At 37.8% G+C, this 144,179-nt stretch overlaps 1 long non-coding RNA gene across 2 annotated transcripts; it reads right to left on the reverse strand.

Moving 5' to 3' along the window:
• Positions 1-892: 892 nt before the first annotated feature.
• LOC122229970 lies at positions 893-79,715 on the reverse strand. 2 transcript variants are annotated; one of them, XR_006207223.1, is made up of 4 exons: positions 79,423-79,715; positions 59,521-59,570; positions 48,603-48,640; positions 30,103-30,368 (listed from the first exon to the last, which is right to left on the reverse strand). It is a non-coding gene; the product is annotated as an uncharacterized LOC122229970 (long non-coding RNA). The 2 variants fall into 2 exon arrangements; XR_006207222.1 differs by lacking the exons at positions 30,103-30,368; positions 48,603-48,640 and adding an exon at positions 893-970.
• Positions 79,716-144,179: the final 64,464 nt, after the last annotated feature.

A 144,179-nucleotide genomic window follows, 5' to 3' on the forward strand; every position in this document is an offset into this window, starting at 1 on the left:
CACAATTATGTGCACATTAAAAAAATTAGATTCTGGTTTTTAAAGAAGTATTAATTCACTGACTATTATAACAAAAGGAAAGCTTTAAGAATTTTTTATTCTAACAAGATTTTGGAAGTCAAATTGTTACTAGTCTATGTTTTCATGGTAGTAGAGATAAAGAAATAGACTACAAAGCCTAAAACACCAAGCAAGCTGTACCCTGATTGCGTGCACTGAATATTGTTCTTGGCAAAAAAAAAAAAAAAAAAAAAAAAAAGGATAAAAACTTTAAGCTTCCCTTTCCCATATTTGTTAGGGTTCTTCATTTTCTCTCTTTCCTTCATTCATTCTTTCTTTTCTTTTTTTGGAGCATATGAAACATTAATGTGGTTCCAAAAGAAGGAACTGTACAAAAAGGTATTCTCAGAGTAGCAACACTTTCACCCCACCCATTTCTTCCATTTGTTTTCCCCATTCTCTCTCCCTTGTGCTTAACCAATTGCACAGTCTTTGGCTTATCCTCCCTGTATTTCTTTTGAACTAAAGAGGAGACACATGTATGTTTTCTTATCTCCTCTTAATTTTTATAAAATGGTATCATATTATATGTACTCTTTAACAGTATGTCCTAGGAATTCCACCACATCAGTTTATAGAGATTTTCCTCCTTCTTCTCAGTATTCCAGTGTGTGGATGTATTATGGTTTATTCCATTATGCTTTTATGTGTGAATGGTTAGGTTGCTTTTGATCAGTTATTTAGTTTTACCTTTGGATTTTGAATTTTGCAGTCGATTTAAATATAATAGAAAAATAGGTCCTGCCCTTCAAACAAATGTCACAAGCAATTTCATTTTTGTTCTAGTCTTACTTTGCTAAAAGTTCCATCATAGAGGAATTGTTATATTTACCTTGTTTTTTTTTTTTTTAAATGAGCTTCTATGACTTCTCTGTTGATATCTGGCTGTTAATTTGCTACTATCTGCAGACTGAAGATGAAGGAGACAGAGAAGGAGAAGGAGGAGAAGAAGGAGAAGGAGGTCTTACTGATTGTCATGAGAATCTATACAGCCTAAATTTATTCGATACTATGGTTATAAAACAGCACCTAATTGGTTACCTGGAGTTTGAATGGAATGTTTTCATTTAAGGTATTTTTCACATATGGGAAATGTAACTTTCCTTTAGTCTGAAAAAATGTTAGGCTTTCTTATGGGACTATTTCTAGCATATTATTTGAGAACCTTTAGGGATGAGCCAGAATGGAGTGGAGATTTCACTGTAACTCACTTTATGAAATAGTTAACTTACTAGCAGGGCCATCGTTAAGTGCACATTCCAATTGCAAATCTACTAAGTAGCAGAAACTGATATGGCCCTACTCATTAATCGGCTCTTCAGACAAAATGGTGGTGCTATATTAATTAAAATTTTCACGAAGATATCTAAAATAGAAAAATATGCATTAATATTTGAATATGATTAAGTCATGCCACAGAGGGAAACCAATATACAACATAGGCAATGAAAAAGAAATTGTAAATTTGAGGACTCTAATGCATTAGAAAGTATGTTCAACAAGAAGAGTGCTGTCAAGGTGAATGCAAATGGCAGGGAAAAAATCCTTATGAAGTATAGAAAATGCAGGTCTTCAGTGTCGACCTAGAAGACTGACTATATGTGGGCCATGAAGGTCTGTTTTCTACAGATGAACACTCTCCAGGGAGAAGAAACAATTCATGAAGATTACAGTACCTATGACCTACTATGAAAAGTTTTGCTGTAATATGCATTCTACTTTTACCAGTTAGCCTCCATGAATCCTGAAATCCAGTAAAAAGGGGGTCCTTGGTTGCATTTTTGAGTATCTAGTCCCTGGAAAGGTATAAACATTGCTATTTTTTTGGTGAGCTGATTAAGCAGAGTTCTTGAAGTTGGAAACTGAGGGCCAGTTCCTGATGACAACATAATTATAGCTACCTTCTTCCCCGCCCAAAAGCCAAGCTAGTATGCATATTTTTGTTACCAATACATAATACATTGAAGTTAGAATTTGAAGCCCTCCAATGAGTTTAAGTCACTAACTTATTTTCTTAAAACTTCACTGTTTTTGGTCTCACCAAACAAGGTGCTTTTCGTTTATTTTTATTATTTTTAATTTTTATTATAAAAAGTTTCAACCACATATAAAAGTAGACAGGATTGTATGAAGAAATGAATCTGAATGGCTCATTCATTATTCAATTTCAATAATTATCCAATATTTTTGCCAATCTTTTTTCACCTATTTCCCCATCCCCGTGCCCCACACCTTTATGTTTGGTTGTGATATTTTAAAACAAATTCCAGATATTGTATCATATAATGTGTAAATACTTCAGTGTCACTAATAGGTAAGAATCCCTCCATAAACTTAACAACAGTACATTGCTAAATCTAACAAAATAGCCATCGTCTACTACCAACTCCATATTTAAATTTTACCAGTTGTCTCAAATAGTTCCTGTTATTGTTGCTTTGTTTGAATCGAGATCCAAAGAACTGCTCACACATTGCATTTGGTTGATAGGTCTTTTAAGTCTCTGTTCTATACTCTAGATGCCCCACCTTAAATGTGATTCATTTGCTGAAGTAACTGGATTTTTCAGTTGTTTTGAAAAAATACTTCATAGGTGATGCTGTGTGTTTTCTTTTGCATCATATCAGGAGGCCCCACTTTAGATAATAAGATTGATTAGTGGATTCAGGTATTGTCAGCCTAATATACCCATTGTAAAATTTCTCATCAACTATACACCAAATAATGAGTGATGAACACTGCTTCGTGCCACCATTTCATCATGAATTATAAAATATTTCATTTAAAAATTCTATTATTTCTTTTGTTTTTACTATTTAGAATTCTTTTGTAATAAAGGGCATAAATAATATATCCTTATTAGCTGTTTGGTTACCCTAAACAGAGCATGTTGAGGAAAGATGGACTATATGTCTAATTATTTCCCTTTACCAACTTTCAGAATAATAAGTTGGTGCCTATGCATTTTCCAAAAGGGATCAGTGAGGTTTCTTTCTTTATCAGGTATAATTATGAAATCATGGATTTTATACATTGATGTGTTCTAATCTACTGTAGTTCTTGTTCTTTTAGGTTCTCGAATTTTCCCATCCTTGGCCAATGTTATTCCCTTCAAATTGATTCCTGTGTCCTTTTGATATGATTCCAAGATTCTGTGATAACTTCCTTGCTTCCTGGGTCAAAATGTTCCAGGATCATTTGCATATTTTCTCTCCCAGACCTGGAATCAGCCATCTTTCCAAGGAGCCTATGTTCCTTTTAGATGAAAATGGTATTTAGAGTCCACAAGCTGGAGACTAGGGATGCTTATCACTTCTAGGTTGTCATTGCTTCCGGGCCCTCTCAGTACACAAGAATATGTATTCTTTTTAGAAGGAGAAAAATTTGAAGATGACTGTATTTATGCCGATTTATTTTAATTTTATGTTGTTATTATTTTAGTTTTTATTTCTTTATGTGACTTCTATTTAATCTGCTTTCTTATTTTAAAACTTTTTTTTTTTTTGGCTATTCTTTTATTCTTAGGATATTTCCCTCTAGGGAGATACAGTAAAAACAGTGATTTTTGTTTTCAAATTACTTGAAGTAATTATTCTCTGTGAGCTTTTGATACCAGCTTGATTAAAAGTTAGCTTTAATTCCAGCAATTCCACTTCTGGATATATACCTAAAAAAATTGAAAACAGAGACTTAAATAGATATTTGTATACTCATATTCATAGAGTATTATTCCTAACAACCTAAAGGGGGAAACAAACCAAGAGTCCATTGATGGATGAATAGAGAAAAACCAAATGTGGCATACACATATACTGGAATATTATTTAATCTTGAAAGGAAGGGAATTCTGACATAGGCCACAACATGGATGAACCTTGAGGACATTATGCTAAGTGAAATAAATTAGCTACAAATGGAAAATAGTATATGATTCCACTTTTGTGAGGTACCTAGAATAGTCAAATTCACAGAGACAGAATAATGGTTACCAGTGGCTAGGGGGAGGTGGAATGGGGAGTTATTGTTGAATGAGTAGGAGTTTCACTTTGGATGAGGAAAAAAAGTTCTAGAGATAGATAATGGTGATAGTTGCAAAACAATGTGGGATGTATTAATGCCACTGAACTGTACACTTAAAAATGATAAAAATGATTTTTTATGTCATATACATATTTTTAATTTAATTTTTTATTAAATTTATATCCAAATTAGTTAGCATATAGTGCAACAATGATTTCAGGAGTAGATTCCTTAGTGACCCTTACCCATTTAGCCCATCTTCCCTCCCACAACCTCTCCAGTAACCCTCAGTTTGTTCTCCATATTTATGAGTCTCTCATGTTTTGTCCCCCTCCTTGGTTTTATATTATTGTTGCTTCCATTCCCTTATGTTCATCTGTTTTGTCTCTTACAGTCCTCATATGAGTGAAGTCATGTGATATTTGTCTTTCTCTGACTGACTAATTTCACTTAGCATAATACCCTCCAGTTCCATCCACATAGTTGCAAATGGCAAAATTTCAACCTTTTTGATTGCTGAGTAATACTCCATTGTATATATACACCACATCTTCTTTATCCATTCATCTATCGATGGACATTTGGGCTCTTTCCATACTTTGGCTGTTGTTGATAGAGCTTCTATAAATATTGGGGTGCATGTGTCCCTTTAAAACAGCATACCTGTATCCCTTGGATAAATACCTAGTAGTGCAATTGCTGGGTCGTAGGGTAGTTCTATTTTTACTTTTTTGAGGAACATCCATACCGTTTTCCAGAGTGGCTGCACCAGTTTGCATTCCCACTAGCAGTGCAAGAGTTCCTCTTTCTCCGCTTCTTTGCCAACATCTGTTGTTGCCTGAGTTGTTAATGTTAGCCATTCTGACAGGTGTGAGGTGGTATCTCATGGTGGTTTTGATTTGTATTTCCCTGATGATAAGTGATGTGGAGCATTCTTTCATGTGTCGGTTGGCCATCTGGATGTCTTCTTTGGAGAAGTGTCTATCCATGTCTTTTGCCCATTTCTTCACTGGATTGTTTGTTTTTTGGGTGTTGAGTTTGATAAATTCTTTATAGATTTTGGATACTAACCCTTTATCTGATATGTCGTTTGCAAATATCTTCTCCCATTCTGTCAGTTGGTTTTTAGCTTTGCTGATTGTTTCTTTTGCCGTGCAGAAGCTTTTTATTTTGATGAGGTCCCAGTAGTTCATTTTTGCTTTTGTTTCCCTTGCCTCCAGAGACGTGTTGAGTAAGAAGTTGCTGCGGCCAAGATGAAAGAGGTTTTTGCCTGCTTTTTCCTTGAGGATTTTGACGGCTTCCTGACTTACATTGAGGTCTTTCATCCATTTTGAGTTTATTTTTGTGTATGGTGTAAGAAAGTGGTCCATTTCCATTTTTCTGCATGTGCTGTCCAGTTTTCCCAGCACCACTTGCTGAAGAGACTGTCTTTATTCCATTCAATATTCTTTGTTGGCCATATGTTTGTGGGTCCATTTCTGGGTTCTCTATTCTGTTCCATTGATCTGAGTGTCTGTTCTTGTGCCAGTACCATATTATCTTGATGATTACAGCTTTGTAGTATAGCTTGAAGTCTGGGATTGTGATGCCTCCTCTTTGGTTTTCTTTTTCAAGATTGCTTTGGCTATTTGGGCTATTTTTCTGGTTCCATACAAATTTTAGGATTATTTGTTCTAGCTCTATGAAGAATGATGGTGTTATTTTGATAGGGATTGCATTGTAGATTGCTTTGGGTAGTATCGACATTTTAACAATATTTGTTCTTCCTATCCAGGAGCATGGAATCTTTTTCCATTTTTCTGTGTCTTCTTCAATTTCTTTCATAAGCTTTCTATAGTTTTCAGTGGATAGATTTTCCACCTCTTTGGTTAGATTTATTCCTAGGTATTTTATGGTTTTTGGTGCAACTGTAAGTGGGAACGATTCCTTGATTTCTCTTTCTGTCACTTAATTATTGGTGTATAGGAATGCAACTGATTTCTGTGCATTGATTTTATATCCTGCAACTTTGTGAATTCAGGAATCAATTCTAGCAGTTTTTTGGTGGAATCTTTTGCGTTTTCCATATAGAGTATCATGTCATCTGCGAAGAGTGAAAGTTTGACCTCCTTCTGGCCAATTTGGATGCCTTTTATTTCTTTGTGCTGTCTGATTGCTGAGGCTAAGACTTCCAATACTATGTTGAATAACAGTGGTGAGAGTGGACATCCCTGTTTTGTTCCTGACCTTAGGGGGAAAGCTCTCAGTTTTTCCCCATTGAGGATGATATTAGCATTGGGTCATTCATGTATGGCTTTTATGATCTTGAGGTATGCTCCTTCTATCCCTACTTTATTGACGGTTTTCATCAAGAAAGGATGGTGTATTTTGTTAAATGCTTTCTCTGCCTCTATTGAGAGGATCATATGGTTCTTGTCCTTTCTTTTATTGATGTGATGAATCACATTAATTGTTTTGCAGATATGAACTAGCCCTGCATCCCAGGTATAAATCTTACTTGGTCGTGGTGAATAATTTTTTTAATGTATTGTTGGATCCAGTTGGCTAATATCTTGTTGAGGATTTTTACATCCATGTTCATCAGGGAAACTTGTCTATAGTTCTCCTTTTTAGTGTGGTCTCTGTCTGGTTTTGGAATCAAGGTAATGCTGGCTTCATAGACAGAGTTTGGAAGTTTTCCTTCCATTTCTATTTTTTGGAACAGCTTCAAGAGAATAGGTGTTAACTCTTCCTTAAATGTTTGGTAGAATTCCCCTGGAAAGCCATCTGGCCCTGGCCTCTTGTTTTTTGGGAGATTTTTGATTACTAATTTGATTTCTTTACTGGTTATACCCATTTTATTGGTGTATAATTGCTCACAATATTCTCTTATTATTGTTTGTATTTCTGCAGTGTTGGTTGTGATCTCTCTTCTTTCATTCTTGATTTTATTTGTTTCGGTCCTTTCATTTTTCGTTTGATCAAACTGGCTAGGGGTTTATCAATTTTGTTAATTCTTTCAAAGAACCAGCTTCTACTTTCATTGATCTGTTCTACTGTTTTTTGGTTTCAATAGCAATGGTTTCTGCTCTAATCTTTATTATTACCTGTCTTCTGCTTGTTTTGGGTTTTATTTGCTGTTCTTTTTCCAGCTCCCTAAGGCGTCAGGTTAGGTTGTGTATTTGAGATCTTTCCTCCTTCTTTAGGAAGCCTTTGCTTGTGCTATCATTTTCATTGACTTCCATATACTTTTTAATTTCTTCTTTAACTGCTTGGTTAGCCCATTCATTCTTTAGTAGGATGTTCTTCAGTCTCCAAGTATTTGTTACCTTTCCAAATTTTTTCTTGTGGTTGATTTCAAGTTTCATAGCATTGTAGTCTGAAAATATGCATGATATGATCTCGATCTTTTTGTACTTGCTGAGGGCTGATTTGTGTCTCAGTATATGGTCTATGCTGGAGAATGTTCCGTGTACACTGGAGAATAATGTATATTCTGCTGCTTTAGGATGAAATGTTCTGAATATATCTGTTAAGTCCATCTGGTCCAGTGTGTCATTCCAAGCCATTGTTTCTTTGTTGCTTTTTTGATTAGATGATCTGTCCATTGTTGTGAGTGGGGTGTTGAAGTCTCCTACTATTATTACTATCGATGAGTTTCTTTATGTTTGTGATTAATTGATTTATATATTTGGGTGCTGCTACATTTGGTGCATAAATGTTTACAATTGTTAGGTCTTCTTGGTGGATAGACCCCTTGATTATGATGTAATGCCCTTCTGCATCTCTTGATACAGTCTTTATTTTAAAGTCTAGATTATCTGATATAATCAGTAATCTGGCTTTCTTTTGTTCACCATTAGCATGATAGATGGTTCTCCATCCCCTTATTTTCAATCTGAAGGTGTCTTTAGGTCTAAAGTGGATCTCTTGTAAACAGCATATAGATGGATCTTGTTTTCTTATCCATTCTGTTACCCTATGTCTTTTGATTGGAGCATTTAGTCCATTGACGTTTAGAGTGAGTAGTGAAAGACATGAATTTATTGCCATTATGATGCTTGTAGAGTTGGAGTTTCTGGTGGTGTTCTCTGGTCCTTTCTAATCTTTGTTTCTTCTGATATATATATATATATATATATATATATATATATATATATATATATATATATATATATATCTTTTTTCCCCCTCAGAGAGTCCCCCTTAAAATTTCTTGCAGGGCTGGTTTGGTGGTCACGAACTCCTTTAATTTTTGTTTGTCTGGGAAACTTTTAACCTCTCCTTCTATTTTGAATGACAGCCTTGCTGGATAAAGAAATCTTGACTGCATATGTTTCTGATTCAGCACATTGAATATATCCTGCCAGTCCTTTCTGGCCTGCCAAGTTTCTGTGGATAGGTCTGCTGGAAACCTGACCTGTCTTCCCTTATAGGTTGGGACTTTTTTTTCCTTGCTGCTTTAATGATTCTCTCCTTGCCTGAGTATTTTGTGAATTTGAGTATGATATGCCTTGTTGATGGTTGGTTTTTGTTGAATCTAATGGGAGTCCTCTGTGCTTCCTGGATTTTGATGTCTGTGTCTTTTCCCAGGTCAGGGAAGTTTTCTGCTATGATTTGCTCACATAACCCTTCTACCCCTTTTTCTCTCTTTTCCTCTTCTGGGACCCCTATGATTCTGATGTTGTTCCTTTTTAATGAGCCACTGATTTATCTAATTCTTTTTTTATTTTTATTTTTATTTTTTTTAATTTTTATTTTATTTAATGTTTATTTATTTTTGACAGAGACAGAGACAGAATGCGAGTGGGTTAGGGACAGAGAGAGAGGGAGACACAGAAGCAGAAGCAGGCTCCAGGCTCTGAGCTGTCAGCACAGAGCCTGACGCAGGGCTCGAACTCACGAGCTGTGAGATCATGACCTGAGCCGAAGTTGGACGCTCAACCGACTGAGCCACCCAGGCGCCCCTGATTTCTCTAATTCTTAAATCGTGCTTTTTTGCCTTAATCTCCCTCTTTTTTTCTGCTTCATTATTCTCCATAAGTTTGTCTTCTATATCGCTGAGTTTCTGTTCTGCCTCATCCATCCTTGCTGCTGCGGCATCAGTTATAGCATTTTTTTCTTTCATCCTGACTAGTTTTTACTTCCTTTATCTCCACAGAAAGGGATTCTAATCTATTTTGACTCCAGCTAGTATTCTTATCGTGATTCTAAATTCTGGTTCAGACATCTTGATTGTATCTGTGTTGGTTAAATCCCTGGCTGTCGTTTCTTCGTGCTCTTTCTTTTGGGGTGAATTCCTTCATTTCGTCATTTTGAAGGGAGGAAAGGAATTAATGAGGTAGAAAAATTAAAATAAAAAAATTAAAAGTAAATAATATTAAAATTAAAATATTAAACACACACACACACACACACAAAATCAAATAAATGATATTAGATCCTAGGTGTGCTTTGGTCTGGGTGTTGAAAGTGGTTTGATAGATTAGAGAAAAAAATGGGGGACAAAAAGGAAATTGTTTGAGAATTTGAAAAAATGAATACACTGAAGTAGACTAAAATGAAATGATGGGAGTAAAATAGAATTTGAAAAAATTTACACAAAAGTAAAGAAAGAATATAGTAGAAAAAAATTAAAGAAAAATATTTTTAATAAAAAGTAAAAATAAAAATGAATTTTTTCTCTTTCTGTATTCAAGAAAAAGAAAAGAAATGAAAAAGAGAAAAAAGAACAAAAGGAAATCATTTGAAAATTTGAAAAAGTGAATACACTGTAGTAGACTAAAACAAAATGATGGAAGTAAAATGGAATTTGAAAAAATTTACTTAAAAGTGAAAAATATAGTAAAAAAATTAAAGAAAATATTTTTAATAAAAATTGAAAATAAAAATGAATTTTTTCTCTTTATATATTCAAGAAAAAGAAGTGAAAAAGAGAAAAAAAAAGAAAATTTAATAGACGGACCTACTAACAGATTGAAACGTGACTGAAATTACTTTGTTTTCCCCTAGAAGCCAGACTATGGAGCGCTTTATAGTCCATAAACTAAGCAGGTGGTGAGACTTGTGTTCTTGAAGAGCGAGGTTGGCCCAGTTGGGCGGGGCTTAGTTTAAAGGCTCTGTTCTCCACTAGATGGTGCTGCTAGCCTACTGGGGTGGAGTTTTGTGGCGCTCGTAGGTGCGTGTGCGCATGTGTGGGAGCGGTGAAATGGTGTCACCCAGGTACTCTGTGTCTAGTATTGGAACTCTGTACTCTCTGATCAGCAATCATGCACCCGTCCTCTGTCGTCAGGTTTCGTCCACTCCCTCCTTTTTCACTGTCCGTAACCAAGCCTCAGGTCGTACCTCTCTCCCGAGTTTTGTCTCTGATGCAGCTGTTTTCCCCGGCCCTTTACTTCTGAAGGACTTCGGCTTTGACCCCTTCCGCCCCTCTGTGGGAGAGTCTCACTCGGCAATGGCCGAATGTCGGCCGCACCCAGGAACGCTTGCTGGACCCTGCTGCTGCCAGTGCTCCAAGACTGTGGCCAGGTGCCAGACCGTCCCAGAAAAAGTTCGAGAGACAGTGTAGCAGCAGCGTTTCAGGGATTATGGAAAATCACAACACACCTGGCACCAGGCTTCGACCTTAACCTTGTTCCAGCACCAGCAAATGTGGCCAGTTTCTGGGGTCTGCTGGGACCAGGTGGCTTCAACAGTCTCTACCAAATGTCCTTCCAGAAGTGGAACCGCTTTTCCCCATGTGGCCTAAGAACCTCCTGGACCCCACTCTGTTCCTGGGGATTCGCCCTTCCCACCAGAGCACCGCCAGGTATGGAGCTGTGGAGTTGCAGACTCTGCACTCCCCTTGTTTACAGTCTTACTGGAATTTAAACCCTCTCCTTTCTCCTTTCTCCCTTTTTAGTTTAGTCCCTGCGGCTGTTTCCAATTTTCCACTTTCTCTCCAGCTGCTTTTTGGGGGGGTGCTTTTCCCGTATTCTCCCCCCAGTCTCCGTTCTCTCTCTGTCTGCAAAAGTGGCTCTGTGCCCACTGCGGCTTCTTGCTCCCCAAGTTCACCTCTCCGCGCTGCGTACCTGCTGAATTCTGTGGTTCAGGTTGTGCCTATTGTTTTGTTAATCCTCAGATCAGTTTTCTAGGTGTGCAGGATGGTTTAGTGTTGGTCTGGCTGTATTTCATGAATGAGAGACACACAAAAAACTTCCATGCTGTTCTGCCATCTTGGCTCCTCCTCTGTCATATATTTATCACAATAAAAAATTAGCTTATTTTTCAGTTTGTTTCCAGATTTAGAGATTTTGTTTTCACCTTTTTGATTTTGTTATTGTAAAACAATTTAATATTCCAAAATGAAAGTTATCAAGCAAGTTTCTTTCATAGACATACTTTTTACTTTCATGCCTATCTCCACCCTGTTCCCTTGGTTCCTATAGAAATTATATTTCTATTATATATATATATATATAATAACTATTATATTAATTATACTAGTTTTGTGATTTTTTCTACTATTGTTTCATAGACATACTTTTTACTTTCATGCCTATCTCCACCCTGTTCCCTTGGTTCCTATAGAAATTATATTTCTATTATATATATATATATATATATATATATATATATATATATATATAATAACTATTATATTAATTATACTAGTTTTGTGATTTATTCTACTATTGTTTCTTTCTGAAAATATATAGAAATAGCTATCTATATAGACATTTACGACTTTTTTATTATAAAAATAGCAATACTCTGCGAACACTGCTCTGTAGTTTGTGTTTTTCACTTAACCATGTATGTTTGAGATCCTATCCATGGCAATTTATATAGATCTTAATCAGTCTTTTTTTTTGTTGTTTCATAGTATCCCATTGTATGCAGACAGAAAACTAGGGGAAAGGAAGGGAAGCTATGTATTGAGTGCTAACTATAAGTAAACTGTTGTTCTGTATGTTCATTTTCTGTAATCCTTATAATATCCCTTTGATGTAGTATGATTCCTATTTCATAGATGAAGAAATAAGCTTGGAGAGATTAGGAAACTTGCTGAAGTTCCCATAGTAAGAAAATGGAGTGGGGACTTGGGTCTGAATTAACTCCATAATGTATGCTCTACCCTCTCTACGACTAGAGCTAGGCAAATCCATGATTAGAATGGAAGCAAGTTGAAGTCCAACAACTCAGTTGGCATCCATGGAGACCTGCACAGGGAAAGAATACAGCAACCAGGAAATCACAGCAATAGGAAGCTACACTCCAGGATCTTGGAGGGTTTTGTCAACAGAGAAATTTGTCGACAGGCAGCAGGGACTATTGTTCTGTGGTTAGACTTGTGGCATTGTTTATGGTGCTGGGAAGGAGACTGGCAAGAACTAGAGGACCCAGACTGAGGCTCAGTCTGCGTACTTTTGTTAGAACCAAGATCATCTCGGAATGTAGTGAGACATGAAGGCAGAAAGCTGAATCCTACCCACCGGACTGGATTGGAGCTGCTCACATCACTTCTATGTTGGGTCAGTGCCAGTCTGGGAGACTGGTGGACAGAGGAGAAATGGATAGGCTGATACCTGGCACCCCCCGCCCCCCGCCCTTAGTAAAGTTCCTGCTGACTCTGACAGGTACCCAGCACCAGTTTTCTCCAGGTCTTCAAATCTGGAGTCTGAATCTACTCTCCTGGGCTTAAAGTATAACTATATTTTTCTCTTGGGGTACAAAGGACTACTGTGATTATACTAGGGTTCTTCAGAAAAACAGAACTAATAGAATGTGTGGATGGATAGGTAGGTAGGTAGATAGATAGATATTTATTATAAGGAGTTGGCTCACACAATTATGGAGGTTGTTAAGTCCAGAATTTGCAGGATGTGCTGGTAGGCTGGAGACCCAGGAGATCTGATGTTTCAGTTTGAATCTGAAGGCAGTCTACTGTAGAACCAGGAAGAGCTGATTTTGCAGATGAAGTCCAAAGGCAGTCTGCTGGAGAATTCTTTCTCGTTGGGGTTGGCTGGTCTTTTTGTTTTATTCAGCCTTGGGCTGAATGTGGCCCACCAACATTATGGAGGACAGTTTGCTTTACTCAAAGTCCAGCGACTTAAATGTTAATTTCATCCAAAACATGATCAACAGAAACACCCAGAATAGTGTTTGACCAGATATCTGGGCATCTGTGGTCTAGTCCGGTTGACACACAAAATTAACCAACACAGGGGCACCTGGGTGTCTCAGTCAGTTAAGTGTCCAATTCTGATATCAACTTAGGTTGTGATCTCTTGGTGGTGAGATCCAGTCCCGTGTCAGGCTCCGTACCGAATGTGGAGACTGTTTGAGATTCTCTCTCTCCCTCTTTATCTCTCTGCCTCTCTCCCACTCAGGCTCTCTCACAAAATAAATAAACATAAAAAAAAATTAACCATCACAGTGATCTTGGTAGTTAAGTGCATTCCATCAGGCAGAATAAAATGAAAAAAAGCTTTAAAATCAGTGAGAAGATGTTGATCCCCAAATCATAATTCCAGAACGTTAGTACTGAGGGGACATTGGAGATGATTTATTTTAGCTGTTTATTTTGCAAATGAGAACACCAAGGCAAATGAGAAAATGATTAGATGAATTATCCAAGATCCCACATCCATTCATTAATTTAAATAAAGAAAAGAAATATTGATTGAATGTTTTCTATACGTCAGGTGCTGTGCTAGGCACTGGCATTAAAGTGGTGACCAAGAAAGACATTGTCCTGCCTTTACAAAGCTTTTTTGAGGAAGGGGCCCTTAGGCTGAGAGATCAGGATAAGTAGGAGTTAATCAGGAGTTGTGGGTCAGGGACAAGCTGAGGGAATCATTTTTCATGCATAAGGATCTAAGCGTGGGCAGGCGCTGAGGTGGGAAGAAGTTGAATAACTTTGAAGAGCTGAGAGAAGTTCAGAATAAATTGAAAGAGGCAGTTAAAAGACTTGAAGATGCTGTTTACATTGCACCTTCCCCTAAAGATGAAAATTTTTTTCCCACAGCTATTTCCTTTTCAAAGTGCTTAGCAATCTTTGAGCAATCAGTCTCACAGCCCAAGGAGAGCAGGTATCATTATCACTATCTAGTGACTAGAGGAATTAAGGCATTGAACAGCCAACGCCTTGCCCAAGGCCACTGAAAAATTAAGATTAGAGAAACTAGAATTAAAAGTCACAAGGGAAGGCTTGGCTTCTCTGACACAATCGTGGGAAAGGAACTTATTTCTTCTGGAAACTTAAATAGTCATCTTAGAGGCTTCAGTGAAATCAGAGTGCAAAAATAGGCCTTCTCCCTGTCCCTCAGCACAACAATAATTTAGCAGTAATTATGATAATTATCGCTAAATGATTTGTGTGCTGATCAGGTTAAGAGTTCCCAGGGCTGGGTTCCCAGGTTACCCTCCTCAGCTCCCCCTCTGTGATTTGCCCAGGGCCAGACCGTAACTGCACTTCTGTAGCTCTCCAACCAGGAGCTCTGACTCCCCTGGGCCAACCAGCCCTACACCATGTCACGATGTCCCGAAGTTGTGATGTTGATGGCGGTGTGAACAAACCGGAAGCGACCTGATGGAACTACCTCATTGGGGAGTCCCTGAAAATGGTGTCTTTGGTGATTTATTGTTGGATGGAAGTTTCCATTAAACAACTGTCCCTTTCTTTGCCTATCTCTCTGATTTACATTTACCTGTGGTTTCTCTGAATGTATGGAAAACATTTAACTTTTATCATTCTTTAATTTTTAATTGTCTTATGATTGTCACTTAATTAAGCTTTAATAGAGTCTATTGAAAAAAGAGAAACCAATGCTTACTGGTAAGCTGTTCTGCTTTCATTATGTCTGACAAGTCAGAGAAATAAAGAAACGGGAAAATGTTTATGTCTTCTGGAAGATGTATGACATGTAATGGGCTTGGACTTTGTTCGTCCTGGGAAAAGGGATAATTTTTCAAAACCACAAGATGTTCAGATGTCATTCAAATGCGCCTGTTGCAGCTAATGTACGTCAGTGGTTACTCTGAGTCACTTTCCAGTTTTCACCCATTCATTTTCAGATGGGGTGGGAACCTTTGCCCACCCAGGTTGATATAAATGGAAAGAGAGTGGGCCTTGGCGAAGGACAGACCTGGATTCAAGTCCTGGTGTGAGAGTCTCCTGGTCATAGGATTGTTCACATGTCACTTAACCTCTGATCTCAGTTTCTTTATAAGTTAAATGGGGTTAATATTTTCCTCCCTGGGGTTTTCTTGTGGATTAAATGTAATGCAAAAGCCCCTGACACTACCGTAGCTCTCCTTGCCAATTCTTCTAACACTTTCCCTGGAAGTTTGCCACTCAAGTCTCAAGCCTGAGAGTAGCTAAAATTTATAAAAATGTGGTGATTTGTTCACTCATTATAATTATATTTAAACATCATATTTTATTTTTTTAGGACCTAGAAAAGTACACAAGAATTATTAAAGCAAGCCATCTATATAATCTTTTCAGTGTTTTGACATGATTTCATTTTTCGTATGAAAGGCAATTTGGAGAGCAGCAAATGTGCTACAATTAAGGAAAACTGAAATGGATCATAACTTATTTAATATTTCTTTTTAGGCTAAGAGTCAAGTACAAGTGAGTTCTCATGTATTTTTATCCAAACCACATACAGAACTTGATTCATATCTCTGTTGACTTCTATTATCTGTACTTGATATTCACATCCATAAACCTTTCTCTTGCTCTTTTTCCAAGTGAAACTAATTCAGAGTCTTAAAGGTTGTCCTTGTTGAAACTGCATAGAAATTATTTTCAATGTGAAGTGAATAGTTCAGATGGCTTACTGACATATGTAAGAGAAGAACTGAAATGCAATGGTAATGATGAGAGAATGATTCCTTATATGTTTCAGAACTTTGTGTTACTCAAGATGTACTCATATATTATTTAATTGCTCCTTACAATGACTCTGTGAAGTTCTTCCACAGTATAAAAAGCATTTAAAGGGTGAAAGCCACCAAGCTTGTTTTCTGAGGCTTGTATAATTGTGATGCCAAAACGAAGCAAGATAACACAAGAAAATCATAGCCCCTTTTACCTATGAACACAGATGCAAAGATCCTAAATAATGACTTTATCTTATTTTTTACTTTCTTATTGAAGCATAACTTACAAGGAAGTACATAATCTTAGGTGCACAGCTCGATGAATTTTTATATACATGTACACCAACGTAGCCCCAGATCAGGATATGAAACAGTTTTAGAACCCAGCAGGTTCCCTTGTAACATCTCCCAGTTAGTATAAATGGAACCAGGGGCACCTGGGTGGCTCAGTTGGTTAAGAGTCTGATTTCGGCTCAGGTCATGATCTCGAGGGTCCGCGGTTTCGAGCCCCACACTGGGCTCTGTGCTGACAGTTTAATGCCTGGAGCTTACTTTAGATTCTGTGTCTCCCTCTCTCTCTCCCCTTCCCCCACTCGCATTCTGTCCCTCTCTCTCAAAAATAAATAAACATTATAAAAAAGTTAAATGGAACCACTTGATTTTTTTGTGTGTTTCTGGTTTCTTTTGCTTAACATTGTCTATGAGATTCATTTATGTTGTTATACATGCAGTAGTTTTTCTTCATTGCTGTGTATTATCCCATTGTATGGTGATATCACTATTCATTCTACTTTGATGCATATTTGGGTTATTTTAAGTTTTGGGCTCTTATGCACAAAGTGTCTATGAACATTCTTGTAAATATGTTTTATAAGTACTCGTTTCTTTGGGGTGTGAACCCAGAAATGGAACTGCTGAGTCATAGTGTGTACAATTCCCTAAAGTAGTTCAACCAATTTACGCTCCCACTATTGCATGAGAGTGTATATAGTTGCTCTGCATCCTCCCCTCACAATATCCTGGAAGTTTCAGTCCTTTTAGTTTTTGTAATTATGGTGGAGTAATGGTGTCTCTTTGCAACTTTAATCTGCATTTCCCTAATGATTAATGATAGTTAATAAAGTTGAACTTCTCTAATATGCTCATTAGCTGTTTGGATATTCTCTTTTATGAGGTGCTTGTTCAAATCTTTGCACATTTAAAAAATTGAGTTGTCTTTTTCTTATTGATTTGTAGGAGTATTTTTAAAAAACATATTGTGGGTACTTATCCTTTGTCAGATATGTAGAGTGGGAATATATTTTCCCAGTCTATGATTTGCTCTTTTACTCTCTTAATGGTGTCTTTTGATGAACAGAAGTTCTTAATTATAATGAAGTCCAATTTAACAATTTTTTCTTTTCTGATTAGTGCTTGTGGGTATTGCTGAAGAAATCTTTTCCTACTCAAAAGTAATGAAGATATCTCTTATGTTATCTTTTAGAAGTTTTATGATTTTATCTCTCACATTGAGGCTCTGTGATCCATCTTAATTTTTTTTGCATGTGTGAGGTAGAAGTTAGGGTTTACTTTTCCCAACTGGATATCCAACAGTCCCCGCACCATTTACTGAAAGGACTGTTCTTTTCCCACTGAAATTCAATGGTGCTTTTTTTTTTTTTTTTTGAGAGAGAGATGGCATAAGTGAGCGAGGGGCAGAATGAGAGAGATAATCCCATGGTGGAGGGTGGAAGAGGGAGAGAAGCAGGGCTCACCCAAAGTGGGCTCATATTTTTATGCAAAGTGGAAGTAACTCATGTTCACCCAATGAGGGGCTTGAGCTCCCCGGATGTGGGACTCAAACTCACAACTGTGAGATCATGACTTGAGCTGAAGTCAGAGGCTTAATGACTGAGCCACCCAGGTGCCTTGCCTCTTTTTGTAAGAGGTAATTGTATATGTGTAGGTTTGTTCTGGATCCTGTTCTGTTTTGGCCAATATGTTCATCCTTGCACCAGTTTTTCACTTTCTTAATTTTTGTAGCTTTACAATAAGTCATGATACACAATAGTATAAGCCCTCTAGCTTCTTAAAGATTACTTGGTTATTTTAGGTCCTTTGTATTTTCATATAACATTTAGAGGCAGCTTGTCAATTTCTTTAAAAAAGCCTTCCTGGTATCTTGATTGAGAGTGCATTACATCTATATAACAATTTAATGAGAATTGACATCTCACGATTTTCTTTTTTTTCTTTAGTTTATTTATATTGTTTTTTAGTAATCTCTGCACCCAGTGTGGTGCTCGATCTCATAACCCTGAGATCAAGAGTCAAATGCTCTTCTTACCAGACCAGCCAGGTGCCCCTCATGATTTTCTTTAAGTAGAAAAAGGTTTTGATAAAATCTAATCCCTATTTATGATAACATTTTATTAAATAAAGAAGAGAAATGTATATGGAAGCATAAATGTCTATGCCCACTAACCTTAAAAAAAGTATGGAGGAGATTTTTCCAACCAGATGTTAAAACATACTACAAAGTCATAATAATACATAAAGCAAGGTATTGGTATGAGAATAGGCATATAAACTAATGGAACAGAAGAGACAGCTCAAACACCAAGTCCAATAGAAAAATAGGCAAAAGATATGAGTCAAAGTTTTATAGAAAAGGAAACCCAAAAGGCTTACAAGCATTATAGCTGATACTCAAATTCATTGGAGATCAGGGAAATGAAAAGAAAGAAACAGTGAGAGTGCTGATAGCATTTAGTCAGTTTAAGTATATGCATAGCCTGTGGTCCAGTAATTTGGTTCTGCATATCAGGTACAAAGAATTTCTCACAGAATAAATAGTAAGGGAATACTGCATAATTTTTTTGTGTGTGTGTGGCAGGGAGTTGGAAGTAGCCTGGTGTTCTGCAAAGTAGAGAAGCTAAATGGGGTTGAATGCACACCATAAAGTATTATACATCATTTAAAAACAACAGTTTAAATGTGCACATAGAAAAGTGGATACAGCTCAAAAGGACAGTGGTTAGTAATAAAAGTTAGGTTCAGAATGAAAGAAAACAATATTGGTAACAATATCAGTTATAGGCATTAAACATTCTGCACACAGAATAGGAATCTATTTTACAAGAGCATACAGAGAAGAAGATGCACTTCAGTTGCATTAAAGTGTTTGCTTATGAAGGGGGGAAATGGGAGTAGGATATGGGGCTTAAAGGGAAAAATTAAACAAGCTGGGATGTTTCATGCACCTTGATACGGTGTGCACTAAACTGAAGCATTGGATTAACTCAATCAAGTGGATAAGCATTGTTATGTACCTGATAGTGAGGAAGGCTCTGTGGACACAAAAGTGAATCAGACATTATCAGCTATTGGAGAAAAAATAAACAAATACGTTCAATATAATGTGCAAGTACCCTGGATATTAGGAAAGCCTTGCTGAGGGATGCCTCATTTATCCCGGAAATGCTTCTTCTACAAGGTGGGCCCTGAACAGAATCTTGAAGGATAAGTGGGAGGGAGTCAGGCAAAGACAAAAGGAAAGAGTATCTTAAGAAAGAATTATTATACACCCCCTTTTTTAATTTTGAAAAATCTTGAGAAAAAAATCCCTAAAAACTAAAAAAGATAACCAAACCAATAAAACTCTCAAAGTACCAAGAATAATATGATAAATATGCTCAGACCCATGACTTAAAATTGGTAATTGTAGCATATTTGCTTCATCATTAAAATTGTTTTATTATAAAAAATATCAAACATGCACAAAGGTAGATGAACCCCTTTATAATCATTCCTTAGATTTTGCCATATTTGCTTCATCTACTCCCTTTACTTTATTGGTTTTGAATAAAGGAGACAATACCACAGAAAGTAGCATTTCTTTTGATTCTAATTCCCATGCCTATCCCAATTCCTCATTCCCTGTTTAGTATGGATCCTTTCCATCTATTTCAAAATAGCTTTAAATACACTTACACTTTTTTAAAAACACTCTGGCAATACTGTTTACTAGAAATAGATGCATTCTGCACATATAACTTAAAATTTTCTAATAGTCACATTTAACAAGCAAAATGTATACATGCACTACAATACAGTATGTTACATGGCAAGAGATAGAGTGATACGTAATACCATCAAATGTAAAGGTTGTGTTTAATGGAGAAAACATTTTGCAACGTTTTGGTTTTAAAATTTAAATTAACTAAAAGTAAATAAAATAAAACAATTTAGTTTCTTAGTCATGCTGGCCACATTTCAAATGCTCAGGAGCTACATGTCCATATTGGGCAGCACAACAGCTCTATAGGTATTGCTTTGTATACTTTCTAAATTTACATGAATGGAATATAATATTTATCTTTCTGTAATTTGCTTTTTGCATTTAACATTATGTTTTGAGTTGTATTCATGTAGATATTATGTAGAACTCATCCATTCTTCTAAACAGTTGTATAGTATTCTATCATAGATTGACTTAATCAAATACTACATTTTACTATACTATATGATCCTCAAATACTATATTTTATTTATCCAATCCCATTTTATGGATTGGCTAGTTATAGTTTTTGCTATTATAAATAATGCTGCAATAAACTTCTTGTACACATCTTCTTGACTGTAATACGTTGAATTCCTGGGCCATGAACTATATGAATTTTCAATTTTACCATCCGTTTTATGCTAGTATGGGAATTCTAATTCCTTCACATTCTTAGGAAACATATATTGTCACCATTAATAGCAACTGAGATGACTGTTTTAGTTTTAATCTTCATGGCTGGTTAATTTAATAAACTACCTCAGAAAGACAACAGGTCTCAATAATTTTGGTAAAAAAACTCGACCAAATTTGAAAATATATGAATGTATCAATCAAATTAGAAAAATATGCTATTAAATTTTTTAATAATAAAAATATTTTTATTAATATTTAATAGCATTTAATTTTAATTAATATTTATAATTAATTATATTTTTTAATAATAAAAATAAATGTTTATTTATTTTTGAGAGAGAGAGACATTGTGGAGTGCAAGTAGGGGAGGGGTAGAGAGAGAGGGGGACACAGAATCTGAAACAGGCTCCAGGTTCTGAGCTGTTAGCACAGAGCCTGATGCAGGGCTCTAACTCATGAGCCATGGGACTATGACCTGAGCCGAAGTCGGATGCTTAACTGATGGGGCCACCCAGACGCCCTGAAAAATATGCTATTTAAATGATTCCAAGAGGAACATGGAGATGGATGACAACTAATCACAGAAATTCTTATTTTTTTTTTAAGTTTATTTATTTATTTTGAAAGAGAAAGAGTGCCAGTGGGGGAGGGGCAGAGAGAGCGAGAGAAAGAGAGAGAGAGAGAATCCCAAGCAGGCCCCTGACCCATCAGTGTGGAGCCCAATGTGGGACTTGATCTCATGATCATGACCTGAGCCAAAATCAAGAGTTGGACATCTGACAACTGAGTCACCCAGGCACCGCAGAAATTCTTATGTTTAAAAGCACAGAGTGCTTAATAAAGGTGCCTTATTCACTTATATGATTATTTGGTAGCATGTCATCAGAAAGGAAAGGCAATGGTTTTACCTTCTAATTATAGACCCAGCAACTAATTTATGGCGAATAAATAAATGTAGAAGAGAAGAAAAAAGATACATATGTCTTGAAAAAAATTATAATCTAATCACAATGAATTCATACCTATTAGCATTTTGGTGTTTAGCTTCCAGTCCTTTTTGTTCTGCAATGCAATATGTACTGACCATCAAAATAATAAAGTCACTCTCTCGGCTCCTCCTTCCTTAGTTTTATGCTTGCCCTTGTATTTAGTGTTTTTCTCACCTTGCCATAAGGTTATCTGTGAGCCAAAGGGAAATCATAGGCTTGCCATCTTACACTGCTCTCCTCTCTACGAAATTTCTGTGGAATTTCGCTTTGGTAATGTGTCTTGGGCATGTGTCTCTTGTCCTCATTTAGACTTTAAGGCAGAGGCTGCCCTTCAGTTTTTCCCTCCTGCCTCAGTAGCTCCAACATGTACAGTGACTTTCACTTAACACACACTTTTCTTAAAGGCATATACTCTTTAAATATCTGTTATGAATAAATGAATATCACCAATGAGGAGAGGAACAACTTCCATTGTACTTAATATCTTTGTGTTGGCTTTGTTATATACTGTAATTATTACAGAAAATTTTGGTATCTCTTCTATAGATTGTTAAAGTTATCAGGGCAGGGACTATATTCATCTTTGTATGCATTTATCAAATATGAATTGAACAAATATTTATGTGTAAGGTATTGTGATGGTGTGTGTGGGGGGTGCTGAGAACATACAAAGAGAATCTATGTAAACAAATTATGGTTTTGGCTCCAGTTTACAGATTAGCAGGATTGGGGGAAAGTAAGCATATTTTTCGTACTATCTAAGGGAATGGGAGGGACTAACAGAGAGCATCTACTCAGTTAGTAGACACTTTGCTAGGGTACATAGTATTATGCCCATTTTGTAGCTGAGGAAACTGAGGCTGCAGGAAACTTATCAAAAACCAACACTTAGGTCTGTCTGACTCTAAAGCCCAACCTTTCGCATTTGGAAACAGGGATTCCAGAAACATATGTAAAATGAGTAAATATTGGAAGCGCATAAGCACTGTTTTACTCACTATGTACAGTGTAGTACATTGAGAAAAGAATAGGGATTAAACTAGAGACATTTCTTTTCAGTCTGACTCTCAGACTAAGATTTGGCTATTCTCGGTTACTGAATATTTCCTTCAGGCAACATCAGTCTCCTGCCTGATCTGTGTTCTCTTTCTTAACTTCGTCTTTGGAGAAAGCTTCCTAGAAGAAGTGACATTTGAACTAGGTTGCGTAGAGGTCATTCAGGTAGATAAGGGCCTAGAAGGAGTTCCAGGTAAAGGAACAGGATGTGCCAAGACCTGAATGGTGTGGCTGGATCTTGGGTTCAAGGTTGTAATGGGAAGATAGTAAATGAGGTTTGCAAGGTTGTTAGAGCATGAAGCCTTTTAACGAAACCTACCTAGTCACCTGGTCCCCAGGACTTAGCATGTGATCATGCAGGTTGTGCACTGCACGAGAGCACTTGGCCATTGGAGGCTAAATTTGTACTGGCCAGCTGAGGGTCTGAGCCCAGGGTGACTTTAGCCCAGAGGAATATAGAATTCTCTACCTGATCTACCTGGAGTGGGGAATTTTTCTAATTTGTCTTTTTAAAAAATGTTTATTGATTTTGGAGACAGAGAGAGAGAGAGAGCGACAGAGCACAGCAGGGTAGGGGCAGAGAGGGAGACATAGCATCCAAAGCAGGCTCCAGGCTCTGAGCTGTCAGCACAGAACCCGACACGGGGCTTGAACCCACTAACCATAAGATCATGACCTGAACCAAAGTCAGACGCTTAACCGACTGAGCTACCCAGGTGCCCTTCTAGTTTGTTTTTTAAGAAAAGTTCTCTTTTTGTGATTTATTCCCCAGCAGGGGACACTTTTTCCTACTTTTCACAGAGTCTCAGTTTGACAGATTTCTGCTCTGCCTGGTATTGTTTAGAAATTCCTGTTCTCTTGGAAAGGGAAGATGTTCCCACTGATCTCAGTTTGAGTCCTTGGATAGAAAATAAGTATTGAACCCAAGTAGATAACATGTACGGTGAACACATTTTCTTTTTCCTCTAGAAAGGAAGTATTTGCCACTTTACCCACTTGGCTGTCCCCTTTCTTCCTTCCCCTTCCTATTAAACTATTTGCTGAAAAGAATAAAAAAAATAGAAAATGCAAGCATGGTCTGGCTACTATTTCATTTCCTCATCTGTGTAATGGGGATAAGGATAAGGCTAGTACTTACTTCATGGGGCTCATGAGGTTTAGACGCAGTAATTCGTATCAAGATACTTGGAATGATAACTGGAAAATTGGACATGCTCTAAAAGCATTAACTGCCTCCTTCTCTTCCTCCTCCTCCTCCTCCTCCTCCTCCTCCTCTAAATGACCAAACGCCTGTTTGGATCCATATGCTCTCATCCCGTCTTGCCTGTTGATTGTCCCCTGTTACAATCACTATGAAATGAGTTGGATGGTATTTATTACATTTACATAGTAATAAACATCTTTTAAAGTATGAGTATTTTGAGAATTAATACCATTCTCTTTTCTGATATGGGTTTAATGCAATCACAAAGTCCCATTGATTATTCTATCCTTCAACATTATTGAAGGTTGGTCTTTATCCTTAAGTTCTCGTTTCATAACAAAGTATGCAAAAACCTCTAGGCACATGAAACTGGCATGGAGTCTTTAACTTTACTCATTAAATGACTATTAAGAGGGTCTGATAGTAAAAATTTTTTTTTTTTTACAATTTTAAGTGAGTAAGTCAGATTCTACAAATTAAATCTGAGATAAACATAATTCCTATGAAGGTATTGCAATCCATTTTATTATACCCAATTTTGAAAAAAAGAAACACATCTCCGAATACCAATTCCCAATTTTCTACTTAGTGAGGAGAGCTGAAAATTAAATAAGTCAAAATAATGTGTATTTTGTAAAATTTTTGCAGGATGCCCCGGAAGGTAGCCTGGCTGGCTCAGTCAGTAGAGCATATGATTCTTGATCTCAGGGTCATGAGCTCAAGCCTCATGTTCGGCATGGAGCCTACTTAAAAAAATAAATAAAATGCATTAAAAAAAGAATGTATTACATACTTGTTTGTCCTGCCAGTGACTTCTTTCTTTCTTTCCTTTTTTAAAATTTATTTTTTTAATTTACCTCCAAGTTAGTTAGCATATAGTGCAACAATGATTTCAGGAGTAGATTCCTTAATGCCCCTTACTGTTTAGCCCATCTCCCTTCCCACAAACTCTCCAGTAACCCTCTGTTTGTTCTCCATGTTTAAGAGTCTCTCATGTTTTGTCCCCTTCCCTGTTTTTATATTATTTTTGCTTCCATTCCCTTATGTTCATCTGTTTTGTCTCTTAAAGTCCTCATAAGAGTGAAGTCATATGATATTTGCCTTCTCTGACTAATTTCACTTAGCATAATACCCTCCAGTTCCATCCATGTAGTTGCAAATGGCAAGATTTCATTCTTTTTGACTGCTGAGTAATACTCCATTGTATATATATACCCCATCTTCTTTATCCATTCACCCATCGATGGACAGTTGGGCTCTTTCCATACTTTGGCTGTTGTTGATAGTGCTGCTATAAACATTGGGGTGCATGTGTCCCTTCGAAACAACATACCAGTATCCCTTGGATAAATACCTAGTAGTGCAATTGCTGGATCGTAGGGTAGTCCTATTTTTACTGTTTTGAGGAACATCCATACCGTTTTCCAGAGTGGCTGCACCAGTTTGCATTCCCACTAGCAGTGCAAGAGTTCCTCTTTCTCCACGTCTTTGCCAACATCTGTCGTTGCCTGAGTTGTTAATTTTAGCCATTCTGACAGGTGTGAGGTGGTATCTCATCGTGGTTTTGATTTGTATTTCCCTGATGATAAGTGATGTGGAGCATTTTTTCATGTGTCGGTTGGCCATCTGGATGTCTTCTTTGGAGAAGTGTCTATCCATGTCTTTTGCCCATTTCTTCACTGGATTGTTTGTTTTTTGGGTGTTGAGTTTGATAAGTTCTTTATAGATTTTGGATACTAACCCTTTATCTGATATGTTGTTTGCAAATATCTTCTCCCATTCTGTCAGTTGGTTTTTAGTTTTGCTGATTGTTTCCTTTGCTGTGCAAAAGGTTTTTATTTTGATGAGGTCCCACTAGTTCATTTTTGGTTTTGTTTCCCTTGCCTCCAAAGACGTGTTGAGTAAGAAGCTGCTTGCTTTCTCCTCGAGGATTTTGATAGCTTCCTGTCCTACATTTAGGTGTTTCATCTATTTTGAGTTTATTTTTGTGTATGGTGTAAGAAAGTGGTCCAGGTCCATTTTTCTGCATGTTGCTGTCCAGTTTTCCCAGCACCACTTGCTGAAGAGACTGTCTTTATTCCATTGGATATTCTTTCCTGCTTTGTAAAAGATTAGTTGGCCATATGTTTGTGGGTCCATTTCTTGGTTCTCTATTCTGTTCCATTGATCTGAGTGTCTGTTTTTGTGCCAGACTTATTTCTTTATATCCTTTAACAAAAAGCTGTGTAAAATTTTTATTTTTATTTTTATTTTTGAGTGGACTAGTTGCATGCAAGGTGAGGGGATTACAAATTAACCAATTTAAATACCCCAACCTAGCTCTACTAGTTGGCAGTTGAAAATTGAATGTAGGTATCATTATGTAACCAGTAAGAATGGGTAGAATTAAAGTTCACATCTATCAAATATCCATTTTTTACAAAGCGTTTTAAGATTTACCGTAGTGGGAGTAGGCTTTTTGAGGAGATATTATAAAATAAATTCTTGATTATTTCATCCCTTTTACAAATTTTCTCCTTTTACAATTTTGAGGAAGAAATATGATTTTGTTTTCTTTGATTAGTTTTATTCCTTAAGGGTACTCAACGTGTAAAGGCTTACTAACACCAAAGGTTGCAAGAAATGGAGTATTTGACTATTTATATAATAAATTCTGGCAATATTTACTCAGGTATATCACCAAGAAGGTTATTTACTCTTATTTTTGTCTGGGGAGGAAAGAGAGTTCCTCCCAGGACTTTTGCAAGCAAATACTGATTTTTACATATTTTGGTTTAGAAGTATTTATTTTTCTCCTTTTTTTTCCCTGAAGACATTTTACCCTATAGAAGTGCTACATTTCTTATTTTTTATTCCTTGAGAATAAGGGAAAAGAGCAAATGATATTTCTATGCTATCTGCAAAGAATTTGATTTTACATACTTGCTAACATTTCTGCCTGATAAGGGCTTCTGGAGTACAACTCATAGCAATTTTAGGTATAAGTCTATTACTCTTAAGTGATAACTGATAATTCTTAAATAAGTTGAACTAGAGGATAGCTGGTACTGACAGAGTGGCCACAGCAGTCACCATATTATATCTATGAGAATAATAAATATCATTACATCATTCCACTTTGATTGCCTTCTGTGGCCCTATTTTTAAGTCAAATATCCACAAGAGAGAGAATGACAGAGACCGACAGAGAAACAGAGAGAGACAAGGAATAGAAATAAATAGGGTAGAAGGAATCACCCAATTACCTTCAGTAGTTCATGGCATAGATGAATTAACAGATTAGACAAACATAAATGACTCTATGTTATTGAATAACATACTTGTCCTGGAATTTTATAGTATTGTGCTTAAGGCACAGGTGATGGTTTTGAACTTAGTTTCAAAACCTTGTTCTACCATGTTCTAGCTATGTGGATTTGGACAAATACTTAACATAAGCATTAGTTTTCTGATCTGTTAAGTGGGGTAATAATACATATGTTAAACATTTTTTTAGTGAGGATTAAATGAGCTAATCCTCATGCAAAGTTTGGAGCACACAGTCAGTGTTCAACTAAAAATAACTATTTTGTTTAAACAAATATTCAGGGATGACCGAGTCCTTCACTGATAAAGGGACTGATGGCTGAGCAGTGGTCCCAGTTGGGTGGCATCAAACAGGGACATGCTATGGCATAGGAAATTTGGCCTCATTTGGCCTCATTTTTTTCTTTAAAATTTTTTAATGTTTATTTATTCTTGAGGGAGAGAGAGACAGAGCATGAGCAAGGCAGGGGGCAGAGAGAGAGGGAGACACAGAATCCAAAGGAGGCTCCAGGCTCTGAGCTGTCAGCACAGAGCCTGACGCGGGGCTTGAACTCCTGAGCCGTGAGATCATGACCTGAGCTGAAGTCGGACGCTTAACCGACTGTGCCACCCAGGTGTCCCTCATTTGACCTCATTCTGAAGCGCCAGTGAATATGTGTGGATGAGGAAGGAGAAGGACTGTTTTAGAACTTAAATTGACATGCAAATAAAAGGAAGCATGCTTTTGGGGCTAAGTAAATCCTCCTGCCTGGAATTTGAAAATAATTTGCTTGGCCACATGTGGATTTGTATACAGAAGTGAAAAAGGATGGGGTTGATCTGATAAATGGTCAGATGAATAAAATATATTTGGAAATAGGGAACTTTTGTGTTCTTAAACTAAACAATGAAGATTATAACACATATATTTGTGAAGATGATTCCAGCAGTAATTTCTGGGTTGGATGGGGAGACAATGGAGTCTGTGGAGAGTGTTGATAGTCTAGTTACTGCACAGTTGGTTCTGGAAAGTACTATGGAATTGGAAAGCAAGAGAGCAATTCCAAGAGGCAGTTTGGATATGGTACAAGTTGGTAACACACTCAGGGCAGGAACTAAAATAGTGTAGCTGATAACATCTTAGTTTATTATTTTATCTGCTTCCCTATCATGTGAAAAGAACCTCCCATCCCAGCCCATAACATCCATATTGGAAATGGAGGACGAGTTGATCTTTGACTAAGAACTTAACCAGGGCTTCTACAATAGTAATATCAGAATTTTGGACTTACTCCAAGGGAATCTAGGTATTGAGGAATGGAGGAAGGTAAATTATTCTGCACAGGAAAGTAGGGGGAATGTGTGTATGTCCACTTGATTGGGCTCTTGATTGGGCTGGTGTAGGAGGGAAGATGTGAGAAGGGTAGAGAAGACATAAAGAATAGCTAAAAACTGTTATGACTGTGATTTCTATTATCAAATATGAATTTTTGTGTGATGCATTCTTTTTCAGTATTCACAGACATTCAGGCACAGGTGCAGTGCTGCCATGAGTGTTTTGTTGTGTGTGTTTGTGTGTGTATGTGTGTGTGCAAATGATGGAAAGGGACCGAGATCTATGCCTAGGTTGATGTAGTATGAAAAAGAATTTGGCCAGGGAAGGCAAAACGATCCTTAACTGAACTAGCTGAGTAGAGGTGGGAGCTGAGTGCCAGAGGTGTTCATGACAATAGAATTCTGAGAATTTGCAGAATCCCAGGGAAGACATAGACTTCCCACAAGTCACTGGAAATGGGTTTGGGTTTTCCTTATTGTGACCTTAAGGGATTGGGTGACTGGCTGAATTTTTATGGGGATAAAGTTGACTTTACATACTTACGTTAGCAGGGATAAGAGGTGACTGTGTCTGTTTCTTTTAGTTGTGTGCCCTGAAAGCCCCTACCCTCTATGCCTAAGCTGCCTTGATGGCTCCTTGATGCTGCTGCCTCGGTAGGAGTCTCAGAGGAGTTAATTTGCCTGCCAGGCTGGTTTGGCTTCTCTCAGCCTTTTCACAGATACTGAGATGTCATATTGTGGGTGCTGTGTCTTTCTGACTTACCTCCAGGACTGAAAACCCCCCTCCCCCTACTTGTCAATAAAAATGACAGCTAGAGATGATCTTTCTAAGGCAGAGTAACATTTTAAATTTTTAAGTGCTTAATGTATACTCCCAGAAATGCTGGGAAGAGAATCTGAGGCACTAGATTTTTTTAGCTGAATGCTTTTAGGAATCTGTTTGGAGTCACCTCTTGGTCGTTGTCTCATTTCTGTCTAATTTTGTGGTTATGATGCTATTTTAAATTAAATGTCACAAAGCACAAACCAAATAAATATGTCATCTGAGTTTTTAGCTTTTAATTCTTCTTAGTATTGTATTTAAATAATGTTCCTGCCTTTTAGTAGGCTGTTTTGCTCCTTAAATAAAAGGGTGATGTGGGTGGGGAGTTAATTGTAAAGAAAATGGAATTATGTGGGTATGTGGCTGGTGAGAAGGTTAAGGGCAGATTTCTTGAGCTTGAATCCTAGCTCTTCTAATTCCTAGCCCAGTAACATTGAAGATGTGAAAATCACCTGTAAAATGGGTTAATAATAATACCTACCTCAAAGGGCCGTTAAGATAATTTGTGTGAGGCCCCAGAACATTATTTAGGATCTAGCGAGTGCTCAATTAGTTATTATTATTATAACATTATTATTATTTATAAGAAAAATGAGTCTACTGGAAAAATCAATCTTACCATTTTATTGCTTTCACCAGTTTTTTATTCCAAACAATGGCTGGGGAGGGACAGAGAGAAAGGGAGATAGAGGATCTGAAGTGGGGTCTGTGCTGACAGCAGGGAGCCCGATGTGGGGCTTGAACCCACAAACCGTGAGATCATGACCATGAGCCTAAATAAATCAAGAGTCTGACGCTTAACCGACTGAGCTGCCCAGGCACCCCATCCACGTTTTAATCCCCAGAACCCCAGAATATGTAATGTTACATTGCAAGGAAGAATTAAGGTTGCTAATCTGCAGATTTGGCATGAGGAGATTATTCTGGGTTTTCTAGGTTGCCCAAGGGTTCTTATAGGTGAAAGACAGGAACAGGAATCAGTATTAGAGTGATTCAACGTGAGAAAGACTCATCCATCCACCACTTGCCCTGAAGATGGAAGGGGGCCAGAAGTCAAAACTGCAGAACCTAGAAAATGTAAGGAAACATTTAGAACCTAGAAAATGTAAGGAAACAGATTCTCCTCTATCTAGAGCCTCCAGAAGGAATGTTGCCCTACCACCACCTTGATTTTAGCCCAGTGAGACCCATATCAGACTTCTGACCTCCAGAACACTATGATAATAAGCTTGTGTTGCTTTAAACCCCATGCTTCTGGTAATTTGTTATTGCAGCCATAGGAAACTAATACAGTACTGTACTTTGTCATGTTTTATGCCATGGGTTAAGGTTAAAATTGTAGTTTTGGTTTATGTGTTTAATATTTTAGGATACGTAGAGGCAGGATAAAGATCACTTTCAGAAAGGAAAGCAGTACACCAAAAAATTACCACCAAAGGTATAGATGGTAGTAAAGAAATGTTCACTGCTATTTAAGAGGAAATGTTATCTCCCATTCTGTTTCACTCGCAGAGATTACTCACAGTTTGAAGCACATGTTGGAGCTTGGAATGAGAACGGAGATAAATAAGGATCTTGTGCTATGGACAGAGCAAATCACTGAAGAGAATCTTACCTTGGGCAGAATGGCTGTGTTTGTGGAAATTTTGAAAAGATTAAACTGATGAGGCTCCTATTTATAGAATTATTCTGATTGTTTTTGTTTTCCCCAGGCTACTAGAGGTAAATACATGTGCTATTCATTGATGAATCTGTTTTTTTTTTTTCTTCTGGGGATATGTAAGTGATAGAGTATCTGCAACTTTTAGGTGTATTAAAGCTACAAAAATGAAAAAAAGGATTTTAAAAGCAATAGTGTGTAGGCTGGCATGAGGTAAAGGTGATTATTTTGTAGTATAATTTTGTGGAAGGGGCATACAATTTATGGGACATGAAACAGTAAAGTTTAAAGGGAAAAAGGAACATTTACTGGAAATGGATCACAGGGAGGGATTCAAAAAAGAGAATCTCAGTAGAATTAGTACAGCCAAAGAAGGCATGGAAAATAAAGAGGCCAAGTGAGCTAATGCTAACTAAAGGAGTTAAAAAGAATAATAAGCAGAGTCATTTGCAACTTTATCAGGGAAGAAGAAATACAGGAGAGAGACAATGACCCATCAATAAATGAGGAGGGAAAAGAAATCAATGTTAGTTGTAAAATGTCTGAGCTATTGAACTGCTGTTTTCAAGTCCATATTTATAAAGAAATAGAAGACTGGATAATTAGGAAGTAATTAAGGTCCCGCTGACTGTGAGGCACTATTGATAGTAAATAAGTAAATAATTACCAATTGCATTGATAAATGTGTGCCTATATAGAAGAAATGCATTTTATGATAAATTTACCTGATCCAATGGTAATTATTACACCACTTGTGAAACTAGCAATAGACTTGGGGAGTAGGGGGGACCTACCTCCAAACACACAAAATTAATTAGATGCAATGATTTGACCAGAGTAGAAAGACAAAGAGATGAACTCTTCAGGCTGAAATCTAGAGGATATGATATCAGTTTATTTAAAAAAAACACTACCCAACACACACATAACACTGTAGTAAAACAATTTAAATCTGGAGCACCAGGTGTGGGACTAGGAACTGTACAAAGTACACTTCTTAGTTGCTCATTGCCTAGATAATTGGGACCCCTCAGGTGACCGATTACATAATTTTTACAAATGCTAGATAATTATAGGTTTAATAATCTCCAGAACTGTAATGTTATAAAAAATTCCAAACTCTCTGGTTTGTGCTACATAATATGGACCTAGGTATGAGCTCAGTAGAATATGGATTGTATGAACAAATCTCAAACACTTAAAAATTTTTTTTTATTTAATTAATTTTTTAAAAAATTTATATCCAAGTTAGTTAGCATATAGTGCAATAATGATTTCAGGAGTAGATTCCTTAATGCCCCTTACTGTTTAGCCCATCTCCCCTCCTACAAACTCTTCAGTAACCCTCTGTTTGTTCTCCATAATTAAGAGTCTCTCATGTTTTGTCCCCCTCCCTGGTTTTATATTATTCTTGCTTCCATTCCCTTATGTTCATCTGTTTTGTCTCTTAAAGTCCTCATATGAGTGAAGTCATATGATATTTGCCTTCTCTGACTAATTTCACTTAGCATAATACCCTCCAGTTCCATCCATGTAGTTGCAAATGGCAAGATTTCATTCTTTTTGACTGCTGAGTAATACTCCATTGTATATATATACCACATCTTCTTTATCCATTCACCCATCGATGGACAGTTGGGCTCTTTCCATACTTTGGCTATTGTTGATAGAGCTGCTATAAACATTGGGGTGCATGTGTCCCTTCAAAACAACATACCAGTATCCCTTGGATAAATACCTAGTAGTGCAATTGCTGGATCGTAGGGTAGTCCTATTTTTACTTTTTTGAGGAATCTCCATACCGTTTTCCAGAGTGGCTGCACCAGTTTGCAGTCCCACCAGCAGTGTGAAAGAGATCCTCTTTCTCTGGATCCTCGCCAACATCTGTCATTGCCTGAGTTGTTAATTTTAGCCATTCTGTCAGGTGTGAGGTGGTATCTCATCGTGGTTTTGATTTGTATTTCCCTGATGATAAGTGATGTGGAGCATTTTTTCATGTGACGGTTGGCCATCTGGATGTCTTCTTTGGAGAAGTGTCTATCCATGTCTTTTGCCCATTTCTTCACTGGATTGTTTGTTTTTTGGGTGTTGAGTTTGATAAGTTCTTTATAGATTTTGGATACTAACCCTTTATCTGATATGTTGTTTGCAAATATCTTCTCCCATTCTGTCAGTTGGTTTTTAGTTTTGCTGATTGCTTCCTTTGCTGTGCAAAAGGTTTTTATTTTGATGAGGTCCCACTAGTTCATTTTTGGTTTTGTTTCCCTTGCCTCCAGGGATGTGTTGAGTAAGAAGTTGCTGCAACCAAGGTCAGCAGAGGTTTTGCCTGCTTTCTCCTTGAGGATTTTGATGGCTTCCTGTCTTACATTTAAGTTTTTCATCTATTTTGAGTTTATTTTTGTGTATGGTGTAAGAAAGTGGTCCAGGTCCATTTTTCTGCATGTTGCTGTCCAGTTTTCCCAGCACCACTTGCTGAAGAGACTGTCTTTATTCCATTCGATATTCTTTCCTGCTTTATAAAAGATTTGTTGGCCACATGTTTCTGGGTCTATTTCTGGGTTTTCCATTTCGTTCCATTGGTCTGCGTGTCTGCTCTTGGTGCTAGTACCATACTGTCTTGATGATTATGCTTTGTAATACAGCTTAAGTCCAGGATTGTGATGCTTCCTGTTTTAGTTTTCTTTCTCAAGATTTCTTTGGCTATTTGGGATCTTTTCTGGATCCATACAAATTTTAGGATTGTTTGTTCTAACTTTGTGAAGAATGCTGGTGTTATTTTGATAGGGTTTGCATTGAATATGTAGATTGCTTTGGGTAGTATTGACATTTTAACAATATTTGTTCTTCCTATCCAGGAACATGGAATATTTTTCCATTTTTTGTGTTTTCTTCAATTTCTTTCATAAACTTTCTATAGTTTTCAGTGTATAGATTTTTCACCTCTTTGGTTATGTGTATTCCTGGGTATTTTATGGGTTTTGGTGCAATTGTAAATGGGATCAATTCCTTGATTTCTCTTTCTGTTGCTTCATTGTTGGTGTATAGGGATGCAAACGATTTCTGTGCATTGATTTTATGTCCTGTCACTTTGTAGAATTCATGGATCAGTTCTAGCAGTTTTTTTGTGGAATCTTTTGGGTTTTCCACATACAGTATCATGTCATCTGTGAAGAGTGAAAGTATGACCTCTTCTTGGCCAATTTGAATGCCTTTTATTTCTTTGTGTTGTTTGATTGCTGAGGCTAAGACTTCTAATACTATATTGAATAACAGTGGCAAGAGTGGACATCCCTGTCTTGTTCCTGACCTTAGGAGGAAAGCTGTCAGGTTTTCCCCATTGAGGGTGATATTAGCGTTGGGTCTTTCATATATGGCTTTTATAATTTCAAGGTATGATCCTCCTATACCTACTTTCCTGAGGGTTTTCATCAAGAAAGGATGTTGTATTTTGTCAAATGCTTTCTCTTCATCTATTGAGAGGATCATGTGGTTCTTGCCCTTTGTTTTATTGATGTGTTGTATCACACTGATTGTTTTGTGGATATTGAACCAGCTCTTCATCCCAGGTATAAATCCCACTTGGTCGTGGTGAATACTTTTTTAATATATTGTTCGATCTGGTTGGCTAGTATCTTGTTGAGGATTTTTGCATTCATGCTCATCATGAATCTATAGTTCTCCTTTTTCGTGGGGTCTCTGGTTTTGGAATCAAGGTAATGTTGGCTTCATAGACAGAGCTTGGAAGTTTTCCTTCCATTTCAATTTTTTGGAACACCTTCAAGAGAATAGGTGTTAACTCTTCCTTAAATGTTTGGTAGAATTCCCCTGGAAAGCCATCTGGCCCTGGACTCTTGTTTTTTGGGAGATTTTTGATTACTAATTTGATTTCTTTACTGGTTATGGGTCTGTTCAAATTTTTTACTTCTTCCTGTTTCAGCTTTGGTAGTTTATATGTTTCTAGGAATTTGTCCATTTCTTCCAGATTGCCCATTTTATTGGCGTATTATTGCTCATGCCATTGTCTTTTATTGTTTGTATTTTTGCTGTGTTGGTTGTGATCTCTCCTCTTTCATTCTTGATTTTATTTATTTGGGTCCTTTAATTTTTCTTTTTGATCAAACTGGCTAGGGGTTTATCAATTTTGTTAGTTCTTTCAAAGAACCAGCTTCTACTTTCATTGATCTGTTCTGTTTTTGGTTTCAATAGCAATGGTTTCTGCTCTAATCTTTATTATTTCCTGTCTTCTGCTTGTTTTGGGTTTTATTTGCTGTTCTTTCTCCAGCTCCTTAAGGTGTAAGGTTAGGTTGTATATCTGAGATCTTTCTTTCTTCTTTAGGAAGGCCTGGATTGCTATATACTTTCCTCTTATGACCACCTTTGGTGTGTCCCAGAGGTTTTGGGATGTGGTGTTATCATTTTAATTGGCTTCCATGTACTTTTTAATTTCTTCTTTTACTTCTTGGTTAGCCCATTCATTCTTTACTAGGATGGTGTTTAGTCTCCAAGTATTTGTTATCTTTCCAAATTTTTTCTTGTGGTTGATTTTGACTTTCATAGTGTTGTGATCTCAAAATATGCATGGTATGATCTCGATCTTTTTGTACGTGTTGAGGGCTGATTTGTGTCCCAGTATGTGATCTATGCTGGAGAACATTCCATGTACACTGGAGAAGAGTGTATATTCTGCTGCTTTAGGGTGAATATTCTGAACATATGTTAAGTCCATCTGGTCCAGTGAGTCATTCAAAGCCATTGTTTCCTTGTTGATTTTTTGATTAGATGATCTGTCCATTGCTGTGAGTGGGGTGTTGAAGTCTCCTACTATTATGATATTACTTCGATGAGTTTCTTTATGTTTGTGATTAATTGATTTATATATTTGGGTGCTGCTACATTTGGTGCATAAATGTTTACAATTGTTAGGTCTTCTTGGTGGATAAACCCTTTGATTATGATATAATGTCCTTCTGCATCTTGATACAGTCTTTATTTTAAAGTCTAGTTTGTCTGATATAAGTATGGGTACTCTGGCTTTCTTTTGTCGACCATTAGCATGATAGATGGTTCTCCATCCCCTTATTTTCAATCTGAAGGTGTCTTTAGGTCTAAAGTGGATCTCATGTAAACAGCATATAGATGGATCTTGTTTTCTTATCCATTCTGTTACCCTATGTCTTTTGATTGGAGCATTTAGTCCATTGACATATTAGAATGAGTACTAAAAGATATGAATTTACTGCCATTATGTTTCTGGTAGAGTTGGAGTTTCTAGTGGTGTTCTCTGGTCCTTTCCAGTCTTTGTTGCTTTTGGTCTTTTTTTTTTTTTCTCCATCTTTTCTTCCCTCAGAGAGTCCCCCCCTTAAAATGTCTTTCAGGGCTGGTTTAGTGTTCACGAACTCTTTTAATTTTTTTTTGTTTGGCAAACTTTTAACCTCTCCTTCTATTTTGAATGACAGGCTTGCTGGATAAAGAAATCTTCGCTGCATATTTTTCAGATTTCGCACATTGAATATATCTTGCCACTTCTTTCTGGCCTGCCAAGTTTCTGTGGATAGGTCACCTGCAAACCTGATCTGTCTTCCCTTGTAAGTTAAGGACTTTTTTTTCCCTTGTTGCTTTCATGATTCTCTCCTTGTCTGAGTATTTTGTGAATTTGAGTATGATATGCCTTGTTGATGGTTGGTTTTTCTTGAATCTAATGGGAGTGCTCTGTGCTTCCTGAATTTTGATGTCTGTGTCTTTTCCCAGGTTAGGAAAGTTTTCCACTATGATTTGCTCACATAACCCTTCTACCCCTTTTTCTCTCTTCATCTTCTGGGACCCCTGTGATTCTAATGTTGTTTCTTTTTAATGAGTCACTGATTTCTCTAATTCTTAAATCGTACTCTTTTGCCTTAGTCTCCCTGATTTTCTCTGCTTCATTATTCTCCATAAGTTTGTCCTCAATATCGCTGATTCTTTGTTCTGCCTCATCCATCCTTGCCACCGAGGCCTCCATTCAAGATTGCAGCTCAGTTAAAGCATTTTTTATTTCATTCTGACTAGTCTTTACTTCTTTTATCTCTGCAGGGTGGGATTCTAATCTATTTTCATCCCCAGCTAGTATTCTTATTATCATGATTCTAAATTCTGATTCAGACATCTTGCTTGTATCTGTGTGGATTAAGTCCCTGGCTGTTGTTTCTTCCTGCTCTTTCTTTTGGGGTGAATTCCTTCCTTTCATCATTTAAAGGAAGAAAAGGAATTGAGTAGGTAAAAAAATAATTAAATTAAAATATTAAAAACAACACACATACACACACAAAATCAAATAAATGATGCTAGATTCTAGGTGTGTTTTGGTCTGGTTATTGGTTATTGAAAGGAGCTTGATAGATTAGAGAAAAAAAGGGAAAAAAAGAAAAAGGAAAACATTTGGAAAGTTGAGAAAATGAATACAATGAAATAGAATAAAATGAAATGATTGAAGTAAAATAGAATTTGAAGAATATACAAAACAGTAAAAAATTCGTCTAAAAAAAGAAAAATATTTTTAATAAAATTGTAAATAAAAATAAATTTTTTCTCTTTCTGTATTCAAGAAAAAGAAGTGAAATGAAAAAAAAAGAAAATTGAATAGATGGACCAGTGAACAGACTGAAATATGATTGAAATTACATCGGTTTCCCCTAGAAGTCAAACTATGAAGCGTTTTATAGTGCGTAAACTAAGCAGGCAGAGAGATTTGTGGTGTTCCTGAGCGAGGTTGGCTCAGTTGGGTGGGGCTTAGTGTAATGGCTCCGTTTTCCACTAGATGGCACTGCTTAGCTTGCTGGGGTGGATTGTTGTGGCACTTGTAGGTGTGTATACGCATGCATGGGAGGGGTGAAAATGGTGTCACCCAGCTACCTCTTTAGTATCGGAACTGTGTGCTCTCCCCCACTAGCAATTGCACACCTATCCTTTGTCTCCAGCTTCTGAACACTCCCCTCTTTTATACTGTCTGTGACCCAGCCGTTAGGTTGCCAGGTGGCACCTCCCGCGTGAGTTTTATCTCAGATGCAGCTGTGTTTCCCTATCCCTTACTTCTGAGGTACTGTGACTTTGACCCGCTCAGACCTTCTTGGGGAGGGTTTCACTGAGCAATGGCCAGGTGCTGACCATACCCAGGAAGAGTCACGGGTATTCGTGCTGTTGCCGATGTCCAGACACTGTGACTGGGCGCCAGCCCACACCAGAAAAAGTTCACAGGATTGTTTATAGCACTGTTTCAGGGATTATGGAAAATCACAACACAAGTCTGGCACCAGGCTTCACCCTTAATGACCTTCTTCCAGCACCAGTGGATGTGGTTGTTCTCTGGGGTCTGCTGGGACCGGGTAGCCACACAGCCTCTACTAGTAGGGGAACTGCCTCTTCCTGTGTGGCCCAAAGACCCCTGAACCTCACTCTGCTCCTGGGGATTTGCCCTTCTTACCAGAGCACTGCCAGGTATTGAGCTGAGGAGTTTCAGACTCGGTGCTCCCCCTGTTTATAGAGTCTTAATGGAATTTAAATCCTCTCCTTTTTCCTTTGTCCCTTTTTAGTTCAGACCCTGTGGCTGTTTCCACTTTTCCACTTTCTCTCCAGCTGCTTTTGGGGGGGGGGTGTGCTTTCCCAAACTCTCCCCCTCCCCCTGTTTCTGTCCTCTCTCCACAAGCAAAAATAGCTCCTTGCCCTCTGTGCTTCTCTCTCCCCCAGTTCACCTCTTCACACCATGTACCTGCTGAGTTCTGTGGTTCAGGTTGTGCAGATTGTTGTGTTAATCCTCAAATCAGTTTTCTAGGTGTGCAGGATGGTTTTGTGTTGATCTGGCTGTATTTCATGGATGTGAGACACAACATCTTCCACGTTGTTCTGCTATCTTTGGTCCTCCTCCCAAATCTCATACATTTTTTATTAATTAATGAATCAATGTAAGATTGTACTTTTTTTGGATTTTTTTTTTTTTTGGTAATTTAGAGGTGGTGCAGAGTGGTGAAGAACAAAAGATTTGAAGCCAGACGACCTAGCTTAGAATCCTGCCTCAATTTCATGCAATGAGCATATGAACAAGTTCTTTAAGCTTTTCAAGGAATGGTAATCATATTTACTACATATTGTTTTATGAAGATAAAATGAAATAGTTGATATACAACTCTTGGCACAAAATATGTGCTCAACAAATAAAATGTATTATCATAATAATATAGTAGATTTGAGTAAAACATATGATACAAATGCTTGCTTGAAAGCAAGAGAACCCAGAATCTACTTTAATCTTGAGTAACATAGGATTTGGCATATTGGTACTTGATAAATGGTAGCTATTAATGTGCATTTATTGTTTAGCCTGTTACCTTGGAAAAATTATAGTCTCAGTTGACCTCAATTTCCACATAAATTAGGATTAACCTGTATTTTTTTTGAGCATTTACCATGTTCTGAGCATTAGAGCACATGGTTTCTGAAAGAGTGGTTAAAACCAATATACAGGAAACAGTTGGAGGTAAAAGCAGGGCTAAATGCTCATAAGTGCATCAGCATTTTAGAGAACAGAGGGGATAGGCTATTGTAGCGAGAAGGAGAAAAAATGATATTTTGGGCCTTTAAGGTTACTTAGGAATTGGATGGACAAGGAGGTGGTGGAGAGGCTGGGATGCTTTTCGGGTTAGATGGTACAGCCTGAGGCAGGGTATGAAGGTAGGAATGAATGCATCTGGGAATTGCATTTCTGAAACAGGGCATATGATCGTGTATGAGATCTGAGAATTCTGCCAGAAGATTTGAAATTAGAGGACATTCTCTTCAGGTGAGGAGAGGTGAGTAGATGTTGACTGAAAAGGAATATTAAGGTTGGAGAAATAATTGGAGGACAGACCACAAGGATGCTGTCATTTGTAATACCTGTCTTCCTAAGTGGGGTATGGCTATAGATGAAATGATATATTTTTAAAAACACTTTTTAATGGTTACTTAGTTTTGAGAGAGAGAGAGACAGAGCATGAGCAAGGGAGGGGCAGAGAGAGAGGGAGACAAAGAATCTGAAGCAGGCTCCAGGCTCTGAGCTGTCGGCACAGAGCTGGAGGCGGGGCTTAAACCCACAAACTGGGAGATCATGACCTTAGCTGAAGTTGGATGCTTAACTGACTGAGCCACCCATGTGCCCCAGAATGAGACATTTGAATCCCTAAAACTCTTTCCTTCTTGTGAAACTCTACAACCGTCCTCAGAAATTTCACTTTTCTTGTCTTTTTCCACAAGTAGGCTAGAAGTCCCTTAAGGTGGGAACCAAATTCTGTTCATTTCCATATGTGACCACTTGACACAGCGCCTGGCACATAATCATGAATGCAAAATACTTGTGAGATGGATGAAAGCTGCAGTAGGTTATAAACATAAAATGATATTTAATATTTGCTCATAATTATTTTAGTTACACATTTTGTCTACATCTAATATGTCTTACAGTATGGCTTGCACGTTGAGACAGAATACCTGCTAAAAAACAGAGATCATATTTCCGAAGGAGAATGTTCCCTTTCTTTTAGGCACCAAGGCCAAGCAGATTATGATGTTAGGCAAGAAATTTGGATTTGGTTTCTGGCAGTTGTAACATAAAGAGAATCACACTGTGCTTTCATTTTCTGATAAGCAGCCCACGACATTCAACTGCAGAGAAAGAGTTTTCCCTGGAAACAAACTTGAGGAAGTGATCACATGGGAGCTTGTAATACTTCAATTAAATTGTTCCCATATAGGGAGGGATATTCAATTGGATATGAGTGAACATAAAATAGACTCTAGAGAGAATTGGCACTGAGACCAACCCCATTTCTTCCGGCTCTCCAGATGGTTCAGGGATGAAATTTACCCAGTATTTTTTGGTTGTTGTGTTTTTTTTTTTTTTGTTTTTTGTTTTTTGTTTTTTTTGGTTTTGGAAGTGCTGTCCATCTGGAAAAAATAACCACAAATTTAATTGTTTAGAAAGTAAAGATATTTAGGTATAGTTAGAGAATGGAGTTCATATTAAATGTTTTTGCTTTGAAACTTGGTAAATAACTTGGAAAATAGCATAAAACACTTTGCTGGGCCATGGCTCATAAATCTATAACATTGCTTTTATTAATTTGGAATCTTCATGAGCTGAGATGAAGAAGAGAGTCCTTGAATTGATTTCCACATTATGCTTATTTTGTGATCATCTGTGTACTGAAAAGACCACCCAATTCATCTCTGTTGTAACTAACACCAGATTTTGTCCTGGATTTGAAATCTCTAGCTATGACACGCAACATATTTAAAAAATCTGTTTGATTGATAGTTTAATCATTGTTCACTATTACATCAGCAGCCAGGCCTAGTACTCCAATTTTGAAAGATTGTTTTGCCTCTGTCCCTGTGTCACACAAAGTACTTGTGGCTTGCCAATAGTAGATCTGATTGCAGCTTTATAGATTTCAGACATAGTTGAAAGTTTAAATTTTCCGTTATGTTCTTGTGGTTATCTTTTAGACGGCATGTGATTTCTAGTCCTCCTGTTATAAAATAAAGTCAACTTTCTAATCATTTTCATTGTGTGCTCTTGTCTCTTCCTTTCTTTCTTCCATATTTATATGAGTGTCAACAATTTTATACTTTTGAAAAGCCCGTGGGAAAGCCAGTCACCACTTGCTTTTTTTTGAACTGAAGCAGGCAAACATGTAATCACGTTTTCATCTGGGTGTAGTTGCAACTCTTTCCTTTTGGTTAGTGTCCTCTTTCTAAATTTTCTATGTGATTTAACAATCATGCAAATGACCATGGCTTTAAAAGCTGAAATAATTCAACGAGGTCTAAAAAAAAATCATTGTTGCTAAGTACAACATTTAATTGAACTTGACGTTGGATTTATCCATTGATGGTATACTCTGGTGCTCAGGCAAAATTGTTAAGTAGGTAAAGTCTGCGTAGAGATCCTGCATCCTAGGCATTTTCTCTGATGTCCTCATTCCCTTTATGACATTTTTGGGTTTCTTCAAAACTCCCTTCATCACACCTATGGCACCTCACCTGATTTGTCTTTTTTGGCTATAATCCATGTTTTGGCTTTAAATAAGAACCTTAGTTAACGTATAATTGATATACAACAAACTCCTCTTATTTATAGAGTATGATTTGATAATCTTTGACATATGTGTACCTCGGTGGTTACTACCATCAAGACAATGAACATATCTACCACCAACCAACGTTTCCTCATGCTTCTTTATGAGCCCTCTTCCCACCTATCCTTGAGCCCCACTTCATCTCTAGACAACATAGATTTATTTTTATTTTCTAATATTTTATATAAATTGAATCATAAAGTATGTGTCCTTTTTGGTGTGTAGTTTAGTTTGGCTTTTTTCACTCAGCATTGTTATTTTGAGATTCGTCCATGTTGCTTTGCATATTAGTAGTTCATTCTTTTTATTGCTGGTAGTATTCCTCAGACAGACATACCACAATTTATTTATTTACCTGCTAATGAGTATTTGGGTTGTTTCCAATTATTGGTTAATACAAATGAAGCTGCTATGAACATTACGCACAAGGGTTTGTTTGGACATGTTTTCATATTTCTTGAGCATTTACCTAGTATGTACAAATGGCTGGGGCACATGCTAGATATATGTTTAACTTTTTAAGAAACTGCCAAACTCTTTTCCAAAGTAATTGTACCACTTTACATTCCAGTTGTTCCAAATCTTTGTCAACTCTTGGTATTGTCAGTTTTAATTTTATGTATTCTAATAGACATTTAGTGCTATCTATTTGTGGTTTTAATGCTTATTTCTCTAACAATGTTAACAGTCTTTAATGTGCTACTTGCCATTTATGAATCTTCTTTGTTGAAGTGCCTATTCAAATCTTTTTCCTATTAAAAAAATTGAGTTGTTTTCAGATGCCTGAGTGGCTCAGTCAGTTAAGTGTCTGATTTCGGCTCAGGTCATGATCTCATGGTTTGTGAGTTCCAGTACCACGTTGGGCTCTGTGCTGACAGCCCAGAGCTGGGAGCCTGCTTCAGATTTGTGTGTGTGTCTTTTTCTCTGACCCTATCCTGCTTGTCCTCTGTCTCTGTCTCTCTCTCAAAAATAAATAAACATACACAAAATTAAAAAAAAAATGAGTTGCTTTCTTATTATTGAACTTTGAGAATTCTTTATATTTTCTTGATGTAAATTCTTTGTCAGATTTATGACTTGCAAATGCTTTCTTCTGGCTTCTGGCTTGTCTTTTCATTCTCAGTGTCTTTCTCAGAGCAAAAATTCTTAATTTTAATAAAGTTTAACTTACTAATTTATCCTTTTCTGGATCACATATTTACTATTGTACCTAAGAAATCTGTATAATCCAAGGTCACAAAGATTCTCTCCTATAGATTTTTCTAGAACTTTTATAGTTTCAGATTTTACATTTAGGTTTATAAGCCACTTTGAGTTAGTTTTTGTATATGGTGTGAGGTGTGAATCCAAGTATATTTTTTTGCATATGAGAATCCAATTGTTTATTACCCTTTGTTGAAAAGAATATCTATCCTCTACTGCATTTCTTTTATATCTTTGTCAAAAATTAATTGGTTATACAAAAAACAGAATCAGACCTATAAATACAGAAAACAAACTGATGGTTGCAAGGAGTGGGGAGATGGCAAAAATAGGTGAAGTGGTCTGGGAAATACAGAGTTTCAATTACAGAATGAAGTCATGGGAATAAAAGGCACAGTACAGGGAATATAGCCAGTGATATTGTAATAGCATTGTATGGTGACAAATGGTAGTGGCACTTATGATGAGCATAGCATTATGTAATTATGTAATTCAGCATCAGAGGTGCTGAAACTAATGTAATATTGTGTGTCAACCATACTCAAATAACAAAATTAAAAAATTAATTGGTTATATATGTAGCTCTAATTCTGGACTCTGGAAGTCAGGTTGTGTAAATTCTTCAACTTTGTGCTTCCTTTTCACAATTTTTTTTTTTTTTTTGCTTATTCTAGGCTCTTTCCACTTTTATATAAATTTTAGAATAAGCTTGTCAATTTCTACACAAAAGCCTGTCACGATTTTGAGTGGGATTACATTGAATCTATAGATCAGTTTGAGGTAAAAATGACAGCTTAAGGATATTGAGTCTGCTGATACATAAACATGGAATATCTGTCCATATATTTAAGCCTTCTTTAATTTCTCTAACCAGTGTTTTGTGATTTTCAGTGTATACGTCTCAAACATCTTTTTTCAGATTTATTCTCAAGCATTTCATAGTTTTGTGCTATTGTACATGATGCTGTTTTAAAAAATTTTACTTTCCAATTGCTTGTTGTAATAGAAATATAACAGATTAAAAAAATTTTTTTAATCTTTATTTTTGAGAGAGAGAGAGAGAGAGAGCACATGCACCAGTGGGGGAGCAACAGAGAGAGAGGGAGACACAGAATCTGAAGCAGGCTCCAGGCTCTGAGCTGTCAGCATAGAGCCTGAGGCGGGGCTCAAACTCACAAACTGCAAGATCATGACCTGAGCCAAAGTCAGATGCTTAACTGACTGAGCCACCCAGGCACCCCTTTCCAGACTTGATTTATCGCCCAGATTATAGTCTGTCTTGGTAAATGTTTGGTTGCACTTGAAGATAATCCTGTTGGTATTGGATGCAGTGGTCTGTAATTTTCAATTATGTCAAATTGGTTGATAGACTGTTTCAAGTCTTCCATATCCATACTGATTTTCTACTTCTATCAGTTATTGACAGAGAATGTTGAGATTTCTGCCTACAATTGTTGATTTGTTTAGTTCTTTCAGTTTTATCAGTTTTGCTTCATACATTTTGAAGCTTGTCATTAGGTACATAAGCATTTAGGCTTGTTATATCCTGTTTTTGAATTGATACTTTTATCAGTATGAAATGACCCTTTATTTTTCAAAGTAAGTGAAGCCTTTAATGATGTTAGAAAGGTAGTTGCGTTGGGATAAAGGGATAGCTGTCTCCTGCACTTCCCTTCCTGGGATGACCAGCTGCAGAGAAAGGTCTCTTCCTGATGCCCACCATAGTATGTCCATGCCACCCCACAGCACCTCAGGTGTAGGAGATGAGCTTGGGCATCTGCCCATCCTGGACCTAGGTCCCATTGGTGCTGTCTGAGGAGCACTGGAACTGGAAGGTCACCTTTCCACACTGTGTTTTGTCATGTCTTCCTGCCCAAAGTACCTGAGCTTACTGGCATGCAGAGCAGCACTAGCTTTGTAGAAGGTGTCCTGCTCTACCTGCACAAGGTGTTCAAACCAGACCAAGAAGAAGTTGCTGGAGCCATCTGAGACAAATTTGGGGAAATAACCTTTTTTACAATTGGTAATATTTTTTACTGTAAACAGAAAGAATATTTACTATGTCTGTTTTTTTTTTTAATTTTAATGTTTAATTTTGAGAGAGACAGAGAGATAGAGACAGAATGTGAGAGGGGGAAGGGCAGAGAGAGACACACACAGAATCCAAAGCAGGCTCAAGGCTCTGAGCTGTCAGCACAGAGCCCAATGTGGGGCTCTGACCCACAAACCGTGAGATCATGACCTGAGCCAAAGTTGGACACTTAACCAACTGAACCACCCAGACACTCCACTATGTCTGTTATTAATATAGCCACTCTAACTTTTTAAAATCCAAAATTAGCCTAGCATATTTTCCCTCATCCTTTAACTTTTAACCTAATTGTGCCTTTATATTTAACACTTGCACTTTTTTTATCCAGTCTAATAGTTGCTGCTTTTTAATGGGGATATTTAGGCCATTTATGTTTAATGTGATTATTACTACAATTAGGTTTAAATTTACCATCTTGTTTTTGTTTTCTATTTTTTCATCTCTTCTTTATTTTCCTTTATTGTCTTTATTTGCCTCCATTTGGTTGAATATTTTTAATGAATCTCTTTTAACTTTCTTGTGGGCTTATTAACTTAGTAACTCTGAATTATTTTGGTGATTGCTTTAGGGTTTATAGTGATAAGCTAGAGACACCACACTTCCCATATTGGATGCCAGATTTTATTTAGAGCATAAGGGCCTCACACAGCATAGTTACATTTCTTCCATCCTGAACTTTGTGCTGTTTATATCTTACATTTTATTTCTACATATGTAATAACCTGACAGTACATTGCTACCATTTTTGCTTTCAATAGTCAATTATCTTAAATATCTTAAATAGGTTTAAAAATGAGAAAAAAGATCTTTTATATTAACTCTTGTAAAACTGGTGCTCTTCTTTCCTTTGTGTAGATCCATACTTCCATCTGTTATCATTATCCTTCTGCCTGAAGGACTACTGGTGATTAAACATGTCAGCTTTTGTATGTCTGAAAAAGTTTTCTATTTTATTTTATGTATTTATTTTTTAAGTAGGTTCCATGCCCAGAACTCACAACTCTGAGATCAAGACCTAAGCTGAGATCAGGAGTCAGACGTTTAACCAACTGAGCCACCCAGGCACCCCTGCTCTCTATTTTTAAAGATATGTTGCTATGGGGGCGCTGGGTGGCTCAGTCAGTTAAGTGTCCGACTTCAGCTTAGGCCATGATCTCGTGGTTTGTGGGTTCAAACCCTGCATCTGGCTCTGTGCTGACAGCTTGAAGCCTGGAGCCTGCTTCAGATTCTGTGTCTCTCTCTCTCTCTCTGCCTGTCCCCAGCTTGCTCTCTCTCTCAAAAAATAAATAAAACATTAAAAAAAAGATATGTTTGCTGTGCATAGAATTCTAGGTTTACTTAAAAATACAAAGAAGATACTGCACCATTGTATTTTGGTTTGCATTACTTCCGACAAGAAATCTGCTACCTCCCCTATCTTTATTTCCCATGTACATATCTTCTTTTTTTGTGTGTGTGAATTCTTATTTTTTTTTTATTTTTTAGTGATTTTAAGCAATTTAAATATGATATGCCTTGGTATAGTTTTCTTCAATTTTCTAGTGCTAGGGTTTGTTGAGCTGCTTTTGAACTACTTGGATCTGAAGGTTTATACATTTTATCAAATTTGAAAGAATTTGGTCATTATTTCTTCAGATACTTTTTCTTTAAAAAATTTTTTTTAATGTTTATTTTTGAGAGAGAGAGAGAGAGAGAGAGCGCACACGACTGGGGGAGGGGCAGAGAGAGAGGGAGACACAGTATCCAAAGCAAGCTCCAGACTCTGAGCTATCAGCACAGAGCCTGATGAAGGGCTCAAACCCATAAACCGCAAGATCATGACCTGAGCTGAAGTCGGAGGCTTAACTGACTGAGCCACCCAGGCACCCCTTCAGATACCTTTTCAGTCTCCCATTCTCTTTTCTTGTTTTTGGGGACTTCAATTACATGTATATTAGGTCACTTAAAATTGTTCCACAGCCTACTAAGTCTGTGTTCATTTTTTTTTTTTTTTTGTGGCAGTCTATTTTTTTTTCTGAGTTTCATGTTGGATAGTTTCTATTGCTATGTCTTCAAGCTCACTAAACCCACCCCCCCCCCCCCCAATGTCTAATGTACTCTTAATCCTGTCCTACTATTATTCTTTCTAGACATTATAGTTTTGATACCTAGAAGTTTGACTTGAGCCTTTTTATATCCTCCACATTTCTGTTTAACATGCTTAATCTTTCTTCTAGATCCTGGAACACACAGAACATAGTTATAATAACTTTTAATGTTTTTGTCTACTAATCCTATCATTTGTGTCCTTTCTGGTCAGTTTAAATTACTTGATTTGTTTTCTGATCATAGCTGGGCTCTGAGCAGTACTGCAGCTCTACTGACAAAATTGGACAACTCTGGCGTGCACTTCACTTTACCCTTGCCTGTGGGACTCAGCGATTTGGAACTGATCATCCACTTGGAGGCCAGTCCTCCAGCTGGGTGGTCTTCCCAACCAGACCCCATACGCTCCTGGCTTACTTCCCTCTCCTCTGCTCGGCCACTCCTCTTCTAGATGTAGGATGCCTGGTGACCAAGGCTGCACGGGTTATGTCAGTCAGTGAAAAGTACTTTTTTTCTTTTGCAAGTTGACCCCATTTATTTAGTTTTCACAGATAAGATATATTATTTTTCAAGCTCATAAATATAACACATACTCATGTGGACAGCTTAGAAATTTTGGAAAAGTGTGTATCACAAAGTTAAAATCAACCAGTAGTAACATTTTGTATACTTCTGTCTGTTTTACATAGTGGAATCTTATACTGTATGCACACTTTAAATTCTGTTTCTTTTCAGTTATCTTTCCCAATATCACTAAAATTATTTTCATGATTAATGCTATTTTACCATAGAAGCATGCCATCATTTATGTAACTATTTCCCTATAATAAGACATTTTTAGTTTGCTTCCATTTTTTTTTGTTATGTCTTTCTACAGAATTTCTTCCTGAATTTGGGATTATTTCTTTAGGATATCTTCCCAGAAATATAATAACAGGGATGAACATTTTCAGGCACTTAAGACATAATGCCAGATTGCTTTTCAAAGTGGTTGTAACGATGTACACTTAAACTCAATCAGCATTTGGCACAGCTTTCAGTTTTACCCAATAAATGTTTTTAAACTTTATAAGTTTGTTTATTAAAGTGAGATAATATTTAATAAATTTGGTATTTACCTTGAATTAAATGGTCAGTTGAGATTTTTCTTGGGTAGCTAAAAAAATAGGAGAAAGTGTTTGTTCTACTTTCAGATCAGTTTTTAAAAATTCACTTGCATCCATCTTATAACCCAAACCAAGTAGTGTACATCCTTTTCCTTTCATTTGGAGTCCTACATTTGCATGAATTTGACAAATCAACCATAGAATGAACGTGTTATTCCTTAATTTGGGTGAGAGTTTCCTTTCATGACTAATGTAAAGAATTTTGCGGGGATCTGCTCAAGCCTGGTAGAAGCCCTTAATTCACTATGCTATTTGTTTTATTTATTCAGGATTTATATCTTGCCTCCTACTAAGCTGGATTCGAGGTGACTTCTACATAACAAGAAGAGTAAGATAAAGAATACCAAGAATAGAGAAAAAATGTTAATGGGAAACTAAGTTAATTTTTGCATCTGGATATTGGTTTTCAAATCAGCACTTTGTGGCATTTTTTTTGCACATTATTGTTATTATTATTATTATCATTATTATCTTGCCCTTGAGCTCTGCAGGCATCTTGTAAGAACTGACTGGGATGAGAGAGCAAGCCAGAGGCGGGGGAGGTTGCTGGTACCTCGGCATTAACCTCAGAGGTCCTCTGGGGATGCTGGGGTCTCACTTTCTCACCGGAACACTATCATCTATCATATTCATAGTGTCCCAGGAAACCCCTGAGAGGGTACCCTTGCCTTAGAGGACAGCTCTCCAGGAGCTCTTGCAGCATTTGGCGGGCAGCATTTCACAGACTACCGGCTTCTGTGGTGGGATGACAATTTGTCTTCGACTTCATCGAGGGTCCTTTGCACAGTGGTGCAGCAGGAAGTGGAAGACCGCGGCCCTGCTGTTGTGCTAAGAAGTCATTATCGCCAGACAGAGCAGAAGTAGGGACTGCAGATAATGGGCCTCTCTGGCTGTCCAGAAATCATTACATGACTGAGGAAGAAGCAGCAACTGTTTTAAATCCCATTAGTGGGGCTGATGGGCTGTCTGGGACAGGATGCCTATCCCTGAACCAGCAGCTTAGAATAACTTCTTATTAACCCTCAAATGCTGGGAGCTGTCATTTGTCAGGCTGCAGTACGATCACTTTTCCAAAAAGGACAGGAAATTGTGTCAGGTGCCTCATACATTATCTCATTTAATTCTAACAATCAACTTCTGAAATTGATACTAACTCCTCTTTGCAAGTGAAAAGCCTGAACTCCACTTAAGGTCACATAGCTAGTAAGTTACGGAGCCAAGATTTTAACCCAGATCATCTGAGTCTAAAGCCTATGTTCCTTTCATATACGAACTGACTCTAAAATGCTGTGTGTATGTGGCTGAGGAGGTGCCAGAGTATTGTGGTTCATGAATGATCTTCACAGTGGATGACATTAATGACTCAAGACCTGACACTAAGCCTTGAAACACACATTTTAGCTAACTTGAAATACCTACATTTCTCTCTATCGACTCCATTTTCAGAATTTACCAATACCAATACCATTTAAAAATCTTCTTTCCCTTTCCAGAAAAAGCTTTCCTTCCTATATTTTGTTCTATAGAAACTCAGAACTAAGATATAGTTAATTTCATAGGCTGATTGCCAAATATGATCCAATGGGGAGGAGCAGCATATATTTCTTTTAGCTAAAATCTAAGTTTCTCCAAGTATCCTCAGTAATCCTGATTTTTTTCTTAAGCCTAAGAGTTTTAGTGTTACAAAATTAGTAGTTTTAATTGTGGCTTTTGGGGAATAATTTTTATTTGTTTAAATGACTATAGGTTATTATTAAACAGGTTTTTAATAATTTTCAGAATAGATATAATGATTTTAAGGTGAATATTATAATGATGTCTTCTAATAACTTGCTTTACAGAGTTACATGATAGCTAAAGAATCATGGTCATGGGATATGCTGAATGTAGGTGTCTTCAAAAAATATTCACCTTTTTTTCATTATGCTATTTTGTGTATTGAATAATTCATTGCCAAAACAAAAAAAATTCTCAATAACAAAAGCATGTTTTTAGTTAAGGGCCACCTCATTTTTTTTTTTTTTATCAGACTATCTGCAGGCTTGCAAAGCTAGATTGTATAAACAAGTTTTTACAGAAGAATTGCCACAGTGCCAATTCCAATGTTTTTGCCACTTGGATTCCACTTTCTTAACAGAATAGTTATGAGGCAAATTGGTGTCCAAAACAGAAATAGTGTACAGAAATAATCTGACTCTTAAGGAGTCTTTTTGCGTGTTGTAATCAATGCCTAATTATATTTATTCCAGCTGTCTAAGGCACTGTGCCAGGCACTTGGGATTTTTCCTCAACTTATAAATAACTTTTTTTAAGTAGGCTCTACAGCCAATGTGGGGCTTGAACTCATGACTCTGGGATCAAGAGTCGCATGCTCTACTGACTGAGCCAGCCAGGTGCCCCTGTCTTCAACGTTTAAGATGTAATGTTAGCAAAAACTTCACTTCTGTGTTATTTGGAAATCTTGTGGAGTGTTTGAAGCTCATATCTATTCTTCAAGCTCAGCTATATATTAGGATGAAAGAATGTTTTGGGCATGAGGGCAATAAACTAGGCAGATGCTGGAATCCACATGATTCTTAACAATCTACAGGTGAATTATCCACTGTGTGGCTGTCCTACAGCAGATTTCTCATCCTAGGATGTTATTCCTTGCTAAAATAGTATTTCTGAGGGGACCTCCTCTTATACTAGTCAACACACTAATCATCAGTCTACTGACCTTGAGTAAATGTCTCATGTATGAGGCACTTATGGCAGTAGTAATAGGTTTATACTGAGAATTCAAGGATGAGGAAAACAGCTCTGACCTTCAGTTTGTGGGCATTTGTGAAAGGTTTTAAATCATGGATAGTACTTTAATAATTAGAATGAGGAAAGTAAACTCCAGGTTGGAGAGGATGGTGTATATTTGATTGGTCGCAGGATGGGTGTGGTAGGAGCAGGAAGGAGGAACTAAGCATTAGAGACTTTGAGGAGAGAGAATGCATGGAAGTTGGCAACAGCTCAGACGCGGAGGTGGGGCAAAGGAGGAGAAAAAATGGATAAAGCACACTGAATTTGGTGATTAGGAAGTCATTTTTGATGCCTAAATGTGCCATGTCAATAAAATAGCTGAAGACAGAAGCCACATTATAGGGAGTTGGGGGTACGTGAAAGGACAAGAAAGTGAATTCAGTCTATTCCTTAAGAAATTTGTTAGCGCAAGAAGGGAGAGAGGGGAGGGACTGACTGACTGAGAATTGAGCAGGTTTGAAGGCAAAAGAGAAGGGGCCGGGGCAAGGTGGAGATTAAAAGAATGAGCACAATTCACAGAAAGAGGAAATGGAAGAGAATAAGTGAATTTACAAGTGGAAGGGTTAGCTCTGAACAGGAAGAGAGATGTCTATTCTTTTGAGAGAGAAAAGAAGAAAAAGCCAAGACTAAGCAAACGTAAGAGAAATTTTGAAGTGGCCTGTGGGTAAGGCATTGGGTCTCAAATTTGTTGATCCTGATTGTATAAAAATCTATTGGGAGGTGAGGATGATGTAAGAGGTCTGACTAATTTTTGTGGGGTAGAGGCTAGGAACCCATGGTGATGAGGAAGATAACTAATCATAAATGAGTCCTAGCTGATGTTAGAGGGACAGACTGTGATGTCAAGGGCAGGGCTAGGGCTGAGCAGGTTAGGGATGGGAGACTAGGCTGCCACCAGGGCCATCTGCTCTGTAAATGTTGATTTTCTTATTAGCATGGAGAAAAGTGCACTAAGGTTAATATGATGTGAAAAATCATGTAAGTTTGAAGTCCACATGAAATGGTATTTAGGTTCTGTGTGCCTCTGTTCTGTGAGTGCGGGTGACTGAGGATGGGCTGCACTATAGGTCTGACATGATCTAGCTAGGACAGGTCTAAATGCAGTAGCCTCAGTTAAGCGGCCCTCCCATGACTCTCCATCTCAGGGCTTATAGGATCTATAGGATTGGCTCAGAGTAGAGTATGGAATAGTGGTGTGGGCAGCCTCTCTCGGGCTTGTTTTAAGTAACTTGAGATGTCAATGGGAGGAATCATAAAGGGAAAAACTTGCTCTGTGTAGGATTTTACAGAAATCAATAAGCACACAGAAGAGAAATGAAATATATAGTCTTTCCTCTTTAATCCTTTTGTGGAGTAGAATCTATGTAAAAATCTGTGTTTATATGGAGGCTTAGAGCAGTTGTAAGAAAAAGTTTAAGTCATAAAATTTAAATGGGAAGAAGTTACAAAGACATGGATGGCTAGAAGTGGTTGACAGTATAGGGATAATGTAAGTTTTATGGGTCAAGTTTTGCATGGCTGTTAATAGTTGAGTATTACAAGGCTAATTTGAGTAGATGAGGTATCTTGTGGGGATATATGTTTAACTGAAAGAATTTTGTAATGACAAAATCACATGAGCTGAAAGGAGAAACTGAATTGTGATTCTGGGTTTTCTAGAAATGAAGATGGAAACTTAATTTCCCCAGGCCTTATTTTCCTCACCTATAAAATGATGGGGCTGGACTCAGAGGTGCCTTCAAGCTATAACATTCTATGATTTCAGACTTAGAATTATCAGGTTGGTCATAATGTTCCTGAGGGGATCATACAGGCAGCTTGTCTAGTTAGACTGTTACATCACTGTGCATCAGAGATGTGGTTAAAAAGAGCACAGAACAAGGAGTCAGAAGGACTATATATTTAAAAAAATTTTTTTTAAATGTTGTATTTATTTATGAGAGAGATAGAGACACAGAGAGTGAGCGGGGGAGGGGCAGAGAGGGAGACAGAATCGGAAGCAGGCTCCAGGCTCTGAGCTGTCAGCACAGAGCCCGATGTAGGGCTCAAACCCGCGAACTGGGAGATCATGACCTGAGCCGAAGTCAGATGCTTAACCGACTGAGCCACTTGTGTGCCCCGAGAAGCACTATATTTTAGTTCCAGTTCTGCTATTTGCTAGCTTTGTGATAGAAGTTTCTGTGAGCTCTAGCGGTAGGTGGGATAATGTTCCTCCCCTTGCTCCCACCCAGATGTCCAGGTCTTAATCCCTAGAACAGGTGATATGTTAAATTACATAGAAAAGAAAATTTGCATATGGAATTAAGGTTACCAACCTTAAAGCATGGAGAGTATCCTCTGGATTATAGGGTTATTAAAGTGGAAGAGGAGGGCAGATGGTAGGTTAGTGACATCTGACTATGGAAGAGGCAAGCAGGAGAGATTTGAAGTATGAGAGGGACTTGACCCACCATTGCTGACTTCAAAGGTGAAAGAAGCTGGCCACAAACTAAAAAGAGGTGGTGGCCTATAGAAGCTGGGAACAGCCTTCAGCTGACAGCCAGCAAGGAAATATAACTTCAAGAATTGGATTCTGCCAACAACTTGAATGAGCAAGGAAATGAATTCTTTCTTAGAGACTCTGGAAAGAAAGGCCTTGATATTAGCCTGGTGAGATTCATGTCAGACTTATGACCTACAGAACTCTAAGGTAATAAACTTGTGTTGTTTTAAGCTGCCAAATTTCTAGTAATTTGTTATGGCAGCAATAGAAAATGTATACACCTACTTTCTTCATCTGTAAATGAGTGAGACTAATAATAATAGTAATTATAGCCTATTTGTCTCTATATGAGGTTAATTGTAAAAGATACAAGTGACATCAGCAAGAATGGCAGATAAAGACATTTAAAAATCTACTCCTCCAAAAAGCAGTGAGAACACTGGAAAAAACTATCAAAATCAATTTTTTTCAAAACTCTTGGAATTAACCAAAGGCTTGCAACAATTCAAAGAGTATTCAAGAAAAATAGCTGAAAAAAAAAAAGAAAAGAAAAATAGCTGAATCTTGATAAGAACATTGAGTTTTTTTGTATTTTAACTTGCCTTACTTTCATTTCCCTCTCCCCAGCTCTGCAGTAGCTTTGAAAATAAAAAAAAAAAATATTTAACACAAAATAAGGAAGAAATGGATGGGTAGGAGAGCAAAAAAGGCAGAAAACATATAGAAAACAAAGCAAAATGGCAGACATAAACCCTACCTTATTGGTAATTTATTTATTTATTTATTTATTTATTTATTGATAATTTATTGTCAAATTGGTTTCCATACAACACCCAGTGCTCATCTGGTAATTACTTTAAATGTAATGGATTAAAAGGCAGAGGTTGGAAAAATGGATAAAAGACATGATCAACTATATGTTGTCTGCAAGAGGCATTCTTGATTCAAGGACACAATTAAATTAAAAATAAAAAGATAGAAAAAGATATATATGCCAACAGTAGCCCAAAGAGAGCTGGAGTAGCTATACTAACAGCAGACAAAATAGTCTTTAAGACAAAAATTGTTACAGATACAAAGAAAAACACTTTTTAATGATAAAACAGTCACTCTTTCAAAAAAAAAACAAATGACAATTATAGACATATATGCACTTAACAACAGAGTCCCCAAGAAAAGAAAAGGTGTTAGAACTGAAGGAAGAAATAGACAATTCAACAATACTCATGTGTAGTAAAATAGAAGATAAACAAGGAAATGCGAGACTTGAACATGAGTATAAATCATGTAGACCTAACACTATAGAGCACTCTAGTCAAACACTAGAATGCACATTCTTCTTAAGTGCATATGGAATATTCTTTAGGATAGACCATATATTGGGTCATAAAAGAAACATCAATAAATTAAAAAAAAATTTTTTTAATGATTATTTATTTTTGAGACAGAGAGAGACAGAGCATGAACAGGGGAGGGGCAGAGAGAGAGGGAGACACAGAATCTGAAACAATCTCCAGGCTCTGAGCGGTCAGCACAGAGCCGGACGCGGGGCTCGAACTCACGGACCGTGAGATCATGACCTGAGCCGAAGTCGGACGCTTAACCGACGAAGCCACCCAGGCGCCCCAGAAACATAAATAAATTTAAAAGGACTAAAATTATAGTCCTTCTCTGATTACCATGGAATGAAATTAAGAATAATTAACAGAAGGAACTTTGGGAAATTCACAAATATTTGGCAAGTAACACACTTCTAAATAATTAATGAGTAAAAGGAGAAATCATAAGGAAAATTAGAAAATATTTTGCTATTGGGTGCCTGGATGGCTCAGTTGGTTAAGCATCCAACTCTTGATCTTGGCTCAGGTTATGATCTTGTGGTTCTTGGAATTGAGCCCCGTGTCAGGCTCTGCACTGTCAGCTCTGAGCCTGCTTAGGATTCTCTCTCTCCCTCTCTCCCTCTCCCTCACTCCCACACACATACACTCCCTCTCTTGATATAAAGAAATAAACTTAAAAAAAAGGAAAATATTGGGACGCCTGGGTGGCTCAGTTGGTTAGGCATCTGACTTCTGCTCGGGTCATGATCTCACAGTTTGTGGGTTCGAGCCCCATATCAGGCTCTGTAATGACAGCTCAGGGCCTGAGACCTGCTTCGGGTTCTGTGTCTCCCTCTCTCTCTGCACTTCCCTCACTCATGCTCTGCATCTCCTTCAAAAATAAATAAACATAAAAAAACTTTAAAAAAAAGAAACTATTTTGCTCTGAACAAAACCAAAAATACAACATAACAATGCTTGGAGTATAGCTAAAGCAGTGCTTAAAAAGAAATTTGTAGCTGTAAATGCCTATATTAACAAAGGCATTTAACTCAAATCAATATTAAATCAATAGTGCAATTTTTACCTTAAGCAACTAGATAAATAAGAGCAAACTAGAGCCCAAACCAGCATAGTATAGGAAAGGAAATAATAAAGATTAGAGTGGAAATAATGAGATAAAGGATAGAAAATAGAGAAAAATCAACAAAACCTAGAGTTGGATAAAGATCAACAAAATTGACAAATATTAAGCTAGATTGATCAAGAAAAAAGTTTCAAATGACTAAAATCAAGAAAGAGAGGACATCATTACCAACATTTACAAGAATAAAAGGGTTATAAGGGAATACTGTGAATAATTATATGGCAACATTAAAATAACCAAGATGAAATGGATATGTATATATCCAAGAGAATTGGGTCTACGTACATGCCACAAAGAATTGAAAACATGTCCATTCAAAAACTTGTACAAGAATGATCATTGCAGCATTATTCATAGTAGCCCAAAAGTGGAAACAACATAAATGTCCATCACGTGATGAATAAACAAAATATGGTATATCTACAGAAGAATATTATTCAGCCAAAAGAAGAATGATGTAATGATAATTGCTACAACATGGATGAACCTTGAAAACATTATGTTAAGTGAAAGAAGCCAAACACAAAAGACCATATATTGTATGATTCCATTTATGTTAAATATTCAGAATAGACTGATCCATAGAGAGCAGAAATAGATTAGTGGTTGCTGGGGATGGGGGATGGGGAGGACTGTTAATGGGTTTTTTGGGGGGGGTGATAAAAATATTATGGAATTAGTGGTGAGCATTTGTATTAGATTTCTAGGGCTATATAGCAGATTACGACGACTTTGGTGTTTTGAAACAACAGAAACTTATTCTCTCACAGTCTGGAGGCCAGAAATCTAAAATCAAGATGTCAGAAGTGTTAGCTCATTCGGTGGAGGCTCTGAGGGAGAGCCTCTCTCCTACCTTTTTCTGGCTGCTGGCAAGTGTGGATATTCCTTTGGTTTGTGGATACATCACTCCAATCTCTGCCTCCATCCTCACATCACCTTCTCTGCGTTTCTCTTCCTTTATGTCTTAAAAATCACTTGTCGGGGTGCCTGGGTGGCTCAGTCGGTTAAGCGTCCGACTTCGGGTCAGGTCATGATCTCGCAGTCTGTGGGTTCGAGCCCCGCGTCGGGCTCTGTGCTGACAGCTCAGAGCCTGGAGCCTGTTTCAGATTCTGTGTCTCCCTCTTTCTCTGACCCTCCCTTGTTCATGTTCTCTCTCTCTGTCTCAAAAATAAATAAATGTTAAAAAAAAAAATAAAAAAAAAAACCCCACTTGTCATTGGATTTGGGCCCATCCAGACAAGCTAAAATGATTTCATCTTGAGACCCTTAACTATATATGCAATGAACTTAACTATAATCTTAAGGTTACATTCACAGGCTCCAAGTGGACTTACATTTTGAAGGGTCACCATTCAACCCACCACAGAATTGTGCAACTTTGTAAATATACTAAAACCATTGAATTGTATAATTTATAACAATGAATTTTATGGTATGTGAATTAGTTTTCAATAAAAGAGAGATAACAGGTAAAATGCTTTCTAATGTCTTTATAAGAATATTTCTTATAAAGGGCAGTGGTTAAAGATCTATTTAGATAGATTTAAAAATTTTTTCTGTTTTTATAGTTTGTTTTGAGCATAGCCAACACACAATGTTACCTTAGTTTCAGGTGTACAACTTAGTGATTTGACAAGTTATACATTATTCTGTGTTCACCACAAGTATAGCTACCATTACATCACTATTGTGATATCATTGACTATATTCCTTATGCACTGCTTTTTATTCTTGTGACTTACCCATTCCATAACTGGAGGCCTGTCTCTCCCTCTCCCCCTCACCCATTTTGCCAGGCCCTGCCCACCCCCCCACCCCCCACTGGCAACCATCAGTTTGTTCTCAGTATTTATAGTTCTGATTCTGCTTTTTGTTTATTCATTTTTTTAGATTCCGTTTATGAATGGAGTCATAAGGTATTTGTTTTTCTCATTCTGACTTATTTCACTTAGCATAATACCCTCTAGATGTATTTATGTTGTCTTAAATGGCATGATCTTATCCTTTTATGATTGTGTAATATTCCTCTGTGTGTGTGTGTGTGTGTGTGTGTGTGTGTGTGTGTGTACCACATTTTCCTTATCCATTCATCTACTGATGGACACTTAGGTTGCTTCCATGTCTTGGCTATTGTAAGTAATGCTGCAGTAAACATAGGGGTGCATATATTTTTTCAAGTTAGTGTTTTCATTTTCCTTGGGTAAATACCTAATGGTGGAATTCTTGAATCACATGGTATTTTTATAGAAACAGTATTTTAGTATAATTTTTCTATTATTATATACAAATGGTATTTCCCATACTGTTTTCCACAGTGGCTGCACCAGTATGCATTCCCACCAGCTGTTCATGAGGGTTCTTTTTCTTCACATCCTCACCAACATTTGTTGTTTCTTGTCTTCTTGATTTTAGCTATTCTGGCAAGTGTGAGGTGATATCTCAGTATGGTTTTGATTTGTATTTCCCTGATGATGAGTGATGTTGAGCACCTTTTCATGTGTCTGTTGGCCATGTGTATGTCTTATTTGGAAAAATGTCTATTTAGAACCTCTGGTCAGTTTTTAATCAGATTGTCTTTTTGGTGTTGACTTGTATAAGTTTTTTAGAGAATTTTTTAAAATTTAAGTATTATTGATATTAATCTTTAATATACTAATGTAATAAGTTAGGATGGTAATCTCTATAAAGAGTACTTAAAATTTTTTTTTTAATGTTTATTTATTTTTGAGAGAGAGAGAGACAGAGCGTGAGTGGGGGAGGGGCTGAGAGACGGAGACACAGAATCTGAAGCAGGCTCCGGGATCTGAGCTGTTAGCACAGAGCCCAACACGGGGCTTGAACTATGGCATCCCTGAAAAGATTCCTTCAAATAATATTTCCTTCTTGTCAATGCCATATTTTACCACATTTAGTTTGGAAAAATTTTTTGATGGCTATTAATGAAGGTAGATGATTTCTAAGTTTTACTGCTTTTTTTTTTTATCTTTCCTTTTCCTTTTTTTTTGCACACATACTATATAATGGATATAAACAAAGAAAAGATAATTTTCAGATAGTTATGATGTACCAGTATTCACCTAAATTCTCACAAACTTCTTTATTAATATACATATACCCAGCATCACTTACTATTTGATGGCAGTTATCATGTGAGATTTAAGATGAAAGTAATTACTGACCTGAAAGAACAAAATGGAATGTCAGTACTCATGAATAGTTTCAGAAGTAGCCTAGAGTAGGTGAATCAAGTTTTAGCTTCCTTTTTGAGAACCAGCACCAGAAATTGGGGCTTCATTCAAAACAAGACTTGGATACTGATTACCTGTATGTTCTTTCATTCTTAAAAAATTTTTTTTATTGAGATATGTGACAAATAACATTAAGTAAGTTTAAAGTGACAACTTTCATTCTTTTTTTTTCTACACAATTTCAGTCACTTTTTACTGTGAAGACATTGACATTGAGGCCAGATAGAGAAGAAAATCTTATATGTTAAAGTATTGCTTCAGTTTTGGTTGAATGTTAAAAAGTGACAGATCTCTGGTATTTTTTTTGAACAATTTGATTTTCTTGCTCTACAAATAACAAAGATTGGTTCTCATCTGTATGAGCCAAATACATATTTATCTTTTTGCTATGAAGTCTAGGTCAATGGCTCATTTTTGCCTTATTCTTTGAAAATAGTTGATTTGGGAGGCTTTTTTTAAAATAATGAATGAGTCATCTTCAGTTTATTTTTTATTGGAGATAAAATAATTTTATCCTTATTTTGCTGACTGCCCATCTAGACCTACAATGATAATATTAGATCTCTACACATCCCTTTCTTCATGCTATTAGATGTTATTATTTATCTTATTTTTTATCACTTGAAATCTACATTTTAGTCCATCAAACTGCTAACAAGTATTCACTCAATACTTTCTCTGTGTCTGATGTTATAGGGAAGAACAAAAATACAAGCCCTTGAGAAACTTGAATTTTTCTTAAGGAGTGAGGACTTATGGCCATGGAAACAGTATTTTTAAAACTAGGGAGAACTTTGGAGAATACATACTTGAAGATAAAAAAACTGAGGCTCAGAGATTAAGTGACTTACTGAAGGTTACATGCCAGTCTGTGGTCAATCTGTGCTAGAACTCCACTATATCATGCTGCTTCTTCATGTAATAGGTTAAAAAGACTATGTGATGGTATACAACCAAGTGCTAATGTAAATGGGTCCAGCTAAGAACGATTTAGTAGGTAAAGGCTAAACGACATTGCTTTGGCTGGGAGTGGAGAAGAAGGCTCCCAGGGAAGTGAGACCTGAGCTTGAGGGTATATAGGATTTGGGTAGGTGGAATGGAGAGAGAAGACCTTCCAGATTAGGAATGCTGATTGATTGCAGGAGAAATGCTGTTGATGGAGACTGGAACAGTCTGGATTCCAGAAGAGGTTGCTGGGTGTCTTATAGTTTCTTTAAGTTTGTTTGTTTATTGAGAGAGAGAGAGAGAGCGAGAGCGAGAGAGAGAGAGAGAGAGAATATGAGTGGGGGAGGGCAGCCAGAGAGGAAGAGAGAGAATCCCAAGCAGGCTCTGCACTTGAACTTGTGAACTGGAGAGATCATGACATGAGCAAAAATCAAGAGTTGGACACTTAAACGATTGAGCCACCCAGGTGCCCTTGAGCTAGTTTCTTAATCTCTGTAGGTCAGACTGCAAAGTGGAAGTAATAGTATCTGCTTCATGAGGCTTTTGAGGATTAAATGAGGGAATATGTGTGAAGAGCCTAGTACCATGCTGGGCATGAGGTATGTCCTCAATATACTGTAGGTATGATTACTGTTGTTGTTATGTTCTAGGTGCCAATCACTCCCGAAATTTGGCCAGTGACAAAATGCAAGTTTCCTGGGAGATTTGTTTCTTCTGAATTGCTGTTTGATGTACTGCAGTTTGGGGCACCATTGAACATTATATGTATGCAGAACATCAGATGGAGGTGGTCTTTGCCTTTGAAGAGCTTCCAGTTGAAATGACAGCAAGCACACGCTTTTGCTGATAGATGCTTGCACACACAACTAACACTTCCCACAAGATGGGTCATTGAAGAGTAGATGCTAACAAGCCCACAGAAGTCTACATTTTGAGAAACTCATGTCTGAATGTGAGTATTCTTATTTGATGTAGAAACTGTGATGGAAAGCTAGAGTTCTCATTGATTAATTGACTCATACTGTGAGAAACTCTGGCCTTTACTTCTTTCTATGGTGAACTCATCTTTAATGATCACTCACATGCCAAAAAACATTTTCTTCTGATTGGTAGAGGCAGCAAGATACAGAGGAGAGATGCCCTAGAGAGCTGAAAGGATGTGAGCTTTGTTGAAAGAACTGGTGTGAGTGCCAGCTCCCTGCCCCTTCTTGGTTGAGTGACTACAGGCAATCCAGTTAGTCTTGTTCCAAATGGACATCCATGTCTGTAAAATGGGGCTAATTCTGCCTCACAAGGTTGTTGTAAGGATTAAATATAATAACATCTCTGAGGACGTTTTGTGAAGGTTAAAACACTATGTGAATGTTCGTATTTGTTCCAAGTGGGTGGAAAGGGGCATTGTATTTCTCAGGAGAGTTTCTTTTAGTGCTGAGAAAATGACTCAAGAAGTATCTTAAACTTGAGGTCAACAGAACAGAATGATTAACGTAGCCAGAAGCTCTGCAGAGAGTATAATAGTAACAGTGACTTACTTATTAAGCATCTATTATTCACTTTATATACATTCTCCCCCAATATTACCCGAGTTCTGCAATGTACTTATTTCCATTTTACAGAAGAGGAAACAAACTAAGAGAGGTCATCTGACTTTTCCAAGGGCACACATAGAAAGTAGTGAGCTAAGATTTGAATCCCAGGATACCTGACTTAAATGGACCACATTCTTTTAATTTAATATAAAGTTCAGTTTTGTAGTAAACATCAACTGGGAAATTCACATGAGAAACAAATCTACCAAGAATCCTGTATTTTTTCAATTAGTTGCCCTCAAGACATTTAGAAAATAATAATAACTATGCTCACAATATATTGAGGACATAATTTTTGCCCAGCATTGTATTGGGCTTATCACATACATTCCCTCATTTTGTCCTCAAGAGCTTCATGAAGAAGATATTATTACTGCCACTTTTCAGGTAAGGAAACAGACCCACAAAGGTTAGGAAACTTGCTCAAGGCCGTTTAACTGCTAGGTGTGGTGGTGTCAGAAATTGAAGCCAGTTGTATCTTACTCTGGACATTGCTCTTTCTATTACCTTACATTTCCCCCATTAAGGTCTCCATCCAGCTCTTTCATGCTTGGATGGGTGTATGACAGTTTGAGGTGGACTAATGTCCTATAGCCTCTCCCAGAATCCAGACTACCTCAGACTTCATCACCAGCATTTCACCACATCTAATCTGGAAGACGCTATCCTTCTCCATTCTTCCTGCTTCAGTCCTACAAACCTTCAAGACCCTGCTCAGGGTGTACCCTGAACTTCCTCTTCTGCCCCACACTAGGGGTGGTCCGACACCACTCCTCAACCATCTAATTCAAAGGTTTCTCTAAAATGTTTGCAGTGATAAAGATCTTTAAAAGGGTCTTTGTCATAAGATATAAACTGATGTATCTAGAAAACTATTCCAATTATGGCTGTTATTTATAGAAGTAAATACCATTGGTAAGTTTTAGCAAAGCACTTACAGTAGAGTGGTTTGGATCGAATCCAAGTTATTCACTTGTTAATATATTATTTATATTAACAAAATCAAATGTTATGCTGAGCACCAAGGTCCCCCCCTCCCAATACTAGGTGTTTACCAAGGCTATTTTCCTTCTTAATAATTATTTGTCAAACATAAATTTCATGAGATGCACTGTAATTTCTGACACCCTCGACAACAATTGGAAATGCAGATACAGAGGACCAGCTAATTTGAAGGACAACCCACTCAATCAATTTTGTATCCTTACCCATGAAGCTCTTGTCCACTGTTGTTTAGAAAGATTTAAGATGAAACAAGGCCATGGCTTACTGCCGTTTTATGTACTCCCCCACTCTGCACTCCGCTGGGTTGTTTGCCATGGATTACTCATTCTCTCCCAGGTGGCTCTCGGCAGTGGTCAAATATTTAAGAAGTATGTATTTCATCAGGACTCTATCACACACTTCCCCTTCAGTGCCTTCCCTCCCTCCTAGTCTGAGTCATCACACTTGATAATCTATTAAAGCGTTAACCTGCCTCCATTTTATTTTCCCTTTTCTTGCAGAGCAAGAATTTACAATATGGCAAACTAGAACACATCTAACTGTGACTCAGGTGGGCGAATTAGAGCAGGGGGGATGGGGGTGCCATCCAAGTATAGTGGAATGGAAAACCTGTTTCTTTCCCCACGCTGCTCCATCAGCTGCCCCTTGTGACTTCCGGATGGGTACGATGGGTAGAACCTGGCCCTATGGCAAGATTTCAATGCTGGCGCCAATATTCAGTAGCTCTGCTATTGGGCAAGTTGTCCTCTAAGTCTTAGTTTCCACATCTGAGCAAGAGGCTGATGATATATCTACCTCACAGGGTTGTGAAAATGATATGAGACCACAGATGTGAAAGTACTTTATAAATTCTGTTTATAAGGCTGGTCATTTCATTACTGGTCCTGTAATTATTAAAAAGCTCATCATTAATTCAAAATCTGCCTTCCTCGGGGCGCCTGGGTGGCGCAGTCCGTTAAGCGTCCGACTTCAGCCAGGTCACGATCTCGCGGTCTGTGAGTTCGAGCCCCGCATCAGGCTCTGGGCTGATGGCTCAGAGCCTGGAGCCTGTTTCCGATTCTGTGTCTCCCTCTCTCTCTGCCCCTCCCCCGTTCATGCTCTGTCTCTCTCTGTCCCAAAAATAAATAAAAAACGTTGAAAAAAAATTCAAAATCTGCCTTCCTCTAAATTATGTCCATTGCCAGGGACCTGGGTAGCTTGGTTGTTAAGCTTCTGACTTCGGCTCAGGTCATGATCTCATGGTTTGTGAGTTTGAGTCCCACATCAGGTGAGTTTGTGCCCTGCTTGGGGTGAGCATGAGCCCCACTTCAGGTGAACTCCAGCCCCAATTCAGATGAGCATGAGCCCCGCTTTGGGTGAGTCCTGCTTATCTCTCTCTCTCTCTCTCTCTCTCTCTCTCTCTCAAATAAATAAATAAATAAATTATGGCAATTGCCTTTCATTCTAATCATAAACATTAGTTTACCAATAACAATTATGATGATACTAATGCCATTTGGCATTTATTGAGCTCTTACTATAAAATGTTTTACGTAAATTACATAGTTTTCATAGAGTGATTTTGAAATTGGCAGTGTGATGCAAACTGGTGCATTGAAAGAAGATTCAGTAAAAAAAAAAAATGCTAGTGGGGGGCACCTGGGTGGCTCAGTTAGTTAAGTGTCTTTTTAAAATTTTATTTATTTATTTATTTATTTATTTATTTATTTTTATATTTATTTTTATATTTACATCCAAGTTAGCATATAGTGCAACAATGATTTCAGGAGTAGATTCTTTAATGCCCCTTGCCCATTTAGCCCATCCCCACTCCCACAACCCCTCCAGCAACCCTCTGTTTGTTCTCTATATTTAAGAGTCTCTTATGGTTTGTCCCCCTCCCTGTTTTTATATTATTTTTTCTTCCTTTCCTTTATGTTCATCTGTTTTTTCTCTTAAAGTCCTCATATGAGTGAAGTCATATGATATTTGTCTTTTCCTGACTGACTAATTTCGCTTAGCATAATACCTTCTAGTTCCATCCATGTAGTTGCAAATGGCAAGATTTCATTCTTTTTGATTGCCGAGTGATACTCCATTGTGTGTGTGTATGTATGTGTGTGATTGTGCGTGTGTGTGTGTGTGTGTATATATATATATATATATATATATATATATATATATATATTCCATTATATGTATATATATTTACCACATCTTCTTTATCCACTCTCTGTCAATGGACATTTGGGTTCTTTCTATATTTCGGTTATTGTTGATAATGCTGCTATAAACATTGGGGTGCATGTGCCCCTTTGAAACAGCACACCTGTATCTCTTGGATAAATACCTAGTAGTGCAATTGCTGGGTTGTAGAGTAGTTTTTTTTTTTTTTTTTTTTTTTTTTTAACTTTTTGAAGAACCTCCACACTGTTTTCCAGAGCGGCTGCACCAGTTTGCATTTCCATCAGCAGTGCAAAAGAGATCCTAAGCGTCTGACTCTTGATTTTGGCTCAGGTCATGATCTCACAGTTTGTGAGATCAAGCCCCACATCAGGCTCTGTGCTGACAGTGCAGAACCTGCTTGGGATTCTCTCTTTCCCTCTCTCTCTACCCCTTCCCTGCTTGCACTCTCTCTCTCTCAAAATAAACAAACATTAAAAAAAAGTAATAAGGATCTGGTAGAAAGCATCATGCTTATAAATCCATGGTTGTGGTTGCATTTCTCAAGATCTCAGCAGGATTTGTCCCACTCTGGGGACAGTTTAGTGATTGGGAGTACTTAACAAAGGTGTGGGCAAGACATGGGGAATTGCCAAGAGATGGTGAGGTACCCAGGGACAGAACAGGAAGAGCTGTTAGTATCTTTAGGCCAGAAGGAATAAAAGGAGGGAGCTGCTATCAGACCTCCATGGGAGCTGTAGTTGTCAGGGAGAGGTTGCCTCCCAGGAACTGTGGCTAAAAGTAAAGGAACACAGCTACTGTCAAGCTGACACAGCAGGGAGGGATGGAGGGAGTAAGTACTCAGACTCCTCACATTTTGGATCTCCTGCCATCACCTCCCATTTGCTGAACTCAGTCAGAAACCAGAGGGGCAGGAAGCCCGTATAAAGCACAGGGGACAGTTACCTGGAACACAGAGCAGTGTGGAAAGTCTATCTGATATGTCAGCCTGGGAACAACCAGTGCAGGATCATAAGAAATGCCAGCATAAATGATAACATAAGTGTAAAAGAAAACGTATAATGAATGATTATAATGAATGATTAATTATGCATACTTTGCTTTAAGAATGGGTTATCTCTGGGGTGCCTGGGTGGTTCAGTTGGTTAAGCATCTGACTTTGGCTAAGGTCATGATCTCATAGTTTGTGAGTTCAAGCCCCGCGTCAGGCTCTGCGCTGGCAGCTCAGAGCCCACCTTGGATCTTCTGTCTCCCTCTCTCTGCCCCTCCGCCACATGTCCTCTCTCTCTCTCTCTCTCTCTCTGTCTGTCTCAAAAATAAATAAGTATACAATTTTTTTAAAAAAGAATAAGCTATTTCCAAAGCTTTGTTTTTCAGTTGTTTGGTGGTAACTCAGAATGTAGTTTTCTTAGATTTACTTTAGATGCTGATTCTGGTCTCTATCCACTCCTCCAAAGCTCTGTGATTCACCTTAACTTGAAATCTTGTAGCAGTCGGACAAGGATGAATTCTAGGTATTAGGAGCAAAAAGTCATATGGTGAAAGAGAACATCTCCTCTCCCTTTTCAGGGCATGGGACTGGCCATAGTGAACTTTGAACTGGATAGTTTGTTCTGGTCCTACTCCTGCTTTTGCTGGGTACCCCTCTCATTCTGCCCTAAATACTTGCTGTGGCAATTGTTCTCCCCTATGAAATACTTCATGCTCCCAAATTACCCACTCATCCTTTCTCCTCATTCAAAAGTGGTTTACAGCTTGGATTTTGGAGTTGACTTTTAGTTTCTCTAGGCTAGACTTTGCATATTCCTACATGTGATTAGTTAACCTAAGTCTATGCACTGTGAAATAGGGACACTACTTGTATTCCTGTGGGGGAAATGAGCTTGTGGGGATTCCTCCTAGCTGGGGGCAGAGAAATCAGATGAGCAAACCAGTGGGGGCTGACGTAGCTTTTCTTCCTGGGTTTGAGACTTTTTTTTTTTTAAATTTGTAACAGTTCTTTAATTGTTATTGAGCTAGTTTAATGAGTATTAATGAACTTCTCATTATTTCAGCAGGCAGGATTGGATGATATTTCAATAGTATACTCCCGATTTTAATAATGCATTGTAAATGTTGCGATACCAAGATATTAGCATTTAAAACCCAGGAACAATGGAAAACTGTGGAATGTGCAATGGCTGATTTTTATGTTGAAAAATAGGGAGTAGAAAATGTTTTCCTTGCAATTTTAATTAAGTTTTTCTTTTTTTTAAACAGACAGAGAGAGAGGCATGAGAAGGGAGAGGGGCAGAGGGGGGAGAGAGAGAGAGAGAGAGAGAGAGAGAGAGAGAGAGAGAATCCCAAACAGGCTCCACGTTCAGCATGGAGCACAACGCGGAGCCTGAGATAGAGCCCCATGCATGGCTCGATCCCACAACCCTGGGATCATGACCTGAGCCAAAATCAAGAGTTGGAAGCTTAATAGACTGAGCCATCCAGGCACTGCTTCCCAGCAATTTTTAGAACTTAACTCTCTTACAGAGAGAATGTGGTCTTTAGGTTTATTCCAAGGATTAGGAAAGGCCGGCGAGTGGCCACCAATTCTCTTATTAGTAGGGAGATTTCTTGAGTTCCTTTGAAAGAGTGGACTATGGTGTGGCTCAAAGTTAACTCCTTGGATCTGACTTGCAAGGACATCATCAATCACTGTTGGGGATCCTTGCTGGGGCCTTGTCCAGCAACTCTGGGATGTGCAATCTGCCTCTGCTCTTTGGGACCAATCATTTCTGCTTAAACTCAGTATTGTTTCATAAATAGGTTGGAAACTCTAATTTAGTACATGTGCATGCGTCTGCATTTGTATGTATGAGTGCGTGAGCCTGCGTATGTGTACTTGCATGTGACTTTTCTCTACAAATCTATACAGCCCAGTGTTTTTCAAACTTTAGCAAGTGTCAGAATCTCCTGGAGGTTCTGTTACCACACAGACTGCTGGTTCGTCCCCAAAGTTTCTGTTTCAGTAGGTCTGTGGCGGAGGCTGAGAACTTGAATTTGTCACAAATTCCCAGGGAATGCTGATGCTGCCGGTCCAGGGGCCATATTTTGACAACTACTGCTTTGCCTCTCTGAAATGCTTTCCCAGGATTTCTGAGAGTGTTAAATGAGGCAAGCCACACAGGGGTGTTGGCACAGGGTCTGGCACAGAGTTAATGCTTGCTACTGCTGCAATACAGCCATCACGACAGCTGTTCCCTGTACTGTGGCTACTGGTCAGCTGCTATTACTGCCTGGTAATCCTTCATCCCGGATAATGTTAGTTAGGTATTAGGAGCAATGCAATCTGCCCTAATTAATTAAAGAATATAATTACCTCTCTGGGAGTCATTTGCATTTTAAAGAAGCTTGTTAATTCAAAGAGACTTGTAATTTGAAGAATATTAGACACTGTAATAAGGAGATAGAGAAAACTTCTGGCATGTATGGGGGTCATCTCTGTATGCCTGTTGTATAGCATTCCACATTCTTTCTAAAAGTTCTGAGCTTTTTCATAATGGCTTCCATATCAGGACAGCACATGGCCTGGGGGTGGGGTAGGGCAGCTGTGGCCATTTAGATCTGTGGATTTTTTGCAATCTGGTGTTTATAAACTGGATGATGCTTGCATTGTTTTTATTTATTCAGTGATGTAATAGAGGATGCACATAAGATTTATTTGAGAAGTATGCTTTTCAGTTTCATGCTGAGAATAATGCAGGAAGTTCAGTGTAATGCAATTATAGTAAAATAGTAGCAGAACAATATTTTGTTTTAAATTGCGGAATTAGCAAGTAGAAAGCTAGTTGGAAGCTAGCCTTCTGAAAGTCCTTTGAATGTAATTTTGATTTGGAGAACATGGCTTGATGGCTATATGGACTTAATCTTCTGACCCAACCCCAGAATATATATAAAGAACAAAAACAGTATAATGAACAACAGTTTCAAGCACGAGCTTACCAGCCATCTTGATAAAATGAGTATTGGCATGTATAGGAATGTCAACGTTGTGTTTTTCAATTCAGAAATATGTTATGCCATACAACTGCAGCAGTTAAAAAAAATTTAGGATTAGTTAAAACTGTTGAAATCCTTAAATTTTTCCTGCTTAAAAAATCCGGAAAACATCAAACTTTTTCTAGAAGTTGAAGTAAAGAAATTAATGTCAGTGACAGAAATACAGCGAATCTAATTAGAACTCCCTGGGCAGCAGCTCATTAGTGTGGTTAGTTAGTAAATGAAATTTCAGCTGAAATGAATTAGACTATGTGTCTTCGGTTATTTTTTCTAAAAAGAATTACAAAACGTCTACAACTGTTTTTTGTTAGGAGAGTATTTTTTTTTTATCCTGCAAACAAAAAATATTTAGGATCTTTTGTCATGAGGAAAGAAATGGCCATTTGGGGACAGATTTCCTTAAATGTCTGTATGTTAAACGTGGGTGAGTGAAGCAAAAGCCATTTTCTCTGGCGAGGGGGAAGCTTTCATTTGTCTGGTAAGCTGCTCAGTTTCACGTGTTTCTTTTGTCAAATCTTTTAGTCTGTTCGTTTGTTCATTTGTTTTGCCCATTTGTATGTCTTGATTGGGTTTCTCTAAAAAAAACAATGTCAGCTAGATTGAACAATACATTTCTAGTATCAGATATTTAGAGCAGATTGGAAAATTTGTTAATTACTACAATGTGACACTTGTTTCCCTTTTTATGTCACTACCAGGGATGTTTACATTTTTGCTGTTTGAGAGTTCATGGGTAATTTGGTGATCCAAGAGCCTAAATTCCAGTATTTTACAAGTGTTCATGAGTAAGGTATGATAACCATCTAACTGCTGCAGGGCATGTTGCCCTGTCCTTCCCAAGGTGTTTAAATATTTGTAGATTATATTAGAAGTTTAGCTCTGGGTTCATACCTTTCTTTAGAGAGTCTGGAATGCACTGACTGGATCCTCCATGCCCACAGGTTAGCCATGATTCCAGTGTTTTGGGGTCTGTAGGTTCAGACTGGGCATAGCCTCTAGTAATTTTTCAACTGGAGGTGACTTTGTCCAACAGAGAATAGTTGGCAATATGTGGAGACAATTTCAGTTGTCAAATTCACAGATGGGGATGTGGGGAGGGGGAGTGACTTCTGATATCTACTGGGTAGTGAGCAGGGATGCTGCTAAACATCAGACATGACAAAGAATAATCTGACCCAGGTGCCCTGGCTGGCTAAGTTGGTAGAGCATGTGACTCTTGATCTCAGGGTTGTGAGTTCCAGCCCCAGGTTGGGTGTGGAGATTACTTAAAAATAAAAGCTTAAAAAAAAATCTGACCCAAAATGTTAGTGCTGAGGTTGAGAAACCCTGGCCTTTGTCATAAAGCACTTGCTGAATGAGCAGACACACATGTAATGGATGGTACACTTTTCAGCTGCCTGAATTCCTGCAGAATGCAAGATGGGGTGTGCATTGGAATATAGCCAAACATTCCAAAGACCTCTTAGCTTTGTCGTTGAAAAGACTTTTGAGATAACTGTTTATTCCTCTGTTATCCTGTAAAAAATTTACATTTCCAATTTATTTCTCTGTGGAAGTCCTTAGGTTAGAGGCACATAGAGCATAGAGTTACACTGTCAGCAACTGACAAATAAATTTTCCAATATGACTGGTCCCAAATAACAGTTGCCAAAATATTCTTCAATTGAGCTTAGATATATATTTTTTAAGTGGAAAGAATCATATGAGGTCTTGAGTGAGAAATTTAAAACATCATGTTTCCTTTGCTGTGCATCCCTTGATAACAAGAGTGCATGTGTATTACAAGAAATGTAAAGCATAGGACATAGGCTGGCTTGCCAGGCAGGGACATGGCAGGTGAGTTACAGTGGAGACCAAAGCACAGGAAGAGTAAAGCAATGGGGAGAAAGAGTTGGGTCTCCCTCTTTCCCCACCTTGTTTTGATGGGGTTGCTATTGTCCTTATTTTCATGAAGTCAAGGAGGAAAAGTTTTGTTTGTTAACATACAGTATCATTCTTTACTATTTACATTCTCTTCTCTGCTTTCTAAAAAATTTCCCACTGACAGCAGAAAGGAGAGGAGATATGGGAATCAGGAGAAATTGACATGCAAAGTGGCAAGAAAGGGAGATATTTTCAAGTCATGAGAAATGGTACTCAGCAATGTCAAGAAACAGCAGCTTGACTTCACAGGTACTGCAAGCTACAGAAAATGGTATCAAACTTGGGTATAATTCACTTGGTGCAAAGGCAATATCATAAGTATGACTTAAACCTGGAAACCAAATGCTTGGGAAAATGCAACATACAAAGAATCAGCGACACATATATATGTGATGTTCTACTTCACTTATTTTCCTTCACTGTTAGAGCATTTGAAATTTTGTTGTTTATACCAAATATTTCTAAAATTCTGTAACGTCTTGGGTGTACAATTTGAGTCAAAAATATAAGCACAAAGAATAAAACACAGAAAGCAAGGAAACATGGTCTGCTTTCACAGTCCATGGTGGTATGGCTTCCTATATTTGTGTATGTCATTCTTTTCTTCTATTCCATAAATGTTCCTACCCCCTCCATACTTCTTATTCTTCACTTCTACCTTTCTCTCTCTCGCTCCCATATATATATATATATATGTATATATACACATATATATATGTATATATATACACATATATATACATATATATATAATCTTTCAATAGCTTTATTGAGGTATAATTTGATACTATATAATTCACCTATTGTAAATGTATAATTCAGTGACTTTTAGTAAATTTATGTAGTTGTGTGACTATCATCAACACTCAAGTTTAAAATACTTCTATCATTCAAAAAGTACCTTTGTGTTCATTTGTAGTCAATTTCTGCTCATACTCCTAGCCTTAAGCAACTACTGATCTGCTTTCGGTCTCTATAGTTTTGCCTTTTCTAGAAATTTCATGTGAATGGAATGAAACAATATGTAGTCTTTTGTGCATGGCCTTTTTCACTTGACATAATGCTTCTGAGATTCATCTATGCATGTGTTTCAATTGTCCATTCCTCTATATTGCTTAGTAGTATTCCATTATATGGATGTAGCACATTGTCATAGTCTGTTAGGGTTGCTGTACCAAAATACCAGAGATGATGTGGATTATAAACAGAAATTTATTTCTCACAGTTCTGGAGGCTGGGAAGTCTAAGATTACAGATTCAGTGTTTGGTGAGAGTCTGCTTCCTGGTTCTTAGATGGCTGTTTTTTTTTTGTTTTTGTTTTTTGTTTTGTTTTGTTTTGGTGTGTCTTAACATGTCAGAGGGGGTGAGGGATCTCTGTGGCGTCTCTTTTATAAAGGCACTAATACTATTCATGAGGGCTCCACCCTCATGACCTGATCACTTCCCAAAGGCCCCACCTCCAAACACCATCACATTGGGGACTAGGTTTCAACACAGGAATTTGGGGGACTGCAAACATTAAGTCCATAGTATACATTTTGTTTAGCATTTACCATGTGTTAGGCATTTGAATTGCTTCCATTTTTTGGCTCTTATGAATAGTTCTGCTATGAATATTTGCTTTTAAGGCTTTTTGCTGATATGTTTTCATTTCTTTTGTATATATACCTAGGAATTACAGGGTCATACTGTAAGTGCATGGTTAACTTTTTAAGAAACTGTCAAACTGTTTGTTAAAGTGTCTGTGTACCATTTTACATTCCCACAAGCAATTTATGAGCGTTTCAATTTCCCTGCATCCTCACCATTTGGTAAGTCCACCTGTTTGGTTATAGCCATACTAATGAGTGTAAAGTACTCTTCCTCCATTTTCAATGCCCACTTCCTTTTACTCTCTCATTCTTTTCTTCCCGACTTGTGCCTCTAGTTGTTTGAGTTAGTAATGCAGATATACAGATCTTTCATGACTGACTATGGGGTTCCATCCCAATAATATTATAATATTAGGAAAATATCATAACTCAAAACTGCATTAAATATGTCTAACCTACCAAACAGCTTAGCTTAGCCTGGCCTACCTTAAACATGTTCAGAACATTATCATTAGCCTATAGTTGGACAAAATCGTCTAACACAGAGCCCATTTTATAACAAAGTGTTGAATATCTAATGTATTGAATACTGTACTGACAATGAAATAAAGAATGACCATAGGGGCACAGAATGGTTGTCAGGGTATCAGTTGTTTGACCCCCTGATCACATGGTGGAGTAGGAGCTGTGAGTTTCCCTCATCATCCCTCATCAGGAGAGTAGTATCATGCCGCGAATTTACTGCATATCGCTAGCATGGAAAAAAGATCAAAATTCAATATTCCAAGTACAGTTTCTACTGACTGTTTATCACTTTTGCACCTTTGTAAAGTTGAAAAATCTTAAGTTGAACCATCATAAGTCGGGACCATGTGTATCCATTTATATCAAATCTCATCGCTGACCAATTCTTAGTAGACAAATAGTCAGGAAATGACGCTGGTGTGGATTCAAAGGCTAATTCCCTTTGGCAATCCATTCTGTTCTTTTTATAGATGTTCATGTTTTTTCCCAAATGCTCTAGTTTCACATGTAGGAGAGTAGAACAAGCAGCTTTGAGGGCCATGAAGTATATCTGTTTGGAATTAATTTAACAATGAGGGTTCAATGACATTATGGTCACACCTGTAAGCATTTCCCCCCTAGCACATAGGAATGCTGCATCTCACACACATCCTCTGTATATGGCGGAATTGGAAGATTTCTGTTATTACCTCAGTTGAGAGGGCAGATTTACTTATGCTAGTGTTCTGTTCTTTTGTTTTTCTACCCTGAGTATTTTGCCCTCTTGGCCTGAGGGGCAAGCCTGTGACGCTGAGTTTCTCTATGTTCTGTGTAGTGACTGAGCCTAAGTTGATTTAGCTTGGCAGTTTATATATCAGCAAGCCACTAGGAGCCAGGCTTCACCCTGGATGCTCATTAGAATTGCTTACTGAGCTTCAAGCACTACCCTTGTCCCAGTCTTGCCCTAGACCATTTAAACCAGAACCTCAAATGATTTTGGAAATACAAAATGGCCAAGGCCCTTCCTTCCTGTCCCCCAAAATAGGTATTTCAAAATTTTAAAGACATGGGAAGAAACAGGCGAAATAATCATAATAAGGAGTAAAAAAAGCATCCCCTGAAAGCTATGTTTTAAAGGTAGCTGGACAGTTGTGGAATTGGATGTGGATTTGGGCTCAGAAGAGCAAGGTGATAATTCAGGCCCTGACCATGATGAATATTCATAGGTTAGTCTGCTCTTAGTTGGGCCCTTCCTGGCTGTAACATGGGACTCACATTTGTCTTGTGGTTGTGTTAGAAACAAAGGGATGATCTACCTCTAAGTGCTTTAAAATGATATATTTTTAGAACACTCCACATCTGCTAATTATTTCAACAATGTTTTATTAAATTTGTCTGGTCTCACTTTACCACACATAATTTGAGTTTGTTTTTTTGTTGCTTTCCTCTTTTGATTGGGCCAAGAGCATGGGTTCTAGAACCAGACCGCCCAGGGCCAAATCCCAACCCAGTCACTGATTTGATGTGGGACCTTCCATTGTTAACCTCCTTCAACCTCAGCTTTCTCCTCTGTAAAATGAACATAAAAGTACCTACCCCATGGTTTCATGAGAATCAAAAGAGACAATGATTGCAAAGCATTTAGCACATCCCTTTCTGGGAACAGAGGAAATATTAGTTTATCTTATCATTATTAATAGAGTGAGTTCTTAAAAAAATCCTGTGATATTAGACATTTTGTGGTAATGGCTGAAAGGACAATTTCACCCCAAGTGGGCCCCCACTTTTTTTAAGTAGGCTTCATGCCCAGTGTAAAGCCCAATGTGGGGCTCAGTCTCATGACCCTGAGAGCAAGACCCGAGCTGAGATCAAAAGTTGGATTCTCGACCAACTGAGACACCCAGATGCCCCCTAAGTGGTCCATTTCTTTTTAAGTTTACTTATTTATTTTGAAAGAGATGGAGAGAGACAGAGGCAGAGGGAGAATCCCAAGCAGGCTCCCCACTGTCAGTGCAGAGCCCAGTGCAGGGCTTGATCTCATGAATCACAAGATCATGACCCAAGCCAAAATCAAGAGTCAGATGCTCAACTGACTGAGTCACCCAGGTGTACCCTAAGTGGCCTATTTTAAGAGATTTTCATGTCTTGAGTGGTAATGCAATCAGTTTGAGGGTATTTTTTTCAGACTAATTTTTCAAATTAATGTCAAGGTTTGTAAAAAAACTTTATTTGGAATTTCTTTGTCATTATTGTACGATTGATTTTTTTCCTTCCATTCAGAACATGTGAAAGGAAGCATTTCATGCAAGTTTCATTTTCTTTACATTTTTTTAAACATTTATTTATGTTTGAAAGAGAGAGAGACAGAGAGGGAAGGGGGAGGGGGAAAGGTGGGAAGGGAAACACAGAATCTAAAGCAGGCTCTAGGCTCCTAGCCATCAGCACAAAGCCCGATGTTGGGCTTGAACCCATGAACCGTTTGGTCATGACCTGAGCCGAAGTTAGATGCTCAACCAACTGAGCCACTCAGGTGCCCTGCAAGTTTCATTTTCTAAAATAAAGTGTAAGAAATTGTGATTCCTTCTGTAAACTTCAGCTTTCTCCTCTTGGAGAAAATCTCCTCTTCAGATTCCAATCTGTAAACTACAGATTGCAGAAAACCTGTTTCCCTAGAACTACATATTTGAAATTACCCAAATGATACCGTTTAAAAAACCTTTTTGTCATGGATATTGCCAAATAATCCACAACCCATAAAGTCAGAACAGTTAAATGAATCCCATGTACCCATCATACACCTTCAACAATTAACAATGCTTAGGTATGACCAACACTTGAAAGTGTCACATAACAGAGGGGTAAAGGAATTCCAATCAAAACGAGTTGATACATTTTTATTGCCAAAGAACATCTGAATAATACAAAAGTGTGTGAAGTACAAACAGAATACCTATATTTCCAATCATTTGTTAATAAACCCTTTAATCAGGATGCTGTATCAGTCAGGGCTTATAAAGTCACACAGTGTCATAATTTAATGAGTGATGGATAAAAATTCTGGTCATATCCTCACTGGGGATGGTTCTGACATATCAGTTACTTAGAAAATCTGATCTTTTCAGACTAAAGCCCTTTGGCTGCCACTCTGTTTTAGATCATCATAATTTACTTGTTTCTTCATAGATATGGATTACAAAATTTACAAGTTTCTGTAATTGTTTTCACGGCCACAGAGGGAAATGAAAACATGCATAAATAGCAAAATAAATGACTACAACTGTATTATGGGATGGTTGTATTCTAATGAAGCTTTGGGTGAGGGATTACAAATGTGAGGAAAAGAAAGCTCATTATCTCCTGGTTAGGTTCAAGGACACCATCTTTCTGGATGAAAGGTGATTCTGGTATTCACATTTAGTACAGATTCTGAGCTGTGCATTGAAGGTTATAGTTTGAATTTTTCCCAAATTAGTTATATAGCCATTTCTGTCTGTGAGAGAAAATGGAAATTCAGGTCACATTTCAACGTGAGTTCAGTTTTTAAATTGCACCTTCAGAAGCAGTGTCTACACAACCAACTGCAGAGTTAGCCTTCCAGAAAGCCCTTTCCTGTTGTCTCACTTTCCGGTGAAGATCGCATTTGTTTACCTTAGGCTTGGGTACACCATTTCATTTTATTTTAGATTTTGCAGAAGTCTTGAGACCTCTCATACTTTTTTTTTTTTTTTTAAAGAAGTGGTTATTTCATGGTTCTTAACCTGATTCCACTAATTAATTTTAATGCTTTCTATTAGACTCTGTTTGCAATTTTCCAGAAATATGTGATGAAACATCTTTTGCACCATCCACAACATTTTTAGTGAGTTTTAAAGAAGTATCCTAAAGAAGTATTATTAAAAAATATTATACAAATTAAATTTAGTCCTATATATATACAGTATGTTCTAAAATATTACTGACTAGATTAGTTCAACAATTGGGCCACACAGGATGTTTCATAAAGTTTAGACACTAGAATAACATCTTAAGGCAACAGTAATTTGATTTTTTTCCTAAATGTGTTGCCATAGATTTTCCTAAATGTTTCACAAACAGTTATTAAAAGCACATTGGGAATCTGAATTCCCTTCGGGCAAAATGTTTTAGTACTTAACTTTCATTTAATTCAAAATTACATATGGTTAGAGTTGCAGAAAAACATCAGAAAATCATAACCAGCTATCACAACACCACATATTTAAATCAACGCAATGCAGCCTCATCAGAGCCACCTCAAGGTGCCTAATAATAAAAATAAATAAAAGCAATCGGTGTTACTCTTCCTTACAGTAGAAAAAAAGGGGGTATTTTAATTTTAAGTTTATTCCTAACAATTCAAAAGCTTTTCTGAGATAGTATAGAGAGATTTCCAGTTATTGGTGAATTTTTGAGATGGGCTCACTGTCAGAGAGAGAACAGGAGGGTTCCATGAAGGAATTCTTATGGGTTGGGGAATGTGAATATCTATCTGGAGAAAACGCTGATTAAGAATTTGATCCAAAGTTCCAGCTCACAGTCACACACACACACACACACACACACACACACACACACACACGCACACATGCACACAAAGCTTTATTTATAAAATGAAAACATTTAGGATTACCTGAATTGAAACTTGGACAGTTAAATTTTATAATTTGAAGGATGTGCAAATAGGTAATGGACTAACTACTAATGTATTTGGAACTCACTGAAGAGGGAGTCTATGAAATGAGCCAGCTGGTGGATGAAAAGAGCCAGAGAATTATGTTTTATTTCTATTTAATGTTTCCATTTTAATCGTGCCTCTAGGTAACAGGCTTATAAATGGAAAGCCTGTCTTTTGTATGGAAGGTAGAATTACTCATCTAAAAAATTTTTAAATTGTAAGAGTTGAAAAATACCTTCAAGAGAATAATTTATCAAAGAAGAATACAGAGAAAATTTGCCGATGCAAAATTATGCTGTTTCTGTACCCAATACTATTTGTATAAAAATGCAAATTAAAGCTAGCATGTGTTTTAGTTGGCTTAAAGCAAAGGCAAGCTTTAAATTTTTCTTTTAGGCCCTATTTCAATAGAATAATCTCTGATCTGGATTACAATTAGACATCTCTCTCTAAATCTATGTATCTTCCTTGCAATCAGCACTTTTCCAGGGAATTAGAAAAAATTTTGATGGGTGTTAGTTGAATTGGTACAACGCTTTGGGCTTGGGTTTTTAAATCTAACTCATACTCTGCCATGATTCTAGGCTTCTTCATGAATAGTTTACCCCCAAGATTTGTACCTTGTTTCTACTCTCTGGGGTTTAGACTTAATGTGCCACTTGATTTACTTGGTGCCTGTGGTTTACCATCACTTCTGAATAAAAATATTTAAATTATACTAAAAAAAGTTCTCCCTTTTAGGGAAATCAAAGAAACAGAAATTCTGGGATTCAATAGTTTTGATTTCTTTAACAAAAGAGTGTTACGAAAGGGTACAAATGGCAAGTAACTACCTCCTAACTGTGTTATTAAAATTTTAAAGTCATTGCACTGGAGTAAAGCAAATTTTCTCAAGTATTTCACGGATTTAAGACAATACGTTATAAGAGCTTTATAAATTTATAAGATTTGCCAATCTGTTCATGTGGGTTGGTGTAAATGGAAGCTCAGTCATGCTGATGGATGAGGACAAAGAATGGCTTTTCAAAGCCATGACAAGATGGCCATCTTTAGACAACAGAAACATTTCAGTGGGGACCAACCTCTTAGCAGTCTCCTGTAATTGGAGGACAACTGCGGGTAAAAGAATTCCAATCCAACCAGTTGATTTGTAGAATGTGGAAATACTGACAACAACAACAAAAATCCTGTGTTACTTGTTAGCACAGATAATAAATGAATAGGTAAGTATGTCCATCTGGGTTTTGGTAAGTGTAGGTACTGAATCCTGATAGCATGAAACCAGGAAAGAATTTAAGAAATTATCTCTTGTGAAGTAGAGAAAGTCTGAGACTCACTTCCTCCTCCTGAATTTCTTCTCCAAAAGGTTGCCAGGTCCAGGTGATCTTCACCAACACTCTGACATGGTGGCTCCACTTTGTAATCTTATTACGGGTCCTCTTTGGAATCCCCACATTTACTCCATCACCAACCCGATGCTGCCCTTTTACATGCCAAGTCTTTTTCCATTCTTGCTCTCTTCCCTCTGCAATTGGTGTTGTCTTGGTTCTGGCCTTTGTCTTCTCTTTTGCAGATTATCACCACCACTCCCTTGACTTTGTGTCTTTAATCTCACCTACTTGCAATTCAGCCTCCATTCAGCTCTCAGAATGATAGTTCCATCACAAAGATCTCCTTGGATCATTTTCAAGCTCAACATTCTACAGTGGTTCCTATCACCTGCCTGAGAAAATGGAAACTTCCTACATGGCCTATCAAACACTTTCTGACCAGACCCATGCCCACATGCCCAGCAGCATCACTACCATTATGTTCAAGCAAGGCAGACCTACATAGAGCCCCTGCCGTTGAATCTCTGTGCCTGTTCTCTCTTCTCTTCTCTTCTCTTCTCTTCTCTTCTCTTCTCTTCTCGTCTTCTCTTCCTACCCTTCTCATGCCCAGCATCTGTTGGTCCTCCAAGCATCATTCTTTCACTTGAAATGCTGAATTGACCCCTTTCGTCACTCCACTATTGCCTCCCCTAATACAGCATACTCAGGCCTTTGTTTCTGCTCCCATGGTACCTGGTTCCCCCTCTGTAGTCATGCAGGATGTTATGTTATAATTGTTTGCTTATCTATTTCTACTGTAAGTATAAGCTGATTAAGGTCAGGGAGGGTGTCATCCCTTTGAGTATCTACAATGCATAGCACAATAATTCCTGAATATTGTTGCTCAATAAATCTTTGTTGAATGGATGAATGTGTGGATAAGTTGCATGAATGAAACCAGGTGAAATAGACTAAAATGCCACATATCATTGAGAATGCACCGACCTGGTGATTTTCTGTATTTAGAATTCAGGTTTTGACCTTAGCTCTCACTAAAGAAAATCCAGCAGATATTAAGATCAGTTGTTTTCCAAAGGAGGTTTACTGGCTTAGATTTTGGAGAATCATGAAGGGATAAAACCATGAATACTATTTGCTACCATAGAAAAGCCTTCAAATCAAAAACACCAACAACATTCACTGTGCTTACCCTTTCCTGTAGACAAAATAAAATGATGATGGAAAAACTCAGCATGCTGTTTACAGATGTCTAAAAGATTTAGGGCTGCATGTCAAGGCTGATACTGGAACCATCTTGGATTGGCACATCAGGCGACTTCAGAAGGAGGCCCACCCGGGAGACCCCAGAATCTGGAGAGGACTGGAGGCTAGAAATGGAGCAATGCTGGATCTAGGAAAGATGGGACAGATACCGGTCCAAAGTGGAATCATATGGCAGCAAAGGCATAACATGTCTGCAGGAGAATCCAAACAATACTTTGGAGTTGTAAAGTTCTTTTCATCCTAAGAGCTCAAAGCACTTTGCTCTAGCTTTCTGTGAGCAAGAAACCTTGGGTCTAAGGCAAGGAGACTAATCTGTAAGCAGAAAGTTTCAAAAGTTATGAGTAACGTTTTATGATCTGGCACTTCTCCTGATTGTGAGTCCCAAGAAATCACTAAAATGTCTTAAAATTTTTTTAAATGTTTATTTATTTTTGAGAGATAGAGCATGAGTGGGGGAGGGGCAGAGAGAGAGGGAGACATAGAATCCAATCCAGGCTCCAGGCTCTGAGCTGTCAGCACAGAGCCTGATGTGGGACTCAAACTCACAGACCATGAGATCATGACCTGATCCAAAGTCTGATGCTTAACTGACTGAGCCATCCAGGCGCCCCTAAAATGTCTTTTATAAACTCATGTGACATTAACTGTCACTTTATAAGTCTTCACATTTAGAAAAAAATGTGTACCCTCTTTCCTAGGCTTTGTTTATCTGTGTCAATTTAGAGTAAGATATAGGTGAATGTTAGAATCAGATTTTTACTTTTCAACATGGAATAAATGCTTCTCACCTGTTTAATGAAGAATGACTGAGAAATAGCACCTCATATGGAGGAAGTGGTGGCAAACTTATACCAAATATATACTTAAAATTGGATATCAAGTTCCTTACTCTAGCACTTTATAGAATACTGGTTAAACCAGAGAACCACATCTATTAAATATATGTCAGATACTGGGCTAGACCAGATAGTATATTTCCAAGTCAAGTGAAATAATTCCTGCCTTCAAAGAGCTTATAATTAAATGAAAGAGAAGAAGAATAGGTCAACACTGTGGGACACTGTGGTAGGTACACTGAACAAGCATACAAGGAAGTATTGTGGGAACTCACTAAGAAAAGAGACCCAAACCAGATGTGTGTGTGTCTGTGTGTATGTGTATGTGCGTGTGACAGTTTCTTGGAATTGAGTTTCAAGGTTTTATTTTTTTAATTAATTATTTATTTATTTTTTGGGGGAGAGATAGAGCATACAAGCATGAGCAGGGCATGGGCAGAGGCAGAGAAAGACTCTTAAGCAGACCTCATGCCCAGCACAGAGCCTGCCACAGGGCTCAATCCCACGACCATGAGATCAGGACCTGAGCCGAAATCAAGAGTCAGATGTGTAACCGACTGAGCCACCCAGGCGTCCCAAGGAATTGAGTTTCAAAAACAAGCAGGAATTAATATTCTTTGTAGAGGGCAGCATGTGTGGGGGATGGAGGCTTAAGAACACAGTGCTGCTTTCTGCGGTTCATATGACAAAAGGGAAGAGAGCACGGGGTGGGGGTGGGTGGAAGGAGATGAGTGATGAACAGCAGGTGGTGTCACACAGGGCTTTGGTGTTAGGGTGAAGAATTTTAACTTTCTCTGAAAGCTTTAGACCCACTTAGGGTTTGAAGGAGAGGAAGGACAGGATCATATTTACATTTGATTAAGATTCCAGTGGAAGCAGTAGGGAGGCTGGCTTCTCATGGAGTGGAACCAGAGGTAGAGAGATGGGGAATATGCTTGTACAGCCATCCTGCGGAGACAGTGGTGGGGTCCAGTCCTGAGGCAGGACATGTGAAGTGGTTATGAGAGAGGACTTGGTGACAGGTATGTGTGTGTGTGCTCCCACGACAGGGGAGATGTCGATTTGGTTTAATACATCGCCAGATTCTGAAATTTTTTCTTACAAGAAGTACCTTTACACATGTTTCTTCAAAATCTACTTTTGGTTGTAGTCTTCAATAATAAAATTAACCTGTCTCATTGTATATTTAAGGTTCCTCATGGATACCTCAATTCACTCAGAGGAGGCCAAATCCTACTTTACAGACAGAACCTGTGAGCAGCTGACAGGCAGTGATATACCAATCATAAGTGGGAGAGCCAGGATATCATTTCTTGATTCTGAGCCTAGAGTGTGGTTTACCAAGTATGCTTTCTCTAGGGGAAGGCTGGCATGTCTGCCCTTTCCTGGGATGTGAGGGCTGGGTTTGGCTATCTTATCCCTTTGATGTAGATTTTACAGCCTGTATTCTTAGAGAGAAAGAATTCCTTAGTGGTCCAAAGAAATTACTCTCTGGTTGGGGCTGCGGCTGCTTGCTTTGGCCTGGGAAACTCTTGCTGAGCCTGACCCACAGCTACTAAGAGAAAGGAGGGGTTTGCCAGTAAGTTCTATGACTCAGACGGATGGTGTAAATTTAATTCCTGGGGTCCTTATCCATACCCTGGGCTCCTGCCTGCTTATAAAGTTATGCCTTATTGCTAGGAGAGTTTATGACTTGGATGTAATGGTTTCAGAATTTCCTCCAGGCCCTGTTGTCCCAATTTCTCTCACTGTCTTTCCTGCCGTCATCTTCACCAGCAGCTATTTCCTATGGAATGTTTTTATTAGAAGACTGGAACCATAACGTCAAAGTTGGCCAAACCTGTCTTTTCACAGGCCAGGGTGTCTGCAGGCTGCTGTGTGAGGTTCTGCCACTGACTCCAGCCCTTTAAGCCATGGCGCTCTCTGCATGCAAAGTCAACCAGGCAACAGTTAGGCTGGTTTTGCAGTGTGTTGGGTATTGTGTTTTTTCCATCTCAGCCAGGCAGAGCCTAGAAAATGTTACTTGAAAAGAAAGGAAAAAACTGACTGTGGTTATAAATATGGTCTTGAGATTAGAGAGTTCTGGAATGGAAATGTGAAGACTGAACTCAGAATATAAGCCTTCAGCAGTGATATAAGTGGGATGATATTTGTAGTTGGGGAAACAGTTTGAAAATTTTTTTGTAAGTTATGTATTTATTTTAAATAAGAAATAGCTGTTACACCTGTGATTTTACAGATATTAAGGCTTAGAATGGAATAATGATTGTTTTAAAGAGAGGTTATTTTATTTATTTATTATTTTTTATTTTTTTTTTAGAGAGAGAGAGAGAGAGAGAGAGAATCTTAAGCAGGCTCCACACTCAGCACAGAGCCCTATGCAGGGCTCGATCCTACAACCCTGGGATTATGATCTGAACTGAAATTAAGAGTCAGATGCTTAACTGGCTAAGCCACTCAGGTACCCCAAAGAGGGATTATTTTATTTTATTCTATTTTACTTTATTTTATTATTTTATTTATTACTTATTTATATTTTTAAAAACTTATTTATTTATTTTTTAATTTACATCCAAGTTAGTTAGCATATAGTGCAATAATGATTTCAGGAGTAGATTCCAGTGGTTCATCCCCTATGTATAACACCCAGTGCTCATCCCAACAAGTGTCCTCCTTAATGCCCCTTGCCCATTTATCCCATCCCCCTCACCCACACCCCCTCCAGCAACCCTCTGTTTGTTCTCCATATTTAAGAGTCTCTCATGTTTTGTCCCCCTCCCTGTTTTTATATTATTTTTGCTTCCCTTCCCTATGTTCATCTGTTTTGTATCTTAAGTATATGTGTGTGTGTGTGTGTGTGTGTGTGTGTGTGTGTGTGTGCATTTCCACTATATATATATATGTATATTTACCATATCTTCTTTATCCATTCTCTGTCAATGGACATTCAGGCTCTTTCCATACCTTGGCTGTTGTTCATAGTGCTGCTATAAACATTGGGGTGCATGTGCCCAAAAGGGGTTATTTTAAAGAAAAACATTCATTCAGTGATATTAGAAGTGGTGTCCAGCTGTAGAGGACTTTGTGATGCATCCCCAGTACTCTTCTTCCTCTCCCATCCTAGATAGCCAGGCTGAATGGGTGGACTAGGAAAAGACTCTGAATGGACTAAGCTCATTAGTGGAGTTTCAAACTCTTACCACAGTGATTGGTTCAGGTATAGGCGCATGACCTAAGATGACCCAATTAGAGTGAAATTCAGGATTTTCCCTCAATGGTTGAAGGAAACAACCTCATTCCTTCTGGATAGTCTTGTGTGGATGAGAGGCCTTGGGAGGGAGGCAGGCATTCATTTCTTTCCCCCTACACAGGAAAGCCGTCAGAGGATAAAATCTATAAATCAAGGAGGGCAGAATTTGGAGAACTGCAGAGAAAGGGAGTCAGAGCCCTGCTCAAACTTCCATTTTGGAATTTTCAGATACTCGAGCCAATATACTCTTTATTGTCTTGTTTTCTGCTACTTGCAGCTGAAAGCATCCTAGTAGGCCAGATTTGGCAATGTGAGGAATGACACAAGTATGTGAAGTTTAGGAAACACAGGTTTAGAGGACAAAGTTCAGACTCCTTCCCTTGCAATCAGATCTGTAATAACAAAAATGATAAAAATAGTAATAATAGCTAACATTCCTTGAGGGCTTACTATGTGCCAGGCACTGTTCTTAACATTTTACACAGTTTACCTCATTGAAGCCTCACAAAACCCTATGACAAAGGGAGCCAAAAAATCTGGATTCTTATCTTGCCTCTGCCTTTTACCGGCTGGTGAACTCACACACGGCACCTAATCTCTGTGTCACTTGTCTGCCTTGCAGGGTTGTGAGTATTGAATGACATAATATGATCCAAACACCTTAGGGTGTTGCTTTTAAAAAATTACATCTCAGAGGCACCTGGATGGCTCAGTCAGTTAAGGCTCCAACTCTTGATTTCAACTCAGGTCACAATCTCACAGTTCCTGAGATTGAGCCCTGCATCAGGCTCTGGGCTGACAGTGCAGAGCCTGCTTGGGATTCTTTCTTTCTCCCTCTCTCTTTCTGTCTCTCCAGCTTGTGCTCTCTCTGTCTCTCTCAAGATAAATAAATAAACTTAAAAAATTGCATCTCATATCCTATTACTTGCCTCTGAAAATTCTCTGTGCTAGGGCAAATAACCTCACAGTTATGCAAATATAAACACATGTAATTCTACTTCTTCTGTGAGAAGCCCTCGTTTCTCCTCTCTTCTTGCCTACATCGTGTCCTTGTTGCAAAGTCTGGTTGAAGACACACCCTTCCTCTTAGTTCTCCAAGCACCTGCTAGCTAATGTTGCTGTCCTTCCATGGATTACCTGTGCCTTTTACTGTCTGTCCCACACATTGGCTCTCCTCACATGCCAACCCAGTTCTATTGAATCCTTGAGGTCCTGTTTTCCCACAAGAATGTAAATTACTAAAGGACAGGGACGCTGTACTCTAGCTCATAACTTATCACTCACCTGGGACCATGATAACTAACACAGTGACTTTGAGAAAATCCTTTTTTTTTGCCTTAATTTACGCAACTGCACACTTGCTTGGAAGAGATGTGGAAAGGAAAAGTCATTTTTGGTCAAAGGCATCAAAACTAGTCGTTTTTCATTTTTGTTGAATTTAGCTACCTGTATACTTGGCTCTTACCAATTTAAATGCTGGTATCCATTCCCCCTTCTTCATCCTCCAAATAATACAAATAAACAAAAAGCAAACAGTAATAACCACCTGGAAAAAAACCCACACAAACTAGAAGCAGCTAGTGATTCATGATGACAAGCAGGATGCTTGTGAGTGGGTACAGAGAAACCTGCTGGAGCTGACTTTCCTCCAGGTATCAAGGATTGTTGCAGACGGTCTCAAGGAAGAGGCAGGTATTCTGTGGGAAGAAAAGAGAGGAATTCTTTGCAGTTTGAGCGGACATAACCATTTTCTTCTCGAATACATTCCGGGCTAGTGGTTAAGGGCTCATGGTAGAGGTCCGGGCCCTGAACACACATTTGATAAGGTGCTCTGAGTCTCTTTGAGTTTAGAGTAGGTGCTGGATAAACCCAAGGCAGCATTATTTAATCCAGACGGGCACCAGGCTTTCCTTGTTTACTGTCTTAAGTGCCATGAACATTTATTGAATCTCAGGAGTTGTTCTATGCCTGTTAAGGGCACAGTAATTCATGATACATATGTTGTCGTTTCAATTAACTTTAAAACTTAAGAAGTTCAACAATCACTTTTCGTAAGTATTTGGCTGGGTTCTTTGTTTTCATGAGACCTGATGCCACTGGATCCACAAAGACTCATTTTCAAAGCATAGAGTGGTAGAGACTCTGGAAGTGCCAGGAAAGTGGAAACCAGGGCTTTTCCTTGGTCAATCTAAGGAAAAGATGAGGCTGTCCTAAATAATAGTCACTAATAATAATATACCTCCTTTCTTTACAGTGCTTTATAGTTTCCAAAACTCTTTCACATTTTTTATTCTGCCTTGACAGGAAGTCAAATACTAAACAGTCATGATGGGTGGGCGATCAATATAATGAAGATATGACACTTGATGCAGGGCTGGAGAGAATGTGGATGATCTATGCTGTTCATTGGACAAGTGTATAGCTAGTGTCATTTTCCAGTTAGGACACATGAACATTTCCTCATTGCAAGAAAGGGAAACAAAAACTGCCCACCTGTGTCTCACGAGATCCAGGAAGGATGCTCAGTGGCCAGCTGCATTTCATTACCTTCGACTTTAGGGCAGCCCAGAGGTGAGGGAGGTCTCTTTCTCATATCACTGTTATCAGCTGTCTGATAAGTATTTAAATGTTAGTAAAAGTGTATTTTAAATTATGGAATAAGCAATTTGGACTGCATCTCACATCCTTGGATGAAGTGACATCCTGGTTCTCCGGAACAATACTCCACGTGGGGTCCGGATGCAAATACTGCTAATAACGGCTACCAGGTGAATAAAGAAAGAAAGTGTGAGATATGTACACAATAGAATATTATTCAGCCACGAAAAAGAAGGAAATCCTATCATTTGCAACATCATGGTTGAATCTTGAGGGCATTATGCTAACTAAGTGAAATAAGTCAGAGAAAGATAAATACTGTATGATCTCACTTATATGTAGACTCTAAAAAAATGGAACTCACAGAAGCAGAGAGGAGATTGGTAGTTACCAGGGGCCCTGTGGCTGAGGGAAATGGGGGAATGTGGTCAAAGGGTACAACTTCCAGCTGTAAGATGAATAAGTTCTAGGGATCTGCTGTACAGTATGGTGACTATAGCTAATAATACTGTATTGTATGCTTGAATGTTAAAAAGTGAGTAGATCTTAAAAGTTCTCACCACACACATATACACAAAGATAACACGTGAGATGATAGATGAGTTAGCTAATTTTATTGTGGTAATCATTTCACAACAAATGAATATATCACCTTTTTTGTTCACCTTACACAATGTTATACGTCAGTTCTATCTCTATCATGTTAAGCACATACTGTGTGTGTCAGCTATGAGCTAGTTACTGTCTTTGGTCCCCTTTTACAGATGGTGACACTGAGGGTTAGAGAGACGAAGTAATTTACCCAAGGCTACCTAGGTAGTAATTAATAGGATTGGGATTTAAATCTGTGCTTCGTGGCTTTAATAAAGCTCAATATGTTTAACCATTGTGCCATATGTGCACAAATGCTGATTGCAAAGGGAAATTGGAGGGGAAATCTAGATTGGCTTCCATAGATACCTGTCAGAACCAGCATTAGGATCAAGCCCTGTGGTTCAGTGACCACACTTGAAAGGTGTCTTAATTATGTACTTAATAAATTTGGATGACAGGTATTAAATACAACTATTAGTAGGTAATCATTCAATGCACTCAGGTGCACTGGAGACCATCTATGCATCCTCTGAAAAGCATGAGTGTTCTCAGGCACTGAAGTTATCCATAGCTCTTTCTTTTTATCTCAAGGCTTGGTTCATGAGTTCATTGCTTATATTGGGAGGGACTTCCCAATAAGGCATAATTATTAGGAAGTTACTTCTCTTTCCATTTAGAGTTTATTGAAGTAGCAAAAATAAATTTCATTTTAAAAGATCAATGCAAACTAAGTTAATCATTTAAAAATGCTGTAGAACATTTCCGGAGTATTATCTTACAGCACCACAGGGACCACTCTGCGGGCTTGTTTCAAAAACAAAGCAAGAGCAAAACAAAACAAAACTGAACTCCAGAGATAAAATCTTTAACTTTTATCCAACTTAACACTCATTTCTAGCTGTGATTAAACACCAAGAGCGTTTTTTTTTTTTTGCTTTTAAAAGTCCTATGCCATTAAGTTTTATATGTTTTTGTTTTCTAGAAAGGCTGTTGTTTTCCTTTAAAATAAATCCTGAAACAACTGGCAAAAGTGTGAGGAAAGGTTGCTTAAGTAGCATCCCACACCTAAATGGAAAAGAACAAGGTCCCTGAAATGTATACACAGCTTCACCTCTGACCAAATTTTTTTGTTGGTGTGTTTGTAGCAGTGTAGACATTTGTTTCTGGAAAATGGAAGTGACTTGTAGAACTATTTGCTATTATCTTGAGCATCTGCTTGTGGGCTGGAAGACTTGTTTGATTTGAATAAACAGGCACTTACTTTAACTATGAAGCGGCACAAAATCAATGGAAGAATAGAAATAGCGATAACTTCATAAGCTGGCTTTCACGAAAATTGAACCGTATAGTATTGGTTGATAGAATTGTTAGCAATAATTTTGAATTTAAACATTTGTATATTCTCTGGGTTTACTGAAGTTGTGTGAATGTCTTTTCTTGGCATTTGGTGTGTAAAGCCAATTATTTAAACATGCCGTAGATATTGCATAACATGCAATGTGAAAGTGACCATAATGTGATTTCCGAGTTTTCAAAAAAGCTTCCTAAAAATTCTATTGTTCTGCTGCGATTATGCAAATGAGAAAAGAAACAGGCTTTGGCTCCCATATCCTGTTTATTAGGTGATGGTAGAAAATATGAAGGTTTTCAAAAAAAAAAAATGTCCAATGTCTATTTGTTTCTAATTTTCTTTCTGTTAATGTCACTGTAAATTTCAATGTCATATTCCCGCACGTTGCTGCCCCTAATCTGACAGTGTCAGAGGATCTATCTTCATTTTCTCACTCGTTTCATAATCTAATCCTCAGCTCTAACATGCAATTAGTGCCCTCTTCGCCCCCTGCATACCAAACAGGCAGACTGCTACAGCTTTCCCTGTGCAATCCGTTTAGCAAGGCCGCCCGTAATGAATATGTACATTTAGAAGACCTCAGCGCAGAGGGTCACAGGCAATCAACCTTGAATTCAATTATGCGAGTCAAGGTTAATGACTCGCTGCAGTGGTCAGAGGCATTCAGAATCCTGCAGATTAAATCAGCCTGTCAGAGCTGACAATGTAGAAAGGACAGAATTACTTGTGTGAGAAACAGGGAATCGTGCAAAGATAAAATGGTGTCACTCCTCAACGAAGATTACATGGAGTTCTCTGTGGCAAATCAGATTGTAAATCTCCTCTGGACTTGCAATATGATTAGTCTACATAAAGACGCTTCTAGATTGTAATACAGAGCTACTAATAAGACCTCCTGAACTCCACCCTCACTAGGTAACTTCGTTTTTTTACCTCATCATTAACATCTTCTGATTGTTCAGCGTGAAAAATAAAATTATTATTTTTTTAAGTTATTTTCATGAAGTGTGCCCTACGTGATCTTTTATAACATAACCCAACATTTAATTGGTAGAAAGAATTAAAAATCTTTTTGACTTTTTTTTTTGCATTCCGTTTTTCCTTAGTTTTCTTTTATGCTTTTGTCTTGATAATAGAGCTAGTCAGGGAATAAAAATCAGAAATAGGTTAAAATAGTGTTGCTCATGAAAGGAAGTGTCTTGTGATTTAAAATAAATATAAAGTATGTAGATATTACATTTTTGTTATAGTTCATTTGCAGAACAAACAAATATAAATTTGGCTCCAGAGACGAGCCAATTTTTTTGTGTGCGTTGAGATATGCACATATTCCCCAAATTCACGTGGGAGAGAAACTTTCCTCTTTTCCTTCCATATTCTCATTAGAGCAGAGTCCCTGATTTAGACTCATTTCTAGCTGGAGGAGCCCTGACCTGTGAATAATCATCAGGAACTCATCTCTTCCACATTGCAAAAAGAACGTCTATACAACTATACCTTCCTTTAAATGACAGATATGTTCTTTAAATGTTAGGTTTCATTAAGGCTTTTGTGATTTTTAAAAATATATTAAATTCGATAGGAAGGTTATTTTTCCTTCATTTTCATTTTATTTCCCTTTTTTCCTTCTCTCTGTGTCTTCCTTTCTTTCTGTATTTATTGAGCACATACTATGCATCTTGTTTGTATTAATGCAGGATCAGAATGGATTATCTTAATCTGTAAGAAGCTCACAGTTAAGTGAAGGAGGGATGAAACCAGCTAACAGGGTAATATAGTATGGTAAGTGTTGCAATAGAGGAATATGTAAAATAGTATGCTAGGTCCTAAGAAAGAGGGTGTGGATTCATGCCTATGTCAGTGTGCATGTCAGGGCATGGAGATGGTGTGTTAGGAAGTGGGGCCCAAACAGCAAGGAACACTTCACAGAGAAGGGAATATCTGAGTTGAGGTTTGAAGCATAAATAGGAGTTTTCTAAGTAGACAAGTGGAGAAAGGCTAGACTTAGAGAACACACAAGCAAATGTAAGATGTGTTTGTGATAGTAGCAAGTGATGTGAGCTGGTCAGGATACATGGAGAGCAGCAGGAGACAAAGGGAGAGGTCATCTGGGGCCTTGAGTACCCCATGCTCTAGTGTCAGTAAACCTCTTGAAAAATCTTGTCATAAAGCAAAACTCATTATCTAAACCAAATCCTATCACTCTTTCCCACTGATCTTTTCAAGATATCTGGGTTTTTAATGTTGGATTTGCCAAAATAGACTTGAAATGCCTGTTATTTTGCATCCCATAGTGAAGTGCAAAAGTCTACTTCCCAGCTTTCACATGGGGAGACAGCAGGTTGGTGGAGAGAAGGATACATGGCCCTGCTTCTCTATCTTCACTCTGGGGACTCAGGGGATCAGCCTTGTGCCAACCAGGACACCAAGTCATGTTCATGTGTTGAGCAAAGGGCTTTATGGCTGTGTCTTAGCCCCCAAAGTGGATATACATTCTTTTTTGAAAAAATGTTTATTTTTGAGAGAGAGAGAGAGAGAGAGAATGAGCGAATGAACAGGGGAGGGGCAGAGAGAGAGGGAGACACAGAATCTAAAGCAGGTTCTAGGCTCTAGGCTCTGAGCTGTCAGCACAGAGCCTGATGCGGGGCTCAAACTCATGAACCTCAAGATTATTGACCTGAGCCGAAGTCAGACACTTAACCAACTGAGCCACCCAGAAGCCCTGCATATATGTTCTTTTATGCCTTTAAGCCTGGGCTTACACCATATTCCTATGACTGGCACTGGCCTGTTTTCTCTGCTCCTCTTTTCTGCCTTCAAGTCTTGAGTTCTCATTCCCTGGAATGACCTTCCAAGCCATGAGGCCAACTGTGAGCTCTTCTGCTTCTGGCCTCAGAGCACTTGCTGCCTAGAACATGAACATGGCCAATAAGCAGTGCTGAGGTGGCCTTTTTTTCCTCATTTGATTCTTGTCTCTTAATTACTGAGAGGATTATTGTTTAATCACTTATTTAAAGGTTGACCCCATAGCATGGCCCACACTGCTTGGTGTGACTGGTTCCTCTTACTCAGTGATTTTTAATGTTGGCGAAGGGAGCTTTGGAAATATGTGGGAGAAGTCTTTATTGTCTCAATTCTTGGATGACTGGGAGGTGCCACAGAAACTACTGTTCGGTAATGGGCAGAACAGTCTCTCAGTGAAGTGAGGATTGTGCCGCACTGAATTTTGATATAGCAAACTTGATCCTACCCCAGAGCCTTCACCCATGAAGTTCCCCCAATCTTCCTGTGGCTAGTGACTCTTCCTGTGGCAGGTGACAGGTTCATCCATTGTGGATGCTCACCCCTCCGATATTCACTGCACAGCTCTTCTGACTCCCTTCATAGCATGTCTTTGTAGTTATTTCCTTGTTTTCTTATTTACTATTAGACTTTTAAATCCAGAAGAACAGGGACTTTTGTCTGACTTTTTACCATTCAGCATCAAGACCAGTCATCACCACACACTTGGCACTCAGTAACTATTTGTTAAATGATTTTTCATTTACAGATAGGGTTTTCAGATTTAGCAAATGAAAATACAAAACACTCAGTTCAATTTGAATTTCAGATAGACAGTGAACAATTTAAAAAATATAAACATGTCCCAAATATTACACGGGGCATACTTATATTAAATATGTATGCCAAAAAAATGATTCATTGCTTATGTGAAATTCACATTTATCTGGGCATTCTGTATTTTATTTGACAAACTTAATTTATCAATTGCCTGAGGGTACACACATATATATATACAGCCTTCTGTTCTTTCTACTGCCTCAGTTAGTGCCTTCCAAAAGTAGGCACTCAAACACGTGCTGATATTATTTGACTTAAATGCATACCATTTTGATATAACTGAGGATTGAATCTTTCAACTAATAGATTTCATAAGTGAAATCCCAGGGTAGTAAGTTTCCTCAGGAAAAAATAAGAGTGAAAAATACTTTTTCATTGGGTCTTTTTGTCTAGATGTGGTTATTGGAGTTACTTCCAGGAAAAACTTGCCATTTCTTTAGTTAAAACAAAGCCTATAATTCAAAGAACTAATTGTATTATGAGACATTTTAGCTGCTAATCCCTAAACGAGCTCCATAAGTCACCGTCATTTTAAAGTTTGATATTACTCATAGGACACTCTGTTCTAAAACATTATTCTGAGACATGTTGAAAAATGTCCTCTACACAGGATTCAATGATGGTCAATGGCCAAGGAACTGTCAGTGGTTTTATGGGGACTGGGTTTCTTTTCATTCAGTTCTGTCAGAATCCCAAACAAAAAAACAAATGGTCTAGGGCTAGTTTTGTGAGCCACATTGCCCAGAAATGGCAGAAATGATGAGAAGGCAATAGCTGGGTTCCCAGTCGTAAGTTTGGTAGGGTCCAGCCATTCTCAGTACCCATTTGGTGCCTCAGCTGCAGAGTGCTGCATTCTCTAGGTCCTTCTCTTTTGTAGGTGGATTTGTCTGGAGGAATCATGAATGTCTGGAGGAAGACCCTGGCTTCAGGCTTGGGATACTGCAGGTCTTTTGGCAGGAGAAGTGGTAAATGAAGTGCTTGAATGCATTTTTCTGCTATACTCCCAAAGGTAAATGTAGCTGAAGGAGCAAACATATGCTGGGTAGAAGAATGAGAGACCAAAGAAAGAAGAATTAAATTTGACTAGCTCAGGAGATATGAGTTAAACTGAAGATTCTGTTGAATGGTCTAGTATATATCAATAAAAGGAACTAGAGTTATATAAGATTATTTAACGCCAGAAATTGTTGTTATTGTCTTTGTCATTATCAGTATAATTCCAATAACATTATCCTGAAGCATCAAAATTAAAAAACTTCATAGGATCTGAAATTTCATCTGACTCTACCCAGACCTTCCAAACAAAAGAATACCTATCTCTTCAAAAGTGTGTTGATATTTTGATTTAGTTTACATAGGTAAGAACAGTTAACATATCAGAAGATTTTTATATTCTTTATTCTGTAATATTTCCGGGTCTGTGCCTGTCCAATAAATCAAAATCAAAATCATTCTAGGAGAGCAGAGTGTAATCGCTACCAAGCTGTTTTCTGGTTGCACATGTTCCACTTTTATGATGTCTTCCCGTATCTTTGTGTTGTTTTACTTTTTCCATATCTTTAATATTATTCATCCCAAATCATTTTTTTCTTTCCTTATTCTTCTCCTGATCCTCCCAGGATTTCAATTTTTCAAGAAAGCCATCTGATTCTATTAAAAAGCAGACAATGAAACAAATGCTTCCAAGCCCAGACTAGCCTGGGAGGTCTGGCCAACACGGATACCATGGGACTCACAGGACACCCTCGTGATATACGGGTCACATGCCCAATTTAATTTTAGATTATTTATGCTAAGTCAAGGCAGTCTTGAATTGACTACAAACGTTCTATTATTATTCCCCAGCTCTCTTCCTGATCAGTGGAGGTGACAGAGTTGGCTAGTTGAGTCTTTCTCAAACAGTGATTCTTTCCTCTGTTGCTTTGTGAATGAGCTGTGCCCTTTATAGAATTGTGGGAGATTCTTTTAATGACAAATGATACTGGTTTTCTGTTTTTGCTGTTAGTATAACGTTTTGCCTCTATAAGTAAGTTAAAAATGGTTTTGTTTTTAAAAATTAGGAGGCTAATAGTACAAAAGGTAAATGAGTATGGCTAAAGTAGTAAGGTGGCCCAATAATGATCCAAGTTTTAGAAACAATGGGTGAGGACCCACTGATTGATTCATTCCAAGGACACTGCACAGTTTTAGCCACATAGCACCAAGTGATGAGTCTCAAATTGTGCTAGCAGAGTTGCCTTTGCTAGAAGAAAGGAAGCAATGGAATTTCCAGGCTCCATTACTATATGAATTATGGATTAAATCAGTAAAAGTTCTGAGTTATAGATTGACATGATGCATCCTGTCAAAGGACCACTTATAAACTTGGAAGCTTCATTTATGATGTAACATGTCAAAAGCCCATTTATTAAAATCTCTATGCTCTGGATTGATGATATTGTCTTTTCTCAAAATATATTTTAGTCTTAAGTGAAGGGAAGTGGAAGGAAAAGACAGCTTTCTTTTTAAAGTGACAGGAGACCATTGTAATAGTCCAGGTAAGCGGTGGGGAAGGCCTTCACTGAGCCGTGGTTGTGGGAATGGTTTGTAGAAATATTAATGGGCAGAATCAATAGGCTTTAGTCGCCAACCAGGTTGTGTCCTGGTTTAAAGGCCTTTGAAAATGGGGCTTGACATTGTTTATTCTTATAGCCGCCCTCAGGGCCTGTCAGTGCATTTTGCACACATTTGGTCTTTTCACAAATAAAGGGTTTGAAAGGAAAAGAGTGCAAACCAGTTTTTGAAGGGGCCTCCTCCTCATCAGTGAATGCTTATGTATAAGAACAATATGCTTTATAAATTTAAAAAGCTACAATATAAAAAATGCATATTGAATGTATAATGATACTAAAGATGAGAAATTGGCATTTAGTTACAGTCATGAAATACAAAGGGGTACTGGTGTTGTTAATTAAATGGCATAACAGACTGTGAAGCAAATTCTACATTGGGTTGATTCTTCTGGTAAATAGGAAAGATAAAGGATTCACTCATTCATCCATCTAGTCTATAAATATTTATTGAGTACATTGATAATGGTTTTATGGATCAGCAGTGCCAAGCATGGAGGTGGCCAGAATAGGGTGTGGACATTGTATTTCAGAAGCGAATGCTCTGCCTAGGAACTGCTAGCTAAGTGGGATGTTATTTACTGGTGCAGACAAATTAAAAACATAAATAACATTCCAGTGTCTAAATCTTTTCAATAAACACAAATTATGAGTTTTGTATATGTAAAACACAATCTCCCTGAGGAAAAACACTTTATCGATAATTTATGTTGTACCAAGTGTGGGGCAATTGCTAAAGTCAAAACTGTTTCCTAATTCTGTTTGCATTAACAGCACCCTCCCCCCCATAGCCAACCCAAATCTATTTAGAGATCAATCTGTGAATAATAAAATGGTCTGTTCGGTCAACTCCAATTCATTCGTTTCTAAATGGGTGGCTTTGGCATTGCATTCAAGTGTTTGACTCCCAGTTTGATTCCAAGTCTACTTTTGGAAATGGCAAGAAGCAAAGGGGCTGCCTCTGGTTGTACTCACACTCTGTGTGTGTGGCCAACCCAGGCAAATGGTTGAAGTCAGGATAACTTTCTCTGATGGGCCTAGACTAGGTCACAAGGAGGAGTTGCCTTCACCTCAAGCCCACTTCTTTCATGCCAATTCATCCCATCCCACCTTAAAATTTTTTTTTTAAATTTGATTATCGTTGATCACGCAATGTTACATTAGTTTCAGGTGTACAACTTAGTGATTTGACAAGTTTATACATTATGCTGTGTTCACAAGTATGGATACCATCTGTCCCATTAAATCACTATTATAACATCATTGTATTCCTTATGTTTTCCTTTTTATTCCCATGACTTTCTCGTTCCATAACTGGAGGCCTGTATCTCCCTGTCCCCTTTATCCATTTTGCCCAACTCTCCCCTCTGGGAACCATCAGTTTATTCTCTGTATTTATAGTTCTGATGCTGCTTTTTGTTTGTTTATTCATTTTTTTTTTAGATTCCATTTATGAGTGGAGCCATATGGTATTTTCTTTCTCAGTCTGATTTATTTTACTTACTATAATACCTTCTAGGTCCATCCATGTTGTCTGACATGGTATCATCTCATCTTTCTTATGGGTTTGTAATATTCCTTTGTATATATTTATAATATTTTATATAATGTTATAAATATATACAATGTGTATTGTATATATTTTCTTTATTCATTTGTCTACTGATGGACACTTAGGTTTCTTCCATGTCTTGGCTACTATAAATAATACTGCAATAAACATAGAGATGCATGTATCTTTTTGAGTTAGTGTTTTCCTTTTCCCTAGATAAATACCCAATAGTGGAATTAATGTATCATATGCTATTTCTATTTTTAATTTTTTGGGGACCTTCCATATTGTTTTCCACAGTGGCTGTACCAATTTACATTAGCACTAACAGTGCATGGTGGTTCCTTTTTCTCCACATTCTTGCCAACACTTGCTGTTTCTTGTCTTCTTGATTTTAGCCACTCTGACAGGTGTGAGGTGATGTCTCACTGTGATTTTGGTTTGCGTTTCCCCGATGATTAGTGATATTGAACATCTTTTCATAGGTCTGTTGGTTCATCCCATCTTCCAAATCCATTCTCTACCTAGCAACCAGAAAGGTATTAAGAAGAAAACAGCCCACCTAAATAGAATCATGTCACCATTCTATGGAAACATTACGGTGCATTCAGAAGAAATGCTGACTCTACTACAGCTGATCCTACCTGGCCTGTCTCCTTTTTATCATCGTACCCCAGCCACATCAGTCTGTATTCTGTTCCTCATAGTCCCTAAGCTCTCTTGTATGTTTCGCATAAGCTTTTTTTCCAGCTTGAGGTCTGGTGGGCTCCTACTGACCCTTCGGGTCTTGCCTAGGGGAGCCTTCTCTGATCACCCAATATAAAGTAGGCTACTTCCTTTTACCCACTGCTAATATCACTCATAGCACCTGATACTTTTCTTCATACACTTACCGTAATTTGCTATGATGTCTTCATTTATATTTTTGTTTATTATTTATCTCCAGTCTAAAGTTCATGAGGACAAGCAAAAAACCTCTTTTGTTGACCAATGAATAATTAGCACAGAGTGAATATTTGGCACATAGGAGATAATCAATAATTATTTGTTGAAAATGTTGACTATGAACCTCTGTTCATTCAAATTCAACAAGCCTATTTTTGTTGAGGTGCAAACTTTAGGTAAGACGTAATTACACAGCTGTGCTTCTGTGGACAAAGGGATTGTGAAAGTTCGGGGTATAGTTTGTGCTTAGAGAAGGTATTTTGTCTGCACCCCTGAAACTGTGTTATATGGTGAAAGCAATATAGTATAAGTAGTGCGTAGTCTTTGGCTCAGATGTTTTTCTTTGCTACTTTTATCATTATTGAGGACAGTCTGAATTGCTTGGAATTAATATGTCCTATGGTAGAGATACAGTGGCCTTGTTTGCTCTCAAGTCCTTGAATATGTACTGTCTCTCTGAACCATCTGTTTTCAGCTGGAACCCTGGCAGATACTGGATGTGAACATGTGAGGCAAGATTAGTGTGAGTTTAATAAATTTTAATAAAGAGCTCAAAGTAAACTGATTTTAATTTAAACCTTGGGCCAGAGTGGAGAAAGAGTCTTTGCAATTGCTTTAGCCTAGCTCCTTTATTTGAGTGTCTCCAGGGAAGTTTGGGGTTCCCTTTGTTGTGGTTCCCTTGATTCCTATTTGGCCTTAAGGTTTGGGCTCAAGGCAGAAAAAGGAGAAAAACCATAGAATAGAGAGAGAGAATCCTAAGAGTGGGTTCTCAGATTTCTATAAATAGTACTGTTATTACCATTTTTAAGATAATTAAATACAGTAACAGCTTGTAACCTGTAACCTCTTTATAAACTCCACTGAATTCTTTATCTGCTAGTACCAGGACCCCAAGTACCCTTGAGTTTAACTCATGCTGTTACCTTTTTTTTAAAAATTTAAATTCAATTTAGTGTAGTCTTGGTTTCAGGAGTAGAACCCAGTGATTCATCTCTAACATATGCATCCAGTGCTCATCCCTAAAAGTGCCCTATAAATGCCTATCACCCATTTAACTCATCTTTCCACCCACCTCCCCTCCAACAACCCTCAGTTCATTCTCTGTGTTTAGGAGTCTCATATGGTTTGCCTCCCTCTGTTTTTATCTTATTTTCCTTTCCCTTCCCTGGTGTTCATCTGTTGTGTTTCTTAAATTTCACATATGAGTGAAATAATATGATTTTTGTCTTTCTCTGACTGACTAATTTCACTTAGCATAATACCCTCCAGTTCCATCCACATAATTGCAAATGGCAAGATTTCGTTCTTTTTGATTGCCGATTAATACTCCATTGTATGTATATATACCACATCTTCTTTATCCATTCGTCAGCCAATGGACATTTGGGTTCTTTCCATACTTTGGCTATTGTTGATAGCGCTGCTATAAATATTGGGGTGCATGTGCTTCTTGAATCAGCATTTTTGTATGCTTTGGATACTTAGTAGTGCAATTGCTGGATCATAGGGTAGTTCTCGTTTTAATTTTTTGAGGAACCTCCATACTGTTTTCCAGAGTGGCTGCACCATTTTGCCAGTCCCACCAACAGTGCTAAAGCGTTCCTCACCAACATCTCTTGTTTCCTGAGTTGTTAATTTTAGCCATCCTGACAGGTGTAAGGTGGTATCTCATGGTGGTTTTGATTTGTATTTTCCTGATGATGAGTGATATTCTTTTCATGTGTCTGTTAGCCATTTGGATGTCTTTGGAAATGTGTATATTCATGTCTTCTGCCCGTTTCTTCACTGGATTACTTGTTTTTTTGGGTGTTGAGTTTGATAAGTTCTTTATAGATTTTGGATACCAACCCTTTATCTGACATGTCATTAGCAAATATCTTCTCCCATTCTGTCGGCTGCCTTTTAGTTTTGTTAATTGTTTTCTTCAGTGTGCAGAAGCTTTTTATCTCGATGAGGTCCCAACAGTTCATTTTGCTTTTATTTCCCTTGCCTTTGGAGACATGTCAAGTAAGAAGTTGCTGCCTGTTTTCTCCTGTAGGCTTTTGTCTCACATTTAGGTCTTCCATACATTTTGAATTTATTTTTGTGTATGATGTAAGAAAGTGCAGTTTCACTCTTCTGTATGTCACTGTCCAGTTTTCCCAGAACCGTTTGCTGAAGAGACTGTCTTTTTTCCATTGGGTATTCTTTTAAACTCAGGCTGTTCTCTTCTGCATGGCAAAATAGGGGATGAGCACAGGAAGACCTGAGCCCCCATTAGAACTTGAGAGTATACTACAGCATTAACTGTGACATTGCTTACTTGTCTGGTCATATTTCCAAAATGGGCATATGTGTGTACTTTAGATTTGGATGGACATTCCTCATCTGTTATGGAATGAATATTTGTGACCTCTCCCACAATTCACAGGTTAAAGCCCTGACTCTCAATGTGATGGGATGTAACTAGGTTTGGATGAGTCTACAGGGGTGGAGCCTTCCTGAAAGAGATTAGTGCCCTTATGAGGGGCAAGCTCTCTCTCTTTCTTTCTAACATGTGAGGATACAACAGGAAGGCAGCAGTCTGCAAAAGGAAGAAGGTCCTCAGCAGAATCCATCCATGCTGGCACCCTGATCTTAGAGTTTCAGCCTCCAAAACTGAGAAATAACTTTCTGTTTTTTATGAGCCACCCAGTCTATTGTATTTTATTATATCAGCTAGAACTAAGATATTATTTCTGCTCTTCTCTTACTAACTCCTGGGGCTAATATTCTGGCTGGTGAACTCTCACTCATCTTTCAAATTTAGTTAAAAAGCCATCTCAAGACTTTTAATGCAAATACTCAAAAGAGTGCCCCACTCATTATCCCTTTAGCCTTTAAAGTTTCGGTGTTCTCACATATACCTTCCAACTGCCCCTGCCAGCACTGTGACATTTTTCCTGAGGGCTTTTTTTCTGGGACCAGATCCTACTCTATTCACAGACAAGACAGGTCAGAAGTGCTGGGGAATTAATACCCCTTTGGAGCAGCTCTCAAATAATGCTTGATAGGATGTGGTGTGCAAATACCCCAGCTCCCTCACCCTTTAGTGGGATAACATTGAGGTAGATGTTTGACCCTAGATCCCTGAGTTCTCAGCAGAATTAAGTGCTACCTACCTACAGTGGTAATCTAATTGATAACACACCTTTTTTAGGCCACCTTTTCTCCCAGGGTAACTTCCCTACTACCTGATATTTATTTGATTCCTTTTTGAAGAAGAAGAAGAAGAAGAAGAAGAAGAAGAAGAAGAAGAAGAAGAAGAAGAAGAAGAAGAAGAGGAGGAGAAAGGGGGAGGAGGAGGAGGAGGAAGAGGAGGAGGAGGGGTGCTTGGGTGGTTCAGTCAGTTGAGTGCCTGACTTGATTTCTGCTCAGGTCATGATCCCAGGGTTGTGGGATCAACCCTTGTGTTGGGCTCCATAATGAGCATGAAGCCTGCTTAAGATTCTCTCTCTCTCCCTCTTCCCCTCTCCCCCACTTGCATTCTCTCTAAAAATAAAAAGAATGAGAATAAGAATAAAAATTTATTTCTGTTATTTCTGTGCCATTAACATGGAGCACTGTGCAGGGCACACAATAGGTATTAATTGTTGAATAGAACAAAGGATAGAAAATTACTAGCTTCTTGGGACGCCTGGATGGCTCATTTGGTTAGGTGGCTGACTTTTGACTTAAGTTCAGGTTATGATCCCAGGGTCATGGGATCAAGCCCCGGGTTGTGCTCTGTGCTCACAATGCAGAGCCTGCTTGGGACTCTCTCTCTCCCTCTTTTTCTGCCCCTTCCCAGCTCATGTGCACATGTGTGCTTTCTTTCTCTCTCAAAAGTAAATTAAAAACAAGAGAAAAATTACTAGCTTCTGGAAGCAATAGCTTGCCTGACGCTTGCTTGATTTTGTAGCAAACACTGTTGATCTCCTACTGATATCCCCTTAGATCTCTTTTATTATTTCACTGTACCGCTCTCTTAACTTCATCCACTGACTGGAATCTATAACTCTTCTGTGAAAGTATGCCCTTGGGCTACTGTAGTCAGAAAGCTGAAAGTGTCTGTGAGTTTACAGCCCAGCATCAGGGACTCACTTATAGGAAAGCAAGTGGGTCCATGTTTGTGTGGCCACACAACTTTGGTTTTGTGGGGTTAGAGGTCCCGGTTCCCAGAGGAGGGATGCTTCTCCAAGAGACACAGTAATCATTCCATTTACAATAAAGCTATGGCTTCCACCCAGTCATTAGGGCTCCTTGTGATAGTAGAAAAGAAAGGAGCTACCATACTGGCAGGAGTAACTGACCCTGAGTATCATGAAGATGTAGGGTTCCTACTACATAATTGGGGAAAGATCTAGGGATCCTCTGGGCTTTGTCTTGGTGCTCCCATGGTTATTTTTAACTGTGAATGGGCAATTGTAGCAGCCATGATCTAATATGAGAGTTGTATCTGGGCTCAGATCTCTCAGGGATGAATCTCTGGTTAATTCCACCAGTCAAGCTGCTTAGACCAGCATCAGGGTTAGCTAATGATAAGGGAAATGTAGAGTGGGTGATAGAGGAATGAGATCATGCATATCAGTTATGAACTTGAGATCATTTGCAGCAGTGGGCTTTTACTCATCCTGCTAACCCTCCTCTTACAAGTTTTCCCCTAGAAATTTTGACCACCTATCCATCTGAAGAAACTATGCTAGTGTGAAATGAACATAATCTGAGATGGAAGTGGATCTAAACAATCAGATCATGTTAGATCCCTTTTCTACCTCTGTGTGCTTCTACCCTGGCTTCAGTATATTTTGCCTCCTGTGTCCCTCATCTCTGCCTCTTCTTCAGGAACCTGTCTGCAGGGTACTGGAGTGTCTTTTCCTGTAAGCACAGAGAGCTATAAATGCCTGAGAGTTAGTGCCCCACTGTCATGACCTTGGCCAGTGATTGAAAGGGATAGGAGTTTTAAGCCTAGATCTCTTCCCTCAGATCAAGACAACTCTGAGGCATAATCTACACACCAGAGTTTTACTTCAGGATAAGAGAATTTACTTAAAATCCCTCCTTCAGTGTTGGTTTCCCCATTCTTTTACTGGATTGTTCTGGGATAATTTCTTTAATGAATCACTTGCATATGGATCTTCATCTCAAAGTCTGCTTTTGGAGAGCCCGACATAAGACAGATTCTTCTTTGTCCAGGTTTTCAGAAAATGTGTTCTGATTGGGTCCCAGCTCTTTTAGGTGATCGCAACTGAGGAACTGGAGGTAGAATCACCTAGGAGGCAACTCTTTGTTGAGAGACAATTTTCCCCGAGTCTCTTGAATTTCTACGTATCTTGCAAGAAAGGTACTGATTGCTGTCAGTTCCAGACTTTTTTTTTTTTCCCCAAGATATTTGTATAGTGAACAACTTTGGAAGATAGAGATAGTGTCTTTCTCCAGAGCAAAGGGCCAGCATGTTTACTGCTCCTTATAGAAGATTCTTGTTTCCTCAGGTCAGTGTTCGTTTCTCATAGGGTAACCCACTGTCTGTGCAAGCATCTATGGAGGTCCATCCACATTGCCCCGGGGAACTTGGGAACAAGGGGAATTGATTAGAATATACTGACGCTCATACTGTTTGGCAGTGCTCTGAGCATACAGTCCTTTGTATTTGACCCAAGAGTCTTGTGCCCTCTGTTAGCATCCATGAAACTGTGGCAAGCTAACTTCTTAGCTAGAAAATAGAATAAGATATCAGACTTTTCACTGTTCTTGACACTCTTCTGCTCAGCAATTGCCAATGTTTCTTTCCGTCTTCTGGCTATCTCATTCTACTCCTTCTGACAGACCCACTGGATGTGGCCCCTTCTCCCTCAGATTTCCACTCTTAGTATCTGCTGATTGGTTACATGCCACCTTGATCTTCACTCTCAGCAACAACAAAAAAGCAAAAACCTACACACCCAAAAAGCACTTCCCCAGGGATGCTCTGCCTCAAACACTCAGGTTTTCCTAATTGACTCTGACCTTGGAGCCCTAGTTCCCCTTTGAGCTCCTGAAGCCCCTGCTGGCTGGGTCTTCCTTCAGTACATCCTCACCTGTGCCTTGGGCTAGAGGACATACCCAGACCAAAACATCCCCTCCCATATTTCTCTATTTTTGATCCTGTATACAAAAAACCTAAATTTTCAAATCGAATTGAGTTGTTCATTTACATGTTAAAATAAGCCCAAAGGACTTCGTAAATTGGCATGTTATTATTTTAAGTGACAGAGAAAATTACACTGAGAAGTTAAGCCCAGTTTCTTGATGGCTCATTTGTGAAATCAGAAAATCTTATTTTTTTAAAGTTTCAATTTCTATTTTACTTACTGTCAAAATAGTGACTTTGTTTTTATTACCGCCCAAAGAGCCCATTATCTCTTTCATCACATGAGACTGCCCAAAATAACATGTCTCACTTAGAGAGGGACAACTCAAAAAACCATGCTGTGAAGGGTTGTGGTTTTGTTATGGAATCTCTCAGGCTTTGATTGGTTGAAAGTAACTTGGAAAATCTATATTATTCACCAGACTTAAAATCTGGTGAAGATTTTATTTTAGGATTTAGTACTTACACAGCTTTAACCAAGATATCCAATTCCATGGGAAAACTGTGGGTTAAGAATGAGCTCCGTTTCTTATTTACTGATTTGGAACACTTAAATTCACTAAGCTTCTGTTTATTTGACTATAAAGCAGAAACAATAATAACAGTATCCCCAAAGGGCTGTTAGGATCAAGGAAGATGGTGCATATGGATTCACTATGAACCATTATGCAAAGCTGAGCACATTGCCTGACACAGAAGAGGAATTTAATAAATGCTTGTAGAATGAAGAAGATGCTATTTAGCAACTTCAAATCTGCTCAGGCCCATTTCAGGAAATGATTTTGAATCTTGATTAAAGATGAAGCAGTTTTTCATAAAATGTAGTTCACGAAAATTATTTTCCTGTATCTAAACTTAGTTTAAAAAAATTTGACACCAAGAGTTGTTTAGTAGGCACCCAAATGCCCTCCATGACTTGAGTTTCAGAAGTTTAGTGGTTCACTCCCAATCTATGATGAAATGAAAATTCCTATTCAATCAAATAATATTTTACATTGTACTTTCTGCAGATACGACCAGATCTATGGGTTTTTATACGGTGGTATAAAGCAGGTCTTTTACTTGCCCTGAAACTTCTGACTTCAGTTATCTATAAGAATTTATGAATGAGTAACCGCCAGAAAAAGAATTTGAGTAGCTATTGCTGTGCCATAGTAGGATGAGTTGAAATATGGTAATAACATTTTGAGTTTTGGGTTTAAACTCACATATAAGGACTAAGATTGACCTTGGCTATCTTGGACGTGGCCCTGGGCTTCCTCAACTGTTAAGCCTTAGTGTGAGCTGCATCTTCTTGCCTTTCATTTTCTCTCCTTGAAAGCATCTGATTCTAAGTGCTTAAAATGTGAGTTATTGAACATTAGAAAACAATAACATGTTGTTGGAATGAATTAACTATCTAAACAAGGCATCAATCAATCAGTGCTGACTTTTAATTGGTTCAGTGAGTTTATAACCAATGCTTCACCTTATAATAATAATTCTCTAAGATTTGATTTTTCAATCCTCTTTGACAAAGAGTTTCTCTTAAGTTTCATCAATGGTTTATTTTTTGTTTATCCTTTTTATCCATATTTTTCATCTGTCCATTTGTACATCCATTAATAAATATCCACTGAGTGCAACACGAACAAATTTACATGAAATCATTAATGTACATGATCACAAATGAAGGAGTTTGTTGTGAAAATTATTTTTATCAGATGTTATATGCTTCTTTCCATCTGGAAATTAAGCAATTTTACCTCAGCATGTTGGGATGAGAAATAATGAGAAAATACAACATATTCAAAGGAATTGCAATAAATAATTTCCCTCCTTTTTTCAACCTAGCTTTCCTCCCTGATACATTTATTTTATCATCATGGTTGGAAGAAAGAGGAAAGAGCAGAAGAACTATGAGAGCAACCGACTTCTGTTTCTCCTCACCCTCAATGAATACTAATCATTCAAATTCTTACTGTTATTTACTAGAAATCACCTAGAGTTACCCATAACTAGTGACTGAACCAGTAGAAGGTGGAATCTTCTAGCACTGATTTCTTGGGAATTTCTTATTGCTTAATGGCTTTCAAACCAGTCTTCTTAATGTTTGTGGGAGAAAAAAGACTAAGAGGGTGGTGATTTGCCATTGTCTGGAAGATAGTTTTATGCATATAGGATGATTCTTTTTTTCCCAGACTCACATGGTTTTCCGTGGTTCAGGATCAGAAGACCCAGTCAGTGGCAAATAGCCTCAGACTCACTGTTCCAGATGAATGAAAAGCCTACCAATATTGAACCACTAATGCTGGGGAATAGGAGGGAGGGGACAGACATTGTGAGGAAGGAGGAGAGGAAAAGATGGTGGCATATTCAAAGGTTCCCAGAGTTGCTCCAGGGACAGGAGCCTGTGTAAGAGCACCTTGCATACTGGTCTGGCCTGACTGTGTAACCTCTGAAGCCAGCAGGCCATGGGCCAAGGCCTCAGGTGAGTGATCACACTTCCTTTTTTTAAAAAAAAATTTTTTTAATGTTTATTTACTTTTTGAGAGACAGAGACAGAGCGTGAGCAGGGGAAGTGCAGAGAGAGGGAGACAGAATCCGAAGCACGCTCCAGGCTCTGAGCTGTCAGCACAGAGTCCAATGTGGGGCTCGAACTCACAAACTGTTAGATCATGAACTGAGCTAAAGTCAGATGCTTAACTGACTGAGCCACTCAGGCACCCCAACGAGTGATCACACTTCCTAATAGGGCCCTTAAGGAGATGTTCTCTTTTTTTTGACAAAGTCAAAGCTTGAGGAAGTAGGAAGTGAACACATACTCCACAATTTACTCACATCTTTCCATCTCTGATCACCTTTCCCACAGGGTAAAGAAACACCTCTTGAATGAATTTCTGGCTACACATCCTCCTGGACATTCCATCATGCAAGCTAAATATTTATCATTCATCCACTAAATGTATTGATATGGCAGTTATTGCTCTCAGCTTGAGGATAGTGCAGCAAACAAAACAAGTAAAGTTCCTACTCACAAGGAATTTGATGTTGTAATGGGGAATCGGCAAGCAATAAGTAAACAAATATATGCACTAGACAGTGGTGAGAAAAAGATAATAAAACAGGGTGAAATGACAGGAAGTGATGGGGATAGTTGTGGGAAGTAAGGGATGATTAGGAAGGCCTCTCTGGGGGCTGGGGAGAGATGACATTTGACTTTAGGCCTAAATGTCAAGGAGAAATTAGCCATGTGGGTATCAGAAAAGAGCATCCAAGGAAGAGGGAACAGCAAGTGCAAAGACCCTGAGGCAAAAATGGGTTTGGCATGTTGGAGGAAATGAAAGACGGTCCATGTGAATTAGAGTGAGGAGATGGTATCTTTAAGACAAGAATTAGGGACCATATATTGTGGGACCTTTATAGACCATGGTGAGAATTTCCTATTTTATCTTAAGTGTAATTGGAAGCTTTGGGAATATTCTAAGTAGAGGAGTGGCAAAATCCAATTGACCTTTTAAATTGATCGCACCGGGTGAAGAATAGACTGTAGAGGGATAAGAATGGAGGCAAGGATACTGGATGGGCTATTGAGTAATCCCTGGGAAAAATGATGGTGGCTTGGACTAAGGTGGTGACAGAGGAGGTTGAGAAGTGATGGGATATGGGATATATTTTGCAAGAAGAATGAAGAGAATTTGATGATAAATTAGATGTGAGGTTTGATAGAAAGGGAAACATCAAGATGACATCAAGGTTTTAAGCCAGAGTACCTGGTGTGTGAAATGGTATGTACAATATTGAAGCAAGGCAGCATGGCAGAAGAACCAGTGTGACAGTGGAAATCAAGTGGAGATCCTGAGTAGGCAGTTCGAACTCAGGAGAGTGGTCAGGGCTGGAGATATACATTTGGGAGGCATCAGTGTACAGATGGGGCTTAGGGCCCTGGTATCAGAGGAGGTCACTTAGGCAGGAGCCTTGGAACATTCTGATAATCACATGCTGGGGAGAGAAGAAGGAGACAAAAAAAAAAAAAAAAAGAGGCAGAGAAAGGGTGGGCAGCGAGGTTGGAGGAAAACCAGGAAAATGTGCTTGTAAAAGAAAGCATTCCAAGAAGAAGGAAGTGATCATCTCTATCAAGTGTGGCCGGGACAGGTTAGATTAGATGAGAACTGACCACTACTTTTAACAATATGGAGGGAGCATTTCTTGTAGTATAGTAGGAATTAAGCCCTGACTAGAGACAGTTGGGAGGGAATGGGAAGAAAGTCCCTGAGTAGCCTATATGGAGGAGTTTTATTGTAAAGGAAAACAGAAATGGAGGGCAGCTAGGGGTGGGACATGGGATCATAGAATCTTTCCTCTCTCCCTCCCTCCTTACCTTCTTGCTTCCATCCCTCTTCCTCTCTCTCCCTTCCTTTCTTCTTTCCAAGATGGAAGACTACACCATGGTTGTGTGCCAATGGGTATGACCCAGAAAAAAGGAATATATCTGATGGTATAAGAACTTACGTGGGACAGAGTGGCCCTGGGGAGATTTAGCGATTGCTCTCTCCCATGTAAATTGTGCATATAGAATCATTGTGACTTAAATAAAAGAAGCTATAACAGACTTATCCAACCCACATGAAACGTGGAGAGAGAATTATATGATCGGATCTAGCAATTATAAAGCACTATGTAAATAATCCATGAGCTCAGAGACTGGCAGGGCAAAAATAATTGTCAAACATGACCTCTTCGATGTACATCACTTCCAAGCAGTCTTTGTACCATTCTGCTCCTCTGAAGCCACAATCGGATGGGAGTTTCCAGGAAAGTATGGGCTTAGGTGGTTGGGGAGCAGCGTGGGATACAGGAAATTACTAATCCAGTGTTAATTATAAACTGGAGAACAGAGGACACATTTGTAGAGAAAAACAAACATATTTTATGAGGAAAAATACTTTTATCATCCATATTGGCTATCTAAGTTGAACAGGTTAACCAAATAATTAATCGTTCAGTTTTCAAGTTTCAGATGTAATTAGGTAGATTGTACTGCAAGGTGACCCCTTTTCTTCCATGTGAATCTTTAATTTGGGTCTGTTGGGATTAAAGTATTTGCAGAAATCCACTAGGTTTCTGTTAAAGAAGGGAGTCATTGTATATTTAGAATGCAATAAAGACCATTTTTGAGGGTTTACTTTTTATTTGGTTCTGTTGTAAGAACTATACTTCAACACATTTAATCCTCACAACAGCATATTTACTATCATTGCCTCCATTTTATGGATGAGGAAATGGAGGTTCAAAGAACATGAAGTTACTTGCCCTAAGTCACAAAGCTGAAAAATGGTAGAACTAGGATGTGAATCCAGGAAGCCTGATTCCAATGTCTCTGCTTTCAATCACTGGGTTATGATTCTGGTATGTCTAAAGGTATAAAATATTATCCCATGGTGTTTAGATCAAGAATAAATATGATGAGCAAGCATGAGTTTCATTGTGAAATTCTTATTTTAATTATGTCTCTGCCTTCTCTTTTTGTATTTTGAGGCTTGCTTTGGCATATACAACAAATTCAAACTGAAACAAAAACAACGTCACAGTGCTCTTGGCTCTTAGACACTACTTAACAATTTCTTATGTAGTGTGGATCCATTGGAGACGGGAGGTAACCAGCTCTTTCTCACCTTGCTTGAGCAAACAGCCCTAGGAAATGTAAATTGTAGCTGGGAAACTTCAGGTTATAAAGCTTTAATTTCTTACTTATGAATATTTCCAGCAGCTCTCATTTCTGTCATGGTTTAGGGGCCTTTGCTCAGGAGGCCTCCAGCAGGGTTAGATGGGTGAGGGTTTGTGGCTTCTTTCAGGCTTTAATCTCTATAACAACACAGAACGTATCTGTCTTTGTACACCTGTTCCCTAACATTGGCCCTGGCATATTAGCATTTAACTAATCAATGAATGAATGACTCCATCATCCAGAGGCAATTCCTCCTGGCCCATTGGATTTTCTTCAAAGCGTATTAACAAATTGGAATTCTATGGTGTCTACTTATGTTTAGTATGTTGTTTTCTTCCACCTATAATAAAGTATGATTATTCATACATTTTCAATACGTTTATTTCTACAGTTTTACATACTAATGTATAGTATTTCTCTGTCATTGGGTAGCTAGATTTTTTCCCACATTTCCTTACATTATAAACAAAATTACAAAGAAAAGACTTGTAGATAGGTACTTCTACAGATTCTTTTTTATTTAAGTCATGTTTCTGGGAGGGGCATTGCTAAGTCAAATAAGTATGCACTTTTTACAGATTTTTCCCAAGTTTTCTCCAGAATACATGTACAAATACCATATGGAATGTCTATTTCTAAGCATTCTTTCTATCATGAAGGCTATCCTCTCAAAGATATTTTTTGCCATTATCTTGAAAAATTATATCACAGTTTTAATTTACAACTGTTTCTGTTCGTTTGATTCTGGGCTTTATGAAAAGTGTAACAGGGATAATATTTTTGAAATATATTAATGTTCTTTTCCTTTTTGTACTTCCTTTTACATGATTCTTCTGCTATCCAGCCAGAGGCATCCAGTGCTTGGGGGAAGCTTTGGACTGTTATAACAGAATGAAAAGAGAAAGAAAGATCCAATGTTTGGCTTTTGAATTCCAAAATAGGACTTCTGATCTGCATTAAGTCAATTGTCTCAAACAAAAGAGAGGCTTTTTTTTTTTAAGTAAACTTTTGAATTGAATATCACATATTGACCAAAAAAAAAAAAAAAAAAGCATAAATCCTAAGTGTTCTGCTTGGTGAATTTTTACAAAGAGAATGCATTTGTGTAAGTAAATACTATACAGATCAGGATAAAGAACACTGCCAGCACCCCAGAATTTCCCTGCCCCTTACACTTAATTACTTCCCATGAGAGGCAGCTTCTAGTCTAACTTTTATCACCATAGATTTGTTTTGCCTATATTTGAACTTTATGTAAAATGATTCATCTATTTTGTGATGATTTATGTCTGGCTTCTTTCTCTTAAAATTAGGTTTGTGAGATTTATCCATGTTATTGTGTAGAGTATTAGTTTGTTCAATTTCATTGATGTATAGTATTTAACTTCACAAATATACCACAATTTATTTTTCAACACGGTAAATAAAAATTCCAGACATCAATACTTTCTATTGTGACTTTTTTGTTTTCATTTTAGCTGTTTTATTGCATGCATAGTGTTATCTCACTGTGGTTTTCATTTGTATTTCCCTAGTGACTAATATTGCTGACCACCTTTTCATGTATTTATTAGCCATTTACACACCCTCCTTTGTGAAAGTCTTATTCAATCCATTTTTTGGTTTGTTTTGACCATTAAAATTGTTCTGACAATTTTTTTCTTGTTGATTTTATAGTTCTTTTTATATTTTAGATGTAAATCCTTTGTCAGATATGTATCTTATAATCATCTTCCACTATTGGCTTGCCTTTTTACTTTCTTAATAGTATCTTTTCTTGAAAAAAATTCTTATTTTTTAAAGTGATCCTACTTATCAATCTTTTTCTTTATGATTTATGCTTTTGCATTTTGTCTAAGAAATCCTTGCCTCCCCTAAAGTTCATGAAGACATTCCCTTGTCATTTCCCGGAAGCTTTTTTTGTTATATTTTTCCCATTTATGTCTAAAATCTAGCTGGAGTTTATTTCTGTTTATGGTGCAAAGTAGAGGGTCAAGATGAACTTTCCCCCAAATGGATACTTAATTGACCCATTGCTATTTATTGAAATGATCATTCTTTCCCCCACTGCACTGTGGTGCCATCTTTGTTATAAATTAAATGACTACATATGTGAGGTCTGTTTCTGGACTTTCTGTTCTGATTTGTCAATTCATCCATACTCTACCAATGCCACACTGTCTTCTTCATTAATGCAGCATCGTAAGGAGTCCTGATATGTGGTAGGGAGTTTTCCAGCTTTGGTATTCTTCTTGCAGATGATTTTGGCTTTTCTCGGCTTTTTGCAGTTCTATATGAATTTTAGAACCAGCTTGTTAATTTTTACAGGAAAAATCTATTGGGAATTTGATGATGATTACATTGTACCTACAAATTAGTTTGGAGGAGAATTGACATCTTTAAATTACTGATGATCTCAAGGCATAAATGTAGTTATCTTTCCATTTATTTAGGTTTATAAATAAACCTTGTATAAGGAGAATTTGTCTCAGAAATATTTTACAGTTTTCTCTGGAGAAGTGTCTCATATCTTTAATTAGGTTAATTTCTAGATATTTGATGTTTAAAAATTTTTTGTTGCTATTTTATTTTATTTTTTAAAGTTTATTTATTTTGAGAGAGGGAACATGAATGGGGAAGAAGCAGAAAGAGAGGGAGAGAGAGAGAATCCCAAGCCGAGCTGGATGCGGGGCTCTCTCTCCTGAAACAGAAGATCATGACCTGAGCCCAAAGCAAGAGTCGGACACTCAACTGACTGAGCCACCCAGGTTCCCCTTAGTTGCTACTTTAAATGATGTAATTTTTCAAGTTTCATCCTCAAATGTGTATTGCTACCATATAGAAATGAAATTGAGGTTTCCATCACGACCCTGTATCCAGACACTTTGCTAAGTTCATATATTAATTCTAGTGGTCTATCTGTAGATTCTTTTGGATTATCTACCTTCATAATCATCTGCAAACTAGAATAGTCTTATTTTTTTTCCTTTCTGATTTATATGCATTTTAATTTTTCTTTTATAATTACATTGAATAGGATCTCCAATAAAATGTTAAATACAAGTGATAATAGTGAGATTCTTTTTCATTCTCGACCTTTGGGGAAAGTTTCCAATACTTCACTGTTTAAAGGTATTCTTTTTTTTTTAAGTTTTATTTATTTATTTTGAGAAAGGGAGAGAGAGAGAGAGAGAGAGAGAGAGAGAGAGCGCGCGCACAAGTGGGGGAGGGGCAGAGAGAGAGGGAGAGAGAGAATCCCAAGCAACATCTGCACTGTCAACCCAAGCCCCACATGGGGCTCAAACTCATGAACCAGGAGATCACAACCTAAGTCAAAGTCAAGAGTTGGATGCTTAACTGACTGAGCCATGCAGGCACCCCTAAAGGTATTCTTTACCAGATTAAAGAAAGTCTCTTATTCCTAGTTTGCTTAGAGTTTTGATTTTTTAATTAGCAGAGTGTTGGTTTTCATCAAATAGCTTTCCTGTATCTACTAAGATGATCATGCCATCTTTTTTGTTATTGTAGTGAATTATATTGTATAAATAGGTGATATGAATGGAATGATTTCTGGATATTGAATTAATCTTGCATCCAAACTGAACTTGGTTCTAGTGCATTAGTTTTTGTTATTTCTGGGTTTGATTTGCTAAATTATGTTTAGATTTTTTGCATCTATGTTCATGAGATATACAGGTCTGTTATCTTTCTTATAATGTCCTTCATGAAGTTATGTGAGCCTTATAAAATGCAATGGGGAATATTCCTCTTTTCTGCTTTGTGGGTAAATTTGTATAAGATTATGTTACTTCTTAAATCCTCCAAATAATCCACTAATAGAGCCATTTGTGCCTGGTGTTCTATTTTTGGGAACATTTTAATTACACATAAAATGTATTTAATTTTAATACATTAGTCCTAACAGACTTTTCTTCTTATGCAAATTTATTTATTTTTAAATGTTTATTTACTTTTGAGAGAGAGAGACAGGGAGAGAGAATCTTAAGCAGGCTGCACACCCAGCTTGGAGCCTGACTTGGGGTTTGATCTCATGGCTGTGAGATCATGACCTGAGCCAGAATCAACAGTTGGATGCTTAACCGACTGAGCCACCCAGGCAACCTTATTGTGTAAATTTAGTTAGTCGTGCTTTCAAGAAAATTACCTATTTGATCTAAATTTTAAAAAGTGGTTGCATAAGTTTGTTCGTAATCTTATTACTACCTTTTTAAGGCCTATAAGATCTGTAGTGATGTCTTTTTTTAAATTCCTAATATTGCTAATTTATGCATTTTCTCTTTAGAGATCAGTCTTTAGTATTTTATCAAATTTGTTAATCTTTTCAAAGAAGTCTGTTTTGTCGTAGTTGATTTTCTCTATTTTTTCTTTCATTAATTTCTGCTTTTATATTTCTTTCTTTCCTTTTACTTTCTTTGTGTTTTGTTTCCTTACTTAAAAAGTAAAATCCTAAAATCCTAAAATCCTAAAATCATTTACCCTCACCCTTTCCTGTTTTCTAAGATATGCATTAAAAACAATCAAGTTTTTTGTTTCTTTTAGCTATATCATGCAAGTTAGGATATTATATTTTTTTTATAATTTTTAATCATAATTCAGTTAAAAATAGTTTTTCATTTCCATTGTGATTTCTTCTTTAACCGAATCTATTCAGTTATTAATTCAGTTATTTCTTAAATAACTGGATTAAGAGTATATTGTTTAATTTCCAGACAGTTTAGATTTTCTAGTTATCATTTTGTTATTGATTTTTGTCTTAATTTCACCGATCAAAGAAATTACTTTGAAGGATTTCCATAGTGTGTCATTTGTTGAAACTTTATTTACCTCAGTGATTAGTTGACTTTGGTAAATGTAGTATATACACTTGAAAAGAATGTGTATTGGATGCAGCGATACATGCACATATGTATGCATACATACAATTAGATCAAACTGATTAATCATATCATTCAAAGTTTCTATATCTCTGATTCTTGGTCTATTTGTTCTATCAATGTGATGTCAGTTATCAACACAAGTGTGTTAAAATCTCCTAACATGTTTGTGGATTTGTCCATTTATCCTTTAGTTCTGTCAGGTTTTGCTTTATATGGTTTGAGGCTATGTTTTTAGGGGCATACAAATTTAGAAATGTTATATTTTCCTAGTGAATTGATGCTTTATTGTTAGGAAATGCTGCTCTTTACCACTAGAAATGCCAATATATACATATTCCCTTTTTATTTGATTAGTCAAATTAGACTGCTTGCCCTGAAGTCTAATTTGTTTGTTATCAGTAAAACTTTTCATTAATGTTTGCAGGGTATGTGTTTTTTATTCTTTTGCTCTCTGCCTTAAATGTCGCTTTTTCTTTTTTTTTGTAAGTTTTTTATTATTATTTATTTATTTTGAGAGACAGAGAATGTGAGTGGGGGAGGGGCAGAGAGGAAGAGGGAGAGAATCCCAAGTGGGCTCCACAATGAACCCATGAGCCTCGAGATCAAGACCTGAGCTAAAACCAAGAGTTGGACTCTTAACTGACTGAGCCACGCAGGTGCCCCACTAGACAGCATATATTTAGTTTTTAATGGATTTCTTAGTCTATTTATGATTTGTATAATTACTTCTGTATTTGGGTTTGAATCTGTTGTGTTTCTATTTGTTTTCTGTTTGTCTCTTCTTTGTATTTTTTTTCTTTTTTGCCCTCTCATTTTCTTTTGTATTAATTATTTTCTTCAATTTTCCCCTTTTATTCTTTTCTTAGTCCATTAGTACTTACCCTTGAGGTCACAGTGTACATCCTTGACTCATTAGTGTTTTGTGTAAATTAGTACTTTTAATATTTCCTGAACCTTAGGAAACTTTCACTTCATATATTCATCTCTACTTTTCTGTGTTACTGTTTTTTTCTCATGTATTTTAATTGTACACATGTTTTAAGCTTTTCAGACATTATATTGTTGTATTTATTTTTATTTTTTCCCACAAATGTGCTTTTTTCTGGTTCTATTAATTTCTTCTTGCACTCTGTATTTCTACCTACTTCATTGTATAAACCATTCATGAGTTTCTTTAGTTTTGGGAAATTCTCAACTATAATCTTTTCACATATTGCTTTTATTGTGTTCTCTCCCAACTATACATGTTTTGCATAGTTTGGTCTTTTCTCTATTTTCCTTCTGTTTTTCTCACCATGCTTTAGGCTGGACATTTTCTACTGACCTATTTTCCTGTTCACATCTTCTGCTACACCTAATCCATGTTTAATCTTTGTCTTATCCATCAAGCACATCTATTGCATTCTTAATGCCAGTTATTTTTCTTTTCTTTTTTTTTCTTTAAAGTTTTAAAATTCTAGTTAGTTAACATACAGTGACATGTTAATTTCAGGTGTAGAATTTAGTGATTCATCACTTACATACAACTCCTAATGATGATCCCAACAAGTGCCCTCATTAATCCCCATCACCTGTGTAACACATCCCTCTGCCTACCTGCCCTCCAGCAACCCTCAGGTTGTTCTCTGTAGTTGAGAGTCTGTTTCCTGATTTGCCTTTCTTTCTGTCTTTTTTTTTTTTTCTGTATGTTCATCTGTTTTGTTTCTTAAATCCCACATATAAGTGAAATCAGATGGTATTTGTCTTTTTTTTGACTGGCTTATTTTGCTTAGCATAATACTCTATAGCTCCATTACCATCATTGCAAATGGCAAGATTTCATTGTCTTTGATGGTTGAGTAATATTCCATTGTGTGTGTGTGTGTATGTATGTGTGTGTGTGTGTGTGTGTGTGTGTGTGTGTATACCACTTCTTTATTCCATTTTATTTATTCCATTCCATTTATTTATTGCATTACAATTTATTCCATTATATATATCTTTATCCATTTATCATAAATTTGGGCTGTTTCCATAATTTGACTTTAAAAAAAAATTGTTAGTGTTTATTTATTTTTGACAGAGAGAGACAGAGCATGAGTGGGGGGAGGGGCAGAGAGAGAGGGAGGCCAGAATCTGAAGCAGGCTCCAGGGTTTGAGCTGTCAGCCCAGAGCCCGATGCGGGGCTCGAACTCACAGACTGCGAGATCATGACCTGAGCCGAAGTTGAACGCTCAACCAATTGAGCCACACAGGCGCCTCTCCATAATTTGACTTTTATTTATAATATCAGTGTATATATCAATTTTAGAATTTGCATTTAATTCTCTTTTAAAGATTCTAACTCTCTGGTGAGACTATTTATTTGGTCATCTATTTTCTTGAATATATTAATGTATAGACATTCAAAATTTATAATAACCCTAATATATGAATCACTTGTGGGTCTGTTTATATTATCTTTTTTAAAAAAATCTTGGACTTTGGGCATTTTCTTGTATCATTGCATACATGGTAGGTTTTGATTGTGCATCAGATATTACAAATGAAAAATTGTAGAGGCTTTGGGTGACAGTATTTTCTAAGGAAAATGTAATTTTCTTCTTGTGTGTATTTTGCTTTGATTGAGTCAGGGATCAAGATGATTTGAAGGTGGGTTTAGTGTTTGTAAGGATACTATGATTTCCAGTTTCCTTCCTTCCTAGGGCTTGGTCTTCAGGGGTCTCAGTGGAAATCCTGGCATATTTTCTAAGGCTTCTCATCCTTGTCAAGTGTGACTTAGCTTTTTAGTATCTTAGCTGCTGCTTTCTGTATGGTGTCTCAGCCTCTTGCCTTCTGTAGCTTAGACACTGGAAAATGCTTCAAGAAGAATGGGTCAGAATGTTGGGGTCACTTATCTAAGGGTCACTTTACTCCCATCCCCTCAAGTCCTGATTGCCTTAGTAACACTGACCTTCAGCTTTTGTCTTTCTGGCCTCATGAAAATGCTGAAAGTCTTTTTTTGTTGCTTTCTTGCTGTTATAATAGGGTCAAATCATATTGACTTAAAGTCTCAGATTGGGATGTCTCAAGGCTGGACTTCACGCTTAGGAAGGCCTTGTTTTTTTCCAATGTATTTGCACTCCTACAGTTACTCCTTCAGGGCTCTAAACTGGACTCATGTCTTTACCAAAGCCCTCAACCTCCCTGGGCCTTAATTTCAGTCTCTGTCTCCCTCACATTAAAGGCAGTGAATAATTGTATTTAGCTTCTCAGTCTCTTAGTAGCTCTTTCTGCTTGGATTTCCCACCTCTCTGCCTGCACATTTTGCAAATAGGCAAATACTCTGAGAGAAAAAAAAAAGCAGCTCAGACCATCAGGCTCACATCCCTGAAATCCCCTTCTCTCCTGGGAACCAATCCTTCCAATCCTGGTGGCTTTGGCAAGCCTGAACTCCAACTGTCCATATCCCAGTCCCATGAGCCTACTAAAAGTTCTGACCTGCCACTTTCTTTTTTCTTTTTTCCCACACTTTTATTATTTATTTATTTACTTTAAATTTACATCCAAGTTAGTTAGTATATAGTGCAACAATGATTTCAGGAGTAGATTCTTTATTGCCTTTTACCCATTTAGCCCATCCCTCCTCCCACAACCCCTCCAGTAACCCTCTGTTTGTTCTCCATATTTAAGAGTCTCTCTTTTTTTAAAAATTTTTTTTAATGTTTATTTTTGAGAGAGAGAGAGAGAGAGAGAGAGAGAGAGAGAGCAGGGAGAGGCAGATAGAGAGGGAAACACAGAATCTGAAGCAGGCTCCAGGCTCTTTACTGTCACCACAGGGCCTGATATGGGGCTCGAACCCACGAAATGTGAGATCATGGCCTGAGCAAGGTCGGATGCTTAACCAACTGAGCCACCCAGGTGCCCCTCCATATTTAAGAGTCTCTTACATTTTGTTCCCCTCCCTGTTTTTATATTACTTTTGCTACCCTTCCCTTATGTTCATCTGTTTTGTATCTTAAATTCCACACATGAGTGAAGTCATATGATATTTCTCTTTCTCTGATTGACTAATTTTGCTTAGCATAATACCCTCTAGTTCCATCCACGTAGTTGCAAATGGCGAGATTTCACTTTTCTGCTTGCCGAGTAATACTCCATTGTATATATATACCACATCTTCTTTATCCATTCATCTGCCAATGAACATTTGGGCTCTTTCCATACTTTGGCTATTGTTGATAGTGCTGCTATAAACATTGGGGTGCATGTGCCCCTTCAAAACAGCATACCTGTATGCCTTGGATAAATACCTAGTAGTGCAATTACTGGGAAATATGGTAGTTCTATTTTTAATTTTTTGAGGAACTTCCATACTGTTTTCCAGGGTGGCTGCACCAGTTTGCAGTCCCACTAGTAGTGCAAAAGAGATCCTCTTTCTCTGCATCCTCACCAACCTTTATCATTGCTTGAGTTGCTAATGTTAGCCATTCTGACCAGTGTGAGGTGGTATCTCATGGTGGTTTTGATTTGTATTTCCCTGATGATGAGTGATGTGGAGCATTTTTTCATGTGTCAGTTGGCCATCTGGATGTCTTCTTTGGAGAAGTGTTTATTCATGTCTTTTGTCCATTTCTTCACTGGATTATTTGTTTTTTAGGTGTTGAGTTTGATAAGTTTTTTATAGATTTTGGATACCAACCTTTTATCTGATATGTCACTTACAAATATCTTCTCCCATTCTGTCAGTTGACTTTTAGTTTTGCTGATGTTTCCTTTGCCGTGCAGAAGCTTTTTATTTTGATGAGGTCCCAATAGTTCATTTTTGCTTTTGTTTCTCTTGCCTCCGGACATGTGTTGAATAAGAAGTTGCTGTGACCGAGGTCAAAGAGGTTTTTGCCTGCTTTTGCCTCAAGGATTTTGATGGCTTCCTGTCTTACATTTAGGTCTTTCATCCATTTTGAGTTTATTTTTGTGTATGGTGTAAGAAAGTGGTCCAGGTTCATTTTTCTGCATGTTGCTGTCCAGTTTTCCCAGCACCACTTTCTGAAGAGACTGTCTTTATTCCATTGGATGGTCTTTCCTGTTTTGTCACAGATTAGTTGGACATACATTTGTGGGTCCATTTCTGGGTTCTCTATTCTGTTCCACTGATCTGAGTGTCTGTTCCTGTGCCAGTACCATACCGTCTTGATGATTACAGTTTTGTAATACACCTTGAAATCTGGAATTGTGATGCCTCCAGCTTTGGTCTTCTTTTTCAGAATTGCTTTGGCTATTCAAGGTCTTTTCTGGCTACATACAAAATTTTAGGATTGTTTGTTTCAGCTCTGTGAAGAATGCTGATGTTATTTTTGTAAGGATTGCATTGAATATGTAGATTGCTTTGACATTTTAATAATGTTTGTTCTTCCTATCCAGGAGCATGGGATCTTTTTCCATTTTTTTTTTTTTTTTTGTGTGTCTTCTTCAATTTCTTTCAAAAGCTTTCTATAGTTTTCAGTGTATAGATTTTTCACCTCTGTGGTTAGATTTATTCCTAGGTATTTTATGGTTTTTGGTGCAATTGTAAATGGGATAGATTTCCTGATTTCTCTTTCTGTTGCTTCATTATTGGTGCATAGCAATGCAACCGATTTCTGTCCATTGGCATTGATTTTATATCCTGCAACTTTGCCAAATTCATGGATAAGTTCTAGAAGTTTTTTGGTGTAATCTTTTGGTTTGCCATTAAGAATATCATGTCATCTGCGAAGTGTGAAAGTTTGACATCCTCCTGGCTGATTTTGATGCCTTTTATTTCTTTGTGTTGTCTGATTGCTGAAGCTAAGACTTCCAATATTATGTTGAATAACAGTGGTAAGAGTGGATATCCCTGTCTTGTTCCTGACCTTAGGGGGAAAGCTCTCAGTTTTTCTCCATTGAGGGTGATATTAGTGTTGGGTCTTTCATATATGGCTTTTATGATCTTGGGGTATGATCCTTCTATCCCTACTTTATTGACGGTTTTTATCAAGAAAGGATGGTGTATTTTGTCAACTGCCTTCTCTGCATCTATTGAGAGGATCATGTGGTTCTTGTCCTTTCTTTTAGTGATGTGATGTATCACATTGATTGTTTTGTAGATATTGAACCAGACTTGCATCCTAGGTATAAGTCCCACAGGGTCATAGTGAATAATTTTTTAAATGTATTTTTGGAGCCAGTTGGCTAATATCTTGTTGAGGACTTTTGCATCCATGTTAATCAGGGAAATTGGTCTATAGTTTTCCTTTTTAGTGGGGTCTCTGTCTGGTTTTGGAATCAAGGTAATGCTGTCTTCATAGAAAGAGTTTGGAAGTTTTCCTTCCATTTCTATATTTTGGAACAGCTTCAAGAGAATAGGTGTTAACTCTTCCTTAAATGTTGGGTAGAATTCCCCTGGAAAGCCATCCAACCCTGGACACTTGTTTTTTGGGAGATTTTTGATTACTAATTCAATTTCTTTACTGATTATGGGTCTGTTCAAATTTTCTATTTCTTCCTGTTTCAGCTTTGGTAGTTTATATGTTTCTAGGAATTTGTCCATTTCTTCCAGATTGCCCGTTTTATTGGTGTATAATTGCTCATAATATTGTCTTTTATTGTTTGTATTTCTGCTGTGTTGGTTGTGACCTCTTTCATTCTTGATTTTGTTTATTTGGGTGCTTTCCTATTTCTTTTTGATCAAACTGGCTAGTGGTTTATCAATTTTGTTAATTCTTTCAAAGAACCAGCTTCTGGTTTCATTGATCTGTTCTACTGTTTTTGTTTGTTTTGTTTTGTTTTTGGTTTTTGGTTTCGATAGGATTGAATTCTGCTCTAATCTTTATTATTTCCTGTCTTCTGCTGGTTTTGGGTTTATTTGCTGTTCTTTTTCCAGCTCTTTAAGGAGTAAGGTTAGGTTGTGTATCTGAGACCTTTCTTCTTTAGGAAGGCCTGGATTGCTGTATACTTCCCTCCTATGACCCCTTTGCTGCATCCCAGAGGTTTAGTGCTGTGGTATTAACATTTCCATTGCCTTTAGTGTACTTTTTAATTACCTCTTTAATTTCTTGGTTAGCCCATTCATTCTTTAGTAGGATGGTCTTTAGTCTCCACGTATTTGTTATCTTTCCAAATTTTTTCTTGTGGTTGATTTCGTGTTTCATAGCATTGTGGTCTGAAAATATGCATGGTATGATCTCAATCTTTTTGTACTTGTTGAGGGCTGATTTGTGTCCCAGTATGTGATCTATGCTGGAGAACGTTCCATGTGCACTGGAGAAGAATGCATATTCTGCAGCTTTAGGATGAAATGTTACAAATACTTCTGTTAAGTCCATCTGGTCCAGTGACTCATTCAAAGCCATTGTTTCCTTGTTGATTTTCTTTTTAGATGATCTGTACATTGCTGTAAGTGGAGGGTTGAAGTCCCCTACTATTATGGTATTATAATCAATGAGTTTCTTTATGTTTGTGATTTATTATTTTAAATATTTGGGTGCTATCACATTCAGAGCATAAATGTTTACAGTTGTTAGGTCTTTGTGGATAGCCCCCTTAATTATGATATAATGCCCTTCTTTGTCTCTTGTTACAGTCCTTATGTTAAAGTCTAGATTGTATGACATAAGTATGGCTACCCTGGCTTTCTTTTGTTGACCATTAGCATGTTAGATGGTTCTCCATCCCCTTCCTTTCAATCTGAAGGTGTCTTTAGGTCTAAAGTGGGCTTCTTGTAAATAGCATATAGATGGATCTTGTTTTCCTATCCATTTTGTTACCCTATGTCTTTTGATTGGAGCATTTAGTCCATTGATGTTTAGAGTGAGTACTGAAAGATATGAATTTATTGCCATTATGTTTCTGGTAGAGTTGCAGTTTCTGGTGGTGGTCTCTGGTCCTTTCTAGTCTTTGTTGCTTTTGGTCTTTTTTTTTTTTTTTTTCATCTTTTCTTCCCTCAGAGAGTCCCCCTTAAAATTTCTTGCAGGGCTGGTTTAATGGTCATGAACTCCTTTAATTTTTGTTTGTCCAGGAAACTTTTAATCTCTCCTTCATTTTGAATGACAGCCTTGTTGGATAAAGAATTCTTGGCTGCATATTTTTCAGATTCATTGACATTGAATATATCTTGCCACCCCTTTCTGGCCTGCCAAATTTCTGTGGATAGGTTAGCTGCAAACCTGATCTGTCTTCCCTTATAGGTTAGGGGCTTTTTTCCCTTGCTGCTTCCATGATTCTTTCCTTTCCTGAGTATTTTGTGAATTTGACTATGATATACCTTATTGATGGTCGGTTTCTGTTAAATCTAATGGGAGTCCTCCGTGCTTCCTGGATTTTGATGTGTGTGTCTTCCCCCTGTTAAGAAAGTTTTCTGCTATGATTTGCTCAGATAACCCTTCTACCCCTTTTTCTCTCTCTTCCTCTTCTGGGATCCCTATGATTCTGATGTTGTTCTTTTTTAATGAGTCACTGATTTCTATAATTCTTAACTCATGCTCTTTTGCCTTAGTCTCCCTCTTTTTCTCTGCTTCATTAGTCTCCATAAGTTTGTCCTGTATATCTCTGATTCGCTGCTCTGCTGTGGCATCCATTCGAGGTTGCAGCTCAATTATAGCATTTTGTATTTCATCCTGACTAGCTTTCACTTCTTTTATCTCCACAGAAAGGGATTCTAACCTATTTTCAACCCCAGCTAGTATTCTTATTATCATGTTTCTAAATTCTGGTTCAGACATCTTGCTTATATCTGTGTTGATTACGTCCCTGGCTGTTGTTTCTTCCTGCTGTTTCTTTTGGGCTGAATTTCTTCATTTCATCATTTTGAAGGAAAAAAAGGAGTTAATAAGGTAAAAAAAATTAAAAATTAAATATTAAAAATCACACACACACACAAATCAAATAAACAATGCTAGATTCTAGATCAAAACAATGAAATAAACGATGCTAGATTCTAGGTTTGTTTTGGTCTGGTCGTTGAAAGGAGCTTGATAGATTAGAGGAAAAAGGGGGAAAAAAAGAAAACAAAAAAGGAAATCGTTCGAAAATTTGAAAAAATGAATACAATGAAATAGTGGAAGTAAAATAAAATTGAAAAATATACAAAAAAGTAAAAAAAATAGTAGAAAAAAATTAAAGGAAAAATATTTTAAGAAGTTGAAAATAAAAATATTTTTTTCTCTTTCTGTATTCAAGAAAAAGAAACAAAAGTAAAAGAAAAAAATTGAATAGATGGACCAGTGAACAGACTGAAATATGACTGAAATGCTATCAGTTTCCCTAGAATTCAAACTATGAAGCACTTTATAGTCCATAAAGTGAGCTGGCGGAGAGACTTGTGGTATTCCTGAAGAGCGAGGTTGGCCCACTTGGGCGGGGCTTAGTGTATTGGCTCCACTGCCTGCTAGATGGCGCTGCTTAGCTTACTGGGGTGGATTTTTGTGGTGCTTGTAGGTGTGTATGTGCATGTGTGGGAGGGGTGAAAATGGCATCACCCAGCTACCCAGTCTCTAGTATTGGAACTCCGTTCTCCCTGATGGGCAATTGTTTACCATCCTTTGTCTCCAGCTTCCATCCACTCCCCGCTTTTACACTATTTGTAACCAAGCCATCAGGCTGCCAGACGGCACTTCCCTCCTGAGTCTTATCTCAGATGCAGCTGTTTCCCAACCCCTCATTTCTGAGGGACTGTGGCTTTGACCTGCTCAGATCTTCTGGGGGAGGGTCTCACTGAGCAATGGCCAGGTGCTGGCCATACCCAGGAACATTCGTGGGACTGAGCTGCTGCTGATGCCCAGAGACTGCGGCTGGGTGCCAGCCCGCCCCAGGAAAAGTTCATGGGAACCACATGGGAGTGAAGTCATATGATATTTGTTTTTCTCTTAGCATAATACCCTCTAGTTCCATCCACGTAGCTGCAAATGGAAAGATTTCATTCTTTTTGATTGCTGAGTAACACTCCATTATATATATATACCACATCTTCTTTATCCATGCATCCATCGATGGACATTTGGGCTCTTTCCATACTTTGGCTATTGTCAATAGTGTTGCTACAAACATTGGGGTGCATGGGCCCCATTCGAAACAGCACATTTGTATCCTTTGGATAAATACCTAATACTGCAATAGCTGGGTCATAGGGTAGTTGTATTTTTAATTTTTTGAGGAATCTCCATACTGTTTTCCAGAATGGCTGCCCCAGTTTGCATTCCCACCAGCAGTGCAAAAGAGATCCTCTTTCTCTGCATCCTTGCCAACATCTGTTGTTGCCTGAGTTATTAATTTTAACCATTCTGACCAGTGTGAGGTGGTATCTCACGGTGGTTTTGATTTGTATTTTCCTGATGATAAGTGATGTTGAGCATTTTTTCATGTGTCTGTTAGCCATCTGGATGTCTTCTTTGAAAAAGTGTCCATTCATGTCTTTTGTCCATTTCTTCACTGGATTATTTGTTTTTTAGGTGTTGAGTTTGATAAGTTTTTTATAGATTTTGGATACCAACCTTTTATCTGATATGTCACTTACAAATATCTTCTCCCATTCTGTCAGTTGACTTTTAGTTTTGCTGATGTTTCCTTTGCCGTGCAGAAGCTTTTTATTTTGATGAGGTCCCAATAGTTCATTTTTGCTTTTGTTTCTCTTGCCTCCGGACATGTGTTGAATAAGAAGTTGCTGTGACCGAGGTCAAAGAGGTTTTTGCCTGCTTTTGCCTCAAGGATTTTGATGGCTTCCTGTCTTACATTTAGGTCTTTCATCCATTTTGAGTTTATTTTTGTGTACAGTGTAAGAAAGTGGTCCAGGTTCATTTTTCTGCATGTTGCTGTCCAGTTTTCCCAGCACCACTTTCTGAAGAGACTGTCTTTATTCCATTGGATGGTCTTTCCTGTTTTGTCACAGATTAGTTGGACATACATTTGTGGGTCCATTTCTGGGTTCTCTATTCTGTTCCACTGATCTGAGTGTCTGTTCCTGTGCCAGTACCATACCGTCTTGATGATTACAGTTTTGTAATACACCTTGAAATCTGGAATTGTGATGCCTCCAGCTTTGGTCTTCTTTTTCAGAATTGCTTTGGCTATTCAAGGTCTTTTCTGGCTACATACAAAATTTTAGGATTGTTTGTTCCAGCTCTGTGAAGAATGCTGGTGTTATTTTGGTAAGGATTGTATTGAATATGTAGATTGCTTTGGGTAATATTGACATTTTAATAATGTTTGTTCTTCCTATCCAGGAGCATGGGATCTTTTTCCATTTTTTTTGTGTCTTCTTCAATTTCTTTCAAAAGCTTTCTATAGTTTTCAGTGTATAGATTTTTCACCTCTTTGGTTAGGTTTATTCCTAGGTGTTTTATGGTTTTTGGTGCAATTGTAAATGTTACTCACCCCAATATTTTTGTCTTTTCTTTGAGATCTGGTCTCCTCAGGTCCAGGATGCCTTGTTGCTCTTTGATAGCTTCAAAAAGATGCTTAAAACAAACAAACAAATGAACAAACAAGAACTTCACACAGTTTTTATAATTTTTTTATGTTAAATTGATGCAAACTACTGTTTTAGCTGGAAACAGAAGTCCAAAAAGCTAGGTTTTCTTCCAAAAAAGAAAGACTTTCTAAATTTTATAAAGTTCCTTTTTATATATCAACAGCCAGGTGTGATCAATTTACATACTTTTACTGAAAGAGAGTTTATAGTAATGAGTTTTACTATAAATGATGGTGCAGAGGGTATAGAACATGATGACAGAGATGTCCTTACCAGATAGCAGGAGGATGTAGAAAGCTTTCCATCAAGGGAGATTTTCTTCAGAGGAGCAAAGGCAAGATGAAATATAGTTTGTATTCTTCAGGGACTCTCTTCTCACCAACTTTGGCTTTCGCTTAAGAATTCATGGAGATAAGAATAGATGAATCTTAGAATGTTGATTGAAAAAAAAAAGTAAGCCACAAAGCATACATGAGCTATGAACCATCATGACATTCAAAGACAAACAAAATAAAAAACTGTACATATTAGACACATTTACCTATATCCTAAATTCATATAGATAAACAAAGGAATGACAAAGAGAAAACCAAAGAAAACAGGTGAAGGAGTTTGGGAAGGGTCTGTTAAGGGATGTCAGCTGTACTGATTATATTCCATTTCTTAAGTAGAATGGTGGATTCATGCGTTTTCATTATCAAGGTCTCTAACTTACTTGTTAAGTTACTTACTATTACAGAGATAATTTTGCATGGATTAACTGTGTCAAAATAAAAAGTGGAAAAGGAATAAAAGCAAAGGAGATAAAGAACACTAGGCAGGAGCAGCTGTGCATCAGTAGTGATCTGTGCAGGACTCCTGGGGGTCAGATCAGTCACCTCACAGCCAATTTTAGTAAATTCCAGAGGACTGCCAAAAACCCACAAAGATCTGCTTCTCCCCTCTTCCACTGAACATAAGCCCCTCATAGACTCAGATGCCATCTCGAGGAGAAGCAAGAGGAGGAAATTTTCCAAGCTGAGCATTTACCTAGGGAGACTGAGGTAATCCCAAAATGGGTAGAGATTTAGTTGTCTTCCATCAGCAAGATCTCCCCACCTTGCCTCTTCATCAAGGGTGGAAATGTAAGGGCTCTGGAACAAGCTAATATCTGTCTCAGAGAATAAAAAAAGGTTTATTATTATTGCATGTCATAGTAACTGACACTATGAGTAAAATTTGACCATGGTATAAACTTAATGCCTACATATCCTGGACACACTAGAAAAGAGTAGAATTTGTAACAGACCTCGTTTCTCAATCCTGCCCTGACCTCTGGCTGGCTCTGTGACAAGCTCAGATCCCTTAAACTGCCTGTAGAAGAGTGAAAAGGTGATTATGGCATCGCTGAAGTTCCTTTCAGGTCTGTGAGCCTAAGTATCAGGGACAGCCTTCATTCTCTTGAGCATTCACCCTCAGTTTTCTTTATTCTTCAGTCTATGATGTGACGCAGGGATGAAGCCATCATTTTGAATGTGTAACCATCAGTGTTGGTGCCATTGGATCCCTTACTTCATAAAGATAAATCACTTTGGAATGATTTTTATCTCTCTCAACAAACTGTGCACTTTTCAGAGGGCTTTGTAAGGGGGAAAAGTCGAGAATAGTGAAAGTTAAATACAGCTTCCAAAGGATTTATCAGGTAAATGTTATGGATTGTTGTGATTTAATTTATGGGATTAGTTTGACTTTCAATTACCAGGCATCACATTGAATCACTTTATATTTTGAACTCTGTAACTAGGACTCCTTATACTCGATCTTTCATTTGGAGAGGGATTATCAATAATTAGACACTGTGGCCTTATTGATCAGCTAATCAATACCCACATTAATCACCAGTGGTCTAAAAACAATTCACTCTTTGCATTAAAAGGAATCAGTGTGATCAAATTAGCATCTTTTGCTACAAGCTGAGCAAAACTGTAGTTTTCTAAAGGAAAACAATGGCTGAAAGAGGATGTGCCTGCAGAATTCAGAGCTAGGTCAACTGTTGCTAAATGAAAATAATCTAATGACAGTCACTTCTAATTGTTTTTTATTTTTGCTCTGATATTTGTACTATTTAATAAAATGTTATTTACTGGAAAAAGTAGGACAAAATGAATATGGTCTACATTGTAAATAAATGTTTTTCATTCTTGCAATTAGACCAGAAGCTGTTTATGTTGCAGAGAAAATCGAGGTACCTTGAATGTTCTAGAAAAATAGCAAGTGTTTAGGGTTAATAAATGTCAAAGTGATTAGTTAACTATTAAGAATAAAGAGTATTTTTCAAGGTACACATGTCCCTCCACACAGAGCTCCAGAATGGAAAAGACTTTTTTCTCCTCAGAGATGTGGTTCATCTGGTTTCAAGTTAAAGCAACTTGGTGGGTAGGAGGACAGCATTTGTCTTGGACTAGTCCATACAGACTTCAACTACACTGTCTCTCAGGCTGTCACTCAAACCAGTGGCTGTCAAATAAGGGCACAGATTCACCCAATGGCTCTTAATAATTTGGCATTACTTTCATATGAATAATTTATAATCTCAAAAGTATGAGACTATTATTTATGGTTAGTAGCTGTGAAATAATGAGATACATGGTTTTAGGGCTGTTTTTATTACCAAGTGGTGTCCATCCAGTTGTAAGGAGTTAAAATAAAGAAAAGTGAAAGTGGATCTTTTTTTTTTTTTAAAGATCATATCAGAGGCAGAAATGATATATCACAGATGAGAATAATACTGGCTGTCTCTTCAAATTTATCCATTACAAACACCACACCACTTCTTTGAAATGGGAGCTTACAGCAGCATTCTGGCAGTTTCTTGAAGTCCATCGTTTTCACTCTCTGAGGAAATAAAAAACGGACTTGTTTGGTCTTTGATTCTCAGTTCCTACTGGGAAAAGGACAATTAATATCATTTTTTTAAATTCTCATTTTGAGTTTTAAAGAATAAAAAGTATTTTGTCAATGTGAAAACTTGGAAAAACATAGATGTGTATAATGAAAAAATATCACCTGTAATCCTACCAAATAATTTTCACAGAAAGAGGATCATAATGAGTACTTTTTTTATCCTGTTACCTTTGATCATTTCCGACATTTAAAAATAACTTTTGAAAATGTTATCTTTGATGATTAAAACTATTCTACTGTATGGATATTACATAATTTATTTCCCTATCATTTAATAATTTTGATTTTTCCGATTTTTTATTGTTATGAATAGCTCTTTGATGAGAATTCTTGAGCATAGATCTTTATTCATATTTCTTATTGTTTTCTTGTGATAGATTCCCAGAATGGGGTTACTGGGTCAAAGAGTGAGAACTTTTTAAACCTCTTGATATGTTTCACTAAGATACTTTCCAGGAAGTTCATAATAATTTTCAAGCCTATTAACAGTGGGAATGGGTAGTACCTTAGACAAATTTTGCCAAGCTGATAAGTTAAAAAAACCATGAAGGTTCTGTATTTCATTAGTATTTCCTTAGTTACAGATAGGTTAGTGCCACATCTCAAGTGATGAAAGTGTGGTTTGTAACATTTTTTAATTAACATGTTTATAGTCAACATCTTTAATTCATGGAGTCAGTAGACATTATATATTTGTGTATGCATGTAAAACAAATACAGATTTATATAAAATACTTATATTTATGTATATAAAACTAATACATGTGTTTAAGATATCTATCTATAGATCATAGTTTTTGGAAATGAAAATCATCTTCTTATTACCACAAATTTTCCAACCAATAACTGGAGATAAGTGCAACATATGCCTTTGAGGAAACACACATGGTTAAGATGGCTCTCACTTCTCTGACATTTACAGTCTTGTGGGAGAGGTGGAGATGTACACAATTAAATTTAATGCAAGGAAGGATTTGATAAGTGCAGTAGCAGAATCATAAACAGAATGAAACAGGCTTATGTAAGGAAATATTAAATGTGACTGAGGTCGTCTCTTTGCGGATGGTGTGTTTTGAAGTACCTCTTACACAACAGATAATTTTAGCCTGGGTTGACACCCTCTTTTTTTTTTTTTTAAGTTTATTTGCTTTGAGAGAGGGAGAGCAAGCATACAAGTGTGGAGATGCAGAGAGAGAGAGAGAGGGAGAGAATCCCAAGCAGGCTCCGTGCTGTCAGAGAACACATAAGTGTGGGAGTGGCAGAAAGGAGGGAGAGATAGAGAATACCAAGCAGTTTCCACACTGTCAGTGAGCAGCCCGATGTGGGGCTCAAACTCACAAACTGTGAGATTACGACCTGAGCTGAAGTCAGATGCTTAACTGACTGAGCCACCCAGGCACCCATGGGTTGACCCTGTTAAGTCTGGCTTAAGCCTCTCTAAACAGGTAGGTCTTTGACAAGGAGAAGCTGGGCCCAGAAACAGTGGTGAGGGTTGTGGAGTGGGAAAGAGGGAGGAGTGAAGGGAGTAGGGTAGGTCCAGGCAGAGGGACAGCTTGAATGACAGCAGAAGGCTAGCGTGTAAAGGGACAGCTCAGGGAACTGCAATTATATCAGTACACATGGAGTGAGGTCAGAGAGCCTGGGGTGGGGCTTAGTCTACTGGAGAGGCAGGTGAGGACCAAATGGTAGGCATCTCTGAGTGTCAAGCTGCTTATGTTGTAAGCAATGGGGAGCCTTTGAGCGTTTCTGAGCAGTTAAGTGCCATAATCCAAGCTGTTTGAGACAATCTCCTGGTTGCCGCTGTGGAGACTGAACGTTAGGAGGTGTGCGGGGGTGGGGAACCCACTTGGGAGTTGAGAGTAGTGAGTGACATTACTAGAAAAGAATGAGTAGAAAGGAGAGAAAGTAATTAAGGGACAATTTGGAGGCATAATTGATCAGATTTGGTGACTAACTGGATATGGTGAGGAGGAAGGGAAGAAGAAGGAGAAAGATGAATCCCAGGTACACCTGAAGTTTGGAGCCTGAGCAATTCAAGTTGTCTTGCTTGCATTCCCTTCCCCGGGAGTGTGTTTTCTTTAGTATGGCTCAGGTAACCTGAGTTACGAAATCACACAGTAGGCTGAAATCAAAGGATTCTGGTTTCTACAACAAAGGAAGACCCTCTCTACACTCCTCACAGGATCATACAGCACATTGGTCAGGATGCTGGAAACAGACTGGCTGGAGCTTCAGTCACAGCTATTTGCCCATGACATACATTGGGCTGTGGGACAATGGATGGTTTCGTCAATCTCTTGCAGCCTCAATGTCCTCATCTGAATTCACTTCCTTGTGTGTTTTTAGGAATTAAATGAAATAATGAATGCAGATGCTTTGCAGAGTACCTGGTAAATATAAGTGCTCAATGTTAGCTATTTAATTGTTGGTGGTGAACTTTTTGGTGCTACTTTTGCAAAGTAAGAATAGTGATACCCCATGTTAAATTCAAGGAGTGAATATACAATAACTTGGAAGGACTGCAAGTTCATAAAATGAAATCTGACTTAGAAATAAGGAATAGAAGCCTAAGCTATCCTGTGTTCATAAAAAAGAAAAATAACTTGAAAATAAATTTTGCCTTGTTCCATCCCATCCCCATCCACTTACTTCAAAGTTTAACATAACACACTGAAGACTTAGCAGACATTGTGTTTAATGCATATTATTTACTCTGTGATATTCATATTCTTCAGGATTAAGGGATTAATTCAAGCACATTATATTTATGTGCCAACTAGATATTTCTAGAATTCTGAGCAGATACCCAACAACCTCTGTGAATGTGGTATTTCTTTAGACAGGCCTGAAGCACTGATCCAAATGAGACGCCCTCTCTTATAAGCGGGGCTTAGTCATATTAGAGGGAAGTTGCACAATGACAGTGTCTTAAATATTTTTTCTGCCTGATGACCTTGAGCAAAATGTCTTTCTAAATGAAATGAAAGAAAACAACAGTGATTGTAAGTGTGTGATCTCCAGCCGCCATTCAGTAAATACACATGGTACTCGGTCTGTGGGAGAGCGACTGGTCTATTAAAGGGTGGGTGCACCTTATGCCTCCTTGAAACGGAGTACAGAAACATGAAATGCAAAAGCAGTGAAAGTTTTTAGGGAGGCACAAGCAATAATGGGCCCTTGGATATAATTTCAAGGCTTACCCCTTTCTCAGGAAAATTCAATTGTACAATGACTTTTGATTTTCTTATTCTTAACATTTCTACTAAGTTTTCTCTATGGACATCTGGTTCCTTTTGGAAGGCAAGAAATAAAAAACAAATATTTTTGCTTTCTTGGTAGTTTATTTTAGACTGAAATTATCTTCATTTCTCGATATTTGAGAAATGGTCCTTGCTTTAACCACCATATTTAAAGTATTTGTGGATTTCAGCATCAAAATAGCAAAGATATTAATGGATTATAACACATGAATAAAATAAGAATTTTTCAGTCCATACTAACAACAAAGAAAATAAGGCTCTTCCTTATGGTAGAAATCAAACTAATAAATGTAGACAGAATGAGGATGATGAAGTTAACAAAAATCACCAATTTGTAATCATCAGGAAAGAATCATTAATAGATGCTAAAACTAGTGGCTAAAAATTTGATGAGAAACAGGTTTCTAAGTTTCAAAGGATGGTTTCAAAGATTCGTCCTAAATTATTCATTAATTACATAAAGAAAATGATGACATTATAGCGGAGAAACTGGCAGGTGCCACCTGTACCAAGTGATCAAAGTGAGCATCACCACTGATGGGACAAACCAACATTATGAGCCTCCTGGTCTGATCCCACGAGAAGGACACAGTATCACTTTTGTGGTATTCTTGCCAAAAAATGCATAATCTGAATTTAATCTAATCATGAGGAAACAAATACATCCAAGGTCAGGCCATGCTATGAACAACTGGCCTGTTTTTTAAAAAACTGTCAAGACCAGGAAAGACAAAGAAAGAGAAAACTGATTTAGATTAAATGAGATTAAAGAGACGTGGGAACTAAATGCAAAGTGTGATCCTGGATTGGATCCTGAACCAAAGGGAAAATTGCTACAAAAGACATTATTGGAACAACTGGTGAACCTGGAATATGATATGAATTTAATAGTATTGTATTAATGTTCACTGTCCTGATTTTTATAACTATACTGTGGTTATGTATAATAATATTCTTATTTGTGGGAAATACACAGTGAAGTTTTAACAAATAAAAGGGAATTATGTATACAACTTATTCTGAAATAGTTCAGAAAAAACAATATGTGTGTGTATGTACACATAGGTATATATCACACATGTATATGTGTACACACACACACACACACACACATACACACACACACACACATGTGCAAATGGGTCAGGGAGAATGACACGGAGGCTGCTCAAATAAACAGCTTTCTAGTCAGAGGTAGTGTCCTTAAAGGAAAATATTCAAGCTACATGAAGAATGTGAGGACAGATGGTAATTAGTTATAGCAATTATTTTCTCTCCCACTCTCATTGGCTGAGTGGACTTGTGTGAGAATGTAGGCATAGGTAGGCTGTTGCCTTGACATTGCTTTGGGGATGATCTTTTGTCTAAATGATTGGATATCTGTTTAAAGGGACAGCCATTTTTCCTTTTCTGGACAATCGGAATGTAACGTCTTTTCACATACTGGTCTTAAACACTTGGCCTTTTGACAGGTATTATATACCTGTGTGCTTTAGATAGTCGCTGAATGATAAAACTGGACTTTTGAATTTGAAGTACTTAATGTTTTGTTGTTGTTAGGAGGAGCTTTATTCTGTCTGCTTTATTATAATTACTGTTGGTCATTTGGCAGACAACTCCCATGTAGAAGGGAGTGGTCAATAAATCCCGGTCTCTCTTTTCTTCACCTTGATCTTAAGTTAGAATTTCTCTGCTTTCAGAATAGTCATATCTCAAATGGAAGTTCTCCTAACAAAATCAAGTCAAAATGCCCGCCCTTGAATATGTTTAGATCTAATGTAATGCATATCTTTCTCATTTGTACATATCAGTTGGTTTATTTCTCAGAATAACTTTCATTAAGCTTTAAATTCGGCTCACTTGCATTGAATTTTTCAACGTCTTCCTGAATGTGGGCTGGGTAATTTCATTGAACTGTATTTAGCACATGTCTCCCCAAAGCAAACATTAATAGTCACATCGCCCATAAATCAGATTAGACTATTAGGAAAGCAGTAAACTACCTAATCACCTACTCACCAATTGTAATAAAACTGAACTTGGTAATTAATGTAGTCAATTTACTAATTGGGCCTTAAGCCACTTGGGCCTTGGTTTAAGACTTCTATTCAGACTGGATATTCAGTTTGACTAAAGCCATAAAATTCCTTCAGAGGTTAGTGACATTTTGTTGTGTGTCATTATTATGGTTTTGCCCCAAATAGGTAAAATGGCATTTGCTTTACCTGTACAGCACTTTATTCTGATGCTGGAGACAGCAGAGTTAGCTTCTAGGTAGAAATTAGGATGAGACTTAATCAATTAGAGTTAATCTTAGCTTGATTCAATTCTGAACTAAAGCCAGTTTCAATTTGGCCACAGCCACTGTTTCTAGTTTATTATCAGTGCTTTAGCAGTTGACAAATAGGAAGACGTGTTCCAGTTGCAATCATCTTCCTACGGGTCTGTAGAGACCTTTGACACAGCAGGCTCACTCTGGCTCCCAGGTGTCTGTGAAGACAGGTGGGGTGCATCCAGGTGGGGTCCGTTCAGGGGCCCTGCTCTTGGTGCGATTATCTGCTGTTGTCTTAAAATTCTTAATAGTTTTTGAACAAGGGTCCCCCATTTTCATTTTGTGCTGTGCCCTGCAAATCATACAGCCTATAGCTTGACCTGGGTGCTATCACTCATGTACATTTACATAACTGGTTAAACCACTCTATGGGCAGGATGGGAGTTTTCCTCTCTCCTTCTTTTTCTGAAGCCACTTTGGCACATGCAAATGAGTCTTCTGAAAACAGGCTTCCCTCTTTACAGTATTATATGTGTCAGGGTTTATATACTGAAGGCAGTAATATGAAGATAAATTCACAAAAAGCTAACTAGCATTGAGCATGAGAAGTTTGGATATAGGGTTTTTGTATAGTGGCTGGGATTGATTTTTGCACAACACAAAGTGAGGGTTCTCCTTAGGAAATAAACTTAATAGCAATAGGGATTTACTTTTTACATGACAATAATTAAAAACAACCTTTACTTCCTACAGCTGTAATGATAACTCCCATTTATTGTATTTATTATGTGCCAGGCACACTTTGCATACATGTTGTTTTTCACTGAAATCTTACAGTAGTCCTATGAGGTAGGGTTATTATCTTCATTGCACTGGTGAGTGAATGGAAGCTTGGAGAAGTTAAGGCAGAGCAGTCAGGACTCCAACTGGCCTGGTGACTCCCACGCCCCCTTGTATCCCCTCTGCCCTCTATGGCCTCCCATCAATTAAATAAGCACGGGGCTAACCTCTGAGTCAAGGAGGGACTTGCCCAGGGAATCAAATGTAAGGGTGACCTGGCTGTGACCCTGCCACACCATTGATTGCCAGGGACCATTAGACTGATGTGGTAGCCCCGTGTCTTCTTTCTCCCTCACCTCTGTGCGCGTCAGGCTGTAAGTTGCCAGCTCAGACAACTGGAATGACTTTCCCTGATAAAGGATTCGGTATCAGTAGGCCCAAGTGGTACAAGCACTCCTCAGTGAGGCCTCAAGATGGGGTGCTTTCTGTGGCCCCAAAGTGCCTCCCAAAGGGTCGACTGAATGCTGTGGGGATGGGCTGGCTGGGTCTCCTCTGACAGGTCACCTCTAGGGTGACCTCCAATCTCACCCAGGCACATTATCAGGGGAGTTTTAGGATGGATACTATTAGCTTACTCTGTTGCTGTTGCTAATATTTTTTAAATAAAAGACACATAAAGGCTTGAGGATGAATCTTCTATTGCTGAGAAATTCACATTTCAATTCATTGTCCATTTAATTAAAGGAATGGAGAAAATATGTTGTTGTGGAAGCATATACTCAATACATTAGAGAAATAGCTCGTGCTTACATAAGAATTAGCACTTTCAAATCGATGAAGTGGGGTCACTGAGCACATAAATTCTGTTTCCATAATTTTAAGCCAGCAGAGGTAAAGAAGACATCTTAAAAAAAAAGTTAGTTTTGAAATTGTTGTGATGTATTTTTATTTCAAAAATGAATTTATATTCCCAAATTAATCCATACACTTAATGTGGTTTATGTGAAGACCTAATGCCCCCTGCCTTTTGGGCAGATACTGAAAAATTGTTCTAAAGTTCACCCAGAACAAACATCCAAAAATAGCTAGGAAAAGTTGTAGAAGAGAATCACTATGATTGGGAACAGAGTGACTAATCAGGAATCATTATGAATTATAATGGCTTAGTAAATTAAAACTGAATGGCGTTGGCACAATAGTAAACAGACAACGGGATTAGGTATATGTAATAATACAATGTTGACGTTAATCTGAAGTCAGTGGAAGAAGGATATATTACTAAATAGATGGTGTTGGGAAAACTGAATTACTATTTAGGAAAAATGAAGCTATATGCCTTAATATAAACAATAAAGTTGTTTTTTTTAAGTTTATTTATTTATTTTGAGAGAGAGAGAGAGAGAGAGAGAGGGAGAGAGAGAGAGAACAGGGGAGGAAGAGAGAGAGAGAGAATCCCAAACAGGTTCTGTGCTGTCAGCTCAGAGACTGACTCAGGGCTCCATCGCATGAACTGTGAGATCATGACCTGAGCCGAAATCAGGCTGAGCCACCCAAGTGCCTCAAGTTGTATTTTAAATAAAGATAAATTCCATGTGGATTAAAGATTTAACAATAAAAGGTAAAATGATAAAGACACTTATAAGAAACTGTGGATGAAAACAATGAAATCTCAGGGTAGAGAAAGGCTTTCAAGGCATGACTGCAGGTAGAAACCATGAAAGAAAGAAATGTGGATATCTGTACATTTAAAACTGCAGAATGGCAAAATAGAGTATGAACCAAGGTAAAACACCAATGATAAACTGGAAAAGGCAACAGCTGTCTATGATAAAAGGTAAACATAAGGAACTCTTTCAAGTAAATAGCAAAATGATTATCTCTCATAGGCAATATGTTTGGGACTTAAGCAGGCAATTCAGCAAAGCAATATGAATGGCCTATAAGCAAATTAAAACTGTTCAGTGTTACTTATAGCCACAGAAATACAAACTGAAAGCAAAACCAACCATGTTCACCTACGGGATGGACACTACCAACTGCAGCCAGGGTCTGAAGAAACAGGCATTGCCAGACCCAGATTATTGGAGGACACATCTTTTGAGTTGGCAAATCTAATTTTAGAAGTGCATATCCTAAAGAAAATGATTGGATATACGTACAATATGTGTTATCAGAGTTATAATGCTGTGCAATATACGTGTGTGTGCAATATATGTACAAAGATGTCTACATTCTATTTTTAAAATAATGGTGAAAAATTTGAAGCAGTTTACATGCTCAGCAATTGGGGATTTGTACAGTTCTACAATGGAATACTCTGTGGACATTGAAGAATGCTTTATATTTATTAAATAGAGAGTCACTATTTTTTTGAAGTTTATTTATTTATTTTGAGAAAGAGAGTGTGAATGGAGAGGGGCAGAGAGAGAGAGAGAGAGAGAGAGAGAGAATCCCAAGCAGGCTCTGCACTGTCAGCATGGAGCCCGATGTAGGGATTGAACTCATGAACCATGAGATCATGACCTGAGTCCAAATCAAGAGTTGGATGCTTAAATGACAAAGACACCCAAGTGCCCCTAGAGAGTCACTATTATTGAGCTCCCTGTGCCCCCCACCCCAACTACCAATGCAAATGACAATACAGTATATAAAGCATGATCCCATTTGTTTTTTGTAAAAAATTCTTATAAACTGGGGAAGAAGTTGGGAAGGGTAATCATCTAAATTTTGATAGATGTTACTGATGAGAGTGGGATTATATAGGGATAAATTTTTACATTTTTGTGTTTTCTGATTTTAAAATAAAATAAAAAATATATAATTGTAAGAGTTAGTTAGAAGCAGTCCTCCAAAATACTTAGGTGATTTAAATTTTTTCCTCTATTTTCCGAAATTTCTATACTCAAATATAGTTGTATTAGCCTTACATTCAGAAAGGAAAGAATTTGGAAAGGAAGCAAATAAAATTTACATGTGAAAAAACACACATGTACACACATGAAAAGTCTGGAACATTGTATATCAAAATCTTAATAGTATTTATTTCTGGGTGGTAATGATAGGTGATTTAAAATAGTTTTCTTTTGTTAACCTTCATTCATTAATTTTCAAAAAATGCATGTATTACTTGTGGAATAAATAATAAAATTATGGAATAAAGCTCCTTTAAAATTTTATACAGTATGATTCACCTTTGTTTAAAAAACTCCCCCAAATCGTAAGTGTAAATAAGAAATCTGGGACCAAAAAGCAAAATAATGTCTATTTAGATAGCTTTTGGAGCGAAAAGTTATTGCTAAGATTTTCAGTACCCCTTGACATAATTGGGGCAACATGGAGTGACACAATGCCATGGCTGGGCATCCCTGTTGTGGACCCAAATGCTGCTTTTGTCTCTAGGCCATGACCTCGGTTTGCTTTGACCAACGCAGGCTCACATGCATCAACATTTGGAATTGCAAAGCAAGTTTTGATTGAAGGGTCCAAAGGGATTTTTAAATTTGGGATCCTGGGGACTTTGGAGCATGGGCTTTTGTCTCTGCTCTGGTTTCTGCGTCCTTCGTGCAGGAGCTGGGCTTCATGTAGGACCCGGGCAGCCGTGGTTTTACCCCAAGAATGTTTTCTTAGGCCTCGCTCCCAGGTGCCATCTTTTCTTGAGGTGGATGGTGTGGATGGTCCCTGCAAGTGGCCACTGAGAGGCTGTTGCTTCCGTTGAGATGACTGACAAATCAATCCACGTGAAATTTTCAATTTTCTTTCCACTTTCAAATCAGAAGGGGGGAGACCCTCCATCTCACACTGAGCTCCCCACCTCCCTCCTCTCCCCTTGCCAGCTTTCACACAGCTCATGGTAGCTATAGTGTGCATGCTATTACAGCAATCTATCCACTTACAGTGTATGTTGTGTTTGTTGTTATTTTTCAACGTGTGCATCTTGTTTTATTTTTAAGTAACGTCTTCACCCAGTGTGGGATTCGAACTTAAAACCTGGCGATCAAGAGTAGAACACTATACCAACTGAGCCAACAGACACCAGTGGACACTGTATCTTGTACAACAGGGATAGCCCTGTATAGGGAGAAGATCCTTGCCGGAGGCCCAGGATTTTCATCCCAGCTCTGTTGAGTGAAACTGGAGAACTCACCTTCTCTTTCAGAGCCTCAGTTTCTTTTTTTAGTTTGTGAGGATCACAAACTGAATTCTAAAGCCCTAGTGAAACAAAGTGGGTAACAGCAATGAGTGAAGAAGCCCATCTATAAGAAGAATACTTCTCAGAAGGTTAATGCTTGACCTGTTTTTCCCACATCTGAGAAAGGTATTGGTACTGGGAGCTATTGCATTTTTATAAAAGAAACAATACTGTAAGAACAATAATAGACAGCAACTGGTGGTCCGCCTCATTATCGGGGATGTGTAAGGAGGAGTGGGGATTGTGGCAAACTGAAATCTCATGACCAGTATTGTCTGACGGATTGTTGCCACACTGGAATGGAGGCCAGACTTTCCAGGTCCTTGAGTTTTTAAGAGAAACCATAATACATAGCTGTTTATGTTGAATCTCCTACTTTTTGAATGTTGGCAAGTAATGCAAACAGATTTTAAAAACGGTGGAAGGTAAACATGTCTGTAGGCCCCATCCAGTCTGAGGGCTGAAAATTTGTATTTCTGGACTCCAGGCCATCTAGGTGCCTTATTACTCAATTATTCTACTCTATCTGACAGAGAGTGCTGTTATGTGAGCATGGAGAGGTTCCTTTCCAATTTCCCTGAACTCATTTTTAAGAAAATGCCCCTTTTATCAAGTGCATTATTTAGGATATTGAAACTGCTTCCAACGTTACCATGGGTAAAAATGATAATGCCTACCAAAGAATTTTGACAGTAAAAGAAGAGCCCATGCTTTCCTTGATTCTTAGAATTGTGGACAATCAGAGCTGGTATGATGATAGAGGGAAAGCGGATGGTGTGCAATATAAAATACCGGCTGGCTGGAGGACGCACAAAAACAACTGTAAGCGGACAATCTGAAGAAGTGAAGGGGACTTAAAGGAAGGGTAGATGGGGAACAAAGGGGCCTCTCTTTGATCTCCTGCCTACAGAGAGGCGATAGGAACAACACTGTTTCTCTCGCACGCTGCTTTCGCCTTTAGGACTGTACATTTGTTTTCAATTTTAACAGTTACATCCCATGCTTTCATTACACCATTGTCTAAAATATTGCCGAGGCCCTAACCGTTGTAATTTATCTTTTGTACTATATAATTTGGAGCTGTTCAGGCCAGAAAGGAACATCTGTATTGAAAGGTTGAACTTGACACAGTTTTAGAGTCCGACACTGGGCCTGCTCTGAGGTCAGTTTCCTTATAAACTTCGTTATCACTGTTGGTTTTATTCATTCTATTTGACATATTAAGCTTCTGTATCTTGGCATAAAGGACACAATATTGCAGCATATTGGCAAGCTCATTTGCTTTTCCCAGCTAGTGTTGTGTCCAAATATCAATCCCCAGGGATAAACACGTGTATATCGACTGCAGGAAAATGAAGCTTAGCAGCAGGTGGCCTTTTGCCGCCTAATGAACATGGCAATCTGTTACTATCACCACGGCGCTTTTCACCAGACAATTAGGCAACTAAGCATGTAATTATTCAGGCCAACGAGAAGAGGCTCTCCTCTAATTTCATCTTTTCATTGCTGTTTACTCACCCACACTCCCCTCATTAGCGAGAGATTTTCCAGTCTATGCTAATTGGTTTCAATAACATTCATTTCAGTTGAAAGAGAACGATTCCGTTAATTGAGAATCGAAAGAATCTTTTCATTTTTAAGTGCGTCCTGCTATGGAAATCTGAATACTCTCAACAGGTTCGAGCTAATGAAATTAAGTCACACAGCCATTAGTGGTGTAATAGAAATAAAGTAATTTATTTTCATTGAAGCATGTGCTATAGGTCCAGAACAATTAATACAGCTTGAAGAGGGTAGTAACTTGGAAAAAAAAATAGATTGAGGATAAACGACATGATTTCCCTTCGCATGGCTTAATTCTTGGTTGAAGCCCCTTGTCCATTTGGTGCCACTTTCCACGTATTTAAAGTGAAGAGAACTCATTTGTAAAATGACACATATCTAATTGTATATGAAAAGCCTGTTATTTCCTATAGCCGCCACTTAAATGTATCAAGATGACTCAATCGGTTTGCTGTGTTGGATATTTTTAAACTGAACGTGCTTATAAAAATTTTACAGCCAAACAATTAGTCAACCTGTGTATTTCAGTCTTTATGTAGTATCAGCATATTTACATGTGTGTGATTTAGAATCCTACGGAGCCCTATGTCACAGTTATTATCGTTTTGATGGCCCTTGGAATCCATCACAGGTATTACGATATTCAGGCACTGCAGTGTCAGTTCCAGGAACAGGCAGAGGCAGAATTTTTAAAGTGAGGTGCTAACAACATATTTATGTAAAAAACATACCCCTCCAAACAAACTAAATTATCAAAGAAAAATCTTAAGTGCGTAAATGAAATAAAAGGCCTTCTTTGGGGCTGCCTGTTACAATTCCATATTGACAAGGTACTCCCGATTAGACGACTAGTACATTTTCTTGCCAGCAAGAATCTGTTTATTTTAAAGCAAATCTCTTCCCGTTTCAGAGGGTGAAATATTGAATATATTACTTTCACACATACAAAAACGTACCTGTATCATGACACTTTTACCAAAATTCTCATATCTTATTTAGTTGTTATTTTTTTAATGGAATAATCAATATGAAACCATTTGGGCTGCTGTCAGACTAGCTGCCGGTGTATAAAATTCCCTTTCCTTCTCACACACAAGAACCAGAGTTCTGCTTTGGCCATTAGTATATAGTACAGGTCTGCCTGTTTCTAGAAGCTCCTGTGGATGTCAGTTGGTGGGTGAGTGGGAGGGTGGGTGGGGTGGTGCGTTATGCAAATGTAATGTCTATTTTTTTTTTTAGTTAGATTCAAAAATGCATAATGGGGACAGACTTACAAAATAATACACTGCATAGCGTTATGAATATTTCAAAGAATTATTTCTTTATTTTGTGCATAGCTCAGAGTGCTGACATTTGATTTATAGCTGCATGGATGTACCTGGGGTTGCTAAGGTTACCCAATTTCATTCACCCATAGATATTTGAGATCTACATAATGCCATCACATCCTCCACTGCATTTCAAAGTGATGTTGATAAATGGTGCCTTCCTTAGATGATATTTCCATTTAGATGTGATATATCTCATGATTTCTGTCTTTTAAAATATTGTGGTTGATGAAATTTTACATTATGTGCATATACAGAAAGCAGGGATACATATTTTTTCAGTTTTAAAGGTTCAAAAAACTATGAAGTGTGGGCTTCCCCTCCCCCTTCCCCGCCCTGCACCTATTCCCATATGTTGAGGCTTACTGTGACTAATATTGAGTTCTTTTTTTCTTAAAAAAAACCCACATTATTGTTTGTCTTATGTTTAGAGATATAACAAAAGACTGGCTAGTCACCTGCAATCATTTTTATGGTGTTTTATATCTTTGCAACAAAGGCTTCAGGTTTTCTAAAAAATGGAAACATCTTTTGAGATTTTGATAACAAACCTATGGAAGTTATTTTTTCCAACGTATCTCTTTAGAAGTAACACTTAGTAGATTCTCTATGTATGCACGTACATACATGTGCATACACAAATGCACACACAAGCATATATATATATATATATATATATATATATAATTTGTAATTTGTAATATATATTTTGTTACTGCTTACAATGATCACTGACCTTGTAGCTTGTAATGTATTCCAGTCCTAGGAAGAAGTCTGGTTTAGGGTCTCCAAACTTCAAAGGAGTAGGAGATCAGACCTATGGAAGAAAACAGTCAAAAGCTCAAAATATCCATAAATTTTTGTGAGAAGAATAGACCTGGCTCCATGGGGCAATAAAGTTGTTGGTGGGGAGAGATGAACGCATGTAAAAAAACCATGAGCCCATCTTATGAAGGACTAATCTGTGGTTTCGTTTCTCCCTAACCAGCTGGGTTGTGTTCTGAAAAATTAGCTCTTTACCTCCCTCATCTGAGTGGGAAAACAGTAACGGAAAATGCTGGCATGATGAAATGCAGGAAGGATTTATAGGGGCCTTTGGACCGTGTTCTTTGGAAGGAAACAGGCTGGCTGGCAGTAGAGGCTGAGGAGTGAAAGAGGGTGCAGCAAGGTGGGGGGAAGGGAAGTGGGACCAGAAGGGTGGGGAGCGGGGGCAGGAGGGTGGAGAGTGGCTGAGAGGTACACTTCCCAGTGGGTGAGGGGAGCTTGCAGTGGGTGGCAGTGTCAGCCCACCTAAGGAGGTTCTGTGTTACAATGGTTTTCAGAAGATTGCAACATGGTGGCCTGCAGACCTGCTGTGTTAGGCTGGTGAAAATGTTGAAAGTGTTTCGAATTACCTGTGACATTTAGATTGGAAGATTTCACAGTAGAGTTTTGAGTTTTGGGTTCTTCTGCCAAATCAGAAGACCTGGCCACGCCACACTGCATCTGCGTTGTCATACAGAACAATTAGATGGAGCTGAGTAAGCATCTGACCCCTTAACAAGACTGTCTTTCCAGGTTGCCACAGATTCCCCCTCCTCAAACCCAACTCCTTATATTCATATACCTAGTTCCTTTGGGCAGGTGAGCATACTTCT

This window comes from Panthera leo, chromosome C2 (assembly GCF_018350215.1).
Source record: "Panthera leo isolate Ple1 chromosome C2, P.leo_Ple1_pat1.1, whole genome shotgun sequence".
Lineage (NCBI taxonomy): Eukaryota > Metazoa > Chordata > Mammalia > Carnivora > Felidae > Panthera > Panthera leo.